General features: G+C 32.4%; 4 protein-coding genes across 12 annotated transcripts; 1 reads left to right on the forward strand and 3 right to left on the reverse strand.

Annotated features, from left to right (window-relative positions):
• Positions 1 to 15972: 15972 nt before the first annotated feature.
• On the reverse strand, positions 15973 to 17675 carry Plzf (Promyelocytic leukemia zinc finger). The gene is made up of 2 exons (XM_075296427.1): positions 17031 to 17675; positions 15973 to 16974 (listed from the first exon to the last, which is right to left on the reverse strand). Exons 1-2 carry the CDS (start codon positions 17610 to 17612, stop codon positions 15982 to 15984), a joined length of 1575 nt encoding a protein of 524 aa, XP_075152542.1. The 5' UTR covers positions 17613 to 17675; the 3' UTR covers positions 15973 to 15981.
• An 8195-nt stretch (positions 17676 to 25870) lies between these two features.
• LOC142226419 (PI-PLC X domain-containing protein 1-like) lies at positions 25871 to 42905 on the reverse strand. Of its 6 annotated transcripts, none has more exons than XM_075296432.1 (4): positions 42715 to 42905; positions 28841 to 29838; positions 26217 to 26490; positions 25871 to 26146 (listed from the first exon to the last, which is right to left on the reverse strand). In XM_075296432.1, exons 2-4 carry the CDS (start codon positions 29790 to 29792, stop codon positions 25909 to 25911), a joined length of 1464 nt encoding a protein of 487 aa, XP_075152547.1. In that variant the 5' UTR covers positions 29793 to 29838; positions 42715 to 42905; the 3' UTR covers positions 25871 to 25908. The 6 variants fall into 6 exon arrangements, with proteins under 6 accessions (XP_075152547.1, XP_075152544.1, XP_075152546.1 ...); XM_075296429.1 differs by lacking the exon at positions 42715 to 42905 and adding an exon at positions 37045 to 37189 and having other exon boundaries at positions 28841 to 30295; XM_075296431.1 differs by lacking the exon at positions 42715 to 42905 and adding an exon at positions 37108 to 37187 and having other exon boundaries at positions 28841 to 30295.
• Positions 42906 to 44752: 1847 nt separating this feature from the next.
• JhI-21 (Juvenile hormone Inducible-21) lies at positions 44753 to 98663 on the reverse strand. 4 transcript variants are annotated; one of them, XM_075296436.1, is made up of 8 exons: positions 98641 to 98663; positions 78237 to 78685; positions 72173 to 72368; positions 71566 to 71668; positions 64154 to 64421; positions 52649 to 52973; positions 52409 to 52533; positions 44753 to 45816 (listed from the first exon to the last, which is right to left on the reverse strand). In XM_075296436.1, exons 2-8 carry the CDS (start codon positions 78473 to 78475, stop codon positions 45540 to 45542), a joined length of 1533 nt encoding a protein of 510 aa, XP_075152551.1. In that variant the 5' UTR covers positions 78476 to 78685; positions 98641 to 98663; the 3' UTR covers positions 44753 to 45539. The 4 variants fall into 4 exon arrangements, with proteins under 4 accessions (XP_075152551.1, XP_075152552.1, XP_075152549.1 ...); XM_075296437.1 differs by having other exon boundaries at positions 78237 to 78491; positions 98641 to 98661; XM_075296434.1 differs by lacking the exon at positions 98641 to 98663 and adding an exon at positions 98493 to 98630.
• Positions 98664 to 102201: 3538 nt separating this feature from the next.
• RpL7-like (Ribosomal protein L7-like) lies at positions 102202 to 106689 on the forward strand. Its single transcript, XM_075296442.1, has 3 exons — positions 102202 to 102338; positions 102395 to 103037; positions 106445 to 106689. Exons 1-3 carry the CDS (start codon positions 102328 to 102330, stop codon positions 106556 to 106558), a joined length of 768 nt encoding a protein of 255 aa, XP_075152557.1. The 5' UTR covers positions 102202 to 102327; the 3' UTR covers positions 106559 to 106689.
• Positions 106690 to 108058: the final 1369 nt, after the last annotated feature.

Here is a 108058-nt window from a genome sequence, read left to right on the forward strand (position 1 = left end):
CGTTGAATATAACGGTACGCCAAATGATTCAATAATAAATGAGTTAACCCGTATTCTCCCGAGTTATAAAATAATCATCCGATTATAATAATGTTTGATTCACAGCATGTATAGGCTACCTTTAGTATATGTGTATATGAAAAAAAAAATTGTCATATCGGGTTCAGGTTTCCGGAAAATGGGTGTCGCAATTAACAAAGAATACCCTTGTTGTTTTTTTTCTGTGCAGCGATAACGGTACACTGGTGCATTGAACATGCCAATGTTTCTGTCATCATATGACGACGATATAAGAATATGGGTTAATATCCAAGTGTTGTTATTTTTCACTTTTATTTTCATAAGGTTGAATAAAACTTTATATTTGGTTGAATAAAATTTATTTATGTTGTATTTTTTTATTACTCTTACGAGAAGAAAAAACCACTCATAAACGGTGTTGCACACTTTAGACGATCATAGTACTTCAAATTCAAGCAATTTACTGAGGTGTCCATAAACTGCAGATGTTCCATGCTATGTATAAGAATTTGATTTCATGGTTCCAAAAAGACCCACACCAAGGGGTTAATGTTAAAAACAAAATTCTTGCGATTTGGGTGACTTCTTAAAAATTAATGCGCATTTTCGGTTTTTGTTTTTGCACTCATATTCTATATTCTATGATGGCGGTTGATTTCTCTCTCTCTCCCACTTTCTTATTTGAAAACAAAACATTTATACAATCGCACACACATAACGAGATCTACATATACATATATCAAATGAAAATATAGACACGTAATATTTTTCTCGTTTGTTTTGTTTGTATGTAAAATTCACAAGATTACATGCATTATAGGCCTTAAAATGTATGAGAATTTGCAGTGTCTTCATTTTGCTGATTTCGGGACATTTCAGCGTTTATACACGCCAGAAAATTCTGCAAAGAATACAGTTTGTTTACTCCAAGTTAAAATGTCAACAATACCTTGTGTTTCTACACAAAAAATATCGTAAGAAAATATTTAATGGAAAAAACCATATTGCGTCTTATTATAATTTTTTTCTCATATACATACATATGTATATTTCGTAGACAAATTTATGTCAACCCTTGCTGCGGGTTCATGGATACCAGATATTAATGAGTGATTTTTGAATATCCTTTCGTTTCGGAGCTAACTAAAGATCCATTAACCGATAGTTAGTAAAGTTAACTGCAATGCATATTGAAAATACATCTTAACAATGGCTACTATTATGTTCAAATTTTGATACTGGAGAGTATGGAGATATTACATGAACATTCATCATTGGTGAAAGGTGAAATAAACCTGTTCGATTAATGCAAAATTCATAGAGATGTTGAAATAGTTTAGAAAGTTTCATTTCAATATACATACTCAAAAGAAAAGGTAATAATTAGTTGTTTAATCTATTTTTGGCAGTCGAAGCAAAGTTAACTGGTGAAAAGAGTATACATAAATATCCAATATAAGCGAGTCTTTTCAATTAAACTTTTAATTAAAAAAAAAAACTCATTTAATCTTTTAAGTGAGAAAATCAATTGTTTATTATATTATTGTTTATTTATCTAATTCTATTCCCCTTAGATAAAATAATTTTTTTGTAATTTTATACACACAATTTTTTTCTGATTCAATCACGAATTTAATTGATCCAATTAAAATTTTAAGTGCATTCAATCACGACTGTCTACAATCACGAAAATGATACAATCAATATTTTATTTAAAAATGTTCAATCATTGTTAATTGTATCAATTAACTTTTTAATTGATTACGTTTTAAACTTCAATCAACTTTTTAATTGGAAATATTTTGATTTTTTCCTGTGTACGTTTTCATCAGAACTGATACTGATAGAATAACCCTGTATAAGCCCGGAGGTCGATCCATTTTCGTAAGGGCGAAAGGAAAATAAAAATCGTTTTCCTTTCAAATATTCTATAAAACCTTATAAAACATTCGTTTAAAGGGAAATAAAAACATATTTCGAATCTTGCTAAACAATTAGCGAATAAGTAAAAAAAAATTATAATAAATAATGAAACTAATGGCGATTCCGATGGGAATAAGAGGTGCAGCATTCTTGAAATTGATTGCAAAACTTAAAGGACATTGTCACAGTCCTGTATAACTCACAGTATTAGCAATTAAGAATAACTTTGAAATGACACAAAGAAACGAAATTCTCCTAAGTACCTTTCGAAATATATAAACATTTATTTTTTATTTTAATTTAAGGTAACATTTTTATTATTTTTTGTTTGTTTATTGGTAATTAATATACGAAAGAATACTAGTATATTTTAAAATGTAAAGAAATTAGTCTTAGCGACTTTACAAGTTGAATATTTACAAAAGAGTTTTGTAACTTCATTACATTTTAAAATTTTCAATATTTTTATGTTTTTGCACATTTTAACCCTAGAAAGCTTAACCAACTCAAAGTCACGGACAAGGCAGATTTAGTAAGGTAGTTTTAATATTACAAAAACAAAAATAGCTCCTATGATATTATTTTGCTCTTCAAATATGATTGCGACAATCATGTTTCTTCTCTGCGTATACGTATTATAATCATTGTGGTTCGGGAATCGCTAGGATAGAAGAAAATTTTGCGTTTTGCGAATTCGTAAACCGGAACAGGGGGGGTTAGAATTCTTTTTTATCGAATTCGTACTGCACATTTTTTATGTGAATTTTTTAAACTTCTTGCAAGCAATAATTGTCTATAAAAACAAAACGCATATAAGAAAAAATGTTGTGATTTTTCCGACATTGTAATATCCGTTATCTACTGTACGTAAGTATTTATGAATGTGTGTGTGGGAACATGGACTAAAAGCCCAACATAAGAAAAAAAATGCAAAATGCACAAAATCAATACAACATTTTTTATATGCCTTTTTTTAATCTACAAATATACATATGTAAATATATATTTTATCTATGAACTACATACAAACACTCTATGGCTTTGTCAGAGCTTAAAAACTATTGAGAGATTAATTTTTCGCTGAGATTCTCTTAGATACTGAGAGACATTTTAGTTTTGTATTTGTTGTCTTTCTTTGTCTTGTTTGTAGTTTCGAACGTTTTCTATTGATAGAAGTTTGTAGAATTTATGTCTTCTTTCTTTGTGTTCGTAAGAATATAATGACCCACATGAAGCTGTTCCAATGCATTACCTGATTTTTGTTTTTGTGTGATATGTTCCCAATTTTGTTTGTACATAATTCTTGTATAATTACGAAATAATTTGTTATTGTTTCATAATACTGTTTTTGGCCCAAACAAATACAAAAATTTCAAATGGTTTTATATAGATAAGAAAATAAATTGGCGGCAATGGCTAGTGGTTCCCTCAGAAATTTCTTGTGACTCATTTAAACTTTTTTTGTTATTTGTATTTTTCTTGTTTGTTTAGTTTTTCCATCCACTTAACCGGTTGATTTTATGTGATTGCGATAAGAAAACAATAGCAAAACAGAACTGAAATAAAAATAGCGAAGGCCGATTTTTTGATACCCTTCATTGGTATCTATTGTGTTAGAACCACGAAACAAGACATTTCAAATAATTTAGGTGCCATTTTGCTTATCTGATATTTTTATTTAGTATGCGCAATAAAAATAAAAACTTATATCTGCAATTACCATTCGTAGAAACATGGTTCTAAAAGGAAACCCCTTGATTGTAAATTACAGATTTTTTACTAATACATACTGCAAAAAATCTGCAAGTTCTTATCAGGGACCTAATTTTTATAGCCGAGTTCGAACGACTTTTCACCTAACTTAGAGAAGCCTTTTCAGCGGCCAAAAAGATACTGTATCTTTTCCATCACTAACCGAATATTTAATAAGTAACAGTAGTACACACAAAAAATTTTTTTTCTTAATTGATCCAATTAATTTTTTAATTGAAAATGATAGTATCAATCACGAAAATGATAGTATCAATCACAGTTTTAATTGGGCATAGAAAAAATTCTTGATTAAAAAATTAATTGATTTTTTCAGCAAATTTCAATTAATTTCTGAATTGATTTAATTAAAAATTTAATTGATGTTGATGCAAAACTCAATTAATTTATTAATTAAAAAAGGTAACTATTTTTAATTACTTTCTGAATTGGCTTAGAGTTTTTATTTGGATTAACAAATGATTGTTTGAAATATATTTTTAATTAAAAATTAAAAAAATCAGCACTTTTTTTAACTGAATTAGTTATTTGAATCAATTAATTTTTTAAGTAAACATTTTTAAATTTTCGATCATTGACTTAATTAACTTAATGTTTCTATCATGATTAAAAAGTTAATTGTATCAATTAATTTATTAATTGAAAAACATATGTCAACTTCAATGAACTTTTTAATTGAAAATATTTTGGTGATATTTTTGTCTGTGTATAATTCAAATTTAGGCAGTAATACTTATATGCTTAACTACCCAGCAAAATTGGCGCAGAAGCGATTAATTTAACATGGGCTTATTGCATTTAGCATTTTTTCGATAAATTAATTATTAATTTTTCCGGTTTTTATTTTATTTGAAACAAGAAAAGATAAAATTAAATACTAAAAATATCAAAAATCGAGTTATAAAATATTGAACTAAAATAACTTTGTGTAGTTAAAGTGAAGAACATCTTTGGGAGGACATTTTTGGAAGTGCTTTTAAAGAACAACTTCCAAATTTTTTTTGCAGGGTATCTGTATTAAAATCTATGTCAAAGCATAAAAATATTTATCATTTATTACATGGAAGTATTCTGTGGGAATCCCCTTTATTAATGTCATTTGACAAAAGACGTTCCCCCTGAGCTAAATTACTTTGTGTGAATTATACACCCAGAGAAGGAATATGATCACCTCAAACATGTTTTAAGAGCAAAATGTTATTTTTGGGTGGTGACCATGTAACATTGTTTTCGCAACCATGCTAGTTTCTCGGAAATCATGTATCTGATTTCGGCAAGCAGGTTATATTTGAAGAGAAAATAACATTTTAGTGACAAACATGTTACATGGTCACCATACAAAAATAACATTTTGCTCTTGAAACATGTTTGAGGTGATCATATTCCTTCTCTGCGTGTACCTTCAATCAAAATGGGTCGCAAGCAAAACGAGGCATCTGATTAGAGGTGTGCACGTGAGTAATATTTTACTCACGCACACTTACGACGGAAAAATCTCGGTTTGCTTGCGACCCATTTTGATTGAAGGTACACGCAGAGAAGGAATATGATCACCTCAAAAATGTTTCAAGAGCAAAATGTTATTTTTGGGTGGTGACCATGTAACATTGTTTTCGCAACCATGTTAGTTTCTCGGAAATCATGTATCTGATTTCGGCAAGCAGGTTATATTTGACGAGAAAATAACATTTTAGTGACAAACATGTTACATGGTCTCCATACAAAAATAACATTTTGCTCTTGAAACATTTTTGAGGTGATCATATTCCTTCTCTGCGTGTACCTTCAATCAAAATGGGTCGCAAGCAAAACGAGGCATCTGATTAGAGGTGTGCACGTGAGTAATATTTTACTCACGCACACTTACGACGGAAAAATCTTACTCACGCACGATATTGTTTGGTAGGACTCACAAACACTCACGAAAAGAAAAACTTTACTCACGCACGAAAAATGTCGTGACTCACGAATAATTTTTTTATGAGTATTTACTTACCTTAGCGATGTGTCTGAAAACATGAGCATGATTAAAATCGAGAGCGTTATTAAACTCTTAACATCCCAGTTGTCACTAAAATTGTAAATGAATTCAACTCGTAAGCGTTTTATGTCCTAGGGCGACTCACGCACGACATTTGGTTTGTTAATCACGCTCACGCCATTGCCTTCATCGTGACTCTTGACTGTGTGAGTCACGAAAATTTAAATTTAACTCAGCAAAAATTTTGGTGAAATAGTAAATAGACCACGAAGTAGCGTACAGTGCATTATCAGAAAGTGGAAAGAATAATTTATACACTCAACGAAATATGAACCCACTACGAAGGAAACTGTGGAAAATTTTAACTAACCTTTATTACAAATCCCGCTATTACGCCGATATGACAAAAGAAGTAAATATATTTCGACAAATTCAAGAAATTTTATTAGACATACTCTGCAATTATATTTGTTTTTACTTGTTAATGAACATTTCGCAGTTTGAAGGAAAAATCTTGGAGTTCACAATAGAAATTCAGAGCTATTTTGTGGGCAATACGACTTCAGTAAATCTTTATAATATTTACCTTGTCCAGCTTTTTTAGTTAATATTGCTAATATACACACAAAATTATTAAAGTCAAGGAAACTTTCTCATATTGAAGAAATTTTTACTAAAACATATGTTAATAATCGCCATAACTTCGCTTTAGAGCACTGGAAGGTCACTTTTTTGAGTGTTGTAGTTTTCCCTAAAGATGGGTATTAAGTTCAAGTTTAGCAGCTAAATTAAAAAATTAATAAGTAAAAAACAGTTTTAACATATTTTCCATTACTTCTGCGGCTTTTTGACTCCAAACAAACAAAATCACTTATCCCAGCCGAAAGTACTCGATGAGAGGAGAAAAGTAATTTCTTAATTTTCCTGGATTTGTTGCCGTTCGTTTTTTATGAACCTATATAGTTTTTTCGCCTAATTCGATTTTGAACACTGTTTTGCAATTTTCTTCTATTTTTAGTATGGCCGAAAAATGGAAAATGGTGTGATTTGTTTTGCAATCTTCAGCAAAGTTGTAGCTCTTGACTCGGCCGACAAAAATGCTGAATATATTTAGTCGGAAAAATTTAATCTTCATTCTCAAAACCACAAGAATGTGGGAAAATATCACTTTTTCCCGTTTTTCGACCACAGCACTTGAACTATTGAAAATTGTACAAAACAATCAAGGGAAGAAATGTAGTCTATAAAATTATGAACAACTTTCTAGTACATACCAACTTCATACGACCACTGTAAAAAACAAATATAAGAAAATTGCAAAAAAGTGCTCCGAATCGAATTTGGCGAAAAAACTATAGAGCTCATAAAAAACGAACGTCACCCACTCTACCACAATCCAGAGATTACTTTTCTCGTCTCATCGAGTATTTTCGCTGGGATAAGTGACTTTTTGTTTGAAATGTTTGTGTTGTGTAATATAAAGGATTTCACATATATAATATTATATATTAAAATAATGCTCGAATTCAAAGTTATGGCGACTAAAAAATTTTTACCGATAAATATTTTGGGGGCCTAAAATTTGTTTGGGGGGCGTAAGCCCCCAACGCACCAATTAATTTAAATGATAATGCTTTAAAATTTGTGCTTGGTAAAAATTATGAATTTTACCAAGATAATGACCCCAAGCTGTCTGCTTTAAATGCCAAGATATGGTATGTTGTATAAAAGACACTAAACTTCCCCAAAGTCCACACATGAATCTCATTGAGCCTGCACACAAAAATTTTTTTTCTGATTCAATCACCAAATTAATTGATCCAATTAATTTTTTAATTGAAATGTCTTCAATCACGAAAATGATAGTATCAATCATAGTTTTAATTGGGCATAGAAAAAATTCTTGATTAACAAATTAATTGATTTTTTCAGCAAATTTCAATTAATTTTTTAATTGATTCAATTAAAAATTTAATTGATGTTGATTGCAAAACTCAATAAATTTATTAATTAAAAAAGGTAAATATTTTTAATCACTCTCTGAATTGGCTTAGAGTTCTTATTTGGATTAACAAATGATTGTTTGAAATACATGTTTAATTAAAAATGTTAAAAAAATCAGCACTTTTTTTAACTGAATTAGAATTTGATTAAAAAGTTAATTGTATCAATTAATTTTTTAATTAAAAATTTTAAAATTTTCAATCATTGACTTAATTAACTTCATGTTTCTATCATGATTAAAAAGTTAATTGTATCAATTAATTTATTAATTGAAAAAATTTTCGACTTCAATTACCATTTTAATTGGAAATATTTTGGTGATATTTTTTCTGTGTATGGACACCAAATTGAGAAAACGTGATTTATCCAGCAAAACGCAATGGTGATTGAATCGACTACCTATAGAGAGTTGATTTTGGTTGGGGAACCAATACTAATACTAAAGTTATCACTGCTTTATTTATATATAAATTTAAAGACATATATTTTTTGTTATATATATATATATATATATATATATATATATATATATATATATATATATATATATATATATATATATATATATATATATATATATATATATATATATATATATATATATATATATATATATATATATATATATATATATATATATACATTTTTTTCTGTCATAAAAGAATTATTTTATATTACTTAGGTATGATGTTGCTTTGTAATACGTTATTGACCAATAGGCTTTTGTATTATAATTTATGAATAAATGAAATGAAATGAAACGAGCCCAAGGCTGTAGGATAAAAAATGGGGTTTCCGCAACTTTTTTTCAAAACGATTGACCCAAAATTGAAATTTTTCATAGCCGATTTAACTATTATCTTATTAAAATTAGTTAAATTTTTTCATATATTAATTATTTTTTCCTTACTTTAATGAACTAAAAATGAGAAATTTGGTTTACTAAATATGAAAATAGTTCATATTTTCCTAAAATGTGTGAAGTTTGCTTAAATTGAGTTCATAAGGTTCTCAAATAAGTAAATTTTGTTCTATATTTTTGCCAATCTTGAGTTCTTTTTGTTTTATTTTTATTTATTCATAATTTATCCTTCCTAATATTTCGCAATTTTCGCTGAACTGATTCCTCAAAGGTACATGATATATAAGACAATTACTACACACAAAAATTCTTATTAGAGCTAGTGCAGCATCACTGCACAAAAAAAATCTGATTCAATCACGAAATTAATTGATCCAATTTTTTAATTGAAATGTCTTCAATCACGAAAATGATAGTATCAATCAGATCTAATTGCGCATAGAAAAAATATTGATTAAAAAATTAATTGATTTCATTAGCAAATTTCAATTAATTTTTTAATTGATTCAATTAAAAATTTAATTGATGGTGATTGCAAAACTCAATTAATTTTTTAATTAAAAAAGGTAACTATTTTCAATTACTTTATGAATTGGCTTAGTGTTTGATTTTTTTTTTATTTACAATTGATTGTTTTAAATATATTTTTAAAAATTTAAGAAATGTTCATCACTTTTTTTAACTGACTTAGTCTTCCGAATTTGATTAAAAAGTTAATTGCATCAATTAATTTTTTAATTAAAAATTTTAAAAATTTCAATCATTGACATAATTAAGTTAATGTTTCTATCTTGATTAAAAAGTTAGTTGTATCAATTAATTTATTAATTGAAAAAAATTTTCAACTTTAATTAACTTTTTAATTGGAAATATTTTTTCTGTGTGCTCTTGACAGCTTTCTTTATTGCACTAGGTTAAAGTTAGGTTAGGTTAAAGTGGCAGCCCGATTAAGATTCAGGCTCACTTAGACTATTCAGTCCATTGTGATACCACACTAACTAAAAGTACCTATTACATATGGGCACTTCTAGTTTTAACCGTTGAACCTTCTCGATTATTTTCTTCTGTTGAACCAACCAGATTGTTCCAAAAACATTAGCAGACTGCTTATGTTAACGTTTTCCAGGTCTGCCAGTAATCTGAAGCTATATGCCCCTAAAATTTGCTTACGCCTTACACAAAATGCAGGACACTCACACAAGAGGTGTTTTATTGATTCCTTTTCCTCCGCATCATGACAGCTCATACAATAGTCATTATACTTCGCACCAATAGTTTTTGCAAAATCGCCTATCAGGCAGCGACCCGTTATAGCAGATATCAGGAGTTCTAGTTCCCCTGGAATATGTAAGGTAGTTCCTAGCCTTGCTAGCTCATCTGCTTCGCAGTTCCCCGGTATGTTCCTATGGCCAGGCACCCATATTAGGTGAATATTGTGCTGCTCAGCCATCTCATTGAGAGATTTGCGGCAGTCGATGGCCGTTTTCGAGTTGAGGAACACAGAGTCCAAGGATTTTATTGCAGGTTGACTGTCTGAGTATATATTAATTATTGCTTGGAGCATTACTTCTCAGCCAATTCACCACTTCTCTTATTGCCAATATTTCAGCCTGAAAAACACTACAGTGATCAGGTAATCTTTTCGCTATTCGAAGTTCCAGATCTTTAGAATATGCTCAGAAACCCACTTGGCCATCCATTTTGGAGCCATCAGTGTAGAAATCTATATATCCTTTATTCCCCGGGGTCCGTGTACACCACGCCTCACTGTTGGGAATTAGAGTCTCAAACTTTTTGTCGAAAAGTGGACTCGCCAAAGTGTAATCCACTACGTTAGGCACATCTGGCATTATTTTGAGGACCGAACTGTGACCGTAACTTTTTTCCGACCACAGCGATAGCTCGCGCAACCGCACAGCCGTTGTTGCAGCTGACTGTTTGGCCAAAATGTCTAAAGGCAATAGATGCAGTATGACATTAAGGGAGTTTGTTCCTGTCTTGCTGAATGCACCTGAGATACACAAGCACGCCATACGCTGGACTTTGTCTAAACTTGTCGGCTGGTGAAGTGCCGGCCACCAGACTACAACACCATATAGCATTATTGGTCTAACCACTGCCGTGTATAGCCAATGTACAATTTTTGGTTTTAGTCCCCACTTTTTCCCTATTGCCTTTTTGCACGAGTATAAAGCTACCGTTGCTTTCCTCGTCCTTTCTTCAATATTAAGCTTAAAGTTCAGCTTCCTGTCCAAAATAACGCCAAGGTATTTTGCACACTCCCTAAAGGGAATTTCAATACCCCCTAAGGAAATGGGTATCCAACAACCATGCAGGAATTGGTTCCTATCAGTCCATAATGATATGTAGCTCCCATAGAAACCGATCCCCAGATTTGACCTCCGGTGCCTTTTGGAGAAGCCAAATTCATCCGATCTGGTTGAGATTTGGTACGTGGTGGTAGCATATATTTAACAACCATGTGAGTTGAAATTTGTGGATGACAGTCTTTCGTAGAAGTTTCTACGCAATCCATGGTGGAGGGTACGTAAGATTCGGCCTGGCCGAACTTACGGCCGTATATAATTGTTCCCTATTGCCTTTTTGCACGAGTACAAAGCTACCGTGGCTTTTCTCGCCCTCTCTTCAATATTAAGCCTAAAATTCAGCTTCCTGTCTAAAATAACGCCAAGGTATTTTGCACACTCACTAAAGGGAATTTCAATACCCCCTAAGGAAATGGGCTTAACCGTGGGAGTTTTGCGATCCTTGCAGTACATGACTAGTTCTGTCTTTGCAGGATTTACCCCAAGACCATTATCTTTCGCCCATTTCTCGGTCATCCGGAGGGCTCTCTGTATAATATCTCCAACTGTTGATGGGAATTTTCCCCTGACTGCCAGCGCCACATCATCTGCGTATGCCATCACTTGTATCCTTTCTTTTTCTAGGGAAACCAGAAGGTCGTTTATAGCAGCATTCCAAAGAAGAGGTGATAGAACTCCTCTTTGAGGAGTGCCTCTGTTCACATACCTTTGTATGTTTGCTTGTCCTAGTGTGGCTGAAATGCGTCTCTTCCTTAGAAGTTCGTCTAACATCCTAAGTATACCTGGATCAACATTCAGAGTTGTCAGTCCATTTAATATCGAGTTCGGATGGACGTTATTGAACGCCCCTTCGATGTCTAGAAATGCCACGATTGTGTATTCTTTGACAGATAGTGAGCTTTCAATAAAGCTGACTAGCTCATGTAATGCGGTCTCAGTAGACCTGCCCTTCGAGTATGCATGTTGTCGTTTCGAGAGCAAACTTGAATCGACGCTAGTTCTAAGATAAATATCTATCATTATTGCACTATTATTTACACAAAAATAGTGTCTGTCTTGAACAATTTTAAATTTTATTGTTATTATTTTTAATAAATGTTCTTAAATTTGACAAAAATTATTAACTTACTTGTATAATGTTGCAATTACTAAAATATTTTAGTTAAAGTTTTCTATTGTAAACCTACATTTTCTTTCATGATGGCTTCATCTTTTTCTGGGTGTAAAAGAAAACTTTAAGCCTACTTCATTATATCAATTCCTTCGACAAACTATCAATAAATAAATTGTTTTGAATATGGCAATTAAAGTGTAATGACTTGTTGTTCGTTATACCAGTATTTGCAAGTCTTTTTTCTCTATAAGTGAAGTGAAGCTGATTAATTTAGCGAAGAGAAACAAGCTCGTACAAATTGTGCTACTAATCAAATTTTTAAGTTCTTAAAAAGTGGCTTTCAGTAGTTTTCCAAATCAATTTGATTTTTTTAACAGTTATTCGCTATATAGAAAGTTCTCTTCGTTGCATATATACAAAAGTATATAAAAAAATCGATTAGTTAGTTTTTAGTTATTGAAAAAGTCGACCTTTAAAAATTGTGTAATTGTTCCCTGACTATCGATATTTATATAAATTTAATTATTTATTTCCAAAAACATTGAAAGCCAAAAACAAATACTGGATGATCATCTTGTTTTGAATAAATTTACTTTCGATTGAAGTTAAATGATATTACAAAAAAAATCCAAAAATAACTTACTTTCACATAAAATGAAATTCTGAAAAATATCCGAAAAAATACTGGCTGATCATCATATTTTGAATGCATTTAATTTCGATTGAATGATATTACAAAAAAACAAATCTCATAAAATGAAAATCTGAAAAATTTCCAAAAAAATACTGGCTGGACATCTTATTTTCAATAAATTTAGTTTCGATTGAAGCTAAATGATATTATAAAAAAATGAAAACAATTTCTTACTTTCACATAAAATGAAAATCTGAAAAAGATCACGTAGTAGTTTGTTTTTATAGCAGCCTCTCATATTTAATTTAATGAAATGGCGTCAAGGTTGCGTACGGATTTCAAGGTATTGCAAACATTCAGATAAAGCCAATACACTTACTGTGGTGAAATTATTTGAGGTGAATGAAAATGTCGACGTGACTTTTCAAATGTCGATTTGTTTAAATACACGCACAATTATTGTCTCTTTATTTGCAAAAGTTAATCATATATTGTTGGGGTAGTTGACCGATTGTTTTGCTATAAAACAGTTGTGGAAAATTTCTAGAATACCAAAAATAATAACAATAAAATGTCTAGTCTGAAATATAAAATACTGGTTGCTTTTGCACCCTGAGTCCACAAGCACACTTGTTGCTTTTGAAACAAAACTACATACATATAAATTTCTCAAGATCGCAAAATCAAGGCAGGAAGTAATTGATGTCTTTAATAAAATTAAATAAAACAAAAAATGAATGTATAAGGAAGGAGGCAAGTGAAATGTTTTGTTTCGATAGGAGAATAGAGTAGAGAAATAGAGAGCAATGAAGTACACTTTCAACAGAGTAATAGATTTTCAAATTTGTGAAAAGATAGCTAAATATAGTAAAAACAATGACAATGAAATGATATTTGAACGAGTTTGGTCTTTCGAACGATAAAAACCTCCCAACAAATTTTTAATATATAAAACCTGTTTCAAGAGCATAAAACTGTGCCACTTATCAGCCCTCACTTCTTTAAATGTTTATGCCCTGACCATACACGACTTCTGCCGAATATATAATAGATTTCCAATCACTTGGGATTTCTACGTTTCTAACTCCAAACTTTGGAATGAGTCTTTCAACTTTATTTGTCAACGAAACGTATACTTTCCTACTGTGCTTGAAATGTTTATAAATTCTAGTTAAAGGACGTCTTAGGTGTGATATCATCATTCACAATCCTCACGACGCAGTGGCGATTTTACAAGGAGAATGTGGCTATTTTGGTCATATTTCTCCAGATCGGAAGAAGTTATGAGGGCTTTGTCTAAATCAGAGTCAATTTTGACCAAATTTGGCATACTTAGCTAGAATGGTAATTCTACCCTCTGTGCAAAATCATTTTTTAAGCAAATGGGAGGGAGTGTGCATTTTGACCTTCGGTGATTATATGAGTGTAAATCGGGCGAATGATATATGGGAGTTATATCTAAATCTGAACCAAATAAGGCACACTATACTCCTTGTGCAAAATTTAAAGTATTTCATGGTAAAACTTTGGCTTCTGCGCGTATAAGTACATATAGGGTGAGAGATATATGGGAGCTATAACTAAATCTGAACCGATTTCTTCCAAATTCAATAGGTTCCTATTCTGACCCAAATACACTCTTGTGCAAAAATTTGAAGTCAATTGGGCTAAAACTGCGACCACGACTTTGCTCATTTTCACGGATATGGCTAGCTCGAATCAGGGACAATCCCTGAGAATTATTGCCAAAGACACCATGTGTCAATCTTGTCTCCTTCTGGGTGGTGCAAATATATGCACTAACTTGTAATAATCTGTTCCACAATGTGGAGCTGGGTATAAAAAGACAACTTTCTATTAAGTACAAAAAAGATATACCGAAAGGTTCGATTAGTCGATTCCGACCAACATCAAATTCTATTTGAGTCGTTTTTTATCTAATTCAAAAGTCAATTTAGCAGATTACAAAAAGTCGACATCGTTTTTTACTAAAAATCAATTAGTCGAATAATCCATTTTCGACTTTTATATTTGTAATATGAGTAGTTTGTCAAATGTCACCTTATCTTTTTGGACTTTGGAACACGGTTTCCACTAGAGCCATAAATAATCTGCCCAAATGTGGAAAAAAATGTTACCAAAAAAGTATCAAACAAAAAACCTCATTTTGCAAAATTTTAATTCTATAGAAAATTCTGTCAAAATTTTAATTCTATAGAAAATTTTGTCAAAATTTTAATTCTATAGAAAATTTTGTCAAAATTTTAATTCTATAGAAAATTTTGTCAAAAATGTATTTCTATAGAAAATTTTGTCAAAATTGTATTTCTATACAAATTTTTGTCAAAATTGTATTACTATAGAAAATTTTGTCAAAATATTATTTCTATAGAAAATTTTGTGAAAATTTTATTTCTGCCGATAAATTTGTTAAAAGCTTTATTTCTATAAAAAAAAATTGCGAAAACTTCCTTTTTATAGGAAGTTTTATCAAAATGTTATTTCTCTCGAAAATTTGGTGAAAACATTTCTATAGAAAAAATTATCAAAATTGTATTTCTATAGAAAAATTGTGAAGTAGCCAGCTAAAAGAGGAATATTCTGCAAAATCTACCAAAATATCAAGAATTCTACAAATCTACTAAACAGTAAAAAAGTTGCCATTTTTGGTAGAATTCAACCAAATGTGGCAACCGTGCTTGGGAATGGTGTGTTCATGAATGTGGATATCCTCCTCACCAACTAAATTTGGTTCCTGTTAACGAAATTTGCAGATTTATTTCAACAAGAGTCGCTTAGTGCAATCATTAATTTTCATCTCGACCTGATTTGGCTATGGAATAATTACCCGATAGACAATCAGGCGGAAGATAGGTGAGACCTTTACGCGTAAACTCCACTTGTGCTTTCATTCTGGGACAAGATTTTTGCTCCAAAATTACACATATTATTGTCCACCAGACATACGTTTTCATCTCTTGAAATAATTAAGTCGTTGCTTACCGAACCAAGGATTTAGACAAAGTCCAATGCAACCATAATGAGACGTTTAGGTTAGGTTAGGAGTAAAAATAGGCCATTCTAAAACTTAGCCTCCGTAGATGGATATGAGCTAAAGTTCAGTAGACAATTGACGAACCATCCCAAAATATTGATTGTGGCTAATTATGTGGATACATAGTCCGATATAAATATTTTTATATATCTTAACAAATGAATGGCTACCAATTTACTTCCCATTCTATGGTTTATGGTTGAAAACCAAAGTAGTTGTAATATAACTGCATACAATATATACATACTTTTTCCCCTTTGTAAACTATTGTAAAACGTTGCTTGTCGGTATTACTTTTTTGCTTCTTCCGCTTTTATTTCATCTGCACTTGGTTTTGGTGCTATAATCTTGAGTATTCTATTTGCGGGCAATATTTTAGCTTTTGGCAATCTTTTACGAACTTTCTTTTTATCCTTTTCATTTACTGCATCACTGGCATTACCAGCTCCACCCTTTCCACAGTCCTCCAGTGATGGTAGATGAAATTCGTCCAAATCGATTTTCGATTCAAAGGCATTCTCCACAATTTCTGGCAATTCTAATTGTACAGCCTTTTCAGTGTGTACTCTCTGGACATGCTCCTTTAATTTATCCGATCGATGACTTTTGAATGCACACAATTGACATTTGTATTTGTTAACATTATCGGTTGAATGCTTCATGGCATGGCGTTTGAGATTTTTGGAGAGGCTAAATTTGCAGCCGCAAATTTCACATACAAATGGACGTTCTTGTTTTTCATTACGTTCATGAGTTTCAATGTGCAATTTGAGATTTTCTTTGCGATTCGCCTGATGATGACACCCGGGATAAGTGCATTTGAAAAAATTTCCTGTATGTCGTAGTTTGTGAGATTTCAAAGCTTTCAAATGTGTTGTGCTATAACCGCACACATCGCAAAGCATTGGTTTTTCCGAATTGTGGGCTTGTATGTGAATGTTCAAACCTTGTCTCCATTTGAAACCTTTGCCACAATGTGGACATAGATGGGGTGTTTCCTTTGAGTGCTTCGGATTATGAAGAATAAGGGCAGCACGGGTCATAAACCGTATGCCACATTCTAAGCAGAAAAATGGTTTCTTTAAATCAGCATCGTGCTTCTTTAGATGTTCGTCATACTCCTTCCAGCTTAGAAAGCCGGCTTCGCATAGAGAACAAGTTAAATGGGATGCTTCACAATTACGCATGTGATTGATCATCTCTTGGACACGATAGCATTTGAAATCACATGCCAAGCAGTAGTTTATCTTACAATTGGAAGAGGACGCACGAGGATTTCGAAGCTGTAAAGGAGGGAGGATGAACAAAAATGGAGTGACAAAAGTAAGCAATGAAATACCTTAAAATATGTCTTTTTTTCATCGAAAATATTTTCAGGTTTAATCTTGGCTTCAGACTGTTGCCCACTCAAAGTAATTTCCCCTAGTTGTACTTGCTCACTGCTGGTATCACCAGGTTTCCCACCTTCTTGCTCATTTAAAACCGATCCACTTTTAATTTCTATAATCTCTTGTGTTTCTTCTGGTATTTGAAAGACTTTCATTAACTCTCCCACCACAAGAATTTTTGCTAGATGTTTGAAGTGCTCAATATGTTCCTTTACAATAGTAACCATATCCTCATAGAAGAAATCTCCAATGCTTTGCAAACATTCTGAGCAATTGAAATTTTTTATTTGTACCTTTAAGGGATTATGTATGGAGAAATGTAGATTTGTTTGCTGAAAATGAGGACCACCAATGAATCGGCTTTGGGCGGCTACAACACAAAAGTGACCAAAAATGGAATCACCATTTTCCAGTTCCAATATTAAATCACAAAACTGTCCCTGTCGTCGTTGGTCATTGAGATAGTTTGTAACCTTTGAGTGTAGAGGTTGATGTAATGTCGGAGCAACAACAGGAAGCTCTGTTTTAATCATTGTACAAATTTTTAAGTACTTTTAACGAATACTTCTGGAACTGGTAACATATGTAAATGTTTATGTTTATTGTTTTTATTTACGAAAGACATTGTTGCCAGATTTTTTCTAAATATGATAGGGTGCCATATGGACGATTTTCACGATGTGGAATCATGGTAATGTTGCTGAAACTCGTTCACATTATAAGTGTGGCTTTCACCGAAAATAATTCCCCGTTTCTCTATATCGAACGATAGATAGCTTCGTCGTATTTCAGTCGAAAGAATCGTATAAATGTTATAACTGGAATAATTTATACATTTTTATTCAAATTAATAAACATCTACACAATCGTGTTTTACTTGACCACACCCTGCCAGCATTTCAAAGTTCCATTTCATCCTCATCTCTACCACAGACTCGTAAATGTCACTACAACAATCGCCAACTGTGATGGGGGAAGCATATCAAAAAGTACATGAAAGTATTTTGCCATCACTATTGTTAGAAGAGCCATTTTATATTTTGTGAAACGCCAAGCGAAACTAGCTTATTATAATTTATTTAAATAAAAACGAAAATAAAGTGCTGAAAACATAGTTATCTCGCTTAAAATTGTGAAAGGGATATGGTGAACAATTTTCGACTTTCCAAATGGAATCGAGATAAACAAATGGCTGATAGACGTTGCAACATGTAATGCGCTTTACAGACTATCAGTTATTCCGGACGACAGTGCTCGTGTTGAACATATCCCATATATTGTGCACATTATAAGTTAAGTCCGAAGGCATAATCGATTCTGCTGTATGTTTATGGGATCGATAACACATTTACCAATTATTTAGTCATCGCCGACAAGTCGTATCGATCCGACACACTGTAAGATTCTTTACAAACACCGACATTCCGTCCGGAATAACTGATAGTCTGTAAAGCGCATTACCAACGAGTTTTTGATGTCGTATACGATTGTTTTCGACGTGGTGGGAATTCTCAGTATTGCCGTCATATTCAACAAAATTTGAATTTGGCTCCCTATAGGTTAGGTTATGCACTTTACAGACTATCAGTTATTCCGGATGGAATGTCGGTGTTTGTAAAGAATCTTACAGTGTGTCAGATCGATACGACTTGTCGGCGATGACTAAATAATCGGTAAATGTGTTATCGATCCCATAAACATGTAGCAGTATCGATTATGCCTTCGGACTTAACTTATATGTGCACAATATATGGGATATGTTCGACACGAGTACTGTCGTCCGGAATAACTGATAGTCTGTAAAGCGCATTACGCTGAACTTTATCTAAACAAGTCGGTTTCTGAAGTGCCGACCACCAGACTACAACACCATATAGCATTATAGGTCTGGTCTAACCACTGCCGTGTATAGCCAATGCACAATTTTTGGTTTTAGTCCCCACTTTTTTCCTATTGCCTTTTTGCACGAGTACAAAGCTACAGTTGCTTTTCTCGCCCTTTCTTCAATATTAAGCTTAAAGGTCAGCTTCCTGTCCAAAATAACGCCAAGGTATTTTGCACACTCACCAAAGGGAATTTCAATACCCCCTAAGGAAATAGGCCTAACCGTGGGACAGATAGTGAGCTTTCAATAAAGCTGACTAGTTCATGTAGTGCGGTCTCAGTAGACCTGCCCTTCGAGTATGCATGCTGTCGTTTCGAGAACAAACTTGAATCGATGCTAGTTCTAAGATAAATATCTATCAACCTCTCAAAAGTCTTAAGTAGGAATGAGGATAAGCTGATTGGTCGGAAATCCTTCGCCCTCGAGTGAGAGGCTTTTCCCGCTTTAAGGCCGGTACTATGTTCATTCTTGCGAAAAATTTTTATGGAAACCATTATTTCGCACATAGAAAGCGGCGTTTTTTTAGGTAGCTTGGAGCGCTATTTTACAGGGAGCGATATTGGATTAAGTTGGTGGTTGTTGCTTGTTTTTACAAAATAACATTTTATTTTTCCTTGGGCAATTGATCTGCTATTCCTTTGATCCTTTGTATAGTTTCGGAACAAAAATATGGTCCGTGTTTGATTTATAAACCCGCACAAATAGTTTTTAATAAATAAATTATTTCTTAATTCACATTGCAAATGGCGCCGTGCTATAAACGTCAGTTTTTCAACACGAAAAAACAAAGTATCACAAATGGAAAAAATTTCGCAAATTTTTCGCATTTTTTGGTTTTGTATGGAGTTTCAACGCGAAAACCGAACAGAGTACCGGCCTTTAAGGCCGGTACTTATAACCTTATAACACATAGATGATCCACTATTCTCTTTAAAAAAAAAAATGTGTCAGTTCCAAAAATTAATTTTCTGACATTTCGTTTTGATTTTTTCGTAAAGAGTCAGTCCCAAAGATTAATTTTTGGCGCATTTGCTTTTGTGTGGTTCGTAAAGAGCAATGCTGCTCAAAATTAAATTTCGTATTTTCGCGGTTTTGGTCACAATTTTTTGTTCAAGTATGAACTTTTAATATATTAATTTATTTATAAATCCTCTGTTACATCATAAACGTTCTAATTTTGTGTAAAATTGGCAAACTACAAAAAGGAAAACGAAAGGGATTGTAAGCGTGCTCTTATTTTTCTCGTTTATTCTTAATCTTCGGAACTGTCAAACATAGTTTGACACCCATAGCTCATCTATGTATTATAAGGTCTATGCCACCTACTAACGCAGTTTCTCTTCACAGTTTCGTCCTCTTGTCTTTGTAATCTCTCTGTGGTAGCACTGTTCAGTGTTGCCAGGTTTTTTTTAGCCTTCCCCCCCAAATATTATGCAAATACTCATAAAAAAAGCGTCACCAAAAAAGTAGTGAAAAATTCTCTTTTTGAACCCGGAAGTGATATTTTGTGATATTTTGTCAAATAAATATATTTTTTTTTTATTTTTTATGATTTCTAATGCATTCTAACACTTTTGTAAAAAGTTTAATCTCACTTATTTTAAAAAATTTGCAATTTTTCAAGAATGTATTTAGCATTTTATTAATTTTTTATTAATTCTTACTCTGTTTTTAACTTATTTGAAACAAAAACGTTAAAACTCTACCCACCGAAAACATGAAAAAAGTGAGTTATAAAAAATTAATTGAAATAAATCTCTGTGTAGTTAAAATAAAAAAAAAAACATCTTTGGGTAGACATTTTTGGAAGTGCTTTCAAAATTTGGAAACCATTCCATTTGATGTGTAACGTTTTTCTCAACAAATCAAACTGTCATATATTAACAGCGTCATCTACAATGCTATCCTTTAGTTTACGATGCTGTAATACTACTATTCCTCGCAAGGGGGTGCTTGCATTTCCTGCCTTTGAGGGATGTGGATAAAGTTGGCCCTTTACCAATCAAAAACACATAGTATCTACTTCTTATAAAATCGGAGTTTTCAGAATTTGTAACATGTATAAATAAATATTTTAAAATGTTATGTTAAATCAATTTCTACTCTCTGTTAGAATAATAGAGACAGGGCTGCCAATAAAATTTCAAGAAAAATCGTCACTTTTTTCGATAAAAATCGTCATAATCGGCACTTGCATTTTAAAAATCGTCAAAAAATCGGCAATATAAATGATATTAAAATTAAACGTATTTTTTGGGTAAACTAAAAACAAAATATATAAAGAAATCAGTTTTGTATACAAATAACATTACAATAAAAATCATTTTTTTGTTTTGTTAAACAAAAATATTTCGTAATTTTTCTTATAAAAAATCTATTTTTCTAAAATATTGTTAGTAATTGAGTAACATTTTTAATTATATATTTTGAAATTAAAGAAAAAGTCTCATGTTTTCCAAAACAGGTGATTTTTTATGGTGGTTATTTTTTATACTGTACTAGAATTTTATCATAATTAGTAAAAGTTTCTATTGCATATTCTGTGTAAATCATTATCAATTTTGGTATTATTTGAGTTATTTCATTTTAAGTTATTTTAGTTTCTTGTTTTTTGCTTAAAAATGTCTACGTTTGCTGTGGAGTTTGGAAGAATCATGGTTATTTGTACGAATTTTGACAAAACTCGAAAAGCCAAAGTACTCCACGTTCTGTTTCCGAATTTTTTTCCCAACATTTTTCAAATTTATTTTAATATTTTCAAAAACTTCTCCAAAATGTAAAAATTTAAGCTCGGAAAAAAATCGGAGAAAAATCGGAGTTGTCCATTTTGTGAGTAAAAAATCGTCAAAATGCCGATAAATCGGCAAAATTGGCAGCCCTGAATAGAGAGCTTAGTTTTTTATCTCTCTCTCCCTTTTGCTCTATTGATGACGGCAACTTTGTTTTTGTTGTATTCAGTCATCGTCAACAACTACAGCTGACCACACGCAAACATTAGCCAACTATACAAGTGGCATTCATCAACATTTCGGTTGATGTTCTCTAAATAAATTTATTCTTTTAATACCGAAAAATACGCACAAAAACATTGTAGTTTTCTTCTGCTATTTGATAAGAACTTTCTTAATTAGTGAAGTTACATTGCAATATACTTAAGAGTAAGTAATAATTAATTATCTCGCAATAACGTTTTGTTTTTACAATTTATTGACAAAAACGTACACAAAGAGAACATTAGAGTGTGTCGACTTATGGACGAAATAATATATTTTCGCATTTTAAATTAATATACTGGATATGTTTATTATACATATTTCTTTATATAAAATTGCTCTGACTAGTATTAAGGTAAATTGGCCAATTGAGAACTGCTCATTTTCCAAGAATTTAACAGTTGTAAATTATAAGTCATGCTTGGTCTGCTTACGAATTCAATAACGTTTTACATAACTACTGACGTAAACATATTTTTGATTGATTATTAAATTTATTATGCAATATTTCAATTAACATCGTTAGTCTTCGACGGGGATATTAACAAAAAAAAAAAAACAAAAATGCAGGGAGAGTTAATGGAGAATGAAAGTTAATTGCCAATTTTTTTGTAAAAAGGTCTCTGCCATTGACTATCTATCTATTTAACGGGTTTTAAATAAGAGAATAATTCTTTCCTTGCAAATAGTGTTAAATTTCACTTTCAATCGAACGCCAAATATCTGATGTTTTTTCGCGGTAATGTTGGTTACATCTCTGAGTGATTCAAAGCTTCTCAAGGTGGTGTCACACATAGTGATTCGCCACAGATATACTCAACATAAACGAAGACTCGTATAGCAATCCTTGAGAGAGTATTTCAAACAGAAAAATTTCCCTTAAAGATCTCCATCTCCCAATCTTTTTATAGTAAATGGGTTATTCCAAATTACCTTATTACACACAAAAAAATAAAATATGAATTTGTACATAAATTTGTACATTTTTATAAATTTATGAACTTTTTCATAAAAAAATGTACACTTACATAATATATTGTTTTCGTAAATACTTGTTTTGAAATTATAATTCTTTTAATAATATATATGGACGGTTTCATAAAATCAATGAAACTTTACTTAATATATCAAAAAATACAGGTTTTCTCTTAGCGTGAGAGAACCACAACATCGAGTTACTCTCATATGTAACAATACAAGCATATAATACGAGACAAAAAAAAAAATAAAACATAACGTTGTGAAGGCAGCACGTGTGTTTGAGTTTTTCAGTACAGTTTGAGTCGCCGTCGCGAATCGAAGAATTTTTTATTGCTGTAAAAAATTGACAAAAAAAAAGAAAAACAACATTTAATGGAAGCGTTGGTTCTCATAAGTAATAGAAAATATTATAAAATTATGTTCTTTACTGGTTGGGCTTTAGTAAATGGGTACATACATTTTGACCAATTATGCAGGCATTAAAAATCAGGGGAAAATCTTAAGGAAATGTTACATGTATTGCATGACGTTTTTAATATATATTATGGAAAAGTACATATTTTTCAATGACGACAAATATGTATACTTCATTTATAATATTAAAAACTCCATTCATACCCTGCCAACATTTTTTGAATTTGGGGACGCTTCTGAGAATCCCCACTACGTCGAAAACAATCATATACGACATCAAAAACTCGTCGGAAAAGCGCCGTCACTATTGAGAAGTTGTACCACGCCAAGTTACTACGAAAAAGTTTCTCATCAGTGCAATTATTAGGTGCCTATTTAGATCAATTTCGAAGGACGCCAATAAGAACCCCTGCAAACTATCAGAAAAAGTGCATTTTAAGGTAATTGAAGAAGAATCATTGTGGTCAAGTAAAACACGATTGTGTAGATGTTTATTGATTTGATTAAACAATTATAATTTCTTATAAATATAACATTTTTCGGTTTATCTCATCACATTTAACATAATTTTTTGCATTAATAAAAGAATGATGTTGAGTTTTAAGTAGCAAGTTACATATTGCAGCGTCTATCAGCCAGTTTGTTTATTTTCGATGGAGACAGCGTGCCTGGAAAAATATTTGAAAAACGATCACTTTATTCTATTTGGAAAGTCGAAAATTGTTCACCATATACCTTTCACAATTTTAAGCGTAATATCTATGTTTTCAGAACTTTATTTTCGTTTTTATTTAAATAAAATATAACTAGCTGGTTGCGCTTGGTGTTTCACAAAAAATAAAATGGCTCTTCTAACAGTAGTGATGGCAAAATACTTTCATGTACATTTTGTACTTTTTGATATGCTTCCCCCATCACAGTTCGCGATGGTTGTGGTGACATTTACGAGTCTGTGGTAGCGATGAGGATGAAATGGAACTTTGAAATGCTGGCAGGGTATAAACCGATCACCAGATTTGACCTCCGGAGCCTGTTGGAAGACCAAAATTCATCTGATTCAGTTGAAATTTGGTACATGGTGTTAGTATATGGTCTCTAAAAACCAAATTGGTCCATATCGGTCCATAATTATATATAGCCGATCACCAGATTTGACCTCCGCAGCCTGTTGGAAGACTAAAATTCATCTGATTCAGTTGAAATTTAGTACGTGATGTTAGTATATGGCTTCAAACACCCATGCAAAATTGGTCGATATCGGTCCATAATTATATATAGGCCTCATATAAACCGATCCCCAGATTTGACCTCCGGAGCATCTTGGAAGAGCAAAATTCTTCCCATTGTATCCAACAACCATATAGGAATTGGTTCCTATCAGTCCATAATTATATATAGCTCCCATATAAACCGACCTCCGGTGCCTTTTGGGGAAACAAAATTCATCCGATCTGGTTGAAATTTGGTACGTGGTGGTAGTATATGATATCCCTGCCAGCATTTCAAAGTTCCATTTCATCCTCATCGCTACCACAGACTCGTAAATGTCACCACAACCATCGCGAACTGTGATGGGGGAAGCATATCAAAAAGTACAAAATGTACATGAAAGTATTTTGCCATCACTACTGTTAGAAGAGCCATTTTATTTTTTGTGAAACGCCAAGCGCAACCAGCTTGTTATATTTTATTTAAATAAAAACGAAAATAAAGTTCTGAAAACATAGATATTACGCTTAAAATTGTGAAAGGTATATGGTGAACAATTTTCGACTTTCCAAATAGAATAAAGTGATCGTTTTTCAAATATTTTTCCAGGCACGCTGTCTCCATCGAAAATAAACAAACTGGCTGGTAGACGCTGCAATATGTAACTTGCTACTTAAAACTCAACATCATTATTTTATTAATGCAAAATATTATGTGAAATGTGATGAGATAAACCGAAAAATGTTATATTTATAAGAAATTATAAATGTTTAATCAAATCAATAAACATCTACACAATCGTGTTTTACTTGACCACAATGATTCTTCTACAATTACCTTAAAATGCACTTTTTCTGATAGTTTGCAGGGGTTCTTATTGGCGTCCTTCGAAATTGATCTAAATAGGCACCTAATAATTGCACTGATGAGAAACTTTTTCGTAGTAACTTGGCGTGGTACAACTTCTCAATAGTGACGGCGCTTTTCCGACGAGTTTTTGATGTCGTATATGATTGTTTTCGACGTAGTGTGGATTCTCAGAAGCGTCCCCAAATTCAAAAAATGTTGGCAGGGATTTAACAACCATGCCAAAAGTGGTCCATATCAGTCCATAATCATTTATAGCCCCCATATAAACCGATCCCGAGATTTGGTTTTGGAGCCTCTTGGAGGAGCAAATTTCATCCGAGTGAGTTGAAATTTGTGGATGACAGTCTTTCGTAGAAGTTTCTACGCAATCCATGGTGGAGGGTACATAAGATTCGGCCTGGCCGAACTTACGGCCGTATATACTTGTTTAAGTTAAAAATTTCACAAAATTTCAACGTTTTTATTTAATCATCTATATTAATATACAATTTTTCTTCTATTCCAATCCAAGGCGGTCTCAACGATAGTGGTGCCACGATAAAAATCGACTGCAACAATGTTTGCATTTGTTGCCAAATCATTGGCATACAATTGCGATACACGCCAATTGATGCGATCGGCCATTTTACGTAGTCCTCCATATTTATTAACTATAACATCCCAGGCTTTAGGCGTAAGCTCTGCCATATGAGCAACCGGCCGGCTTGAAAGTCGTCTATATGAAGCATATTTAATGGAGATAATTAATGGATATTTATTATTTTCATTAACATTCCAATACTTACGAAACATCATTGTCACTATTTGCTCTTAAAAATGCTTCCAAATCGGACCATTTTTGAACATTACCCCATCTTTGCTCTACAGAGCCAAATAGGAGATGTGGATATTGTTGTACTACTTCCAATTTATCATATCCCAATATAACATTTTGGCGACGAGACCAAATGTCATTTAAAGTAGCGCGCCATGTTGCTGATGGATGGACAACTAACTCGCCAAAGTGTTCCTTAAGAAAATGTGCCAATTTATGATGAACAGTTAAATTTTTTCCAAAACCTGAAAAACACAAATTGTAAAGAAGTAGATATGTATATTGAAGTTTGCTAATTAACAAATCATAAATATGATATTAAACATTGCATATATACTATAGCTTCGGTTAGGTTAGGTATATTTGAATCCCGTTATTTTAAGCTCTTCAGTCCATTGTTCTTGCACTTTGAAATACTCAGAAATATTAAATGATAGGCTCAATCCCGATACTGGGATTGAGCCTATCATCATCTGTATGCAAGGTGATCATTCTAGTCATTGTACCATGGTGGCTTACACTAGTTATTTATATATACATTCCGTAACCAAGAACTTAGAGAACGCAAGAGTGCGGTGAGCTGTCTTAAGGGAATTGGGCTGAGCCCCTATGTAGCAGTGTAAAACAACGTCTTTCAAAATCAGAAGGACAACATGAGTTCTATTGGAGAACTCGAACGGGTTCAGGACCAAGGAACTACTGAAAGGGAGTAGGTTAGGTTATGTGGCTCACTTAGACTATTGAGTCCATTGTGATACCACAGTGGTGAACTTCTCTCTTATCACTGAATGCTGCCCAATTCCATGTTAAGATCAATGACAAGGGACCTCCATTTTATAGCCGAGTCCGAACGGCGTTCCACATTCCAGTGAAACCACTTAAGAAGCTTTGAAACCCTCAGAAATGTCACCATCATTATTGAGGTGGGATAATCCAGCGCTGAAAAACTTTTTGGTGTTCGGTCGTAGCAGGAATCGAACCCACGATCTTGTGTATGCAAGGCGGGCATGCTAACCATTGCACCACGGTGGCTCCTGAAAGAGAGTAATACGATTACGAGAAATCTGGCGAGGCAAATGGAGTTGAGGGTTAAATAGTGACCAATGATATCAAATGTGGAGTGTGCGGCAAGGACGACGAAACAATGGGGGCATATCACCCGTCAATGGTCTTCCTTCACATAATATAGATCCCACTATTTAGAAAGAGATATGGCACCAAGCCTGAACAAACTTGGCAAAAGAGATTAAAAGAGAAATAGGTAATACGTAGAGGATAGTGCGTTCCTTAACTAGAAAAAAACAGAAAGAAAAAACTATTATAGAAGAATAGAGGTGTGCGCGTGACAGGAAACTGTCGAGACACGCGTGAATCACGTGAGTCGTGAACAAAATCTGAAGCAACTCTCGCGACTGTGCGTGAATGGGACTGAAACAAATATCTCATGCGTGAGTGCGCGTGAGTAAAATTTCTGCAAAATCACGAAAAAAATCAAGATTTCTTACTCGTATGTTAACTGAAATTAATTTAGCTGTTGAACTATATTCTATTCATGAATTTTACCTTTGCTTATTCCTGGTTGGCAAATGTTGTGAGTCTCGTGAATTTACCGTGATTCACATGAATGTTCGTGAATCGTGTGTGAGCGTGCGTCTTTAAAAGTAGTTCGTGCGTGAGTACTGGTTTTCATTTCGTGAATGTGCGTGAGTGGCTACCCGTATCGTGCGTGAATAAACATTTTGCATCGTGCGTGAGCATGCGTGAATAAACATTTTGGTTTGTGAATGTGGGTGAGTGAAATTTCACACCTCTAGAGAAGAATCTATATTCGTGAGTTTGCTAGTCCCCTTAAACATTCCCATCTTTACAATAGATGAGAGTACGCTATAGTTGTGAGTTTCCGTTTTCCACTGCATCGGTACACTATATGGGAGATGTCTCTCTAGTCGTAAATTTCCTCGTTCCCCTACATTTCCACTTGGCACTACAGAAGAGCTTTCTCTCTAGTGGTAAGACTTTTCAATACGTCCACATCCCCATTCGCCTCCTAGTCAAGAGGAGAGGTCTCTATATAGATGTGAGTTTGCTTTATCTCTTCCACATCGTGAGCGACACGCTTTCGGCATACCACTTCCGAGCACGAGCACAATTGTCCGTTCATCACAGGCCCATTTAGCAGAATTATACATCGATATCGGTGACTGGGTCCTCCGCATATACGCCCGTCCTCTCACCCACCTATTACACAGATGGATCGAAGATGGGTGAGAGGACGGGACTGGGCGTCTATGTAGTGGACCCAGTAACCGAGAACCTATTCCGTTTACCGGACCACAGCACAATCCTGCAGGCAGGATGTATGCCATAACGGCGACGAAAATATTATGAGTGACCCAGATAAGGGTCACAATAAACACACCTATTCCTCCTTAAGCATTACCTCTTCCCTATTGACAAAAAAAATGTGTATGTGACGTAACCTGGCCCTGTGAGACTTATCTTGGGGAAAATCCCATCGTTGCAACTGCTAGTACAACATTTTTGACAAATTTTGTAGTAATTTTATCGAAATACAATGTGTAGTATTGTACTTACCCACTGGAAACTCCTTTAGACCAAATATGATAATTTCATTTGTTGCTTCCACAAACTCCTTGACTTGGTCGATTATTTCCACAAGAGGTCTTTGTCGAGTTATGCCATGGTTAATGAAAAACATCTCAGGTGTATTGCGATGATAACCAACACGTATATCCAAATATCTTATGCCATGCATCAATTGGCCACGGATATCATCATCCTGACACAGAGAATACTTCGTAACCAAATTTTCATGATTTAAGGGATTGAAATTTAGGCGATAAGAGCCTGAATCATGAGAACCGGGTAGAAATAGATCACGAAACCGTAAAGGCCCCACAATAGATTTCATTTCATTCATCCAACGAGGAAAGGCACGTAAACAGGTTGAAGCTAAAATCGTACCATCACCACTAACATAGGTAGCCCAATAACCATAACAGGAGGTATGTATTGTTACAGCTTTGGAAAGATTATAATCAAAAGGGACACCAGTGGTAAACCATAACGAATTTGCTGTGGGCTTGAGAGCAGCAACAATTTTATTTGTACCATTATTAGATATCCAATAGTGAATATCTTCGGCATTGTATAATGACGCCGACAAGGGTTTTGCTGTAGTGGAGGTCCCAAAATTCAATGAGCCACTGCCTTCCTCTTCCTCATCTTTCGCAGCCAATGATCTGTCCTCTTCTTCATTACTGAACTGGGCCATTGGAGTTTTTTCCGTTGGAATATATTTTAACTTTTCGAAGCTACGGGGTTCTCCTGAAGTTAGCATAATCCTATCATCTTCTAGAGCTGGAGCATTAATCCAAGATATTTCCAGAAAACGTTTCTGTGCACTTATAGTTAACCAAAGTCGCAATTTTGAGGGATTATCATCTGGCCGCGATGAACCCAAGTCCCAAAAATCATTGTTGTCACCTCTCACAACAGTTGCTGCCTCCGTTGACATTGTTAACATGAGTTGAAAAATGAAGATCAGTGCGAAAATTTTGAGCACATTGTGGCTGTGGGAATTAGGGGACATTTTCAAATGTGTCTTCGATTTCTTTGTAGATATTTCTGTTATATTCCCTGTATTGAAGTGCTTTCCTGCGTTCGTTCGTTCTTTCTTTATGTCTGGCAGTATAATTAAGTTAGGTAAATTTTCCTTGTCCGCCGGCGTATATACCGCTCTTGACTTAATTCAATTTATTTTCAGTGTTATAAAATTTGATTATTCGATTATTATGATTGTCTTCAATGTGATGTCGACATCTCAACACGATCAACTATAGTGCCGGTAGTGACGTTTTTGTAGTTGTTTTTTCTCAAAGAATTTTCTTAGTTTGTTTTTTTTTTGTGTATGGCTTTATACAAACGATCATACTATACACAAATACATCAAGTGACAGGGAATTTGTTGATCGAGATTCAGACTTAAATTGTTTTTAATTTAGAATGACACCTTGGACTGGGATCATGCTATTTAGACGAGCCTCTATTTATATGCACAATCACTCAAAACAAAACGGCTAATATTTATTAAAGGCACTGTATTGGGCAAATGACCGATAAACTATTCTATCCATTTATGGCAGGATTATTTGTAGACTCATTATAAGCTATGCATTGTGGTTATTGCTTTGAATTACAAAACTGATTTACTGATCTTCCCGTTTGCCCAAAATGTTTACATTACAAAGGAAACTTTTCCTATCGGTATTCTTAGAAGTGTTACCGAATAATAATCGAGCATAGTATTTCGGGTGACTGATCCATCTACTGATATACATACGAGGGCGTTCCCCTAAGTAGTTAGCCCCACTGTCCGATACAAGAGTATCGACTATTTTTGAAATTTCAGAGAGAAAAAGAGAGAGCAGGCATGTTTTTTTGCTGTTACTACTGAACTAGTCATGTACGAGTACTGCAAATAACACGAAATTCCCACGGTTAAGGCCATCTCCTTAGGTGGTATTGAAATTCCCTTTGGTGAGTGTGCAAAATACCTTGAGTTATATTGGACAGGAAGCTGAACTTTAAGCTGACTTTTGCAAAAAGGCAATTGGGAAAAAGTGGGGACTAAAACCGAAAATTGTGCATTGGCTGTACACTGTAGTGGCTAGAACTATAATGCTATATGGTGTTGTGGTCTGGTGGCCGGCACTTCAGCAGTCGGCATGCTTGTGTATCTCAGGCGCATTCAGTACAACAGGAACAGATTCTCTTAATGTCATGCTGCATCTATTGCCTTTAGACATTTTGGCCAAACAGCCAGCTGCAACTACGGCTGTGCGGTTGCACGTGCTATCGCTGTGGTCGAAAAAAAACGCACAGTTTGGTTCTCAAAATAATGCCAGATGTGCCGAACGTAGTGGATTACTCTCTGGCAAAACCGCTTTTCGACAATAGTGCGACGTGGATCACACAGAGCCTTGGAATAAACGTTATAAAGGGTGATACGGTCAAAATTTGGTCAAGGGAAAACGCGTGTAAATCGGTGAAATCGTTTATTTAAAAAGTCAAATTAAATTTCTTTTTCAAGTTCAATTAGTATAAAATTCAGGAAAAATATTCAGTTAGGCTTTCGCTTTTCCAAATCCGAATTGCCGGGCCTCACGCTTGACACCTGCCATCCCACGGTTAAGGCCATCTCCTTAGGTGGTATTGAAATTCCCTTTGGTGAGTGTGCAAAATACCTTGAGTTATATTGGACAGGAAGCTGAACTTTAAGCTGACTTTTGCAAAAAGGCAATTGGGAAAAAGTGGGGACTAAAACCGAAAATTGTGCATTGGCTGTACACTGTAGTGGCTAGAACTATAATGCTATATGGTGTTGTGGTCTGGTGGCCGGCACTTCAGCAGTCGGCATGCTTGTGTATCTCAGGCGCATTCAGTACAACAGGAACAGATTCTCTTAATGTCATGCTGCATCTATTGCCTTTAGACATTTTGGCCAAACAGCCAGCTGCAACTACGGCTGTGCGGTTGCACGTGCTATCGCTGTGGTCGAAAAAAAACGCACAGTTTGGTTCTCAAAATAATGCCAGATGTGCCGAACGTAGTGGATTACTCTCTGCCAAACCGCTTTTCGACAATAGTGCGACGTGGATCACACAGATCCTTGGAATAAACGTTATAAAGGGTGATACGGTCAAAATTTGGTCAAGGGAAAACGCGTGTAAATCGGTGAAATCGTTTATTTAAAAAGTCAAATTAAATTTCTTTTTCAAGTTCAATTAGTATAAAACTCAGGAAAATATTCAGTTAGGCTTTCGCTTTTCCAAATCCGAATTGCCGGGCCTCACGCTTGACACCTGCCATCAGATTTTGTACAGCCACCTTGTCCACCTTCTTCGCCGCAGAAAGCCAGTTTGCTTTGAACTGCTGCTCGTCCTTAGCAGTTTTTTTGGTCTTCTTTAGGTTCCGCTTGACAATAGCCCAGTATTTCTCAATTGGGCGGAGCTCTGGCGTGTTGGGAGGGTTCTTGTCCTTGGGAACCACCTGCACGTTGTTGGCGGCGTACCACTCCATGGCCTTTTTACCGTAATGGCAAGATGCCAAACCCGGCCAAAACAGTACGGAACAACCGTGTTTCTTCAGGAAAGGCGGCAGACGTTTATTCAAACACTCTTTCACGTAAATTTCTTGGTTGACAGTCCCGGAAGCTATGAAAATGCTGCTTTTCAAGCCACAGGTACAGATGGCTTGCCAAATCAGATATTTCTTTGCGAACTTTGACAGTTTTATGTGCTTGAAAATATCTGCTACCTTTCCCCTTCCTTTTGCCGTATAAAACTCCTGTCCCGGAAGCTGCTTGTAGTTGGCTTTGACGTAGGTTTCGTCGTCCATTACCACGCAGTCAAACTTCGTCAGCATCGTCGTGTACAGCCTCCGGGATCGCGCTTTGGCCGTCGTATTTTGTTTATCATCGCGATTTGGAGTCACTACCTTCTTGTAAGTCGATAGTCCGGCTCGTTTTTTGGCTCGATGCACGGTTGTAGACGGTACACCCAGCTTATTTGCGGCATCTCGGAGAGAGAGGTTAGGGTTTCGCTTGAAACTACCGGCAACTCTCTTTGTCATCTCAGCGGCTTCCGGTTTTCGATTTCCCCCCGATCCAGACTTCCTGGCTGTCGACAAACGTTCCCCAAACACTTTAATTACATTTGTAACGGTTGATTTGGCAACTTTTAGCGATTTTGCCAGCTTTGCGTGCGAGTAGCTCGGATTTTCGCGATGCGCGAGCAAAATTTTGATACGCTGCTCTTCTTGCTTGGACGGCATTTTGACAACTGAAGAGTGAATTCCAAAATCAAAGTAGGAGCAACATTCTACACACACACACCTTCAAAATGAGGGGTGTTCAGGTTTTTTAAATGCAAAATTGAAAGAAATACGTCTAGTTTATATTGACCAAATTTTGACCGTATCACCCTTTATAGATTTCTACACGGATGGCTCCAAATTGAATGGACAAATGGGTTTCGGAATATATTCTAAAGACCTGGGACTTAAAATAGCGAAATGATTACCTAATCACTGTAGTGTTTTTCAGGCTGAAATATTAGCAACAATAGAGGTGGAAAATTTGCTGAGAAGTAATGTTCCAACAAATATTGGTATTCCCAGCAAAAAAATTTGGAAGTTCTTCCACAGGCACAATTTTAAAAGCACTTCCAGAAGATCTACTCCCAATGATGTTCTTTATTTTAACTACACAGGAAGTTCTTTTCATTCAATTTTTATAACGTGGTTTTTAAATATTTTTAAAAACAGTTTAGGTTCCGCTTGACAATAGGCCAGTATTTCTCAATTGGGCGGAGCTCTGGCGTGTTGGGTGGGATCTTGTCCTTGGGAACCACCTGCACGTTGTTGGCGGCGTACCACTCCATAGCCTTTTTACCGTAATGGCAAGATGCCAAATCCGGCCAAAACAGTGCGGAACAATCGTGTTTCTTCAGGAAAGGCGGCAGACGTTTATTCAAACACTCTTTCACGTAAATTTCTTGGTTGACAGTCCTGGAAGCTATGAAAATGCTGCTTTTCAAGCCACAGGTACAGATGGCTTGCCAAACCAGATATTTCTTTGCGAACTTTGACAGTTTTATGTGCTTGAAAATATCTGCTACCTTTCCCCTTCCTTTTGCCGTATAAAACTCCTGTCCCGGAAGCTGCTTGTAGCTGGCTTTGACGTAGGTTTCGTCGTCCATTACCACGCAGTCAAACTTCGTCAGCATCATCGTGTACAGCCTCCGGGATCGCGCTTTGGCCGTCGTATTTTGTTTATCATCGCGATTTGGAGTCACTACCTTCTTGTAAGTCGATAGTCCGGCTCGTTTTTTTGGTTCGATGCACGGTTGTAGACGGTACACCCAGCTTATTTGCGGCATCTCGGAGAGAGAGGTTAGGGTTTCGCTTGAAACTACCGGCAACTCTCTTTGTCGTCTCAGCGGCTTCCGGTTTTCGATTTCCCCCCGATCCAGACTTCCTGGCTGTCGACAAACGTTCCCCAAACACTTTAATTACATTTGTAACGGTTGATTTGGCAACTTTTAGCGATTTTGCCAGCTTTGCGTGCGAGTAGCTCGGATTTTCACGATGCGCGAGCAAAATTTTGATACGCTGCTCTTCTTGCTTGGACGGCATTTTGACAACTGAAGAGTGAATTCCAAAATGAAAGTAGGAGCAACATTCTACACACACACACCTTCAAAATGAGGGGTGTTCAGGTTTTTTTAATGCAAAATTGAAAGAAATACGTCTAGTTTATATTGACCAAATTTTGACCGTATCACCCTATATAGATTTCTACACGGATGGCCTTGAGGTCAAACGTTTCAGACAAGCGTTAGAATCCATTAAAATGTATAAAAAAAGTATAAACAAAATTTAACAAAATATCACAGAATTTTTTAATTTACATCCAAAACATTGAATTCGAATCACACCTAAAGAAGTGATGCAAATTCAGTGCACCGGCTGTTGAAATGGAGGACTTCCGTCCTATGACAAGCCCATGTTAAATTCATCGCTTATGCGTCAATTTTGCACAACTTCCGGATCCAAAAAGAACATTTTCATAACTTTTTGGCGACGCTTTTTTACTGGGTTAATATATACACAGACATTCAACCTGCAATAAAATCCTTGGACTCTGTGTTCCTTAGTTTGAAAACGACCATCAACTGCCGCAAATCTCTCAATGAGATGGCTGAGCAGTACAATATTCACATATGTGTGCCTGGCAACCGGATCATACCAGAGAACAGCGAAGCGTATGAGTTAGCAAGGCTAGAAACTACCTTATATATTCCAGGAGAACTAGAATCTATTGGTATACTTCTGGATACATGAAAGCTCATACAGCGCGAGAAGGCTGTTATGATGGTGAATGTCCGATGGGAGAATTGCAAGAGTTGCAACGACAATAAGCAAATATCGCCCCATCTAAACTTAAACCGCACTTAGATATGTTAGTGTCGATGTCACGGCGCAGATATCACTCCTAATATCTGATATATATATATATATATATATATATATATATATATATATATATATATATATATATATATATATATATATATATATATATATATATATATATATATATATATATATATATATATATATATATATATATATATATATAAACTCCGTCACATTGAAAGCTGATGGCCACGTTTCTCTAGGTCGCACAAGGTGTGATACACATTGAAAGAAGAGAGGAAATTGTGTAATGACTTCGGTAGGCGAATACTCTACGAATATCTTATCCGAATCATAGTGGCGTTTCACCAGTTTAGAAATAAAAAATGTTTGTAGGAAAGCCCTGTGATATTTAGTTTTAAATCTGATTATTTTCAGCAAATGTTTAAAGTTTTGTGTTTGTCTCATGTTATATGTTAGCGAATAAGAAAACTTTAAAAGTGCAATAGAAAATAACCTGACTAAAGATTTTCGATAAAGATACCATCCCTGAAGAAGCTGGAATCACCCAGCGAAACGTTGGATGAAAAAAATGGAATAAACTAATCTATTCGCATAAAAATATCTGACCTTAAAAGCCCAAAAGCAACAACAGATGTCTAAAAACAATTAGAAAAGGTCGAATCAAAAATAAAAATAAGAATTGTATTGTTACTAAATCTTCTTTTTATATCAGATGTATTTGTCACGTTCTGTATGGCGTTTGAACTCTTTCACGAATAACGTTCTTTTTCAATTAACTAAAGCGCAAATGTATATAAAAAAATGAATGAGCTATCAATTAAGCTAATATGATGGTGCTTGAATTCCTAATTTCGGTTGATATAGCTTTGTGGACTTGGTAACAATTTGAGTTAGCTATCATGTACATATACCAATTTTAGATTGTCTTCTTTGTTCATATTGCTTATTATTTGCTTCTAATATCCCTAACTGAAATGGTCCCAAAAGATACATATCTTACAACAGATAATAAAGCCGTCGAGACGCACCGGTCCCAACTATTTTTAGCGTATCGATGCTGCCACCGGATCTTATTTAACCAATTTATCAAAATAAATTCTATTATTTCCCATTTTCTATAAAAAAAATGGATTGTTCCATTAATTTAATATTACGTTCCGAATACGGCTTAGCAGCAGTCGAAATTTGAGTATCAGCGGACGAGAGGTTCATTATCTGACTTTCAACAGTCCCCATAATAACCCAATTTTCTAATATCTTGCGGCCACAGCAAAAATTGCCCATAAAGGTCCACAGGAAATTTTCCTGTATCTTATCCTTGGAATAGGGGACTTAAGTTTCGGACACGCCGAAATATAGGCCATTTACACATGTGTTATCCATTTTCAAAAATTTCTTTTTATTAGTGGTGCAGTACTCTACAAATTACAATTAACCCAGTTAGAAGTAAACTAGGCTACTAATACTGTATAGTCTTCATTTTCATTTGTACAATAACAATGTAAATAATTATTTTTTTCTATGACTTAAAATGCATTTCTAGATTTGCTGATTATTTTCTTGGAAACTTATACATTTTTTTTTTTGCTAAAATGTTTGTTTTGTTTCGTTGGGCAAACAAAGAGAAATTATTTCGCTCTAAAACACATTAGCCATTTTGAGTTGCTTTTTTTCACTTCATTCAATAGAATTGAAATTCCCAATTGTATCTTTTTCAGATTTTCATTTCCGTTTGATCGCAAAACAATAACACATTGATATTCAATTTTAGTTACACATCTATTCATTGTTTACAAATATTTCCGATATTTCAATTTAATTCGGAATTAAGTTCTCACGTTGTTTCTAAGACTGAGTAATAATAATTTAATCCGATATGAATATTTTTCGCACCGTTCTTAATAAAGTCTGAATCTGAACTGATGGCGACTTTATTTGAAATGAGTTTCTATGGTCTTCGCTCCCACATCATGATCATAATCATCATGACTTACAGCCGAACTAGAGTAGTAAGAAGCTACTGTGGCAGAATCATGGCAAACAAACAAAATATAAAACGACTCTTTGAGCGTATTGCCCTGTGAGATTGTTCTGAGAATCATTTATGTTTTAATGGCTTAAGCTGTTTTGACAGTTCCAATGAGCATCGCATTGAACATTTCTTTCTTTATGATCTGCATGAAGAGGGTTTCTCATTCTCTACCTTTCTCTTTTGATGTATGACAGTATAAATTAATCTCCATGATTTTCTTAATCAATGAAATGAAATGTTGAGATTAACTTGAAGGGTGGGGAATGTATTGTTAGTACCGTGAAATTGCTGTTATTTTTGTGTTTTTCTCTTTTAATTAATGATAATTATACGTTGCATTGTATAAAAAAAAAATGTTTGGTCCTCGGGTAGGTGTAAAAGGTAAAATATTGGTAAAGGTATTCCTTTTTTATTTGATTTTGGAAAACATACACCCAAAATAAGTGAACCCACCAGTAAGAAAATTTAGGTTTTTTTAGAAATTGTTGACTGAAATATTTTACCAATTGCAACATGAAATAGTATGAAACTTTTTGTCAAATTGAAGAAATATTATTAAAAATAACAAATTTTTTCTGTTGTTTAAGAAAATGTCTTATGTTAAAGTTAAAATTTGGTGTCAAAAATTGTGAAAATCTCTTTAGCAGTGTGACCACTTTAATATTTTTCAGCTAAATTAAGCATTTATTTTTTTGTATTTAGGCGAAAAATGTTCTTTTCAAAATTAAGTATTGATTTAATCTTTTTTCTATTAATAATTTAGCATCAAATTTAATTTAGCATCTAAATTTCATAAATATTAGTACTTTTTACTCCCATTCGTAACATTCCGCAGGAGAGGTTTGAAACCACACACAGAGATCGAATTTCATCGTCGATCAATTTTTCATATGATAATATTTAATGAATTTATTTTTTAGAAATGTTCAGATTTAAATTTAGCTTCCATATATGAGCCATATGCAATGGCTCAACAATATATGGTTGAATTATAATTTGACGTTATTTTATTCTAATGACATATTTGCAACGCCCATTGAACACAAAAATTAAAAAATAACGATTTTTAGTGATTTTACTAATAATGTTTTTATTTTAATATTTTTATTTTTAAATTTTGCCCTATTTTATGGCATTTTAATATTGTTTTTATAATTTATATTTTATAATTGAGTATTATTTTAGTGTACACTGCTCTTTAGAAATATACGAAGTTTCAGATAGAAACAATTTTGGTAAAATTTATTCATTTTAAAAAATTATGAACACAATTAAATAAAAATTTACTCATCTTAAAAAAATATGAACTATTTTGTGTCATTAAAATAACCAAAAAATAATTAAAATAAGAAAACTTTCTCACATTTTGCAAAATTTATCTAAAAGCCAATTTTAAAAAGTCCACTAAAATTAAAAAGTCGATTTTTTCACAATTTTAAATTTTGCGGTTTTAGAAAAGTTTTCTTTTTACGTCTCGAATTTTCAAATTGTTTAATTAGTTTAGGCTTCGGCTAAACCAAAATTTTAAAAACATTTAATATTGTTGTAACTAAAAAAATATTTAAGCCAATTGAATTCCATTGAATTCTTAAATCGATCTATAAACGGTATGATCGCAACTTCCATTGATGGGGAACATAGAGTTTTCTACACTCAAAAAAAAATTTGATGCTGCTTCTTTAAAATAAAAACTTTTTAGCGACCTATCTGGCTTTAAATCTAGGACTAATAAAATTAAAATTACGATACAGATCTCATTTATTAAATTTTCATTCTCTTCTCGCGGTTTATTAGTTAATAAAGATACTAACGTACAAACAAATGCCAGTTTAAAAATCCAAATTATAACATATACTTCAAAGTAAATAATGTTTTCTTAATTCTAAAAAAAAAAAGTTAAACCAAAGACGCTAAATCCTCAAAATAAGTCTTAGCCTATATTTGAAGCGTTTGTATCTTAAATCTAAAGTTTTAATATTTCTGTTAATTTAAGGACAATTTCTTTAAATCAAAAATGTGTTTCTTTACTTTAAGGAAAATTAGCCTTACTTCAAAGACATGCGACTTTAACGGAGGGATAAATAAATAAAATTTGCGCATTCTAAACTTTAGGTTGCGTAATCTTTAATATCAAGTAAATATTATTTTCATTGTATGTCTGTAGACTTAACGTTTGAAGATAGATCATGCCAGACAATTTTTATACCCTTCAACATTTATATGGTTGAGGGTAAAATAAATTTGTGCATTTGTATGTAACGTCAAAAAGGACCAGTCTGAGACTCATCCTTTAGTTTTTATGTCATGTATTTTTGTGTCTTCGGCTAAAAGACAATTCCTATTGATTTTGGAAAAGACGGTTCTGATTTAGATATATATCTGTCATTTATATTTATCACCGATTTGGTCATAATTGACGTGTTTATCAACCGATCTCCCCCTTTAGATATACATAGCTCCCATATATATCGTTCGCCCGTTATTTACTTATATAGCCATTGAGACCATAGTTTCACATTGATTTACTTCAAATTTTGCACAAGAAGTACATTTGTTCAGATTTAGATATAGCTCCAATATATACATTTAGCCCGGTTTACACTCTCATGACCACCGGAGACCAAAGTTTTATCCCGATTTACGTGAATTTTTGAAGTGATAGTAAAATTTACATTTTAACTGTGTGTGCTAAAAACTTTTTCAAAACATAATAATTCCATGAACTGAAATAGAATTAAATTTGCTTTAGCGCCAATGAAAAATATAGTTTTTGGGGGTTTTCTAATATTTCGGGGAAAGTTTCAAAAATCACCTGGCAACACTACAAACTATCTATTCAAAGATAATTGAGTATAACAAGATTAAGCATTGTGCTCCTATAAAGAGAAAACAAATGTCAAGGTGTAGAGGGCTATGAGAAAAAAATTGTTTTATTTGTCAATTTTTTTCAAAGCAGCTCTGCCCAGGAATAAATTTAAACGGCAATATTCACATAAAACCATAATGAATATTCGCTTTAATATACACATACGTTTTATTTTAATTTTCTACAATCGTTTTGGTATTGCTTTTGTGGGATTTTATTCAGAAATTTATGAAAAACACAAATGTTATGATATTTTTCGACGCAAACGACAGTACATTTGAGAGACACGTCGACGCAAATTTTATGATATTTTGTTATATCCCTGCCAGCATTTCAAAGTTCCATTTCATCCTCATCGCTGCCACAGACTCGTAAATGTCACCACAACCATCGCGAACTGTGATGGGGGGAAGCATATCAAAAAGTACAAAATGTACATGAAAGTATTTTGCCATCACTACTGTTAGAAGAGCCATTTTATTTTTTGTGAAACGCCAAGCGCAACCAGCTTGTTATATTTTATTTAAATAAAAACGAAAATAAAGTTCTGAAAACATAGATATTACGCTTAAAATTGTGAAAGGTATATGGTGAACAATTTTCGACTTTCCAAATATAATAAAGTGATCGTTTTTCAAATATTTTTCCAGGCACGCTGTCTCCATCGAAAATAAACAAACTGGCTGGTAGACGCTGCAATATGTAACTTGCTACTTAAAACTCAACATCATTCTTTTATTAATGCAAAATATTATGTTAAATGTGATGAGATAAACCGAAAAATGTTATATTTATAAGAAATTATAAATGTTTAATCAAATCAATAAACATCTACACAATCATGTTTTACTTGACCACAATGATTCTTCTACAATTACCTTAAAATGCACTTTTTCTGATAGTTTGCAGGGGTTCTTATTGGCGTCCTTCGAAATTGATCTAAATAGGCACCTAATAATTGCACTGATGAGAAACTTTTTCGTAGTAACTTGGCGTGGTACAACTTCTCAATAGTGACGGCGCTTTTTCGACGAGTTTTTGATGTCGTATATGATTGTTTTCGACGTAGTGGGGATTCTCAGAAGCGTCCCCAAATTCAAAATTTGTTGGCAGGGTATGAATGGAGTTTTTAATATTATAAATGAAGTATACATATTTGTCGTCATTGAAAAATATGTACTTTTCCATAATATATATTAAAAACGTCATGCAATACATGTAACCTTTCCTTAAGATTTTCTCCTGATTTTTAATGCCTGCATAATTGGTCAAAATGTATGAACCCATTTACTAAAGTCCAACCAGTAAAGAACATAATTTTATAATATTTTCTATTACTTATGAGAACCAACGCTTCCATTCAATATTGTTTTTCTTTTTTTGTCAATTTTTTACAGCAATAAAAAATTCTTCGATTCGCGACGGCGACTCAAACTGTACTGAAAAACTCAAACACACGTGCTGCCTTCACAACGTTATGTTTTATTTTTTTTTTTTGTCTCGTATTATATGCTTGTATTGTTACATATGAGAGTAACTCGATGTTGTGGTTCTCTCACGCTAAGAGAAAACCTGTATTTTTTGATATATTAAGTAAAGTTTCATTGATTTTATGAAACCGTCCATATATATTATTAAAAGAATTATAATTTCAAAACAAGTATTTACGAAACAATATATTATGTAAGTGTACATATTTTTTATGAAAAAGTCCATAAATTTATAAAAATGTACAAATTTATGTACAAATTCATATTTTATTTTTTTGTGTGTAATAAGGTAATATGGAATAACCCATTTACTATAGAAAGATTCGGAGATGGAGATCTTTAAGGGAAATTTTTCAGTTTGAAATACTCTCTCAAGGATTGCTATACGAGTCTTCGTTTAAGTTGAGTATATCTGTGGCGAATCACTATGTGTGACACCACCTTGAGAAGCTTTGAATCACTCAGAGATGTAACCAACATTACCGCGAAAAAACATCAGATATTTGGCGTTCGATTGAAAGTGAAATTTAACACTATTTGCAAGGAAAGAATTATTCTCTTATTTAAAACCCGTTAAATAGATAGATAGTCAATGGCAGAGACCTTTTTACAAAAAAATTGGCAATTAACTTTCATTCTCCATTAACTCTCCCTGCATTTTTGTTTTTTTTTTTTTGTTAATATCCCCGTCGAAGACTAACGATGTTAATTGAAATATTGCATAATAAATTTAATAATCAATCAAAAATATGTTTACGTCAGTAGTTATGTAAAACGTTATTGAATTCGTAAGCAGACCAAGCATGACTTATAATTTACAACTGTTAAATTCTTGGAAAATGAGCAGTTCTCAATAGGCCAATTTACCTTAATACTAGTCAGAGCAATTTTATATAAAGAAATATGTATAATAAACATATCCAGTATATTAATTTAAAATGCGAAAATATATTATTTCGTCCATAAGTCGACACACTCTAATGTTCTCTTTGTGTACGTTTTTGTCAATAAATTGTAAAAACAAAACGTTATTGCGAGATAATTAATTATTACTTACTCTTAAGTATATTGCGATGTAACTTCACTGGTATAATTAAGAAAGTTCTTATCAAATAGCAGAAGAAAACTACAATGTTTTTGTGCGTATTTTTCGGTATTAAAAGAATAAATTTATTTCGAGAACATCAACCGAAATGTTGATGAATGCCACTTGTATAGTTGGCTAATGTTTGCGTGTGGTCAGCTGTAGTTGTTGACGATGACTGAATACAACAAAAACAAAGTTGCCGTCATCAATAGAGCAAAAGGGAGAGAGAGATAAACAACTAAGCTCTCTATTATTCTAACAGAGAGTAGAAATTGATTTAACATAACATTTTAAAATATTTATTTATACATGTTACAAATTCTGAAAACTCCGATTTTTTAAGAAGTAGATACTATGTGTTTTTGATTTCGTTGACGTTGGTAAAAGGCCAACTTTATCCACATCCCTCAAAGGCAGGAAATGCAAGCACCCCCTTGCGAGGAATAGTAGTATTACAGCATCGTAAACTAAAGGATAGCATTGTAGATGACGCTGTTAATATATGACAGTTTGATTCGTTGAGAAAAACGTTACACATCAAATGGAATATTTTAGGGTTTCCAAATTTTGAAAGCACTTCCAAAAATGTCTTCCCAAAGATGTTTTTTTATTTTAACTACACAGAGATTTATTTCAATTAATTTTTTATAACTCACTTTTTTCATGTTTTCGGTGGGTAGGGGTTTAACGTTTTTGTTTCAAATAAGTTAAAAACAGAGTAAGAATTAATAAAAAATTAATAAAATGCTAAATACATTCTAGAAAAATTGCAAATTTTTTAAAATAAGTGAGATTAAACTTTTTACAAAAGTGTTAGAATGCATTAGAAATCATAAAAAATAAAAAAAAAATATTTATTTGGCAAAATATCACAAAATATCACTTCCGGGTTCAAAAAGCGTCGCCAAAAAAGTAGTGAACAAAAAGAGCATTTTTCACTACTTTTTTGGCGACGCTTTTTTTTATGAGTATTTGCATAATATTTGGGGGGGAAGGCTAAAAAAAACCTGGCAGCACTGAACAGTGCTACCACAGAGCGATTAAAACGACAAGAGGACGAAACTGTGAAGAGAAACTGCGTTAGTAGGTGGCAGCATAGACCTTTTAATACATAGATGATCCACTATTCTCTTTAAAAAAAAATGTGTCAGTTCCAAAAATTAATTTTCTGACATTTCGTTTTGATTTTTTCGTAAAGAGTCAGTCCCAAACATTAAGTTTCGTGCATTTGCTTTTGTGTTGTTCGTAAAGAGCAATCCTGCTCAAAATTAAATTTCGTATTTTCGCGATTTTGGTCACAATTTTTTGTTCAAATATGAACTTTTAATATATTAATTTATTTATAAATCCTCTGTTGCATCATAAACGTTCTAATTTTGTGTAAAATTGGCAAACTACAAAAAAGAAAACGAAAGAGATTGTAAGCCTGCTCTTATTTTTCCCGTTTATTCTAAATCTTCGGAACTGTCAAATATAGTTTGACACCCATGGCTCATCTATGTATTAAAAGGTCTATGTATGGATTCACTATTCTCTATAAAAAAATGTGTCAGTTCCAAAAATTAATTTTCTGACATTTTGTTTTGATTTTTTCGTAAAGAGTCAGTCCCAAAGATTAATTTTCGCGCATTTGCTTTTGTGTTGTTCGTAAAGAGCAATGCTGCTCAAAATTAAATTTCGTATTTTCGCGGTTTTGGTCACAATTTTTTGTTCAAGTATGAACTTTTAATATATTAGTTTATTTATAAATCCTCTGTTACATCATAAACGTTCTAATTTTGTGTAAAATTGGCAAACTACAAAAAGGAAAACGAAAGGGATTGTAAGCGTGCTCTTATTTTTCTCGTTTATTATTAACCTTCGGAACTGTCAAACATAGTTTGACACCCATGGCTCATCTATGTATTATAAGGTCTATGAGTTTTACAGTCAGGAGACCTTCAGAAAATGCTTGTTTTAAAAAACGAAAAGTTTAAAGATCAAAACCCTTTTAATAAAAAGAATCAAATGCCATAAATAATTAATAAATTTATTTTTTACAGTATTCACTTATACAAATTTCCCTAAATTTGTCAGTTTTTGTTTTAAATGCAAGCATTTTGGTTGTTGTTGTTGTTTTACAATACATTTATACATATAGAAACATTAAACTTTGTTATATATGTATGCAAATAAAATCCAATACAAAAAGCTGACAAAGACAGTACGGTTTTATAATAATTACGAGTAATCAAATATGAATGAGAAAACTAATTATAAATTTTACAAAATTGTCTTTACTTTACTTTTGAGGTATACAAAATGTTACAATAATAATCTTATTAGATTGGAGATTTAAATTCTTTGAGATTTTCGGGCACATCATACAAAATACTTGCAAAAAAATTCATTGCCTTGAAATTAATAAATACATTTTTAAGTACACTCTTTTAAAGATTATAGACAAAAAATTAAAATTATATATAAAAAACATAAAATAGTAATTTAAAAATATATATTAAAATCTAACGATGTGGTGAGAAAATATTTTGGATGAGGTCATTTGGTAATGGAGTAGGATCTTTTGAATACTCCACTTAGAATTTGAAAGCCCCAAATTTTGCATTGCAATAAATTTCGATTTCAGGATCTTTTTTTTTTACATTCATGATGAGATACACATATACATGCACTTTGGTACAGGCGGTGGTGGTCAAACACACTTTTCAAAGAGAGATGAGTATTGATAGATGAAATTGGATAAATTTTCAAACTTGATTTTTTTAATATTTCAAATGTTGCTACTTCGCGGCAATTTAGTTTTTAACACTTTCGTTTCCCTCAATGATGGTTGTATTGAATAAACCCCGACATAAATTAACAACACCATTGGACAAGTTTCCATAACTTTTAGGTTTATCCTTCCAGGCTATACACACGTAATAGAATGGTATACCAGCTAATGTGATAGCCAAGCCCATGATGAGATTCAGCGGTTGAGTGAAACTGGGCATTAAAACCAAAACAATACAACAGATTATGAAGATGATTGGTAGCGCTGTATGTACCCGTATAGGACGTGGAATGTCGGGTCTGAAAAAAAAAGTAAAATTGGATATAATAAAATTTTTAATAAACAAAATCTTTATTATATAAAATTGATTTAAATAAATTTTAAAAACAAAATTGTTAGGAGCTTAATAGAAGACTTCAGGTCTACCAAAAATCTACTAAAAAACACATTTGGAAGTTTTTGACCAAATTTTGATTGTTGGCATGGAACAAATAGGAGAGGAGAAGTTATTATAAGACATTACTATAGGCTGTTTTAATTGAAAATTAATTGGATCACTTATTTTCCTGGTTGAAGGCAAACAAGTATATACGGCCGTAAGTTCGGCAAGGCCGAATTTTCTGTACCCTCCACCATGGATTGCGTAGAAACTTCTACGAAAGACTGTCATCGACAATCGAATTACTTCTTGGGTTGTGGTATCTTAAAACTTCTTAACATCGTTTTCTAAATTGTGAGTTATTCCATACGTGGTATATATTAGACAATACGTAGAGAGCCAGAAATGAAATAAGCGACCACCATATATGGGGGCTATATACAATTATGAACTTGATATGGACCAATTTTTGTGTGATTGGGGATCGATTTATATGAGGGCTATATATAACTATAGACCGATATGGACCTAGTTAGGCATGGTTGTTAACGGCCATATACTAGCACAATGTACCAAATTTCAACTGACTCGTATGAAATTTGCTCCTCCAAGAGGCTCCAAAACCAAATCTCGGGATCGGTTTATATGGGGGTTATATATGATTATGGACTGCTATGGACCACTTTTGGCATAGTTGTTAAATATCATATACTACCACCACCTACCAAATTTCAACCAGATCGCATGAATTTTGCTTCTCCAAAAGGCACCGGAGGTCAAATCTGGGGATCGGTTTATATAGGCCCTATATATAATTATATAGGGCCGGATCGGATGAAATTTGCTTCTCTTAGAGGCTCCGCAAGCCAAATCGGGGGATCGGTTTATATGGGGGCTATATATAATTATGGACCGATGTGGACCAATTTTTGCATGGTTGTTAGATACCATATACTAACACCATGTACCAAATTTCAGCCGGATAGGATGAAATTTGCTTCTCTTAGAGGATTCGCGAGCCAAATTTGGGGGTCCATTTATATGGGGGCTATACGCAAAAGTGGACCGATATGGCCCATTTGCAATACTATCCGACCTACTGCAATAACAACTACTTGTGCAAAGTATAAAACGATAGCTTGTTTCAGTGGGAAGTTAGCGTGATTTCAACAGACGGACGGACGGACGGACATGCTCAGATCGACTCAGAATTTCACAACGACCCAGAATATATATACTTTATGGGATCTTAGAGCAATATTTCGATGTGTTACAAACGGAATGACAAAGTTAATATAAAATATCAAGTTAATATAAAATGCAAAATGTCATCTTCCTCAATTCTTTCGTCAAGGAAAGATGTCGTCATATAGGACAAAAATGAATAGATTTTGAAATTTAGATCGCTTCCACATATTTTTGTCATTTGAATCAAAAACAAATGTTTTCATTCAAAAATAAGGAATTTGTTTCAAAGTCCAAATATGCTTAGTGTGAACGCAATTAACGAAAAGAGAACAATGAGAAAAGGCTTATCCAGGCTTTTTAGAACCGTTTATGTCGTATTTTTTTACAATTTTTGTATTTGCGAATGCCTTTTCATTATACAACAAGTATATACGGCCGTAAGTTAGGTCAGGCTGAATCTTATGTACCCTCCACCAGGGCTGTGGAGTCGAGTCAATTTTGCTCGTCTCCGGCTCCGACTCCAGCATTTCTTATTAGCCTCGACTCCGACTCCGGAGTAGACTCCAGGTGGTGTACCAAAATCTCATTTTAACAGTATTTCAATTGTAATTTTAAGGTGTAGTGTTCCAAAAATAGACAGATATAAGTATTCTGTTTTGTCATATATGTCGTATATGTCCTAAAGAACCCTAATTTTAAATTTTCATACGACTCGACGACAAATCTCAGCATTTTAGGGATGCAAAGAAATCTACATTTTAGTATCAGGCCAATAAATTAAAATACGACACAAGACTATATAGGTTGATAAAGTTGACACTTTTGTGCTTTTTTTTTGGTACATTTCGACTGCCAAAAGCACCGTGGCTCGACCGCGCACAATTACTCTATATAGAGTTATTCTGCCCTAAATGTGAACGTTTTTCATATCAACTCAACTCTAAAAATTATAACAGGTTGGCTGATAAGTCCCCGGTCTGACACATAGATGGCGTCGCTAGTATTAAATGCATGTTATTTTTATATAGTACCAACCATGGCTGAATAAGGAGGTTGAATCGCGATAACAAAAACAACAAGTTTCAATATGTTGTTTACAATTTTAAGAAGTCAAAATCAGCTGAAAAAAGAATCGTATGGCATTGGTAAAAGTGGCAATTACTTATTCTTTCAATTGCCCTGAAAAATAATTAAAATCCAGAGCAAAATAAAGGTTCAAATTTAATTGTGCCACCTATGAGTGATTGTGAAGTGGATAATTCATCCGAGGAACGCCGATATGAGACAAATAAGACTATAATACCCACCAAAGTTAACAATGGAAGTCAGTCAAATGGATCTTCGCCATCTATTAACAAAAACAGTTTATGATGCAGTTTAAATACTGATGTGCGTGGTATTCAAGTCATCTTTGAAAAATTCTCTAGCTATGAACGCGCGAGTTTGTTTGAGATGCATTTGCTATGCAGTGTCATTTTGAGAGCTGCAATCACCATGAACATATGATTTTGACATCTTAAAATTTTGTCGAAATAAAAAAATTTTAATCATATGGGCCCATGATTTAACCTTCTTGTTCAGCCATGGTACCAACCTTCAAATGATTCGTGTCAAAATTAGACGTCTGTAAGTCAATTAGTTTGTGAGATAGAGCGTCTTTTGTGAAGCAACTTTTGTTATTGTGAAAAAATGGAAAAAAAGGAATTTCGTGTTTTGATAAAATACTGTTTTCTGAAGGGGAAAAATACGATGGAAGCAAAAACTTGGCTTTATAATGAGTTTCCGGACTCTGCCCCATGGAAATCAACAATAATTGATTGGTATGGTGAACGCAGTGGACGCCCGAAAGAGGTGGTTACAGACGAAAACATCAAAAAAATCCACAAAATGATTTTGAATGACCGTAAAATGAAGTTGATCGAGATAGCAGAGGCCTTAAAGATATCAAAGGAACGTTTTGGTCATATCATTCATCAATATTTGGATATGCGGAAGCTCTGTGCAAAATTCGTGCCGCGCGAGTTCACATTTGACCGAAAACAACGTGTTGATGATTCTGAGCGGTGTTTGCAGCTGTTAACTCGTAATACACCCGAGTTTTTCCGTCGATATGTGACAATGGATGAAACATGGCTCCATCACTACACTCCTGAGTCCAATCGACAGTCGGCTGAGTGGACAGCGACCGGTGAACCGTCTCCGAAGCGTGGAAAGACTCAAAAGTCCGCTGGCAAAGTAATGGCTTCTGTTTTTTGGGATGCGCATGGAATAATTTTTATCGATTATCTTGAGAAAGGAACAACAGTGACTATTATATGGCGTTATTGGAGCGTTTGAAGGTCGAAATCGCGGCAAAACGGCCCCATATGAAAAAGGAAAAAGTGTTGTTCCACCAAGACAACGCACCGAGCCACAAGTCATTGAGAACGATGGCAAAAATTCATGAATTGGGCTTCGAATTGCTTCCCCACCCACCGTATTCTCCAGATCTGGCCTCCAGCGACTTTTTCTTGTTCTCAGACCTCAAAAGGATGCTCGCAGGGAAAAAATTTGGCTGCAATGAAGAAGTGATCGCCGAAACTGAGGCCTATTTGGAGGCAAAATCGAAGGAGTACTACCAAAATGGTATCAAAAAATTGGAAGGTCGTTATATCGCTCTTGAAGGGAACTATGTTGAATAATAAAAACGAATTTTGACAAAAAAATGTGTTTTTCTTTGTTAGACCGGGGACTTATCAGCCAACCTGTTAAATAGCGGACATTGAAGAAATAAATATATTCCAAAATGAGGATATTTTAGTTTTTATTACAGGATGTCTACATTTTTGAGTGGAATACCAAATGTGAAACTTGAAATGTATTTTTTTTTCGCCACACAGATGAACAGAGTATTATAAGATAGTGTATATGTTTGAAACGCCTAGAAGGAGGCGAAATACACACATGGTGTCTTTAGCAATAATGCTTAGAGCTGGCCCCTGAGCCGGTTGCCATAGTTGGTAGAATTTTCTAAATACAATTTTGTAAAAATTTTCTATAGAAATAAAATGTTGACATTTTCTATAGAAATAATATCTTGACAAAATTTCTATAGAAATAAATTTTGTCAAAATTTTCTATAGGAATAAAATTTTAACAAAATTTTCTATAGAAATAAAATTTTTACAAAATTTTCAATAGAAATAAAATGTTGACAAAATTTACTATAGAAATAAAATTTTGATAAAATTTCCTACAGAAATAAAATGTTGACATTTTCTATAGAAATAATATTTTGACAAATTTTTCTATAGAAATTAAATTTTGACAAAATTTACTATAGAAATAAAATTTTGTCAAAATTTTCTATAGAAATAAAACTTTGGCAAAATGTTCTATAGAAATAAAATTTTGTAAAATGAGATTTTTTTAGAAAATCTAAAAAAAATCCAAATCGGAATAGATATTATAAGTATAGCAGCTTTTGGATTCGAAAAGTACATTTTTGATAGATTTTAAGTACTTTTTCGTCAACAATGGCCTGAAATCCATTACTTCGTTTTTCGTTGTTCGATTAAAAACCCTAATGGAATCTAATTTGTCCAAATATTTCTTTAGTTACAAAGATTGGAAGTGTGTTTCAAAGTTTGTTTCGCCGGAGTCGGAGTAGAGCAAAATTTCTATGACTCCGGCTCCGACTCCAGCAAAATCTTCAGACTCCGACTCCAAGACTCCGACTCCGGCTCCGACTCCACAGCCCTGCCCTCCACCATGGATTGTATAGAAACTTCTACTAAAGACTGCCATCCACAATCGAATTACTTGGGTTGTGGTAATACTTGCCGATTGCAAGGTATCTTAAAACTGCTTTTTCATTGGTTGTTAGGGCCCATATACTAATATAACGTATCAAATTTCAACCAGATCGGATGAAATTTGCTCCTCCAAGAGTATCCACTAGCAAAATCTGGGGACCGGTTTATGTGGGGCTATATATAATTATGGACCGATATGGACCAAGTTTTGAATGGGGTTTAGAGATTATATACTAATATCAACCAGATCTGATGAAATTTGCTCCTCCTAGAGCCTCCTCAAGCCAAATCTGGGGGGTTTGGCTTGAAAATATGTTGGAAACCATATTTCGACCAGATCGGGTGAAAGGTGCTCTCCCAGGAAGCTGCATACGTCAAATCTGGAGATCGTTTTTTATATCGATAACAACTACATGTGTAAAATTTCAAGCCGATATCTTTGTTTCGTTCGGACCACACTTTATGGGGCCTCAGTCCAATACAATGTTTTGGGAGCCACCGTGGTGCAATGGTTAGCATGCCCGCCTTGCATACACAAGGTCGTGGGTTCGATTCCTGCTTCGACCGAACACCAAAAAGTTTTTCAGCGGTGGATTATCCCACCTCAGTAATGCTGGTGACATTTCTGAGGGTTTCAAAACTTCTCAAAGTGGTTTCACTGCAATGTGGAACGCCGTTCGGACTCGGCGATAAAAAGGAGGTCCCTTGTCATTGAGCTTAACATGGAATCGGGCAGCACTCAGTGATAAGAGAGAAGTTCACCAATGTGGTATCACAATGGACTGAATAGTCTGAGTGAGCCTGATACATCGGGCTGCCACCTAACCTAACCTAACCAATACAATGTAATGTGGAATAGTTTTCGAGATGTAGTAAAACCAAGTTGTCCCATTTTAAAGTCGAATCACCTAACTCTAAGGACAAGAAGTTTTCAAGGAAAGTTTTATCAAAAAAATAAAATATATATACCTATCAGAGAAATGCGTCTTCTACACAAAAAAATATCCCTAAAATTTTTCCAATTAAAATTTTGATAGTTTTCAAAAATGTTCAATTAAAAATTTAATTTATCAATAAATTTTTTTGGTGGATCAATTAATATTTTAATTGACTTTGTTGATTGATACTGTCACTTCTGTTAATGGAGACATTTCAATTAAAAATTAATTGGATTAATTAATTTCGTGATTAAAAAAAAATATTTTTGGTGTGTATGCTACTCAAAATGACATTCATATTATGACAATATTTTTTCAGCGTGAGATTAAATTACTATTTTTCTACATATACTTTAAATTACTATGTTATTAACGGCTATTTTCATGTAGCTCCGTTCGGCTTTAACTGCCAGCTAACAGAAGGAAAAATGGAATTATCTCTTCTCCGGTTAAATTTAACTGAAAAATGATCAGTTACGCAAGATGACAGATATGTAGATATCACGGTTTAAAAGTTCGTTAGCTAACGTAGCACTAACGACGGAGCTTCATGAAATGGGGGTAAATAAAATAAGAATATGTTTATCGTTACCTCTTTTTTCTTAGCCATAACATGCCAGCTACACTGGCCACCACCGAAAGCCACAGCACTGAACTAAAGTAATTGATCAGGGCATAAACATCAGCTGTCAATAACATTAACAATGACATGAGACACTATAAATAAAATAAATTAAAAAAAATTGTTTTTATCCAAATAATATACAATATAACAGGGCGAGTCAAATTGCTTCAAATTTCTCAACCCCTCTCTCTCTCTCATATTACTTACCGAAAATATTAACGATGGTATCGGTGTTTGCTCTTTAGCGTGAAATAATTGAAAGAATTTTGGCAAGTGTCCTTCTTGGGCTCCGGTAGCAAAGAGACGTGCCGATGTGAAAAGTACTCCATTAACACCACCAAATGTACTCAGGGCCACAAAGATCGGTACCATGAATGATAATGAACCAAACATACGATTACCAAAAGTTACCGCCACTGCTAGGGAACTTAACATTTCGGTTTTCGATACAACAGCAAAATAGGCTAGATTTACTAGAACGTAAATACCAGTGACCAGAGGCATTGCTATCCATATGGCTCGTGGAAGATTTCTACGAAAAGAGATAAATGTTAAAAATAATTGTCAATGACCGGAATTGAGTTTATGATATTTTAGTTGATAGAGATGAACATCCCAGCACAAAAAAGTGGAAGTTCTTCTAAAGGCACAACTTTAAAAGCCCTTCCAAAAATGAATTCCCAAAGGTGTTCTTTATTTTAATTACACAGGAAGTTCTTTTGATTCAATTTTTTAGAAATGTTTTTTTTTTTCATATTTTTAATAAGAAATTTGTAATAAGAAATTTTGTTTCAAGTAGATTAAAAAAAGTAAGAATTAATAAAATGGTACAAATTATTTAAATTTTGTCAAAAAAATCTAAATCCGTTCTACAAAAATTTCAAATTTTTGAAAATATTTGAGGTCAAACGTTTTAGATATTATTTATTTGGGAAAATATCACACAGTTTTATAATTCACATCCAAAACATTAAATTCGGACCACACCTTAAGAAGTGACGCAAATTTAGTGCAACGGTTGTTGAAATGGTGGACATCCGTCCGCCGACAAGCCCATGCTAAATTCATCATTTCTGCGCCAATTTTGCACCACTTCTGGATCCAAACAGAACATTTTCACAACCTTTTTGGTGACGCTTTTTTTGCTGGGATTAAACACAAATGTTTTCAGTTAAAATTTTAATTGATTTTAAAAGAAATCAATTAATTTAATTGGATCAATTATTTTTTTTAATTGATTTTAATGATTGATGCTATCTTTTCTGTGATTAAAGAAATTCCATCGTGATTGTGTATTATAACGATGGACATATTTTTTTATACATAAAAATCAGCATTTTCTTAAAGCTATAGTATTTTCAGGAAAGATAAATCCTTATAAGCTCTAGGTTTCCTACAATGATACCCTCCAAGCTCCTTACTGTCATCCTTTTCTCCTTCAGAAGTTGTTGCCTACTCTTAGAAAAACTTAAACGAAAATTTCGAAAAACATAGTGAAATTACCAAAAACACATGAATTTAACATATCAGCAAAAAAAGTTGGAAATTCTTTCAAAGGCACACCTTTAAAAGCACTTCCAGAAAAAGCACTCCCAATGATGTTCCTTATTTTAACTACCCAGGAAGTTCTTTTAATTCAATTTTTTATAACTTGTTTTTTTTCGTACTTTTAATGGGTAATTTTAACTTTTTTTGTTTCAAATAGGTTAAAAACACAGTAAGAATTCATAAAATGGTACAAATCATTTAAATTTTGTCGAAAAAATGCAAAATCCAATCTGACAAAATTGTGCATTTTTGAAAATAGTTGAGGTCAAACGTTTCCGACAAGCGTTAGAATCCATTAAAAATTATAAAAATTATTTATTTGATAAAATATCACAGAATTTTTTAATTTACATCCAAAACATTGAATTCGGATCACACCTAAAGAAGTGATGCAAATTCAGTGCAACGGCTGTTGAAATGGAGGACTTCTGTCCTATGACAAGCCCATGTTAAATTCATCGCTTCTGCCTCAATTTTGCACCACTTCCGGATTCAAAAAGAACATTACTTTTTTGGCGACGATTTTTTTGCTGGGATGGGCTTGTCATATGACGAATGTTCACCATTGCACTGAATTTGCATCACTTCTTAATACCTCATACACATTGGGATCGAAATCTATTAAAAGTGGATTTGAAATCCCTTATTTATAAGGAAAATGTCAATTGAAATCATGGTACAATTATTTGTAAGGTAGACTCACTAGCCAAAAAATAGCACCAGAGATATAAAAACAGCTCATCACAATGCCAGTAAAAAGTAAATAAAAAAATACAAAAATATTTGTTTGAATTCTGTATCACTCATGACAAATGTTTATTAATGTTATGGAAATGCATTTTGAGTGAAAAGTATTCAACTGAGTGCAAGATTTGGGGCCATTTTCACGATTTACCCGCTTGTAACCAAAGACAGTAAACCTGAGGAAGATAGGAAATTGGCTTGCGTCATACCAAATGTTGCATTTACCATGTTAGTTTCATACATGTTCGTAATTTTTTTATTTGTTTTTCGTTTTTATTTTTTAAATGAAAAACTTAATTTTCTTAATGAAATAATGTTAAATTTTAGGCAACAACAAAAAAACTACATTTTCCCGTTTAAGGAAGTTTATTTCGTGCACTTAATTTCATTTTATTTGCAATTTAATGCTATGTCAATACTTGTCGTATACGCGTTTGGTTCGAGTATTAAACTAATGTGGTAAATGGTTTGATGTGCTCAGTAGCCAATCTCCCATCTTCCTCTTCTATAATCTTTGCTTGTAACAAAGGCAATATTTACGTATTTTTTTGATTTTATAATTTTTATACCCTCCATCATAGGAAGGGGGTATATTAACTTTGTCATTCCGTTTCTAACACATCGAAATATTGCTCTAAGACTCCATAAAGTATATATATTCTGGGTCGTGGTGAAATTCTGAGTCGATCTAAGCATGTCCGTCCGTCCGTCTGTTGAAATCACGCTAACTTCCGAACGAAACAAGCTATCGACTTGAAACTTGGCACAAGTAGTTGCTATCGATGTAGGTCGGATGGTATTGCAAATGGGCCATATCGGTCCACTTTTACGTATAGCCCCCATATAAAGGGATCCTCAGATTTGGCTTGTGGAGCCTCTAACAGAAGCATATTTCATCCGATCCGGCTGAAATTTGGTACATGGTGTTGGTATGTGGTCTCTAACAACCATGCAAAAATTGGTCCACATCGGTCCATAATTATATATAGCCCCCATATAAACCGATCCCCAGATTTGGCTTGCGAAGCCTAAAAGAGAAGCAAATTTCATCCGATCCGGCTGAAATTTGGTACATGGTGTTAGTATATGGTCTCTAACAATCATACAAAAATTGGTCCATATCGGTCCTTAATTATATATAGCCCCCATATAAACCGATCCCCAGATTTGGCTTGTGGAGCCTCTAAGAGAAGCATATTTCATCCGATCCGGCTGAAATTTGGAACATGGTGTTAGTATATGATCTTTAACAAGCGTGCCAGAATTGGTCCATATCGGTTCATAATTATATATAGCCCCCATATAAAACATTCTCCAGATTTGACCTCCGGAGCCTCTTGGAGGAGCAAAATTCATCCGATCCGCTTCAAATTAGGAACGTGGTGTTAGTATATGGTCGCTAACAACCATACCAAAATTGGTCCAATCACACAAAAATTGGTCCATATCGGTTCATAATCATGGTTGCCACTAGAGCCAAAAATAGTATACCAAAGTGTTATTTCTATAGAAAATTTTGTCAAAATTTTATTTCTATAGAAAATTTTGTCAAAATTTTATTTCTAGAGAAAATTTTGTTAAAATTTTATTCGGTTCATAATAAAATTTTCATCATTGTCAAAATTTTATTTCTATAGAAAATTTTGTTCAAATTTTATTCGGTTCATAATCATGGTTGCCACTCGAGCCAAAAACAATCTACCAAGATTTTAAAGGGTGATTCTTTTGAGGTTAGGATTTTCATGCATTAGTATTTGACAGATCACGTGGGATTTCAGACATGGTGTCAAAGAGAAAGATGCTCAGTATGCTTTGACATTTCATCATGAATAGACTTACGATCTGTCACAACGTCGAATTTTCAGTGAATGGGCCCTAGAAAAGTTGGCAGAAAATCCGCTTTTTTATCGACAAATTTTGTTCAGCGATGAGGCTCATTTCTGGTTGAATGGCTACGTAAATAAGCAAAATTGCCGCATTTGGAGTGAAGAGCAACCAGAAGCCGTTCAAGAACTGCCCATGCATCCCGAAAAATGCACTGTTTGGTGTGGTTTGTACGCTGGTGGAATCATTGGACCGTATTTTTTCAAAGATGCTGTTGGACGCAACGTTACGGTGAATGGCGATCGCTATCGTTCGATGCTAACAAACATTTTGTTGCCAAAAATGGAAGAACTGAACTTGGTTGACATGTGGTTTCAACAAGATGGCGCTACATGCCACACAGCTCGCGATTCTATGGCCATTTTGAGGGAAAACTTCGGAGATCAATTCATCTCAAGAAATGGACCGGTAAGTTGGCCACCAAGATCATGCGATTTGACGCCTTTAGACTATTTTTTGTGGGGCTACGTCAAGTCTAAAGTCTACAGAAATAAGCCAGCAACTATTCCAGCTTTGGAAGACAACATTTCCGAAGAAATTCGGGCTATTCCGGCCGAAATGCTCGAAAAAGTTGCCCAAAATTGGACTTTCCGAATGGACCACCTAAGACGCAGCCGCGGTCAACATTTAAATGAAATTATCTTCAAAAAGTAAATGTCATGGACCAATCTAACGTTTCAAATAAAGAACCGATGAGATTTTGCAAATTTTATGCGTTTTTTTTAAAAAAAAAGTTATCAAGCTCTTAACAAATCACCCTTTATTTCTATAGAAAATTTTGTCAAAAGTTTTTTATTTTTTCTATAGAAAATTTTGTTAAAATTTTATTTCTGTAGAAATTTTTGTCAAAATTTTCTTTCTATAGAAAATTTTGTCAAAATTTTAATTTCTATAGAAAATTTTGTGAAAATGTTATTTCTATAGAAAATTTTGTTAAAATTTTATTTCTGTAGAAAATTTTGTCAACATTTTATGTCTACTTTGTTAAACTGAATTATATACGTATTGGATCGATCTTTTTTGATTTAATATATACCACGTATGGACTTACATACAATTTAGAAGATGTTGTTAGGAGGTTTTAAGATACCTTGCCATCGGCAAGCGTTACCGCAACTTGAGTAATTCGATTGTGGGTGGCAGTGTTTAGAAGAAGTTTCTACGCAATCCATGATGGAGGGTACATAAAGCTTCGGCCTGGCCGAACTTACGGCCGTATATACTTGTTTAAATTTAATTTTTTAACAACAACAAAACTCAAAGTGCCAACAATATGTTTTGACGTTTCGATGAGCCCTTTGAAGTACCCGATGTTTTAAGGCTACCTTATAAATAATTATACCACACCCAGAAAAAAGTGACCCCTTCTTTAAGTTAAAATGAACATTGTGAAGAAAGTTGAACTTCGTATAGCGCCAAAGACATTTTTATTTGTTTGAACGATGTGATTTTCGTAGAAATTAGGAATAATGCATTCCATATATTAGTTAACATTTTCCTATATTTATATACCACTATACTACAGAATGAAAAAATTTAACTAATTTGAATTCATATATGGAATGATTTTATTGAAATTTTTTCATTCATTTCGACAAATCTTACACATTTGTGGTAAAACTTTTACTTCATAATTAGAACTGCTTACCTTCGTTTTTAAATACAATTTTATTTATTTCTATAAGCAATTTTATCTTCAATAAAAGACATGTTTTATTAATATATTGAATATATTTATTAAGAATCAACAGCATCGAATCTCTTTGAAATATTAGTTTATTATTCCACTATTTCCAATTTCCGTGTGATATTATCAACTGTAAAACGCACTTTTTCTTCTTCTTGTACTTTTCACTTTTAATAAGTTGCTGCCTAACGATTTTGTCCTCCTTTTACAATTTCAATACCTACACACAGAGAAGAGGTTGGTTGGAAATCGGTTGAAGTAATGAAAATTCTACATTTATAATTAAATATCAATTACCCCAATCTATGTACTATATTTGCAATCATACGTTGGTCTTTATTTTAATGTTTCTACTATTTCAATGGATTCACGTTTGTGATAGACGACAGACAGTTGTAGGAACTGAATATCTCTACTTGGAAAAATTATGCTTGAATTCGGATGACACGACCTGCCGTAATTAATTGTCGTAACTGTCACTTAGTTATCACCACACGGTTTTCACAACCGAATGTCATTTGAATTATTTTACAAATGTCATTTCTATTAAAATATTAATTTTATATCTAAAGGAGACTTATTTTTTGACTTCAAATTAAAACGGCAGAATTTTCAGCTGCTGTAATTCTTTAATCATCTGAGCCTGCACCAAATTATCTGGAGAATTCGGTATGTAACAGATATGATGATAAATACACTTCCTCTATGGTCAGTGAGTCAAATATGCAGGGAAGCCAGGTCATATTATATGTCAGAATAACATCACAAATTGAAACAGCAGCTGTGTAAAATGTACCTCCATGATTCTACAAAAACCACCTTAAAAGTTGGACACACCAGGTAGGTCCAGATTACATTATATGCTCCATACCGGATTGGGATACACCCCAATTTCTAATACTATATGCTTAATTTTTAAATTCCTTTGCATGATAAAACGGATGCGTTGCTACATTTCAACTGGTATTTATCCCTAGCATCGTCCAGTCCATGGTTTGACCAGTGAATCAAAATCGGTTTCTTTTAATTTATTAAAATACTGACCAGAGATATTTATAACAGAAATCCCTGCCGAAGGAAATATGAACTTTCGCGATATCTGGCGAAGTCGGAAAAATGTTTTGAGGTATTTTGGTCTACTTATTGACGTTCATATATGTATATATTTATACAAAAGTTTCTATACTCTGATAAATGTATTTCGGATTTACTTCTGAACCATTTGAACCGACCTTTCTACGTTAAGATTATAGTAAGAATCAACATGATATGTCCACAAATGGGGTGGTCCGTAAATGTTTATGATCTGCTACAGTCCCAATAGTACCGATTTTCACAATTTTACGTCCAAATCAGCTAAATAGGTGCAGATGTTCATGTCATATGTTACGTGATATTCGGCCCGGCCGACTTTTCTGTCGTATTTAGTTGTTTTTTATATGAATATATATAAGAATCAATTTATTAATAAATTTTTATTTTATTTGTAGTAAAAAATCATAAAGTGCAATTTGCATCATTTGATATCAAATACATTGTATTTAGATTTATATGCACCATTATACATATATTTAAATAAAATATAATATTTATTTGGGAAGGAATTGGTTTTTAATTTGGCTATGAGTGTTATTAAGGTTGGGCAGCACAACCGAATGAAGAAGGTAGCTACAACCGATGTCGTTGGCAGACCCAACCAATACCATATGAGATATTAGTTGTGTCGACCGAATCAGTCGGGTGACACAACTGCCAACTAATAGTTGCTACAACTGCCAAAAGGAGGTTGGCAATAAATTCGATTGTCACAACCAATCTGTATTCTCTGTGTACAAATATAAAAAATCATAAAACATTTTTGTTGCAAAAGGTTAGCGTCACTGAATATTACCTGATAATTGAAGATTCCAAAATGAAGACAAATGAAAGGGTTGTTATTCTGCTGGTGTTTTCTTTCTTTATACACTATCACGAACATTGATAGATTTATTTAAAAAACGAAAATTTTTCTCACTAATTTAAAATAACAAATATTTTGTATATTTTATTTGTTTTATTGTTTTGTTTATTATATTATTTTACCATATAATTTTTTAACAATCTCTCCGTATACCAAAACAACGCGATTCCAACTAAAAAAAACAACCGACGCGCAAATATATCGATTACACCCACGCGCAAACACATCGATTACGATGACAGGTATCGATTACAGGTAGACAATATAAATTTAGGAAAATTTCCTATATTCTAACAAGTGTGTTTCCTTAAGTTTTGAAAGGATTGCATACTTCTTAGTACGAATGAACTAAAATATTTTTCTATGCCAAGTGTTGTTCGTATGTATGAAAAACTTTCTATTATAAAGGAAGTCGAAATTATCATTTTATAAGAAATTTTACTAATTTTGAGGAAACTTGGTTTTAGTTCGGTTTTTGTTTATTTTTACGAATGCTTTGTTATCGGTGAATAAAATTTTCTTGTTCAGTAGTAAATTCTTATACCCAGCGAAGAAAATAGTATGAGTAAAATTCCATGCCTTATTCTAGTTAATGAACTATTCCTAACTGCTTACAGTTTAGGATTTTTTTTACTGAAACGAGTAAATTTTATTATTTTTCACAAAAATTTACCTTAATGGAAATAAAATGGATAAACTATATTGATGAAAATTTTTTCCTTTAGTTTCGAAGGCACTTTTTTCTGGGTGCATGGTCAGAGATGGTCTGTATCAATTTTTTTTAGGTTTGCGACTGTCGTAAAGTTGTAAACGTCGTAAACGTCACATACGCGTCGTAAATGTAGAAAAAGTAAAAAAAAAAAATCGCAAACTGAAAATACTTTAGTCGCGTCAGCTAGGCAGCGAATGCGATGATATTCAAGACGATGGTATGTGCGACGAAGTTTCAATTCTTAGGAATATTCACAATTTTCGGTTTTAGTCCCCACATTTTCCCTATTGCCTTTTGCACGAGTACAGGGTAACCGTGGATTTTCTCGTCCTTTCTTAGCTTTCAAGTTGAGTCTCCTGTCTAATATAACCCCAAGGTATTTTGCACACTCACCAATGGGAATTTCAATACCACCTAAGAAAATAGGCTTGACCATGGGAAAACTTTCACAAATTTCTGCAGAAACTCACAGCGAATGCTGTCAAACTAAATTAAAAAATGTTCAAGATTTCTTCTATTCAAAATTTGGTTTTCTACAGTAGGTTTACGACTTTTGCGACATACGTATTATACCGTCGCAAATGTATGTCGCAAAAGTCACAGTTTGTGACAGGCCAACCCTGACCATGGTTGAAGAAATCTAGTTTAAGTGGATTTTGGAAGTGTAATGTGAATGAGGTATAAGGTGTGATCGGAATTCAGGGTTTTTAATGTCAATTGAAGAATTTTGTGATATTTTGCTTGTCTGAACCGCAATTATTTTAAAAAATTCGCAAGTTTTCTCCACCTAGACATTTTCAAACATTATCAAGAGCAAAATGTTATTTTTGGACTGGTAACATGTTTGTCGCAACAATGTTATATATTGGGGTTATACCAAAACATGGACCGATACAGCCCATTTTCAGCAAACCTTTTTTGTGGTCCTAAAAGACCTTTAGATTTATAATTTCAGGCAAAACGGATAGAAAAGACAGTTTCTAGACGCTCAAGAAATAAAATCAGGAGATCGATCTATAAGGTCTATACCAAAACATGGACCGAAAGGTACCATTTTCGGCACACCTATTTTTGGTCCTAAAATAACATACCTCTAGATTTCAAATCGGATTGAAAAGGCGGTTTCTAGAAGCCCAATACCCCAAATCGGGGGGTCGGTTTATATGGGGGCTATATCAAAACCTGGACCGATATAGCTCTTCTTTGAATCTGACCTGCCTGCAAACAAAACACGAATCTGTGCCAAATTGCAGGACGATAGCGCCATTATTGTAGCGTGATCACAACAAACAGACGTCTTAGAATTTCTCCCTGACCAAGAATTTCAAAGTGTTACAAATGGAATGACAAACTTTTATACCCCATCACCACTCAATGGTGGTGGGTATAAAACATTTAAAATTACCCATTAAACATATGAAAAAAACGAGCTCTAAAAAATAATTAAAAGAACTTCCTATATAGTTAAAATAAAGAACATCTTTTGGGAGGACATTTTTGGAAGTACTTTTAAAGTTGTGCCTTTAGAATAATTTCCAAATTTTTTTGCTTGGCTTATTGGCAACAAAGCATGCCTTTGTTGCATTTTTCCTAATTTTAATTTTATACAACATATATTTAAAGACAGACAACTCCCTAATAAGTGTAATGAAGCGGAATCTTTGGCTTGGAATCAATACCGAAAACCTTAAAAGAAGGTCAAAATCTTTGGATCCAAGTAAACTTTGCAGTCATTATTTCCACGGTACTCCGACACAATTACACGTTGTTAAAGCAGTATCTCTTGGCTTGCTATTGAAGTTGCCATCCAAATCACCATCTTGTGGATAGGCCACCACCACCACCCAAGAATGTAAGGGTTGATCTTCGCCTTCTAGAGCGCGTGCTACAGCGTTAAAGTTAAAGAGAGACTCTAGATCAGGCATCATACCACACACGTCTGAACAGGATTCATGAGGATACTGTAGATGAAGCGGTGAGAAGGTAGAAGGTTAATTCTCTTCTCGGAGCTCGACCACCACCCATAGCACCGGAGGAGAGACCTCCCACGGTAGTTATAGCCTAACAGGCAAGTGCAGCCGCCCCAATTCCTACGTAGCAATAATTGATAGCAGCATAGCTGACGTGTGTCCCATCTGCAAGTAAGGTCCATATGACACTCGTCACCTTTTCGGTTGCCTAGCTAAACCTACCCGTCTCACCACCATAGCACTCTGGACATGGGACGTGTCGCAGAGTTCTTTGATCAGGATTATAGCTGAAGTACAGAAGCATAGAACAAAATGAATGAAACTACATCAAAAACTGTAACAACAACCTTTGATTGACACTGAAGTTGTAACTCATGGTTTTGTCGGTGGAAGTTAACCTGACCAGACCCACGATTTGTCGCTACCATACTCGGGAGGCAGTCAAACAGAATTTAAGAGCAATGATGAATCGCTACAAGGTTAATATTTCTTGGAACCGATTGTGGTCATAGCACGGCATAAATAATGAGACCTCCCTCGCCAGAACCGGTCAATTTCACTCCAACTAAGATTACATCCAAATAAGGCCTATTTTTTTCTTTCAAAAAAATCAAATCTAACATTTCTCTTAAATTCAAAACATTTTTTATTAAAACGCACTTCTAATGCACAGTGGAAGTTTCAAACTACTCATATACTTACGTCAAATACATACAAAGAAACATCCCACACAATAGGGGCAAGCACAAAGTTAACAACTTTCATTTATTGGCAAGGATATTCTATAGCATTCATTATGACTCAACAACTTGTTGAATTAAATAACCCACACAATTTTTCTTTTTACTATCTATTTCTCCTTAGTCTCCTTCAATCAACAAAAAAAGGAAAGCGAATTCTGAAAATATCCTTGATATGATAGAGAACTAACTTGTAAGACCTTATGCTTGGTTTGATTTTTAGCTTAACGAAACCACTTAAGGATACAAGAGACTAATGCAAAAGGGAGATGGAGGACAATAAAAATAGAATGAATAAATCAACAAGTCACTGTTGCAAAGATGAATAGAAGTAAACTCCTGCTAGAAATGGAAGTTTGCTTAAACCACAAAAGTATCGGGATAAGGTCAATGCTTTTAAAGACATTAAATATGCATATCAAATAACTTGGAATAGAATCGACATACATTATATGCTACTGACTTACTTGTATGGATCCTGTAATTCCTCTGTTACAAAATTCAAATAATTCCATCCGCCAAAAGCAAACAATCCCGAATAGAAGGCAAAACCAATATTTGCAATACCATAATTGCCTTCCCACATATTATCAAAGTTATCCAGTTGTCCAGTGGCCATTTGATATACTCCTGCCAATATAATCAATGCCAAAGCCAAAAGCTTTCCTGCTGTAAATATATCCTGGACTTTCATGGCCCATTTTACTGACAAACAATTAATGGCTGTTAGTAAACCTGAAAATGAGAGACAGAAGTAAAAATAGAATTTTATCAATGATTTCAAGATTTATAAAAACAGTGAAAAATAAAAGTATACACTCAGAAAAATTTTTTATCCAAACATTTCAACCTTCACTTAAGAATATTGATATTAATTCCCAGCCAAAGATGTGGCTTTTTAGAAATAATGAAAACAATTTTTACATCGACTCTGCCAGCATTTCAAAGTTCCATTTCATCCTCATCGCTACCACAGACTCGTAAGTGACACTGCAACAATCGCCAACTGTGATAGTATTTTGACATCACTATTCGCATGAAAGTATTTTGCCATCACTATTGTTACAATAGCCATTTTATATTTTGTGAAACACCAAGCACAACTAGCTTTTTATAATTTATTTAAATAATATAATAATAATAATGAAGTGCTGAAAAGATAGTTATTTCGCTTAAAATTGTGAAAGGTATATTGGTGAACAATTTTTGACTTTCCAAATGGAATAAAGTGATAGTTTTTCAAATATTTTTCCAGATACGCTGCTTCCATTGGGAATAAAAGTACTGGCTGATAGACGCTACAACTTGTAACTCAACATCAATCTTTTATTAATGCATAAAAATATGTTAAATGTGATGTGATAATCGTATAAATGTTATATTATATATGAGAATTTATAAATGTTTAATAAATTAATAAACATCTAAACAATCGTGTTTTACTTGACCACAATGATTCTTTTACAACTATCTTAAAATGCACTTTGTCTGATTGTTTGAAGGGGCTCTTATTGGCGTCCTTCTAAATGTATCCAGAAGGGCACCAAATAATTGCACTCATGTGATACTTTTTTGTAGTAACTTGCGTGGTACAACTTCTCAATAGTGGCGGCGCTTTTCCGAGGAGTTTTGGATATCGTATACGAATGTTTTCGACGTAGTGGGGATCCTCAGAAGCGCCCCCACATTCAAAAAATGTTGGCAGGGGAAGTTTTTCTAATAAAAATAATCTCAGACTATCGAAATATTTTTATATTTTATTTAAAAATTCAACATCTCATTTAATAATTTAAAGATTATTTGTATGCATCAAAAATCTTTCTCTTTACTTTAAGGAAAATGTACCTTACGCAGGGACGTAAAATTTGATAAGGCAAAAAAAATAGGTATATGTAATTCCTTTTTAAAGAAATTTTTCCTTACAATTGTGCCTATTTTATGGCAAAATTTAGCCCACACAATCAACTTTTACTATGTAAACCTAATATGACATATTATGCAATCTAAATTTTTACTATGTAAATCTAATATGACATATTATGCAATCTACATTTTGAGATACATAATTTACTTAGTATTAAAGGCAAATTTCTTTAAAATAAAGAAATTGTAATTAAGAGAAAATGCCTAATATTTATTTAAAAACTTTTTTCTTCAAATTTGGGACAGGAATGTTCGAAATTTCCGTCTATGTTTTAAAGTCGTGCCAAATGTTCCTTAAGGAACAAAAAAAATATTAATAAAATTAACTGAGATATTGAATCTTTGGATTAAAAATAAAAATCTTTAAATATAGGCTAAGACTTATTTTTATGATTTTGCATCCTTGGTTGAACATTTCCTTTTTAAATTGAAGATTTTTTTTTTTATTTTGAAGTCCGCTATAATCTGAATAATTTGAATTTTTAAAGTGCTATCACTATAAGATAATGAAAAACTCGATGAATGAAATCAGTATCCAAATTTTTAATTTTAGAACAACTGTCTTTATTTTAAACATTCCGTATCTTTGCCCAAATCAAAGATACCCAAGAACCTTGTTTTTGAGTATAGAAACATTTTTGACGGAACACATAAATTGGAAACCATAATGGCGTGAACTTTAAGGCGTGTGGAGTGTGCAACGAAATCTTGAAACATTTTTTCGCTGTCATGATGCGCTGCAGAGGAGATGCGATACCGAACCTTAAGCTATTAAAAGAAAAATATTGACCTAATATTAAAATATTAATATTAAAGATTATGCTACCTAAATTTTAGGAGACGCAATTTACACAGTATTTTAAGACAATTTTCCTCAAAAGAAAGAAATTGTATTAAAAGAAAATTAATAACATTTGCTTTGAAAATTGTATTCTTTAAATGTAGGATACGAATCTTTGAAATTTGCGTCGCCCCGTTAAAGTTGTATGATTTTGAAGTAAGGCAATTTTTTAAACTAAAGAAAAATATTGTTGATTTAGGGAAATAATCTTTAAATTAACTGATATATTGAATCTGAAGCATAGAGATTTCCTAAAGTCATATTTTCACCAAATAGTTCAGAACTTCTTAAAATTTGCAAATCTTACCACAAAAGGGACCATCTCGAATTTCGTAAAATATTTTTGTAGTATCGGCGTATATAACACAATTTAGTTAAAAATCTATCAAATTGACGTACATTTACTTACTTGATGGATTCATCTTTTCAGATTGTAATTTAAATTGCACAGAGACTAGATAGATAACTAACATAACAATTTTTTTATTTTGTAGAAACGGCATCTTTGGTTCGGAATCAAAACCTTAAGAGAAAATCAAATTTTTTGGACGAAAGTAAATTTTTTCTTTGAGTGTACTTGGCAACAGGGTTTTGGGATGAACTTAGGAAATACATATGTCGGGGAGAATACGTTTTCAGTCTCCAGTCAAACAATCGAATGACAGTTCTAGACAGCGAATGTACACTAAAAAACGAAAGATTACTAAAGATTTTGGCCTTCCCTTAAGGATTTTGGTATTGATTCCGAACCAAAGATGCGGCTTCTTTAAAATACAGACATTTTTAGCGACCTATCTAGCTTTAAATCTAGGATCAAAAAAAATTAAAATTAGGATACAGATCTCATTTATCGAATTTTCATTCTCTATTCGCAGTATATTAATAAAGCTATTCCGTACAAACAAATGTCAGTTTAAAATCTAAATTATAACGGATACTTCAAAGTAAATCATGTTTTCTTAATTAAAAAAAAAATTAAACCAAAGTTCCAAATTCTCAAAATAAGTCTTACCCCCATTTTCATGAGGCTCCGTTAGTGTCATGTTAGCTAACGAACTTTTAAGCCGCATTATGGACATACACAAAAAAAAATATTTACGTAAATTTATAAAATATTAAGGACAATTTTTTTTTAAATAACGAAATTTTAATTAAAATAAATTTATAATGTTTGCTTAAAAATTTTTTTTCATTAAATTTAGGACACACATTTTGTAAGGTCCCAAGTCTTTGAACTAAGGCTAATTTTTCTTAAAGTAAAGAAACACATTTTTGATTTAAAGAAATTGTCCTTAAATTAACTGAAATATTGAAAGATTAGATTTAAGATAAAAACGCTTCAAATATAGGCTAAGATTTATTTTGAGGATTTAGTGTCTTTGCTTTAAAGTTTTTTTTTGGAATTAAGAAAACATTTTTTACTTTGAAGTATCCGTTATAATTTGGATTTTTAAACTGGCATTTGTTTGTACGTAAGTACTTTTATTAATGAACCGCGAAAAGATAATGAAAATTTGATAAATGAGATATGTATCCTAATTTTAAATTTATTGGTCCTAGATTTAAAGCCGGATAGGTCGCTAAAAAATTATTTTTTTTTTTAAAGAAGCCGCATCTTTGGCTCGGAATCAATACCAAAATTCTTAAGGGAAGGTCAAAATCTTTGGATCCAAGCAAACTTTTTTTGAGTGTATCTGCCATCTTGTCTATATATTCCATGTGTCAGTTAGCAACTTAACTGCTGAAAATTTTTCAATCAAAGTTAACCGGAGGGAAGATATCTGCCATTCATTTTCTGTTAGCTGGCAGTTAAATTAATTTAAAGATTCAATATTTCAGTTAATTTAAAGACGATTTCTTTAAATCAAAAATGGGATTCTTTACTTTAAGTAAAATGCCTTAGTCCAAAGACATAAGGCTTTAACGGAATTTTGAAAATTTGTGTCCTTAAGCATTGATTTCAAACTTTATTTTTTGTCTTTATTATTTAGTACCTTGCACATCATAAAATTAAGGTTGCATAATCTTCAATATCATGTAAATATTTTTTTTCAGTGTATCTTTCTATGTTTGTCTCTCAACTTCTGGCGGAGAAGATCCGAAAACTATTTTAAACATAATCCAACCAAACCACACCGAAAAAAAACTATCACAAAAAATATTTTCAATTAAAAATTTGATTGAAATTGAAAACGATTTCAATTAAATTAACTGATACAATTAACTTTTTGATCAAATTAAAAAATAAAGTCAGTTAAGAAAAAGATTGAAAATTTTTACATTCTTAATTATCTCAATTAACTGTTTAATTAAATAAACATTTCCAATTAAAACTATAATTAAAATATTCATTGGTTAATAAAATTGCATTGAAATTCAAAAGAAAATCTAACCATTGTTAAACGGAAAACAAGTAAGTAAAGTCTAAAGTCGGGCGGGGCCGACTATATTATACCCTTCACCAATTTGTAGACCAAAATTTTGTGTAACATCTCAACTCCTTTATGAAGGTTTATATTCCCATATCCAAATATTTATATCTTAACCGATTTGGAGACAATTTTTTGTACTTCTACAAAATCTCTAGAATTAAAATTTAAATCGGCTAATGCCCTGGGATGAAGCACAATGTTACTAAAAAAAACAAGTAAGTAAAGTCTAAAGTCGGGCGGGGCCGACTATATTATACCCTTCACCATTATGTAGACCAAAATTGATGTTACCATCTCAACTACTTCCCATTTGCTGGAAGCTATATAAAGGAGAGATTTTTTTACTTCTACAAAATCTCTAGAATTAAAATTTAAATCGGCTAACGCTATCCAGTTAATTGGAGGAAACTGCCTGTGTAACAGTCTACCATATTTCCCCAACTCTGGAGTGCGTATATATGGGAGCTATATATACTCTGAACAGATTGTGACTAAATTTGACATGTATAGTTGGAATAATAATTCTGCTATCTATGCGAAATTTCACGTAAATGGGAGTATAACTTTGGCCCCCCTGGTCTTATAAGTGTAAATCGGACGGAAGATATATATGGGACCCGTATCTAAATCTGAACCGATTTCAACCAAATTTGGAACAATTACCGATACTACTAAACGTACTCCTTGTGCGAAATTTGAAGCAAATCACGGCAAAACCCTGGATTTTGAGGCCATATAAGTTCAAATCGGACGAAAGATATATATGGGAGCTATATCTAAATCTGAATCGATTTTGACCATATTTGGCACATACAATAGTATCATTAAAAGTACCGCTTGTGCAAAATTTGAAGAAAGTCAGGGCAAAACTCTGGCTTTTGAGACCCTATAAGTCCAAATCGGGCGAAAGATATATATGTGAGCTATGTCTAAATCTGAACCGATTTTAACAAAATTTGACACACTTAACGATACTATTAAACGTACCCGTTGTGCAAAATTTGAAGCAAATCACGGCAAAACTTTGGCTTTTGTGGCCATATAAGTTCAAATAGGACGAAAGATATATATGGGAGCTTTATCTAAATTTGAACCGATTTAAATCAAATTTACCAAGCATTGGTAGAATGTCAATTCTACCCTCTGTGCAAAATTTCACGAAGATCGGTAGTAAACTTTGGCCTCTGTGGTCATATGAGTCTAAATCGGACGAAAGATATATATGGGAGCTATATCTAAATCTGAACCGATTTGGCTGATATTTTGCAAGATTTTCGAGACTCATAAAATATTTGGATGTACGGTATTGCACGAAAATCGGTTGATAAACACGCTAACTATGACCAAATCGGGGATAAATATATATGGCAGCTATATCTAAATCTGACCCGATTTTTTACAAAACCAATAGCGATTGTCTCTGTCCCAAGAAACGGCCCTATGCCAAATTTGAGGACGATCGGACTTAAATTGCGAGCTGTACTTTGTGCACAAAAGTACATATACAGACAGACGGACGGACAGACAGACAGACGGACATCGCTAAATCGACTCAGAATTAGAGGTGTGCACTTGACACGAAATTGTCGTGACTCACGAAAATTTTCGTGAGTCACGATATTTTTCGTGATTCACGGTATTTTTCGTGAGTCACGGTATTTTTTGTGATCACGACGTTTTCGTGCGTGAGTGTGCGTGAATACAAATTTTCTTTTCGTGAGTGTGCGTGAGCGTGAGTCCTACCAAAAAATATCGTGCGTGAGTATGATTTTTCTGTCGTGAGTGTGCGTGAGCGTGAGTAAACTATTACTCACGTGCACACCTCTACTCAGAATTTAATTCTAAGCCGATCGGTATACTAAAAGATGGGTCTATGGCCAATATTTCTTGGCGTTACATACAAATGCACAAACTTATTATACCCTGTACCACAGTAGTGGTGAAGGGTATAAATATCAAGAAAATTATTCCATTTAACGGCTTTAACTAATTGATTGCTTCAACTAATAATATTTTTATAGAGTTTTGCGACAAAAGTTAATAAATTTTTTAATTGAACCGATTTAAAAAAAAATAATTGAAAGTGCCGAAAAATTCAATTACATTTGTAATCAAGTATATTTTATATTTCCAATTAATTCTGTGACAAATACTATAATTTCCGTAATAAGGCCGGTATGCACCTCTAGCGAAAAATTTCATTCCCATAAGAAATGCATTGCTATTTATGTTAACGAAATTTTCGGTAGCGTTCAATTTCGTAAGCTGGTACGCACCTCTAATGAAAATAACAGGGTTGTCAAAAGCATATTTTTGCAGCAAACATTTAATTTATTACAATCATTGTGTGCGTAAAAGTTTTAAAAGGTCTGTAAATAATAAACAATTTATTTGAGGAATATTTGGAACATATATTAACAATTTTTAAAAGCGATTAGCTGGTTTAAAATTTGTGTACACAGCCCTGTTTTTTTGTTGTAGACTTAAATAAATTTTTGCTACCGAAAATTTCGCTAGAGGTGCATACCGGCCTATAGAAGCAATTTCTTTTAAAAAATTAATTGGATTACGTGATTAAATCAATCTTTTTTTCTCTGCATATGGCGGTAAAAATTGATTTTGAAAATGTAAGCCTACTCAATTTGGCAAATTATATGACATTAAATAATATCCATCTACTTACATAAACATACAGCTGCTAAAAGTTTGACAGCATTTTCGGGAGGTTCACAGTCTTCAAAAAATGGTTTTGCAGCATATTGGGCAAAAGTTAATGCAACAATTGTCTGCAATAAAATGATAAAAAAATAACTCATTTAAATAAACAAGAATTATTTTTTACTACATATAAATAAAATAGAAATAGTAAATTTTTTATAATAAAATGGTAAAAAGAATGCATAAACATTGATTCATTTTTCGATCTTTTTGTTTAAAATGAAAAATCAAGGTTAAATAACTCGTATAATTTTTTTAATTTAAATTTACAATTTCAAATACTTAAAATAATGAGACAACATATCGCTTTCACTTGTTCAAATAGAAAAATTTATGAAAATAGACATTGTTGCTTAGTTACTTGCTAGCTTGTCTCTAGAGCCAATCAGCCAACAAGTCTATTTGCTAGCTACTAGAGCTAATTTATTTCACGAGATAATATAGCGAAAAATAATTTGAAAGTTCTTAATTTGCCGTACAATGCAATGTCATTCGTTGCACGTTGTATGCAATTTTTTTTTTGTTAATTGATTGTATTTGACATTTTATAATAACTCTGAGTAATTTCTTACCTGTGTTGTTGGTCTTATGATTAGCAAAGCAATCCATAAACGTAGAAATCCTACCAGAGGACCAAATGCCACTAATAAATAGGCATAATCGCCACCAGATCTTGTAATACTGGTACCCAATTCGGCATAACATAGAGCGCCTATCGTCGACAGTATACCACATGCTGACCAAATTAATAAGGAACTGCCTACAGATCTGTAAAAAAGAAACGAGAAAAATATGATCAACAAACTAATAGTGGATGTATTTAAAAGTTTTGTATAAAAATTGATTATTTAAATTAAAGAGGTTCGTTTCAAAAAAAAAACATTTTCGATATTCTCTACGCTATTTTGCTTGATTTCAAAATTTGAATTTGAGTTTACACATATGTCTTAAAATTGGAGCCAGTAGTTTGCCCAATAATGAGAGTTGTAGTACACTGAAAAACATATTTACGTGATATTAAAGATTATACAAGCTTAATTTTAGGATGTGCATTTTACAAAATATTAAGGAAAAATTTCTTTAAAATAATAAAATTTTAATTAAAATAAAGTTTATAATATTTGTTTCAATTTTTTTTTTATTAAAACTAGTACACAAATTTTGGAAATTTGCTTCACAACGTTAAAGTCGTATATCTTTGAACTAAGGAAATTTTCCCTTGAAGTAAAGAAACACATTTCTGATTTAAAGAAATTGTCCTTAAATTAACTGAAATATTGAAACTTTAGATTTAAGATAAAAACGCTTCAAATATAGGCTAAGACTTATTTTGAGGATTTATCGTCTTTGGTTTAAAGTCTTTTTTTGGAATTAAGAAAACATTTTTTACTTTGAAGTATCGTATGTGATGAAGTAACTATGTGCATTACCAATCAGTTTCGCTAAAATCAAATTAGGACAACTAGTTACGGCCAGATCGAACCTTATGTACCCTCCGCCACGGTTTATGCTCAAAGTTCTACTAAAGACTGTCATCCTCAAAAGAATTACTTCGGTTGTGCTAACAGTGGCCGATGGTACGATATCTTAAAACTTCTTAAAATTGTCTTCTAAGTTGTAAGATTGTCGAAATGCGTGTTAGATAAAAAAGGCAGATTAAATAATACCTACACGCAGAGAAGGAATATGATAACTCCAAAAATATTCTAAGCAAAACATGTTATTTTGGACGGTTTTTGTTGCAAACTTGTTTTTTTTTTATTTTCTCGGCAAATATATACATGATTGCCGAAATCAGATACATAATTTTTGAGAAAATAACATGGTGCCGACAAACATATTACATGTTCCCCTTCCAAAAATAACATAGAAATGTGTTTGGGGTGATTATATTCCTTATCTGGGTGTATAAAAACCATTCTTGATCGATAATAATTAACCGATATGGCCATATACACATAAAAATTTTTTATACCCTAAACCACATAGTGGTCAGGGTATAATAAGTTTGATCGGCCAAAAAATGTGCCTACCAGAAATATTGATTTTAGACCCCATAAAATATATACCGATCGACTCAGAATCACCTCCTGAGTCGATCTAGCGCTTGGTGTCCGTCCGTCCGTCTGTCCATGTATTTGTTGTTCACAGGATTCCGGTCGCAATTATTAACCGGTTTGGATGAAATTTGGTACAGGGGCACAAGGACGAACGCTATTGAATTTGGAAGAAATCGGATCAAATTTAGATATAGCTCCCATATATATGTATCGCCCGATTTTTACTTTTTCATCACCCTTTAAGTCTGCAAAATTTCATCGAAATCGGTTCAGATTTAGATATAGCTCCCATATATATGTATCGCCCGATTTTGCCAAATTTGGCCGTAAAACCCTTATTTATCAACCTATCTTACTCAAAGTTGGCTTACTCTAATCTTTTATGGTACTAAAAATATGTCCAAAAATAATCGAAATCGGTTCAGATTTAGATATAGCTCCCATATATATCTTTCGTCCGATTTACACCCATATGATCACGGGGTCCAAAATTATACTTCCATTTACGTGAAATTTTGCAGAGATTGCAGAATTTTCTAACTATGCATGTCAAATTTAGTAAAAATCGATTCAGATTATATATAGCTCCCATATATACGTACACCAGAGTTGGGGAAATATGGTAGACTGTTTCATATTTTAGACCCATTTTCAATGGGATTTTTCTCCAATTAACTGTATAGTTTCCATAGAGAATATATTTAAAATGATATTTAAGTGTGTCAAGTTTGATCTATTTTGGTTTAGATTTAGATAAAGCTCCCATATACTCGTTTTTCCGGTTTATACAAATATGGCCAAAATTTCCACACTTTACACAAAATTCTGTTATGATTTTCCCATATCTTAGTCATATCCTTCACACTGTAATGCCAGAATTTCCACAAAACGGTTGAGTTTTAAATAAGGCTCCAAGTCGCCCGACTTGACCAAATAATATATCACAACCCACACTTGACCACATATCTTGGCGAGATCTAACCAATATCCTTGTAAACTCGCCACTGAAGAGTAGCAAAAATTGTAAATATTACTAAAATTGTCCTATATCTCGAATACATATGTATCGCCTGATATTTCCCATATTTGTTTACTAACATTGTGTTTCATCCCAGGGCATTAGCCGATTTAAATTTTAATTCTAGAGTTTTTGTAGAAGTACAAAACATTGTCTCCATTAAAAGTATTTGTATCTGGAAATGCAAACCTTTATATAGCTCCCAGCAAATTTGAAGTAGTTGAGATGGTAACACAAATGTTCGTCTACATGGTGAAGGGTATAATATAGTCGGCTCCGCCCGACTTTAGACTTTACTTACTTGTTTTTTTAATTAAAAAAGGTAAATATTTGCAATTACTTTCTGAATTGGCTTAGAGTTTTTATTGGGATTAACAATTGATTGTTTGAAATATATTTTTAATTAAAAATTAAAAACAAAAAAAAAAAATTTAATCACTTGTTTTAACTGACTTAGTCTTCCGAATTTGATTAAAAAGTTAATTGTATCAATTATTTTTTTAATAAAGAATTTTAAAATTTTCAATCATTGACTTAATTTTCAACTTCAATTAACTTTTTGGTATATTTTTTTCTGTGTACTGACTGACTACACAAAATGTTGACCGGATCGGATGAAATTTGTTCCCCTTGAAGCTCCAGAAGTAACAGCTTGTGGCCGGTTTATATGGGAGCTATATATAATTAGGGACTAATATGAACCAAGTATTCCATGGTTGTTTGAGAGCGTATACAAACATCACGTAGCAAATATCAACCGTTTGGGAGCCACCGCACTATGGGCGGAAATTAAAAATTTGCGGCAAAAATTATTTACAATCAATCTAGTATCGCCAAACATGGTATATCGATATATCTTATTAAAATCAAATGTTACCAACAGAAAGGGAGCCAATACCCCTTATTCCAGGTGCGTTACTATAGAGGGCTCGAAATTGTAATTCCACTTGGAATACTATAGAATATACTCATATATGGAGTTTAATTTATACTTGCTTATTTTCCTTATTAAGAAAGCGCATTATCCCCAGAACTTGATGTAAATAGTATAAACCAGTTGTCATTTTATTTAATTAATTTTATTAATTAAGATTAAACAAATATTAACCATCAAAATCACTTTCTTCGGTATCTAACTCTAATTCCGTCCGTCTGTGTTTGTTGTTCGCAGGATTCCGATCGCAATTATTAACCGATTTTGATAAAATTTGGTACAACGTGTTTTCTTGATCAAAGAACAAACACTGTTGAATTTGGAAAAAATTGGATCAAAGTTAGATATAGCCCCCATATACATGTATCGCCCGATTTCGACAAATGATACCATACTGCGCTTATTTACTACCCGATTGTCTTCAAATTTAACACAAAGTAATATTTTATAGTACCCTTAAAGTGTGCAAAATTTCATCAAATTCGGTTCAGATTTAGATATAGCTCCCATATAAATGTATCACCCGATTTTCCCAAATTTGACTATAAAACCCTTACATTTATTTTAGTATGGGCAAGTTTGGGCAGACAAACCTTACAGTACGTAAAAGTATACTTTCTCACGAACAATTATAAGCGACAACTTTCATCAACAATCGTTAACATTTTTAGTTCTATTCTTCGCAAATATACGTATGTACTAAAATTTTCACATATAAACAGCACTTTTGAATCCACAAATTCAAGTTCAAAACCAAAAATATTTTTTAAAGTGCTTACAACATTTTGAACTACTAAACCTTTTCTTAGAATCTACATTTAAAATTTTTCTTTATTCACTTGTATTGCGAAAAAAATTAAGCACGAAATTTTTCAATTTTTCAATTTTTAGCATGCAACTTGCATAAATTTTGGTAAACATTGGCAACCTTTTTCTCCTGAACAGGGTTGCCAAGTTTTAAATTAACTTTCGATTTGTACTTTCCAAGATGTTCTACAGTAATTTCAATTGTAACATCCAATAATTTTTCATTTTGAAAATTTGACTTTTTGCCGCTGTTTTGCGATTTCCGCCCATAGTGCACCGTGGTGCAATGGTTAGCATGACCGCCTTGCATACACAAGGTCGTGGGTTCGATTCCTGCTTCGACCGAACACCAAAAAGTTTTTCAGCGGTGGATTATCCCACTTCAGTAATGCTGGTGACATTTCTGAGGGTTTCAAAGCTTCTCTAAGTGGTTTCACTGCAATGTGGAACGCCGTTCGGACTCGGCTTTAAAAAGGACGTCCCTTGTCAGTGAGCTTAACATGGAATCGGGCAGCACTCAGTGATAAGAGAGAAGTTCACCAATGTGGTATCACAATGGACTGAATAGTCTGAGTGAGCCTGATACATCGGGCTGCCACCTAACCTAACCTAACCTAAATATCAACCGTTTGGGATGAAATTTGCTGGCGCAAAGTTTCAAGCCGATGTCTTGTTTTTTTAGGAAGTTATCGTTAACAGACGGATGGACACAGCTAGATCGACTCGGAATTTCACTACGACCAAAAATATATATGGGGTTTATGGGGTTTGAGATCAATATTTCTATGCGTTACAAAATGAATCCGATGGGGGAGGGTATAAAAAGATGAAATTTCCACATTTCGTTCAGATCGAAGCAAACTACAGGCAAAGTAAGTCTCCTATAACAAATTTGCAGATGTATTTCTATTACAGCAGACACATATTAAAATATTAGCATTATTAGTGGAATGTTTTCTTTGAGTGTGTGTACATTCAAATCCATAGTGGAGGGTATATGAATTTTGATTTGAGAGGATCTTAGTTTACAACTGATAGAAATGGAAAGAAAAAAAAACAAATTGCTAAAAATACAGTCGGCTTTTTGATTGCTTCAATTTATGCTCTTTTCTGAAGCCAAAGTGATGCAATATTTCATAAGAATATGCCGAAAAATTAATGCCTTTATGTATACATGCCCCAAGCATGGGAGATACACAACCATCGATTAAGTTAAATTGCTTAAATTGGACACTGAAATATTTTGGGCAGTCAATACAAGTCCGTGGTTGATCATTTCCGTATTGTGACAAGTGTTTATTAACAAAATTTGATAAATGACGTTATTCTTCGTCAAGCTTTCGTTTTTCTAATTTAATTTTTAAAGAAAGCGTCTCCAATTATGTATTACTCCTAACGAAAACGACACAATACTCCCTTATCAGTGAAGAATAATAGCTAATTAAACGAATAAATGCGCTCTAACATGACAGAAAGATATGAACACATTTAAGATTTGAATGCTAAAAATTTACAATGTAACTACACTAGCAAACCTGCCATCCACAAAATTTCTTAAATTTCCATGCAGATGATTTCAAAAGGAATGGCCTACACTGAAAAAAAATATTGTCGTGAGGTCAAAGATTTCATGTCTTTAAAATACGAATGCAAATTTTGCTTAGCATAGAAGACGCATTTCTCTATTATAATTTTTTTTCCTTGTCCAAAAGTCGATAATCTTTTCCTTGTCCAAAAGTCGATAATCTTTTCAATGAAGTCGTATTGTCCTTATAATAATAATTAAAATTATTAAAACACTCATCTATGATACTTACTCTGTGTACTTGAATACCCCGGTGGGAGCTATAAAAATTCCCGATCCAATAATTGTACCCACAATTATTGTCACACCATTCATTAACGACAATTTCCGTTTGAGAACAATTTTTTCACTTTGTTGATCATCGTCACTTAGAGGAAATTCTTTCTTAGTACCATTTTGCTCTTTAACGGATGGTCGATGTGGTAACTCCACGAGATCCGTTTTAACACCATTTCCATAACGTTCCGTCATTGTGGTTTATTTTATTCTATTTATTAATTATATTTTTTTTTTATTAGAGGAGCCTTAAATTATATATTCAGTTAAATCCAGATTTGCATTCACTTCAATTTATTTTTATATGATTAAGTTGAACATTTTTGTGGAAGGTGTGTTTGATACTTGTTTTAAATTATCTTCTTCCGTAATCAGAGCTACACACGACCGACGGCTAAACTGCAACTAAGAATTTTGTCGGGTAAGTAAAACGTTTAAATTTCTGGTTGCAACTATTTGTTGATGGTGACCACAAGGGATGGAAAATAAAATTTTGGAGAAAGTACAAAAAAGGTATTTTTTTTGAGCGAAAAAGTACTTTTCACTAAATTTCAACAGAAATTCTATTGGAAGATCATTGAGAAGAGCTCCCCTAGACTGCATTTTAAAGAAAAAAAAATTTTGTTTGTCAACTCCCCAATTTTAAATATTTTTTTGTTTTAGTTTTATATCCACTTAAAATGATTACCGTAGTATTATAATCACGGTCGCTACAGTTGATATAAATCTACTGTTTGGTACACCCTAAAAAAAATCGCTTCTATACTTTGATACACCCTCAAAAAAAATCGCTTCTATACTCCCAAGCATATTTTGCTTCAAGCATATCAATTTTTGGGTATTGCCCAAACATTTATATGTTTGATTTCTTCCAATATATAATATGTTTGAAAGCATATTGGTCTAAACAATATAATATGTTTGGGTAGTCCAAGTTCCAAACATTTTGTATTTTTCCATCCAAATTCAATAATGTTGTCTTCCAAAAAACTATATGTTCTTATGTGAACATATAATATGTTTGGAAACATTTTGAACCCAAAAATATTATATGCTTAGAAGAATTTTCTCCCAAAGAAGATTGTGCTCAAATTTTTTTTTTCTGCCAAATTGTATATTCCCTCACATTTTTCTCACTTCCACGAGTTCTTAGCACCTTTTTCTGTAATACAAACATTTTAGAAGAAATTATTATATTTTATAATGTTTTTTTAATTTTACCTTTTGCCGGACGGGGATTCGAACAGCGGACCACACTGTTTGTAAGCCAGCACACTAACCACTGGCCTACGTAGCTGTTATGGTCATCAAGAGATAATTATCGTTATAAGTTATATTTATATAGCATAGCTTGCGGCGCCCACGAGCCGATGCAACCATAACATTGTTTAACAACATAACATTGTTAAACATACATTTGTTGGCAGCGTGGAGCAGTGGTTGGTCGTCCGCCTTGCGTGACAGGGGACCTGGGTTCGATCCCTGCTTCGACCAACACCATTTTCTTTAATATATTTTTTAACATATATTCCAGATACGTTCGGAAGTTCCCGCAAAAGGTGTACAGCATTTCATACTATTATATTAAATTTTTACTACGAAAATGTAAAGTGTGTTTTATAAAAGACTTAAAGTCAGAAAAGAAAAGTGCTTGATATAAACGAAATGGACTGAGTTCAAATCAAATATTATTTTTTAATTGCAACAATAAAAATTGTGTAACAAATAAAGGAAGAAATTCAAAAACTCTTACAAAAGAAGAACGTGAAGTCGAGTATATATAAATATTTTTCCATCGAATCCTAAGGTTAACGATAACCATTCAAAAGCACATTATATTTAAATTCTAAACAGTAATTTTAAAACAGCACATAAATTTATTTTGGTGTGAACAATTGTTTGCTAGCATGTAACACCATTAATTTAGAAATACAAATAAATATGAATTTTTATAAACGAATAATTTTGTACTTAATTTAATTCTTAAGGCCGGTATAAATTGGCATTATCACGTTAAAATGGCCATGTTTACCCTTTTACTTTTCTTTAATAATTTTTTTTAAAGAAAATAAACTTATTCAATTGTTGCTTTGGATCTTTCCCCACCATGTTATAATACAATTTACCGGAAAAAGTTGTAATGTTATTCTGGTTTTGCCGCTAAAATGAGAAATAATTTTAGCGGCAAAACTCGAACTCAATGCCCACTTTTATTTTCGAAAAAATCCGTCAACTCCTCTTGGACTACTCATTAAGAGGAAATAATCTTTGTTTTTATAGATCTTCAAAGGTCGATACTTTCAATGAATTCGTGTTGTTGTTATAATTAAGTGATTTGACTTAAAAATGGGTATTATAACATGAAAGAACAAATTTTGGACTAAGGTCAACTTGACTTTAATAATTCAGAAAAATTCTTTAAAACTAATGAAACTGTCTTTAAATTTGTTGCATTTTTGCATCTGGACTACAAGGCAAAAATCATTCAAAAATAGGATATGTTTTTCAATACTTTATTTTAAAGACATTTTTTACTTGAAACATAGCATAATTTCTACTGGAAGTCTTTTTTTTAACGGACATTTTATAGCATATGAAAAAAAGCTGAAAAAGCGAAAAATTGAAATGTGCTTCGTAGAGTCAAGTACACGGATGAAAAAGACTGTTTTTCATATGTTTGGCTATAAACATTATATGTTTGGAACACAAATTTTTAAACACAATATTTTTGAGTGCAAGCATATAATGTTCATAAACTAGCATAACATGTTTGGGACATATATGTTAATATGTTAGAACATATTATGTTTGGGACATAAAATGTTTGTAAATATAATATGGTTGGATGCAAACATATATTAATTTAGAAATAGCCTATAAACATATATGTGTTTAGTAGCTTGGAGCGCTATTTAACAGGGAGCGATATTGAATTAAGTTGGTGGTTGTTGCTTGTTATTACAAAATTAACATTTTATTTTTCCTTGGGCAATTGATCAGCTACTTCTTTGATCCTTACAAACTGTGTGGTCGAATCCCCGCCCGGCAAAAGGTAAAATTAAAATTAAAAAAAATCATACAATTGAATAGTTTCTTCTACAATGTTTGTATTACAGAAAAAGGTGCTAAAAACTAAAAAATCTCGTGGAAGTGAGAAAGATGTGGGGGAATATACAATTGGGCAGAAACAAAATTTTGAGCATTCAGGTCGAAAACCTATGTTGTTAGCACCAATATTACCTGTTTATTTTCATAATTCATTATGATTGCAAATATATAAATAAATAAATAAAATTTTGAGCACAATATTGTTTGGGAGAATTTTTTTTAAGCATATAATATTTTTGGGTGCAAAATGCTTCCAAACATATTATATGTTCACATAATAACATATTGTTTTTTGGAAGACAACATTATTGAATTTGGATGCAAAAATACAAAATGTTTGGAACTTCGACTACCCAAACATATATTGTTTAGACCATTATGCTTTCAAACATATTATATATTGGAAGAGATCAAACATATAAATGTTTGGGCAATACCCAAAAATGTATATGCTTGAAGCAAAATATGTTTGGGAGTATATGTTACAGAAGCGATTTTTTGTGAGCGTGTACACAAAACCCCATTTAAAAGAGAATTGTGTTTCTCAAAGCATTCTAACTTGTATTCTCCGCTTCTTTGGTTCGGAATCAATATCAAAATTGTTAAAGTGGAGACACAATCTTTGGAACCGGACATGCTTTTTGTTCAGTGTATAGTGCCCTTTCGTTAGTTTTTATGAAGATCCCTTTAATTACCTTTGTTTGAATATTTTGACTTACTCGTCCTACGTTCCGATTTGTTTTGACGAAACAAAAAAATTGTGCCCGTAATGCGAAAATGATAAACAAAACTCATGCTCTTTTTTTCAAATATATTTTATCTTGGTTCCGAATGAATTTTCTCTCCGAATACTCATTTTAATATTTTACTTAAGCATATACAATACGAAGTCTTATATCACAACGTATATATTTTTACTCATAATATGTAAATTTATACTTGTTTATATTCACTTATAGTATTTTTCCTATATTTAATGAAATTTTCTTTGTGTATATATATTTGTAATGCGCCAATTGGTTACTTTCATTATTTTACTTCCAGCATACACTTTGTCTCTCTTTGTAAACACATATATGTTTATGGGCTATTTCTAAATTAATATATGTTTGCATCCAAGCATATTATATTTACAAACATTTTATGTCCCAAACATAATATGTTCTAACATATTAACATATATGTCCCAAACATATTATGCTAGTTTATGAACATTATATGGTTGCACTCAAAAATATTGTGTTTAAAAATTTGAGTTCCAAACATATAATGTTTATACTCATACATATGAAAAACAGTCTTTTTCGTCCGTGTAGATTGGTAAAATTCATGGTCTTTCATAATTTTTTTGTAGATAAATAAAAATAAATTTTTGACAAAATTTTCAATAGCAATAAAATTTTGACAAAATTTTCTACCAAAATAAAATTTTGACAACATTTTCTAGAGATATAGGTTAGGTTGGTTATGTGGCAGCCCGATGTATCAGGCTCACTTAGACTATTCAGTCCATTGTGATACCACAGTGGTGAACTTTCTATTTTTCTACCGAAATAAAATTTTGACAAAATTTTCTATAGATATAAAATTTTTATAAAATTTTCTATAGAAATTAAATTTTGACAAAATTTGCTACAGACATAAAATGTGACAAAAATGTTTCTATAGAAATTAAATTTAGACAAAATTTGCTATAGACATAAAATGTGACAATATTTTCTATAGAAATAAAATTTTGATAAAATTTTCTACAGAAATAAAATTTTGACAAAATGTTTGATAGATATAAAATGTTGAAAAAAATTTCTGTAGAAATAAAATTTTGACAAAACTTTCTGAAGAAATAAAATTTTGTGGAAGCGTAATATAGAATCACATACTTTTTTCTACTAAAACATTCTTGAAATTCACGAAAATCGTGTTCTTGACAATGGCGAGATTTTCTTCCCGCATGAACTTGCTTGTTTTGCCAAATTTGTAAAATACTATTAGCAAATAAGTTTGTTAAATACTTTCTCAAAATATTAAAATATTTTGTCAAAACTATTGTACCATAAATCTGATATCGACTCAAAAATGTCTACAAATCATTCGCAGGGGTACTACGGTACTGGCCAGGTTGAAAAAAGTATTGAAAAAAGTACTATAGTACTGCATTTTCCATCCCTGGTGACTAACCCATTTCAAAAGAGAGGATTCATTTTGAGTAAAATTATTCTGAGAGAATAAAAAGAGAAGTTAAGCTAACACACCCCCAAAACATAATTTAGCCTACACTCGCTAACAAGTGTTTGTACATACCTTTAAAAACGATATATGGGCTATTCCACATTTTTAAATATGGAGTTATTTTATGTTTACTGAAGGAAATTGGTTCTATATTTGACAGTTTTATAATACGTTTATCTATAATGCGTGTTTATACCCTGCTCCACACTGTGGAACAGGGTATTATAAGTTAGTGCATATGTTTGCAACACCCAGAAGGAGACGAGATAGACACATGGTGTCTTTGGCAAAAATGCTCAGGGTGGGCTAATATAACCATGTCCGTCTGTCCGTGAACACATTTTGGTAATCAAAATCTAGGTCGCAGTTTTAGTCCAATCGACTTCAAATTTGGCACAAGTATGTGTTTTGGCTCAGAATAGATCCCTATTGATTTTGGAAGAAATCAGTTCAGACTTAGATATAGCTCCCATATATATATTTCGCCCGATAAGGACTTATATGGCCCCAGAAGCCAGAGTTTTACCCTAATTTACTTAAAATTTTGCACAGGAAGAACAATTAGTAATAAAGTCAAGTGTGCCAAATTTTATTGAAATCGTTTCTGATTTAGATATATCTCCCATATATATCTTTCGCCCGATATGGACTAATACCGTCCCAGAAGCCTGAGTTTTACCCCAATTTTGTTGAAATTTTTGCACAGGGAGTAAAATTAGCATTGTAGCTATGCGTGCCAAATTTGGTTGAAATCGGTTCAGATTTTGATATAGCTCCCATATATAGCTATCGCCCGATTTACACTCATATGACCACAGAGGCTAATTTTTTGCTCCGATTTAGTTGATATTTTGCACAGGAAGTAGAGTTAGCATTGTAGCTATGCGTGCAAAATTTGGTTGAAATCGGTTCAGATTTAGATATAGCACCAATATATAGCTTTCGGCCGATTTACACTATATGACCACAGAGGCCAATTTTTCGGTCCGATTTAGTTGACATTTTGCACAGGAAGTAGAGTTAGCATTGTAACTATGCGTGCAAAATTTGGTTGAAATCGGTTCAGATTTAGATATAGCTCCAATATATAGCTTTCGGCCGATTTACACTCATATGACCACAGAGGCCAATTTTTCGGTCCGATTTAGTTGACATTTTGCGCAGGGAGTAGAATTAGCATTGTAGCTATGCGTGCCAAATTTGGTTGAAATCGGTTCAGATTTAGATATATCTCCCATATGTAGCTTTCGCCCGATTTACACTCATATGACAACAGAGGCCAATTTTTAACTACGATTTAGTTGAAATTTTGCACAGGGAGTAGAATTAGCATTGTTGCTACACCCAGAAAAAAGTGACCCCTTCTTTAAGTTAAAATGAACTCTTTGTGAAGAAAGTTGAACTTCGTATAGCGCCAAAGACATTTTTATTTGTTTGAACGATGTGATTTTCGTAGAAATTAGGAACAATGCATTCCATATATTAGTTAACATTTTCCTATATTTATATACCACTATACTACAGAATGAAAAAATTTAACTAATTTGAATTCATATATGGAATGATTGTATTGAAATTTTTTCATTAATTTCGACAAATCTTACACATTTGTGGTAAAACTTTTACTTCATAATTAGAACTGCTTACCTTCGTTTTTAAATACAATTTTATTTATTTCTATAAGCAATTTTATCTTCAATAAAAGACATGTTTTATTTATATATTGAATATATTTATTAAGAATCAACAGCATCGAATCTCTTTGAAATATTAATTTATTATTCCACTATTTCCAATTTCCGTGTGATATTATCAACTGCAAAACGCACTTTTTCTTCTTTTTGTACTTTTCACTTTTAATAAGTTGCTGCCTAACGATTTTGTCCTCCTTTTACAATTTCAATACCTACAAATATAAAAAATCATAAAACATTTTTGTTGCAAAAGTTTAGCGTCACTGAATATTACCTGATAATTGAAGATTCCAAAATGAAGATAAATGAAAGGGTTGTTATTCTGCTGATGTTTTCTTTCTTTATACACTATCACGAACATTGATAGATTTATTTAAAAAACGAAATTTTTTCTCACTAATTTAAAATAACAAATATTTTATATATTTTATTTGTTATTTATTATATTATTTTACCATATTATTTTTTAACAATCTCTCCGTATACCAAAACAACGCGATTCCAACTAAAAAACAACCGACGCGCAAATATATCGATTACACCCACGCGCAACCACATCGATTACGATGACAGGTATCGATTACAGGTAGACAATAGAAATTTAGGAAAATTTCCTATATTCTAACAAGTGTGTTTCCTTAAGTTTTGAAAGGATTGCATACTTCTTAGTACGAATGAACTAAAATATTTTTCTATGCCAAGTGTTGTTCGTATGTATGAAAAACTTTCTATTATAAAGGAAGTCGCAATTATCATTTTATAAGAAATTTTACTAATTTTGAAGAAACTTGGTTTTAGTTCGGTTTTTGTTTATTTTTACGAATGCTTTGTTATCGGTGAATAAAATTTTCTTTTTCAGTAGTAAATTCTTATACCCAGCGAAGAAAATAGTATGAGTAAAATTCCATGCCTTATTCTAGTTAATGAACTATTCCTAACTGCTTACAGTTTAGGATTTTTTTACTGAAACGAGTAAATTTTATTATTTTTCACAAAAATTTACCTTAATGGAAATAAAATGGATAAACTATATTGATGAAAGTTTTTTCCTTTAGTTTCGAAGGCACTTTTTTCTGGGTGTATGCGTGTCAAATTTGGTAGAAATCGGTTCAGATTTAGATATAGCTCCCATACATATGTTTTTCTGATTTCGACAAAAATGGTCAAAATACCAACATTTTCCTTGTAAAATCGCCACTGCTTAGTCGAAAAGTTGTAAAAATGACTCTAATTTTCCTAAACTTCTAATACATATATATCGAGCGATAAATCATAAATAAACTTTTTCGAAGTTTCCTTAAAATTGCTTCAGATTTAAACGTTTCCCATATTTTTTTACTAACATTGTGTTCCACCCTAGTACATTAGCCGACTTAAATTTTGGGTCTATAGATTTTGTAGAAGTCTATCAAATTCTTCCAGATCGAGTGATATTTAAATGTGTGTATTTGGGACAAACCTTTATATATAGCCCCCAACACATTTGACGGATGTGATATGGTATCGAAAATTTAGATCTACTTTAGACTTTCCTTACTTGTTTTTTATAGAATGGTGATGGGGGGTATAATAAATTTGTCATGCTGTTTGTAACACATCGTCTTCCGACTGAAGTATATAATAATATAGTCCCCATATAAACTGTTCTGAGATTTGGGGTCTTGGTAATATTTGTCCGATTTGATTGAAATTGGAAATCTGCAGGTAATTTAGGACCACAAATAGGTTGTGCTTCCAGAAACCGTAACTTTTATCCGATTGGTCTGAAATTGGAAATCTAGAGGTATTTTAGGACTACAAATACGTGTGCCGAATGTGAGGTATAGCGCCCATATAAATCGGTCTCTATTACGAATTATATAATGTCAGGCCTATGCGTATTGTTGGAAAATGTTGTATTATTGGAGTGAATTTTTCAGTACAACATAAAACTCTGAATAGTTTAATTGATGCTCAAATTCAATTCACATTGACAAAAAATCACTTCATATCAATAAGAAGAGTATGATAATTATTTGTACCATTTATATGCTTGAAGCACAATGTGTTAGGTTTATACACTGAAAAAAATATTGTCGTGAGGTCAAAGATTTCATGTCTTTAAAATACGAATACAAATTTTACTTAGCATAGAAGACGCATTTCTCTAAAATAAAGCTATTTTCCTTGTCCAAAAGTCGATAAACTTTTCAATGAAGTCGTATTGTCCTTATAATTAAGTGATTTGACTTAAAAATGGGTATCTTAACATGAAAGAAAAAATTTATAGGCTAAGGTCAACTTGACTTTAATAATTCAGAAAAATTCTTTAAATTTAGTGAAATTGTCTTTAAATTTGTTGTCTTTTTGCATCTTGACTACAAAACAAAAAATCGTTCACATATAGGACATGTTTTTCAAAACTTTATTTTAAAGAAGTTTTTACTTCAAACATAGCATAATTTCTACTGGAAGTCGAGTCCTAATTTGGAAAATAAAGTTGCCTTTAACTCGTTTTTAAAGGACTTTGATAGCATATGAAGAAAAAAATCTGAGTAAGCGAAAAATTAAAATTTGCTTCCTAGAAGCAAGTACACAAAACCTAAATGTAAAAGAAAATTGTGTCTTAAAAGTATCCTTACTTGTATTCTCCGCTTCTTTGGCTCGGAATCAATACCAAATTTTTTAAAGTAAAGACAAAATCTTTGGAACTGAGTATGCTTTTTTTTCAGTGTATGTTACAGAAGCGACGTTCTTTGAGGATGTAGTTTTTTTGCATATGTAAACACTAACATATAGTACAAAAAAATGAAAATACATATATGCGTTGAGTAATTGAAATTTCGAGTTTTGTAAAAGATTCGGTATACTTCCTGGAGACGCAATTCCTGGACAATCCAGGCGAATCTCGACCATCTTGAAAGCCTATATCTACTGTGTCATTTTCTTGATCGAAGAAATTTGAATTGACATTTTTTATGTTCGTTATCTACTGTATCGTTTTTATCTACTGTTATCATTTCAATTAAAAAATTAATGGCATCAATTAATTCCGCGAATAAATGGATGTGCATTAAAATCTCATACATAAAAATACAATAAATGCTTGATATTCTTGTTTTGCAATGATATTAAAAAAATAAAGATCAAAAGTCTTATGCTATGTTCCCACTGACTAGTTTTCCTCATTCGTTTTTTCCAAAACATTTCACAGTTCACACCGAGCTGAGATGTTTTAGTTTGACGGTTGACATGGATACTCGAAATTCCCATTTACTTTAATTTTAAATATACAAATACAAATATACAAATATTAAATATATAAATAAATACCGCGATCGTAAAGGGTAAACATTTTTAAGTTATTTTCACATCCCTATTAAAAGCCTTTGTTTATTCGTTTTTTCTATGAATATTATTTTGATATTTTGATATATATGTATTTTGACAAGAATATGTTCAGTCAGTGTATTCCAAATTATGGGCGTTTACATTATAAAATTGATATGAACCAATTTTTGTATTTACGGACATCGTATTACAAATTTATACCGGATCGGAAGAAATTTGATACCCCTGGAGGCTCAAAAAGTTAAATCTGGAGATCGACCAAATACCAAAAAGTTTTTCTGCGGTGTATTATCCCTTCTCTGTAATGCTGGTGACATTTCTAATGGTATGGTCACACCGGGAAAATATTTGACAGTAATAAAAAGGTATTCGTCACCACAGTCAAACCAGCAAACATATTTAGCTCATATCTGAAGTATGGGAGAGTTTGGTAAAGTATTTTGGTATAATTTTTGACACATTTTTTATCAAATATTTGCCTAGTGTGACCATACCCCATTGTTTCAAAGCTTCTCCGAGTGGTTTCAGAGCAATGTGTAACGTCGTTCGGACCGGCTATAAAAAGGAGGACCTTGGTATTGATGTAAATAAAGAATTGTGCAGCACTTATTGATAAGAGAGAAGTCACCACTTGTGACATCACAATGGACTGAATAGTCTACCTAACACTATACTTAATCTAACCTGTTCTTGAATCAAAGAAAAATATATGTACGTAAACCTTTGGTGTGTAATGTACACACCGTGCCTTCGATTCTCTTATTAGTTGAAATAAACTGGAATGGGTTGCATCAGGGATGGAAAATGCAGTACTATACTAATTTTTCAATACTTTTCACCCTGGTCAGTACCATAGTACCCCCGCGAATTATTTAGTACCTTTTGTGTAGACATTTTTGAACCGATATCAGATTTATGGTACAATAGTTTTGACAAAATATTTTAATGTTTTGAGTCTTATTTGCTAATAATCTTTTACGAATTTGGCAAAACAGACAAGGTCATGCGGGAAGTAAATATCGGTTTTGTAAAAGCCATAGTCAAAAACACGATTTCATTGAATTTCAAGACTGTTTTAGTCGAAAAAAGTATGTGATAAAAAGTTATCGATCGCGTACTAAAATAATGCGAACCATTACATCCACGGTCGAAACTTGAAACAAAAATAATTTACCAAGATTTGGAGGAAATCTTACCAAAAAAATATTATTTTGCAAAAATGTATTTGCCAAAATTTTATTTCTATATAAAATTGTATCAAAATTTTATTTCGATAGAAAATGTTGTCACAATTTTATTTCTTTAGAAAAAATCGTCAAAATTTTATTTTATTAGAAAATTTCATCAAAATTGTAAAGTTTCCAAATATTATTTCTACACTGAAAAAAATATTGACCTAATATGGAACATTATGCAACTTAAATTTTAGGACTCGAAATGATAAGGACAAAATTCTTTATAATAATGACATTTTAATTAAAAGAAAGTTTATAATCCTTGCTCCAAATTTTTTTCATTAAATTTAGGACACAAATCTTGAAATTTTGCGTCCCTCCGTTGAAGTTGTAGATCTTAGAAGTAAGGCAAATATTCCTTGAAATAAAGAAAAACATTCTTAATTTAAAGAAATCGTCTTTAACTCAACTGACATATTGAATTTTTAAATTTAAGATCAAAACGCTTCAAATATAGGCTAAGACTTATTTTAAGGATTTGCATCTTTGAATTTTTTTTTAGCATTAAGAAAACAGTTTTTTTTAGCATTAAGAAAACAGTTTTTACTTTGAAGTACTAGGCATAATTTCGATTTTGAAAGTTGAATTTTTTTGTACATGAATACCTTTATTAATATATCGCAAACAGAGAATAAAAATTCGATGAATGAGATCTGTATCCAATTTTAATTTTATCGATCCTAGATTTAAAGCCAGGGAGGCCAGTAAAAAATGTCTTTATTTTAAAGAAGCAGCATCTTTGGCTCGGAATCAATACCAAAATCCTTAAAGGAAGGTCAAAATCTTTGGATCCAAGTAAACTTTTTTTTGAGTGTACAGAAAATTTTGTTAAAATTTTATTTCTATAGAAAATTTTGTCAAAACTTTATTTCTTTAGAAAATTTTGTAAAAATTTTATTTTATTAGAACATTTCGTCGAAATTTTATTTCATTAGAAAATGTTGTCAACATTTTATTGCTGTAAAAAATTTTGTCAAAATTTTATTGCTATATTTTATTTCTTTAGAAAATGTTGTCAAAATTTTATTGCTATAAAAAATTTTGTCAAAATTTTATTGCTATAAAAATGTTGCCAACATTTTATTTCTACAGAATATTTGTCAAAATTTTATTTCTATAGAAAATTTTGTCAAAAATTTATTTCTATAAAAAATTTTGTCAAATTTTTATTTCATTAGAAAATTTTGTCAAAATTTTATTTTATTAGAAAATTTCATAAAAAATTTTGAAGTTTTGTCATAATTTTTTTTACAGAAAATTTTTTTAAAATTTTATTTCTATAGAAAATTTTGTCAAAATTTTATTTCTTTATAAAATTTTGCCAAAATTTTATTTCTTTATAAAATTTTGCCAAAATTTTATTTCTTTATAAAATTTTGTCAAAATTTTATTTCTTTAGAAAATTTTGTCAAAATTTTATTTCTTTAGAAAATTTTGTCAAAATTGTATTTCTATAGAGAATTTTGTCAAAATTTTTTTCTATAAAAATTTTGTCAAAATTTTATTTCTACAGAATATTTGTCAAAATTTTATTTCTATCGAAAATTTTGTCGAAATTTTATTTCTATAGAAAATTTGGTCAAAATTTTATTTCTTTAGAAAATTTCGTCAAAAGTTTATTTTATTAGAAAATTTCATCAAAATTGTGAGGTTTTGTCAAAATATTTTTCTACAGAAATTTTTGTTAAAATTTTATTTCTATAGAAAATTTTGTCAAAATATTATTTCTTTAGAAAATTTCGTCAAAATTGTATTTCTATAGAGAATTTTGTCAAAATTTTATTTCTTTATTTATAGAAATAAAATTTTGTCAAAATTTTATTTCTATAGAAAAATTTGTCAAAATTTTATTTCTATAGAAAATTTTGTCAAATTTTTATTTCTTTATAAAATTTCGTCAAAGTTTTATTTTATTAGAAAATTTCATCAAAATTGTAGTTTTCAAAATTTTATTTCTACAGAAAATTTCGTCAAAATTGTATTTCTATAGAAAATTTTGTCAAAATTTTATTTCTTAAGTAAATTTCGTCAAAATTTTATTTCTTTAGAAAATTTCGTCAAAATTGTATTTCTATAGAGAATTTTGTCAAAATTTTATTTCTATAAAAAAATTTTGTCAAAATTTTATTTCTATAGAAAATTTTGTCAAAATTTTATTTTTATTTATCTACAGAAAATTTATGAAGAACTATGAATTACAACTGTGGAAATCGTGATTACAATACTACGATAGCCTTTGTAAGTGGATATAAAACTAAAAAAAATATATATATTAAATGTGAGGAGTTGACAAACAAAATTTTATTTGCTTTAAAATTCAGTATAAAGCAGCTCTTGACAATAATCTTGGAATGGATTTTTTTTTTAAATTTAGTGAAAAGTACTTTTTTGCTCAAAAAAATACCTTTTTTGTACTTTCTTAAAAATTGTGTTTTCCATCCCTGGGTTGCATGCAACATTTATGACACACAGATAAAAATGAAATGTTGCTTGGAAATTTGAATTGCGAATTGCGTCATACATTTGTCTAAAAGACAAAAACAATAGAAGAGTATTTGCTTAAAAGAGACCAATATTGTTTTGCTTTTGAAATTCCTCAATAATCGCCGGTATGTTTTGAGTTGACAATCAATTTATATGTGAGTTGGAGAGGAACTTTCTTAAGTGTAGTGTAGCCATTTAGCATTTTTGCGGTAAAATTTAGCATTTATTATTTTTTGTATTTATATTTTTCATAAAAAAACAAAATATTTTTAAGCTTTTTGCAATTATTAATTTATAAGTTTTTAGAATTATTGTATCCACAAAATTTCAAATATTTTAGAACTTTTTTAAAAAGCAGATTTTTTAGAAGCGTGTTGAAGAGTTTTTATATAAAAACAAAATGAAGAAAACAAAAATGAAAAAATAAGCCCTCATTTCATTAAAATAATAGTTTTTAGACTTATCAATATTTTTGACATTTTAATATTTTTTTTTTCTTTTTAGCATTTTTTGACACACTTTTTTAGATCTGTTCCGAATTTATTTTTGATATAAATAAAATTTCAATATTCCCTATGGAAATTAGAATACTTTAAATATATGATTTTATTTAAATATTTTGTTATATTATTTTTTATTATATATTTATATAATAAAAAAAATAGCACTGTACAAGCAATAAAATAAACATTCTCTCTACATATGTAGCTGAAAGACGACATTATTACTATACATAAAATGCCGGTTCTTTTGGATTTAAAGAGTGCAAAAGGATTCCCACCAAAATTCTCTTTGATAAAAGTGTACAGTTGAAGAGTCATCACAATGTCAATTAAAAGAGAAATCTTTGGGAAATGTCTGTTTTTAATACAATTGTATGACGCAATATTTGCCATAAATTTCATAGCAACATTTCGTCTATAGGTGATTGAGGCCCGCGGCTTGAATGTTGCAAACTCATACATATGTAGGTATGTACATTTTATAACCTGGCAAAGATTTTTTATCGAATGGATTGATGGAATAAATTGTTGACACATTTATTTAATACTACGTCCCCACTATACTCGAAATCTCGCTTTATTGAGACTTTCAAATCGCCTTTCCATATAAAAGCGAGCTTTCAAATATCAAAAAAGAGATTTAGAGCATACACTTAAAAAAAGTGAAACCATCTGGAAAGTATTTTTTAACTTAAATATCCCACATGCCAATCTATTCGAGGACATCGAAAACATGCCCCTACCGGCAGGAACCAAGCGTTCGGTTATTAATTATCTGTGTGGGCGCCAGTCATATGTGGGATTTAAATACAGGAAGTCAAGACGCCATAGAGTTCCCCAAGATGGGGTGATATCTCCAGTTTAGCCTCTTGATATTCTCTATTTTACCCACTCCTGACGGCGTCGAGATAGTATCATACGCAGAAGACTACAATCATGGCATTCGGGTCCAATTTTGATGACATCTGGGATCGATAAAACATTTACCTTGCTGATCTTACCAGTTATTTCACTGCTAGAAAAGTGAGGATATCCGCCAAACTCAACCACACCATTCACTACATACGCAGCAGAAATACGCAAGCAGCTGAATATTACAGCCTGGCTATTAGTTTCGATGGCGACTAGAAATTAGCCCAAGATTCTCGTGGTCACATTGGTCACTTTTCAAGTCGCCTGTCCATGCCACTGCAAATTGTGATAAGCTCCGCCGTAGAAACAAGGTCCTCAAGTCTCCTGCCGACAGCACTTGCGGTGCGGACAATGGTACCTTCTTAACTACCTATAACGCAATTGGGCCACATGACAGTTGTCTTCTTTTCGCTTGCCCAGCTAAATCTACCCGACTCACCACCAGATCAGCAACAACAAACGCCGAAATAAGATAAATTTAGAGTAAATGGGAAGTTAGAGTTTCCATGGCAACCGTCAAACTAAAACATCTCAACTCGGTGTGAACGGTGAAATGTTTCGGAAAAACGAGTCAGAGCGAACTATCGGTATCACTAAAAGACTATAAAGCTAAACACCTTTAAAAGGTACATATTGACTTAATTTTTTTAAGTTTTGTTTATATATAGAAAGATTACATCTTTCTGAAAGAGATTTTTGTGAAATATATTCCTATAAGAAAGAAATTTCTTATATAAATGAATGTGTTTATAAGAATATATTTTTCTTATATGCAATAAGAAAAAATGCATATGAGAAAAAAATGCGGGATTTCTTATAACTGTTTAGGGGTGCCAGATTATGGTTGCCGAAATTCGGGACATTGCGAGTAAATTTTGCGATTTGCGAGACAAGCAAAAACAATCAACTTGTCCAAAGATATTTTCTCATATTTTATTACTTGATAAATTTGTATAAACGCCATGTCATCTGCAGACTTTGGAATTCCTAAATATTTTGAAGCCTCTGAAACTATCTCCCATGATTTTATATCAAAAGTAAACATTTTTGGTAAATTTTGTTTTTTTTTTTTTTTTAACGGAAAACTAAACTCATAGTTACTGGTATATAACTTTCGGTTTTGGCAAACAAACTTAAGCTCTGAGATGACAATCGCTGCTTCTTTTGTAGTGCCTTTCAATACTGGGAATTTGGATATCGCTATGGACATGGTTTGGGTATATTTCGCATCAGAGTTGGGGAGTGTTATAGTGTCACTAAAGAGTCTATGGTAGTGATACGGATAAAATCGAACTGTGAAATGTTGGCAGGGAGTATAGATTTGACTTATAATTTGTAAAAATGCATTTCGCAGAAAAACGTGAATTTGAATTATGTAAGGACTACATGTAAGTCTAAATACGATCAAAATATATATGGGAGCTATATCTAAATCTGAACCAATTTGTATAATATTTATGCAGGTATGATTGATACCACAGAAGGTTAACTTGTGCAAAATTCGAGTACGATCAGTTAATAAATGAGGCCTCTATGGTCAAAAATAAGGTTATTAGGGGCAAATTTTTCGAAATCGGGCGATACATATATATGTGAGCACATACAGTTAGTGCTACAGAAGATTACATTTAGCCAACTTTGAGTATGATCGGTTGATAAATAAGGGTTTTACTTACGGTCAAATTTGGGAAAATCGGGGGATACATATATATGTGAGCTATATCTAAATCTGAACCGATTTCAATGATTGTTTGTACATATTGTTAGTACTATAGAATATTATAGTAAGCCAAGTTTGAGTAAGACCGCTTAATAAATAAGGTTTTTATGGCCAAATTTGGGAAAATCGGGGGAAACATATATATGGAAGCTATATCTAAATCTGAACTGATTTCGATGAAGTTATGCAGACTTGAAGGGTGATAAAAAAGATTACTTTGTGTCAAATTTGATGATAAACGGTTACTAAAAAATGTAAAAGGTGACCCGATTTATCGAAATCGGGCGATGCAGATATAGAGCTATATATAAATTTGATCCAAATTCAATAGCGTTCGTCCTTGTGCCCAAAAAACACCCTGTACCAAATTTCATCAAAATCGGTTAATAATTGCGACCGGAATCCTGTGAACAACAAATACATGGACAGGCGGACACCAAGCGCTAGATCGACTCAGGAGGTGATTCTGAGTCGATCGGTATATATTTTGTGGGGTCTAAAATCAATATTTCTGGTAGGCACATTTTTTGGCAGATCAAAGTTATTGTACTATGTGGTTTAGGCATAGACCTTATAATACATAGATGATCCACTATTCTCTTTAAAAAAATGTGTCAGTTCCAAAAATTAATTTTCTGACATTTCGTTTTGATTTTTTGATGCCTAAACCATAGACCTTATAATACATAGATGAGCCATGGGTTTCAAACTATGTTTGACAGTTCCGAAGATTAACCCCCATATTCATAAAAGTTAAAGTAAACTTTAATACTACTATTACCATACGAATTCCTTCCATAAACTGTCAGTAAGTTATTATGAATATGGGCCTAAGAATAAACGAGAAAAATAAGAGCACGCTTACAATCTCTTTCGTTTTCCTTTTTGTAGTTTGTCAATTTTACACAAAATTAGAACGTTTATGATGTAACAGAGGATTTATAAGTAAATTAATATATTAAAAGTTCATACTCGAACAAAAAATTGTGACCAAAACCGCGAAAATACGAAATTTAATTTTGAGCAGCATTGCTCTTTACGAACAACACAAAAGCAAATGCGCGAAAATTAATGTTTGGGACTGACTCTTTACGAAAAAATCAAAACGAAATGTCAGAAAATTAATTTTTGGAACTGACACATTTTTTTAAAGAGAATAATGGATCATCTATGTATTATAAGGTCTATGGGTTTAGGGTATAAAAAACATGGAAATCCAAAACCAAAAATATTTTAATTTTAATCAGTTTTCTTTTCTAAGAAATGGAAAAAAATTAAAACATATGCCTTGAGTAATTGAAATTTTGTGAATGATTCGGGACACTTCCTGGAGGCGAATCCCGTCCATCTGGAACTATTATATTATCGCCATAGCCATTTATTTGCAGTTACTTTTCTTATATAATTTATTTTAAAGAAAATAAACTTTCAATTGTTGCTTTGGATCCTTTCGCATCAAGTTCGATCTGATTTTACAGATTTATTTTCGATTTGAGCGGCTAAACTAGAACTTAATACTCACCTTTACAGTGAGCAATTTCGTTTCTTTTCTGAGGAACGAAATTTTAGAAAAACGAAGTTTTCTTTTGACGCTACAAAGTTTTATTTAAAGGCAAATAAAAAAGAATGGAAAAAATCGTTGCCACGCTTTTTATAAATTCGAGTTTAGTTGCTCTTAAAGAAAATACTTTCTAACAAAGGGGAATTTCGTTTGTCTAAAATTTCGTTCCGGAGGAAAGTGTTTTTCCTTTGGGTGTACAACCCAATCATCGCTTGACAATAATGCGTATGATGAATATTTAAGTAAAATTTGACTTTTTCGGGATTTACTTTATTTTTAACATTGTGGTCGACTATTTGCTGTTTAGTAAATTATTCATTTATGGGTACCAACCAATTTTCTTCGATAAGGCCGGTATGCACCTCTAGCGAAAAATTTCATTCCCATAAGAAAAGCATTGCTATTTATGCTAACGAAATTTTCGGTAGCGTTCAATTTCGTAAGCTGGTACGCACCTCTAATGAAAATAACAGGGTTGTCAAAAGCATATTTTGGCAGCAAACATTTAATTTATGTGCATAAAAGTTTTAAAAGGTCTGTAAATAATAAACAATTTATTTGAGGAATATTTGGAACATATATTAAAAATTTTTAAAAGCGATTAGCTGGTTAAAATTTGTGTACACAGCCCTGTTTTTTTGTTGTAGACTTAAATAAATTTTTGCTACCGAAAATTTCGCTAAAGGTGCATACCGGCCTATAGGTCGAACATTTTTGTTTTTTAGTACCTTCCCCATTTACTATGATAACACTAGTTTACAAAAAAAAATAATTGCATGTACACTGGATGGGAGGCAACTTTTCTTATGTCTTTTGATCTGCTGAATTCGAAAAAATTTGGAACAGTTTTTGAGATGTACCGTTATTTTTAGTTTTTCGCTCTTTTTTTCAGTAAACAAATTATATCTCGAGTTAGAAATGTCCGATCATATCGTTGTTGGTGCTTAAATGAAAGGTATTAAGATGACGAATAATCGTTTATATTTGGATCTGTGATAAGTTAAGTGGTAATATCGATACGAAAAGGTCAAATTCTAAAAAAAATCGTATCTTACAATGGACCTATTCCGCCAGGAAAGAATATTTTTAAACATTTTTTTCGAATTCAGCAGATCAAAATACATAAGAAACGTCGACTCTCATCAAGTGTACATTTTCAGTGAAAACTATTGTAATTTATTGTGGTTTTTAATTTTTTATAAATAAATAAAAATTTTCTCTGGGTGTATCGCAAATACAAACAACATGTGCTCATTTTGACAATTGCATTTTAAATACCAACAAATTCACGTTGTTAAGATATTTTAAAGAGAATTCTCACGTGAGAAGAGAATCTATTCAGAATTTCACACAAACACCAATATTGGTTTCACGCATTTATACGAATTTTAAGAACATGAAACGTGTTTCATTAAAGAACACTAGAATTTTCGTACACAAGATTTACGAATAATTATTTTATCTTAATATCTTCAATATGTTAAATTTAAAGTATGTTTTATAGCTTCAACTTCAAACATTTCTTCAGAAACTCTCGTTAATTAACACATTTTAGATACAAAAAACGCGACACGTAAACCATACCAGATACCAACGTTAACAAAGAGACGTACATGGACAAACTGAAGTTCACGATAAAAAAGCATAAAAATGTGAAAACATTAGCGACCAAATAAACTACCCATATTCTCTTATGGTAAAAATTGCAAGTGTGGTCACAGAGAAAAAATAAGTATACAGTGTTGCCATCACATGGTAGTTTTCCCAAAATTGAGGATATTTTTTCGTGTTTGGTGACGAAAGTTTTATGTTGGTGACTAGGTCATTTGATGGTGGAATTTCCATAAATTTGGAGATTTTTTAGAAATCGGTTCGGTATAAAAACACAGCAAATCGTCAAAATTAAAAAAAAGAAAATTTCGCTCTTTGTTCCACGGTATAAAATAGGGTGCGAATGGAACATTTGGGCTATAAATTTTATTACTTAAGTAATTAGAAGAACATTTTAGTTTATAAATACTAAATTTTTCCAATTTTCAAATTATTACTGATTTTCTATAGCAGAACCTTATTTTTTGTCATAAACACTTGTTAAAAATGTATTGTGGATTTTGTGAGGATGTGTTTATTTAAATTGGGGATTTTTGGGAATGAAAGCATCCCAATTTGAGGACAAGAGGCGGCAAAATACTGGCAACACTGTAAGTATGTACGAATTCTATCTACAGGTTTCTCTTTACAGCATTGCCAAATTAAACATTTTTATCATCTTGTTATGGAACTTTCCTCGTTACCGTTATATATGGCCCTGTATTCCTTTCCTTTCAGCTTAGTATCAAAATGTAAATTTATCTAATCGAAGGAAAGGTCTCGGTTTAATTATATTGTGTAAACACAGCCAAACCAGTTTTCGGTAGGGGAATATATTTGCGTACGCGTACAGTGGTAAAAACCAGAAAGATTTATTTGGTGGTACTCAAACTAAACCACTTCGGCTGCTATACACGCATGCCAAAATTGTTTCCGGAAGAACCGTAAATGGATGTAGGGTTTCACATTTAATGTCTTCAATTGACTCACAAAGGTGAGTATTAAGTTCGAGTTTAACCGCTAATTTTTCACTAAAGTGAAAACTAAATCAGTAAAAAAGTCATAAAATTATACATATTTGTTGCAGATTTTATTATAACTTGATGGGGAATATCCAAAGAAAATTTTCACAAAGTTTGTATTCCCTAAAATTGATTATTAAAGAAAAGTAATCGTGAAAAATGATGATGAATGAAAAAATGATTTTAGCGGCTAAACTTAAGGGTTTCCCAGAGCGGCCGTGGAATTGTATTGGTTCTATTTTAAGGTGCACGGATGAAAAAGACTGTTTTTCATATGTTTGGCTATAAACATTATATGCTTGGAACAGAAATTTTTAAACACAATATTTTTGAGTGCAAGCATATAATGTTCATAAACTAGCATAACATGTTTGGGACATATATGTTAATATGTTAGAACATATTATGTTTGGGACATAAAATGTTTGTAAATATAATATGCTTGGATGCAAACATATATTTATTTAGAAATAGCCTATAAACATATATGTGTTTAGTAGCTTGGAGCGCTATTTAACAGGGAGCGATATTGAATTAAGTTGGTGGTTGTTGCTTGTTATTACAAAATTAACATTTTATTTTTCCTTGGGCAATTGATCAGCTACTTCTTTGATCCTTACAAACTGTGTGGTCCGCTGTTCGAATCCCCGTCCGGCAAAAGGTAAAATTAAAATAAAAAAAATCATACAATTGAATAATTTCTTCTACAATGTTTGTATTACAGAAAAAGGTGCTAAGAACTAAAAAATCTCGTGGAAGTGAGAAAGATGTGGGGGAATATACAATTGGGCAGAAACAAAATTTTGAGCATTCAGGTCGAAAACCTATGTTGTTAGCACCTATATTACCTGTTTATTTTCATAATTCATTATGATTGTAAATATATAAATAAATAAATAAAATTTTGAGCACAATATTGTTTGGGAGAATTTTTTTAAGCATATAATATTTTTGGGTGCAAAATGCTTCCAAACATAATATATGTTCACATAATAACATATTGTTTTTTGGAAGACAACATTATTGAATTTGGATGCAAAAATACAAAGTGTTTGGAACTTAGACTACCCAAGCATATATTGTTTAGACCAATATGCTTTCAAACATATTATATATTGGAAGAGATCAAACATATAAATGTTTGGGCAATACCCAAAAATGTATATGCTTGAAGCAAAATATGTTTGGGAGTATATGTTACAGAAGCGATTTTTTGTGAGCGTGTGGGTACTAAGTTCGACTTTAGCCGTTAAAATCAAAATTAAATTTGAAATACAGAATAAAATTATATATTTTTGTTGCAAATTTTATTATAACTTGATGGGGAATGATCCAGCGTAAAAATTGAAAATTTTCGTTTAAATGGATTATTAAAGAAAAGTAACCGTGAAAAATGGCTAATTTAGCGCGATAATGCCAACTTAATACAGGCCATTAAGGTAGGTACGAGTTAAGCCGCTAAAATCAAAAATAAATCTGTAAAACCATAATAAAATTATATCTTCTTGTTGCAAATTTTATTATAACTAGTTGGGAAATGATCCAATTTGAAATCTTTATTTATTTTGAAATGAATTATTAAAGAAAAGTAACTGTGCAAAATGGCCAATTTAGCGTGATAATGCCAGCTTAATACTGTTTTACCCTGTCATCGTTTCAAAGTTCGATTTCATCTCCATCTCAACCAAGGACTCTATAAGAATCGTCAGCTCTGATGGGGAAATGTAAAAAAATGTTAAAACTATTTTTCCATCACTAATTTAGAAGAGCCATTTTGATAGCAGGTGAAACGCCAAGAGTAAATAGCTTTCTATAAATTATATGAAAAAACTAAACATCAGCTCTAAAAAAATGTTATTACGCTTAAAATTGAGAAAGACGTGTTGGTGACAATTTTTCGAAATTCAAAATGGAATGAAGTGATATTTTTCCAAACATACAGCCTCATTTAAGCCTAGTACTAAGATCACGTTTTCGCACGAAAAACTGTTATACTCCATATAAAAAACGTTAGCGCGGAATAAATGCGAAATCTTTGTTTTGAGCATTTTCAAACACATATTTATAAAACCCTGGATTTTTGGCACGAAAAAATAGGCAGGTATATTATTTCGCATAAATAAGTTAACATCCCTGGGCTTGAAACCCTATTTACGGAGATAAATGAAGATATTCGTTTTTCGCAAAAACGAACTTAGTACCAGGCATTAAGGATAAAAACATTGACTTCCCGACGCCGACACGTCAGCAGCACTAGGAAAACAAAAATACCTCTTGTGAATAGGGTATAGGGACATTGGTAATGTGGAACACCGTTCGAACTTAGCTATAAATAGGAGGTTCATTGTCATTGAGTTAAATATAGTAACAGCCTTTTCTCGAATGAAAATCCCTTTCCTTGTTTTTTATCTCTTTTTTTTGAGTAAATAATTCGAATACTGATCTAAACGTTCCATTATATGTATGATATGGCAATACTATGTATAGCACTTCATAGTTGTAAGCCTACAGTACTTGATAGTGCAACCCTGACTTTATTTTCATTTTAATCTTTTTCACTTTCCAACACTATTTCTTTGCCGCACGTGTGTTTATTTTTGATGCAGACAAAATTTTGAGTACTTTTTAATTTTTACTTAAATAAAATCCAAAACAAAATATGTCGGACAAGTAAGTAACATTGATATAGATAAATACATATCCTCTTCAACTCAATTTCGCCATAGATATGCTGTTCCCAATAAACTGCCTGGTAAAACCGTATCGGTTTTGGCCCACCGTAAAAGACGCATTCTTCAAGACAAGGCTACCTTGGAACAAAAGAAAAAATTGAAAACTGAGCGTGTGGCAAAAGTCAAACAACATCATAAATTCCGTAGAGCTGAATCTTTTGTTATGAATTACATCAAAGCTGAACGTACTGCAAATCGCATAAAGCATACCCTACGTAAGACAAATATCTGTGACACTAAGGACTCCACAAAAGTTAACCAAAAACTACTTCTGGTTATGCGACACGCTGGTAAGAAGATCTTCGATGAAACCACCAACAAAATCATGAAAACCCTACATTTGAACAATCGTCATAATGCCGTCTTCTTGGAGAATACCAAGGAGAACCAAATTCTATTGAAAGTAGTGGAACCTTTTGTGGTCTATGGTTATCCAAATATAGCAACAATACGTGAATTAATATTCAAAAAGGGTTTTGCACGCATCGATGGCAAGAAAACACCGATTCAATCCAACACCATGATCGAGGAGCAATTGGGTGATAAGGGTATAATATGTTTGGAAGATATCATACATGAGATATTTACAGTTGGTCCCAATTTCCAAGAAGTTCAAAAGTTTTTGTGTTCATTTCTGGTAAGTTGGCTTCTGTAATTTAGGAAAACTATTAAAATAATATGTATAATACAAAGAAATTGAAAAACCAAGTTGCCTTGTGAGTGTAGTCTGTTACCTTATATAAAAGTTTTCAAGAAATTGAGGCTAATAGTTTGGAATAGGTCGAATTAGTCCCAAAGATAGGAAATAATATTTTGGGAACTAGATTTTTGTGGAAAGTTTAAAAAATTACATGAAATACACATTTCTTTGAATTTATTTTATGGAAATTTTTTCTACTCAATTTCTTCCTTCCTTACATTACCGATGTTGTCTTAAACCTATTTAACTCAATTTATCCGACCGTGTGAAAAATAACTAAGGTTGTTCCGATTCCTAAGGCCAATGCTGTATGTGGATTTGAAGACTTGAGGCCTATATCGATAATTTCTACCTTGTCTAAAGTATGCGAGTACTAGGTTAAGGAACAATTTCTCTTACATATTAATCAGAGGATCTGTGGAAATCAATATGGATTTCGTAAGAGACATAGTACGGTGTTTTTGCTTTTACAGCTGACGGATTTTTTTTCTCTCGTCTCACTTGATTTGAGTAAACCTTTTATTTTGATCTGTGTCACTACATCATCGATCATCCTATATGTTGGAACGATCACAGTTTGTAGATATGAACAGCAAGACTTCCCGTACTTATTCATTAGCTTGCGCCTAATGAACAGCTTAGTTGTTTGGGAGTATTGATGGACAATTTCTTTTGTTTTGTCCCCCACATTGATGCGATGCATTATAGAGTATATGCAATTCCATTTTTTTCCACCGATATGTACGGTGGAATGTATTTAGCCTCTATACCTAACGCGTCCTAGCTATCGCGCAGTAGGCCCACAGAAATTGTAGATTTTTTATTTTTTATTAGATTGGTAGAATTCTTGATGTTTTAGTAGCTTTTGCAAATTATTCTTCTGCAACTAAGAGATACTTCACAAATTTTCTATAGAAATAAATTTTTGAAAAAATTTTTCACAGCAATAAAATTTTAAATAGATTGCAAAAAATGAGTTAACAAAAAAAAATTGAACATTTTGACAAAATTTTCTATCAAAATAAAATTTTGACAGAATTTTCTATAGAAATAAAATGTTGACAAAATTTTCTATAGAAATAAACTTTAACAAATTTTCTATAGAAATAAAATTTTGACAAAATTTTCTATAGAAATACAATTTTGACAAGATTTTTTATAGAAATGTAGTTTAGTCAATGCGTGGTTTTAAGCTGAAATCAAAAACAACAACAATGATTAAAGGGAAAAAATCAACAATAACAAAACAAAACGAATGAGAAAAAGAGGAAGCACGCTCAAAATAAACCCAGCCAACTGCACTCAAATCGATTATTTGACGGTGGCAAAGGAAAAGAGATATGTTTGTACGAATTTATTTCGGCATAAGCCGGCTCTTATGTAAAACCTTTTTTCGGAAGGTTCAAGTGTGGTTCACTGTTGGGTTTAGTGAACTGCCTGAATTTATTCTGATAATTGGTTGATAGTTTTGCTGCAAGTAGAGGATGCTGATGAGGAATGTGATAATTCCGAAACGTGCGTCCATCCAACCATCTTTCAGTCTATAGGGCTTTGCCCAAATAAATTTGACAAACATTCTTTTCCTCTGTTGGTTAAGCTACACTTGTAGTTTAGTCAATGCGTGGTTTCAAGCTGAAATCAAAAACAACAAAAATGATTAAAAGAAAAAAAACCAACAATAACAAAAAAAAATTCTGACAAAATTTTGGATAGAAATAAAATTTTGACGAATTTTTTTATAGAAATAAAATTTTGACAAAATTTCATATAGAAATAAAACTTTGACAAAATTTTTTTAAAAATAAAATTTTGACAAAATTTTCTATGAAAATAAAATTTTGACAAAATTTTCTATAGAAATAAAATTTTGACCGTATTTCATATAGAAATAAAATTTTGACAAAATTTTCAATAAAAATACAATTTTGACAAAATTTTGTATGGAAATAAAATAAAATTTTAATAAAAGTTTTTATAGAAATAAAATTTTGACAAAATTTTTTATAGAAATAAAATTTTAACAAAATTTTCTGTAGAAATAAAATTTTTGTCTTTGACAAAATAGCATTGTTTCCGTTTAGTTCGTGGTGTCTCATAGGTTGATCAAACCCATTTCCCATATTAAACGATTCTGATGTCAAGACCACACAAACATGCTTCGATCGATTGATTCCAATTTCTTGATCTTACGGTGATCAATAGACAAATTTTTCGGAGAATATTAATTTAGATAAAGGATTAAATTAGGTACGACACCAGGCAGGTCTGAATGGAATTTATAGATGAAGATAGGAGAATGAACCGGTGAAACCTCCAGAATCTCTTATTCTTATTCTTGAAAGCCAAAATAAGATTTTTAAGGAAAAGTTAACGATTAAGGAAATGTTAAAAAATTGTATTTCATTGCCAATTTCATAGAAAGGCAAACACCCTACATTAGCTTGAGAAGCTTACAAAACATCCCCACTACCACCATCCACATATCAGAATATATTGATTCTTAAATCGAATTTATAAGGGAAAATATAGGAGCTGAACCATTGAAACGTACAGAATTTTTTAATACAAAGTGGAAATTTTATGGATGTGAATATTAAATGCCATAGAACATTTCATTTTATTGCCAATTTCATTGAAAGGCAAGGACCCTACATTAGCTAGAAAATAAAATAAAAAGAAATAAAACTTTGACAAAATTTTTTTAAAAATAAAATTTTGACAAAATTTTCTATGAAAATAAAATTTTGACCAAATTTTCTATAGAAATAAAATGTTGACCGTATTTCATATAGAAATAAAATTTTGACAAAATTTTCAATAAAAATACAATTTTGACAAAATTTTGTATGGAAATAAAATAAAATTTTAATAAAATTTTTTATAGAAATAAAATTTTGACAAAATTTTTTATAGAAATAAAATTTTAACAAAATTTTCTGTAGAAATAAAATTTTTGTCTTTGACAAAATAGCATTGTTTCCGTTTAGTTCGTGGTGTATCATAGGTTGATCAAACCCATTTTCCATATTAAACGATTCTGATGTCAAGACCACACAAACATGCTTCAATCGATTGATTCCAATTTCTTGATCTTACAGATCTTGATCTTACAGAATTTTTTAATGCAAAGTGGAAATTTTATGGATGTGAATATTAAATGCCATAGAACATTTCATTTTATTGCCAATTTCATTGAAAGGCAAAGACCCTACATTAGCTAGAAAACCATAAAAATATTCTTGTAATGTAATGTTTATGGAACTTCGATTAACTGTAGCCTCACTTTTTCCATTTTTTAAATAACATTTACATTAATGTTGTATTTTCTATTTTCTTTCTTTTAGTTATCAAGTCCTCGTGATGGTTGGCAAAAGAAGGTTTCAGTTTCCTATAAACGTGGTGGTGAATATGGTGATCGCGCAGAGGGTATCAATGAGTTGATATCACGTTGTATATAAAACAACAATAAGTTTTATTTTTTAATGGCTTTGATTTTTTAAATAAATATAGATGTTAAGTAAATCTGTGTAAAAATATCTCCTAGTATTCAAATTTCTAAATATAAAAGAAAAGTTTTTTGAATGAAGAATTAGTTGCTTTGCTTATTTGTAATAATAGAAATCAATTGAAAACAAAAAACTATTTATAAGGCTCAGGTTCAGTTCATGGGACGCTTCATAGGGCATTTGATATTGGCGGTCATGCCGCCTTCGAATTCGTCGTCGCCACTCATCAAAAGCTCTCATTGCCATATGATATTGGAAACTATTTAATGGAAAACTTGCTTATATTTCTGATGATGAAAGTGTTTTTCTGCAGCATTAAAATAGCTATATTGAAAGCGTTTTTCAGATATGATCAAACGATGTAGTTTTCGAGAAATAAACTTCAAATGGTCTACGTAGTAGTACTCAGGGAGCCGCCGAGTTTCGATAAAACACCAAACAATTTTCAGCGGTTTCTAAGCGGTTTCACGGTAATGTGATGCGCCATTTTGTACACGGCTATAAAAAGTAGGTCCCTTGTCAAACATGGAATCGGGCAGCACTCAGTAATAAGAGAGAAGTTCACCACTGGTATCACAAACGACTTAATAATTCAATTCAGCCTAAAATAACGGGCTATACCTACCTAACCTGGTAGTACTCATGAAAAACTGGGGTATGGTAACCGAAAACGTCTAGTAGACATAATTTCGAAGCACAAGGTATTGCTGGGAGTATGGCACAATTGCTCTGTGTAAGCAGTTTTTCGCCTCAACTAATTATCCTGTTTTTGCTCGGTGACTTCATACCGGCACGGACGGATCGTTTGATATTGAACTGTACTAGTTATTTCCCGGTAACGCGTTTCGGTATTCTTCCTGAATCATCGTAATGTGAAGTCTCAACAAGGCGTGGTGAATACAGTGTCCACTGGGTTCTTATGGCGGTAATCATCCACATTACCACTACCACTAAAAGGATGGAAGACCTAGAAACCTTGTTGAAAACGCAGATGAGATGGGATTGATTATGGCGGAGGAAGATAGATAATGAAGAGTAAAACACAAAACAAATGTGAGGAATCACAATGGACCAACATGGTCTAAGTGAAAACGAATACCCTTTCTATGGATTTGGTGTCATCCTCTATACATTTCTAAATGCCGTTCGGACTCGGCTATGGAGAGGAGGACCCTTTGTCATTGAATTACGCATAGAATCGAGCAGCACTCACCACCTTTGTTACCACATTAGATAGAATAGTCTAGTGAGTCTAAAATAACAAACTGTAACTCTACCTAACCTGACCTATTACCAGGGGATAGTGAATTAGCCACCAGAAAGTCATGATCAATCATAACTATCTTGAGCGCAAGGAGCCCCTCACTAGGAGGCTCCTAGTAGGAGCCCCTGGTTTGCATGCCAGTTTTACATACAAAGGGCCATGGTTCAATCCCACTTTCGACTGAACAC

Source organism: Haematobia irritans, chromosome 2 (genome assembly GCF_050003625.1).
Source record: "Haematobia irritans isolate KBUSLIRL chromosome 2, ASM5000362v1, whole genome shotgun sequence".
Lineage (NCBI taxonomy): Eukaryota > Metazoa > Arthropoda > Insecta > Diptera > Muscidae > Haematobia > Haematobia irritans.

Coding starts and splice junctions, on each gene's coding strand:
- JhI-21 (XM_075296436.1), bottom strand. CDS start 78,475: ATGACGGAACGTTATGGAAATGGTGTTAAAACGGATCTCGTGGAGTTA. Junction 72,369..78,236: donor GGGGTATTCAAGTACACAGA/GTAAGTATCATA, acceptor TCTTTTTTACAG/ATCTGTAGGCAGTTCCTTAT. Junction 52,534..52,648: donor TACCATCGTTAATATTTTCG/GTAAGTAATATG, acceptor TTTTATTTATAG/TGTCTCATGTCATTGTTAAT.
- Plzf (XM_075296427.1), bottom strand. CDS start 17,612: ATGATTAAAACAGAGCTTCCTGTTGTTGCTCCGACATTACATCAACCT. Junction 16,975..17,030: donor AAAAAAAGACATATTTTAAG/GTATTTCATTGC, acceptor CCTCCTTTACAG/CTTCGAAATCCTCGTGCGTC.
- LOC142226419 (XM_075296428.1), bottom strand. Junction 26,491..28,840: donor TCTAAAGGAGTTTCCAGTGG/GTAAGTACAATA, acceptor TGTGTTTTTCAG/GTTTTGGAAAAAATTTAACT. Junction 26,147..26,216: donor AATAGTGACAATGATGTTTC/GTAAGTATTGGA, acceptor TGCTTCATATAG/ACGACTTTCAAGCCGGCCGG.
- RpL7-like (XM_075296442.1), top strand. Junction 103,038..106,444: donor AGTTTTTGTGTTCATTTCTG/GTAAGTTGGCTT, acceptor TCTTTCTTTTAG/TTATCAAGTCCTCGTGATGG.